The 144,179-nt window shown below is 51.9% G+C and overlaps 1 pseudogene; it reads left to right on the plus strand.

The window, feature by feature from the left end:
- The first annotated feature begins 3,196 nt into the window (after positions 1–3,196).
- LOC137668056 (DNA-binding protein RFX7-like) lies at positions 3,197–115,462 on the plus strand (annotated as a pseudogene).
- Positions 115,463–144,179: the final 28,717 nt, after the last annotated feature.

Below are 144,179 nucleotides of genomic sequence, written 5' to 3' on the forward strand. Positions count from 1 at the left end.
CACGCGGAGCATCGCTCTGGCGTGGGGGCCCTTCTTGAGAGCCCCCCCTTTGTGGGGGGGGGGAAATGGGGGTTCCTGTCCCCCCCCCAACCACTCTCCCCCCGCAGGTGCAGCGGGTGCAGCCCCAGGCCCACCTGCAGGCGGAGCCTGCGGCGCAGGAGCGGGCGCAGGTGCAGGGGGAGCAGCGGCGCCTGCACAACCTGCTGCAGGAGATCAAGGTCTCCCCAGCCACCCCCCGAGTCCCCAACCACCCCCCCACGTCCTCCGGACTCCCCTTTCACGTCCCCTTTGTGAGAGCCCCCCCTTTCTGTGAGGGGGGAAATAAATGGCCGTGCAAAAGGCGAGTGCCCTCGTGTCCCCAACACCCCCCATGTTCCCCTGGGCCCCCCCTCTCATGTCCCCAACCCCCCTCTCCATTTTCCCCCCCACAGGTGTCCCCCCCGCCTCCAAACGCCCCCTTGGGACCTCAGGGGCCAAGCGGCCGACCCGCAGGCGCAGCTCGGGGGGCGCCAGGAGCGGGTGCGCATGCTTGAGGCTGAAAACCGCGACCTCCAGCACCAGTTGGAGACCCTGCGGGGGGGAGCACGAGGTCCGCGAGAGCCACCTTGCCGGGCGCCTGCAGTGAGTGTGTGCCCCCCCCCCAAATATCGGGGTGCCCCCAAAAAGTGGGGTTTAACCCCCCCCAACCCCAAGAGCCTGGAGGCGGAGCGGGACTTCTTGCAGCGCGAGGCCGAGGGGCTGAAGAGCGAGATCCAGCAGCTGGAGGCAGAGGCGGCGCAGCGGAAGCGGGCGCTGGGGGAGGCTGAGGGGCGCGTGCGGGGGCTGGTTGCCCACCTGCAGGACACAGAGGTACGTTATGGGGGGGGCATTTGGGGGGGACTCCTCCACTTCCCCCCCGGTGACAAGAGGAGCCTCGTGCTGTCCCGGCCCGGGATTGGGGGGGACCCCACTTAATATAGGGGGTTTTGTGGCGATTCCCCTTGATTTAGGGCATTTGGGGGGCAAAGTTGGTTTTTTGGGGGGCAAAGTTGCATTTTTGGGGGCCAAAGTGGGGTTTTTTGGCTCCCGCCCCCATGGGGGTGAGGTCGCGGCTGGGGCTCCCCCAACCTCCTGAGCCCCCCCAAAGCTGGACACCCCCCACACACACACTGCGATGGGGTGGGGAGGGCAGGATTTGGGAGGGTTATTTGAGGGGGGCCTCCTCAAGGAATGGGGCTGGGGGGGGCTCCCAGTTTGGGGGAGGGCTCATGCAAGGAGGGGGGTGTCCCAGTTTGGGGGGAGGGTCCCAGTTTGGGGGGTGCTGGACCGGGGGGTTCATGCAGGGTACAGGGGGGGGGCAAGATGCGGGGGCAAAAGCGAGGGCTGCGATTGGTTGAGGCTCGGCCAATCCGCGCGCGGCTCTCGGCGGTTTAAAGGTGCCCGGGGCAGAGTGCGGTGGCGGCGGTTTGTCCGGTTGCTACAGGCGCCGCCCCGAGCGGCGACATGGAGACGGCCGGTGGCTCCGACTGGGACCCCGACTGGGACCCCGACTCCGGCCCCGCCGTCCCGGCCCGACCCGGTTTCTCAGCCGCCACAGCAGGTACGTTATAACCAGGGGCGTTATACCGGGGGGTGGGGTGGGGTTACTGGGGCGCCTGGTCCCCGGTAAATCACACCCCCCCTGTCCCCCCAGCAGTGCCCCGGGGGGGTGAGTGACAGGGGACACCCCCCGCTGCGTCCCCTACTGCCCCTCAACGAACCCCGTGTCCCCAGCCCCCCCATGTCGCCAGGGTCCCCCCTGCCATGTCTCCCGTGTCCCCGTGGTGTCCCCAGCTCCCCCCTCGGTGTCCCCCAGGCCCTCCCTTGCCGTGTCCCCATGTCCCAACTGCCCCCGTGGTGTCCCCAACAACCCCTCGTGTCCCCTGAGCCCCCCTCCTGTGTCCCAAACCAGCCCCCCATGTCCCCTGGGTTCCCGTCCCATGTCCCCAACACCCCCTGCAGTGTCCCCAACCACCCGCCCATGTCCCCAGCTGCCCCTGTCATTCCCCCAATACCCCCATAGTGTCCCAAACACCCTCCCCATGTCCCCCTGGGCCCCCCTCCCCATGTCCCCAACCCCCCTCTCCATGTCCCCCACACAGGTGCCCCGCCCGCCTCCAAACGCCCACCTGGGGACCTCAGGGGCCAAGCGGCCGACCCACAGGTGGAGCTCGGGGGGCGCCAGGAGCGTGTGCACATGCTTGAGGCTGACAACCGCGACCTCCAGCACCAGTTGGAGACCCTGCGGGTGGAGCAAGAGGCCATCGAGAGCCTCCTCGCCCGGCGCCTGCAGTGAGTGTGCGCCCCCCCCCCCCCCCCCCAAATATCGGGGTGCCCCCAAAAAGTGGGGTTTAAACCCCCCCCAACTCCAGGAGCGTGGAGGAGGAGCGGGACCGCTGGCGGCGCGAGGCTGAGGGGCTGGAGGCCGAGAACCGGCAGCTGAGGGCGGAGGCGGTGCAGGAGGAGCAGGCGCTGGAGGAGGCTGAGAGGCACGTGCGGGAGCTGACTGCCCACCTGCAGAACATAGAGGTACGTTATGGGGGGGGCATTTTGGGGGGACTCCCCCCTTCCCCCTGCAAAGAAAAGGGGGTGTTGGGCACCAATTTGGCCGCTTTTGCACCCAAAAAGTGAGGAGGGGTCTCAGGAGCCCACGGTGGGGGCTGGTTTCTGCCCCGCCCCCCATTACTGCCCCCCACAGGCACAGCTGGCGCAGGCCCTGGAGTGGGAGGCCACGGCCCAGGAGCGGACGCTGGCGCAGTGGGAGCAGCAGCTGCAAGCGCTGGGGATTGAACCGCTCCACCTGCTCAACGAGGAGCTCCAGGTGTGTGCAACGCCCCCCCCGGGGTGTCCCCAACAACCCCCATGTCCCCTGGGTCCCCATGTGCCTGGGTCCCCCCTCTATGTCCCCATCCCCCCCCTTGCCGCCCCCTCCCCAGGGTACCATCCGGGTGTTCTGCCACACGCAGCCAGTGCTGCCACAGGAGCGGGGCCGGCAGTGGGGGCCGGGCCCCCTCCACATCCCCCCCGGCGACGAGAGGAGCCTCGTGCTGTGCCTGCCCGGGATTGGGGGGGACCCCACTTAATAGAGGGGGTTTTGGGGCGAATCCCCTTGATTTAGGGGATTTGGAGGGGCAAAGTTGGGTTTTTGGGCCCCCCCCAACCCTCCTGCCCGTCCCCCATGGGCCGCGAGCGCCACGGTGACGTCTGCTCTGATTTCAGCTTCAACCGCCTGTTCCCCCGGACGCCTCCCAGCAGGGTGTGCTCGAGTAGATCGCGCTGCTCCTGCAGGTGGGGGGCCCCCAAATGCCCCCTGAACTCCCAAATCCCCCTTTGAACCCCCTTCTGCACGTACAGAAGCAAAAATGTTATAAAAAGGGGCTTGTTTGCTAATAAATGGCTTCTGCTGGATTCACATGGGATCGTGTGCTGAGTCCTTTTCTCCACAACCCTTCATCTCCTCCCAGCATCCCTCCTCTGCTGGTCCCCGTATGCCCCCTGAACTGCTCCTGTTACCGGCAAATAGTACCCAAGGAAACTCTCTAACCCCAATGAGAGCTGAGAAGCCGACACTGGTTTATTGCAGCGCTGGGTGCACGGGGGATCTCTCCTCCTCGCATGCACACCCAGGGACAAAAGCTTGCTCCTTATATACAGAATTCCAAGAAGAGCCCACCCCTTCCAAAAAAAAACACTTCTGCATAACACGGTCTGTGCTGCATTAGGTAATGTCTTTACACACACGTCCTAAATTGGGGAAGGAGTCTGGGGTGGGCTCTGGGGGTCACAATCCCCCTTTAATCATGCTTGTGCACAAGCATGGTCGAGGCCTTCTTGTTTTGGACTTTCTCTCTCCTCTGACACAAGAGTTTATGAATCAAGTTAGACATCACAAAGTTCTCTACACTTTTGTCTTTTGACCCTTTTATAATTAGCAGAGACCTTTGTTTTTCTAAGACTAAGTGTAAACAGCATGAATCATTGTCTACTAGAACCTTGTTATCAATCCCATAAACAAACACTATCTACAAAATATGCAGTTTGCTTCAGAACCTATTGTTATTCTCTCTTATTCTAGCTAACAGGAAAATTATTGAGGGGAAAGTTTGTTCTGTGCAAAGGTAACACAGAGCAGGCCTTTTAGAGCCTGCTCCGAAGCCTGCTCCGAGGCCTGCTCCGAGGCCTGCTCCGAGGCCTGCTCTTCCTAACCAGTTGCTAAACCTGAGGCCTACTCGTGCTAAACCATTGCTGAACTGAACCGTCTGGTATCAATTCCCCCCTTTGGAAGCAGTTAGATTTATTATCTCACTACTTCCATATACTTTTCTCAATGATTCTCTTAACACAACCCACGCAGATCCCTAGAATAACTATAATCACAACTACATAAACTATTCCCTCTAACAACGCGGCTAACCATCCTTTTAGAGACAATCCACCTAATTCTTGCAGGATTTTGTGGAGCCAACTATTTTCTGCTGCATCTCTGATTGCCCTGCTGTCTTCTGCTGCTCTCTTCGTTTTATCCAATTGCTCTTGCAGGTTATCAGTGATGTTTGGGATGTGGATGCAGCAGGGCTCTTTGTCTAACTTAAGGTATCCACACGCTCCTTGTTCTTTGACTAATAGCAAGTCTAAGGCCAGTCTATTTTGCAGAGTCATTTTAGTATTGGCTTGGATCTGTTTGTTAACAATTTGGAATCCCTTTTGAGGGGCTCTTGATAAAGATTCTACTTGCCACGTTAGGTTTTCTATTAGCATCCGATTTTCTAAAGCCGTCAGTCCTGGTAGAAGGAACCTTTGAAATCCCCATTCAAGTTGTGACCCCAGGGGACAGGCTGAGTGGCTGAAGGAGGAACTGGGCTGTTACACCAGTAAGATTGTTCATTCTACCAAACCCTTGTATCAGAGTTAGAATTAAGTTCTCATCTATGTCTGCCTTGGCCTCTCCACCTGTATCAATTTCTGCATTTCCGAACATGACTGCAAGGGAGAGAACCCAGAACCTTGTGATCCCCGGGTTAGTCTTAAACGTAAAGGTCCCTCTTGTTTTACAGTCCGTTCTGGTGATGAGGCTGGTTTGATCCTGCTGTGATGTACCCACGGAGTGACTCCCTTGAGCTTGACATCTGTGTAGGTGGTGAGCAACATCTGGAAAGGTCCTTTCCACTTCTCTTTTAGCGGTTCATCTGCCCACGTCCTCAGGTACACCCAGTCTCCAGGTTGGTATTGATGCACAGGCACGTCTAGGGATAGTGGTGCGCTCACAGTGATGTACCTGTGGAGAGAGGACAAAACCTTTCCTAGAGAGACAACGTATTCTTTTGGATGTTTCCCCATGATCTCAGGAGTAACTCCTGTTTCTGTCACCTGATAGGGTTTACCATAAATGATTTCAAAAAATGATTCCTTTACTTTTAGGATTCGTAGCAAAGCTGAGGGTAAAGCACCCGACCATTTTATCTGAGCCTCTTGGCAAATTTTTCCTCATCTGTTTATTTAAGCTTTGTTTCTTTTTTTTTTTTTTTACTTTTGCACTTGATTGAGGTCTCCATGGGGTATGGAGGTCCCATATTACCCCTAACACTTCAGCTAAATTTTGAACAGCCTCTGCTATAAAGTGTGGGCCCCTGTCTGAAGATAGTCCTAGAGGTGTCCCAAATCTCAGTATTATTTGCTTAGGTAATATTTTTGTTACTTCTCTTGCCTTGTTGGTGCGACAAGGGAAAGCTTCATGCCAGCCTGTGAAAGTGTCTGTCGTTACTAAAAGATACTGATACCCATTTTGCCGCAGTAATTCGGAAAAGTCTATTTGCCAAGAGTCTTCTGGATTGTTTCTTCTCTGTGTTGCTCCTGATAAAGGTCTCTGCTCGGAGGCGTGTTGGCCATCCCTTACTGACACTGTCTTGTTGCTTTGAAAAGTATCCCACAGGCCTTTTCCATGATCCCAGTCTCTGGGCCAACACTCCCAGAGCAATACGCAGTCTTGCATGTACAAATCAAATGGTTTTTCTAAGTTCGGGAGGCCCAGAGCTGGAGCACTCATTAAAGTCTGGTTTAGTTTTGCAAATGTACCTCTGGGTGCAAACAAGGAGGTTTCCTTGCCCTTGTACAGCTTCATATAAGGCTTTGGCAATGAGTCCAAAATTCATTATCCACAGGCAGCACCATCCGGCCATCCCGAGAAATGCTCTAAGCTCTTGTTTCAGTTGCTTTCATCTTACCAGTCCAGCGTCTGGGTTTGACTGGATGGTTACTGGTTGTGCCGCTCGGGATCGTCCCGGTGTTCCTGGAGCCCATACGAGAGGTGTCACAGCTTCTTCTGGTGTCTCCTGTAACTCGGCTGCCTTCTGTAATATAAAAACTTGGGCATCCAAAACTTTATTTTCAGGGATAGGTTTGGGATTTTTCCTTTTGTAAAGGTAATTTGTGCATTCAATTTACTCAGCATTTCTCACCCCAACAGCAGCACGGGGCAGGCTGGGATGGAGAGAATCGATGGGTTAACACCCTTTTTTTCCCAATTCCAAATTTTAAAGGCTGGAAAAACGACCGATCTTCTTTCTGCCCCGTGGCACCAATAATTGGCACGCTTTGATCACTCAAATTACCCTTGCATGTATTTAATACTGAATAGATAGTTCCCACATCTACGAAAAATTTTACTTTCTCATTTTCCACCTTACTATAACCAGGGATTCTGTTGGGGAGGGTTTCGATCCTTCCCCCGCTCCTCCCCACCCTGAATCTAAACCCATCACGTTGGCAGCTTTCCTCGGCATCTCCCCAAGGCCTTGCCGGCCTGATTACGGACACTCCTTTTTCCAGGACTCTGATTTTTTTCTAACTGCTTTCCAGCCCCTGGTACTTTATCGGAAGATTTTTCTTCCCTTTGGCCTCCCCCGATAACTCCGTTCTCTCACCCTATTATTTTCCTGGGCTGTAGCTGCTGCCAGTTGCTGGTTGTTTTTAAACACTTTTTTTTTTTCTTTCTTTCTTCCTCTACCTTTTCTCTGTTGTTACACACTTTCCAGGCATTCTCTAACATTTTGTCCAGCGAGCGAGCATCTGCCCCCTCTATTTTCTGCAGTTTCCATTTTATATCTGCACTAAATTGTCCCATAAAAATGTGTATTAACGAGGCAGCATCTACATCAGTTTCTGGATTCTAAGCGGTGTATTTTCCTGCAGCCTCTGTTCGTCTTTCAAGGAAAGAGGAGGGATCCTCGTTCCTTCCCTGAACGACCTGATACAATTTAGACCAGTTCTGACTTTGGAACAGCATTCCCAACACCGTGCAAAATCAGTCGTTGGTATTCGGTCAATAGCAACCTCTGAGCAGGAACGTTGGGGTCCCAATTAGGGTTGTTGCGGTCCCAATTAGGGTTGTTGGGGTCCCAATCAGGGTTGTTGGGAGGAAAATGTTCATCTATCCATCCTGCTTGTGCAGCTTGAACACGCACTCGTTCAGCCTCCTCGCTGGCCTTGGCCAAAATCAGTTGTTTTAACTCAAAAATCACTGAGTTATTCAAAATAATTTGCAAATCTTTCCACTCTGGATCATGATTTTCAATTCTAGTTTCCATAACCTTCACTACCCCCCTTTCCTCCTCTCCCCCTCGAAGGGGAAGGAATCCCAGAAGCACTGAGGTTGGAAGAGCCCTCTGGGATCATCGAGTCCAACCATTGCCCTGACACCACCATGGCAACTAGACCAGGGCACTAAGGGCCATGTCCAGTCTTGTCTTCAACCCCTTCAGAGATGGTGACTCCACCACCTCCCTGGGCAGCCCCTTCCATTGTCTGATGACCCTTGCTGAGAAGAAATTCTTCCTGATGGCCAACATGACCCTCCCCTGGCCAACCTTGACCCTACACCCTCCCTTCAGGTAGTTGTAGACTGCACTAAGGTCACCTCTGAGCCTCCTCTTCTCCAGGCTGAACCCCCCCAGTCCCCTCAGCCGTTCCTCGCAGGTCAGACCCTCCAGACCCTTCCCCACCTTGGTCGCCCTCCTCTGCATTCGCTCCAACACCTCAACACCTTCCTTGAAGTGCGGGGCCCACAACTGGACACAGGATTTGGGGTGCGGCCTCACCAGTGCCGAGCACAGAGGGACGATCCCTTCCCTGGCCACACTAGTCCTGATAGAGGCCAGCATGCCATTGGCCACCTTGGCCACCTGGGCACACTGCTGGCTCATGTTTAGCCAGCTGTCCATCAGCACCCCCAGGTCTCTTTCTGCCGGGACGCTTTCTAGCCACTCTTCCCCCAGCCTGTAACGCTGCAGGGGGTTGTTGTGGCCGAAGTGTCAGACCCGGCCCTTGTTCTTGTTGAAGCTCACGCCGTTGGTCTCGGCCCATCGATCCAACCTGTCCAGATCCCTCTGCAGACCCTTCCTACCCTCCAGCAGATCCACACTCCCACCCAGGTTGGGGTCATCTGCACATTCACTGAGGGTGCACTCCATCCCTACGTCTAGATCATCTATAAAGATATTGAACAGCACCGGCCCCAGCACTGAGCCCTGGGGAACACCGCTAGTGACCCGCCACCAGCTGGACTTTGCCCCATTCACCACCACTCTCTGGGCTCGCCATCCTGCCAGTTTTTAACCCATCGAAGAGTGCCCCCATCCAAGCCCTGGGCAGCCAGTTTGTCTAGGAGGATGCTGTGGGAGACAGTGTCGAATACCTCACTGAAGTCTAGATAGATCCAGCCACAGCCCTGCCCTCATCTACTGAGCGGGTCACTTTGTCAGAGAAGGAGACCAGGTTGGTCAAGCAGGACCTGCCTTTCATGACTCCATTGGCCATACACCACTCAAAGTACTGAGCTGCAATAGGAACGGTCAGTGATGCAGGATCAGCATCTTGACTGTATCGCAAATTTACCACCGCCTGAGCTTCACAAGCGCTTCTCCAATTTGAAATTGCACAGGCTGGAAAATTATCCTTCCCAGCTGCTTGAAATCCCAAGCAGTGAAATCTCCGTTGTCAACAACCTTCACGTTTGCAGACTTGGAGGAGAATTTATACCATATTTTGCAAATCCTGTACAACTTTCCACGAGAAAGGAGCGTGCGTGTGAGGATCGTTAAAACTCACAGGGTAAACAGAAGGACCAGGCGCAGACCCACCCGCATCCCCTCCCACGCCTCCCAGTTTCTCCACCACCTCCCGCTCCCCCTCCTGAGCTGCCGATGATTTTACAGCCTCCCAAAGTGTCCCGGGGTGCCGAGGGAACACAGGAATTCCCGGCAAGTTCAAGGGTTTATCTGGAGGGGCGTGAACCTTAGGTCTACAAGAGGGGCGTGAACTGGGAGCTGGCCCGAAACCAGTACAGGGCCTGAACTGGGAGCTGGCCCAACTGGGATATACTGGGAGTGACTGGGACCATGCTTGGGCCTACTGGGATCATACTGGGAGGGACTGGGAACATCCTGGGTGCAACAGGGATCATATTGAGAGTTACTGGGACCACACTTGGGGCAACTGGGATCATACTGGGAGTGACTGGGACCATGCTTGGGCCTACTAGGATCATACTGGGAGTGACTGGGACCATGCTTGGGCCTACTAGGATCATACTGGGAGTGACTGAGACCACGCTGGTTGCAACAAGCATCATACTGGGAGTGACAGGGCCATGTTGGGGACAACTGGGATGTACTGCGAGTCACTGGGACCACACTTGTGGCAAGTGGGAACATACTGGGAGGGACTGGGACCATGCTGGGTGCAACTGTGATCATACTGGGAGTGACTGGGAGCACACTTGGGGCAACTGGGATATACTGGAAGCGACTGGGACCACACTTGTGGCAAGTGGGAACACACTGGGAGTGACTGGGACCATGCTTGGACCTACTGGGATCATACTGGGAGTGACTGGGACCATGGTGGGTGCAACTGGGATATACTGGGAGTGACTGGGTCCATGCTGGAGGCAACTGGGATCATACTGGGAGTTACTGGGACCACCCTTGGGGCAACTGGGATCATACTGGGAGTGACTCGGACCACAATTGGGTCAAATGGGATCATACTGGGAGTGACTGGGACCACACGTGGGGTAACTGGGATCATACTGGGAGTGACTGAGACCATATTTGGGGCAACTGGGAACATACTGGGAGTGACTGGAACCACACTTGGGGTAACTGGGATATAGTGGGACTGACTGGGACCATATTTGTGGCAAGTGGGAACGTACTGGGAGTGACTGGGACCATGCTGGTGGTAAGTGGTGTATACTGGGAGTGACTGGGACCACGCTGGGTGCAACTGGGATATACTGGATGTGAATGGAACCGTGCTTGGGCATACTGGGATCATACTGGGAGTGACTGGGACCGTGCCGGGTGGAACTGGAATATACTGGGAGTGACTGGGACCATGCTGGGGGCAACTGGGATATACTGGGAGTCACTGGGACCACACTTGTGGCAAGTGGGAACATACTGAGAGTGACTGAGACCATGCTGGGTGCAACTGTGATCATACTGGGAGTGACTGGGATGACACTTGTGGCCAGTGGGATCATACAGGGAGTGAATGGGACCACAATTGGGGTAACTGGGATCATACTGGGAGGGAATGGGACCATAGTTGGGGCAACTGGGATCATACTGGGAGTGATTGGGACCACACTTGGGGCAACTGGGATCATACTGGGAGTGACTGGGACCACACTTCGTGTAACTGGTGTCTTATTGGGAGTGAATGGGACCACACTTGGGGTAAGTCAGATCATACTGGGAGTGACTGGGATCAAACTTGGGTTAAATGGGATCATACTGGGAGTGACTGGGACCACACCTCGGGCAACAGGGGTCATACTGGGAGTGTCTGGAACATCACTCGGCGCAACTGGGATATACTGGGAGTGACTGGGACCACTCTGGGTGCAACTGGGATATACTGGGAGTGACTGGGACCATGCTTGGACCTACAGGGATAATACTGGGAAGGACTGGGACCACACTTGGGGTAACTGGGATCATACTGGGAGTGACTGGGACCACGCTGGGTGCAACTAGGATATACTGGGAGTTACTGGAACCACACTTGGGGAAACTGGGATCATACTGGGAGTGACTGGGACCACGCTGGGTGCAACTAGGATATACTGGGAGTGACTGGAACCACACTTGGGGAAACTGGGATCATACTGGGAGTTCCTGGGACCACAGTTGTGGCAAGTGGGAACATACTGGGAGTGACTGGGACCATCTTGGGGCAAGTGGGAACATACTGGGAGTGACTGGGACCACATTTCGGGTAACTGGGATCATACTGGGAGTGACTGGAACCACACATGGGGCAAATGGCGTCATTCTGGGAGTTACTGGAACCACACTTGCGGTAACTGGGATATACTGGGAGGGTCTGGGACCACAGTTGTGGCAAATAGGAACATACTGGGAGTGACAGGGACCACGCTGGTTGCAGCTGGGATATACTGGGAGTGACTGGGACCATGCTTGGGCCTACTGGGATCATACTTAGAGTGACTGGGACCACACTTGGGGCAACTGGGATCATACTGGGAGTGACTGGGACCACACTAGGGGTAAATGTTGACATACTGGTAGTGACTGGGACCACACTTGGGGCAACTAGGAACATACTGGGAATGACTGGGACCACACTTATGTCTACTGGGAACATACTGGGAGTTACTGGGACCATGCTGGGGGCAACTGGGATCGTACTGGGAGTGACTGGGACCACACTTGGGGTAACTTGGGTTCTTTGATAATGGCTGGTTTTATAAGACACCAGGCGTGACCGTAATACATGGGAAAGGTTTATGTCGTCGGGGCAAAAGGGTTCTGAGACAGGAATTACAGGGCTCATTCGGAGAGCTTTAAACTAGATCCGAAGGGGGATGGGGTAGTAGCTGGGCTTGCACCACTGGGGCAACGCTCTAGTGTTGAGGTAGACCAGGAGGCCCCCCATCCCCCTGGGGTGAAATCGGTGTGCTCGGCTCGCTCCCTGAAATGCCTCTACACCAATGCACGCAACATGGGGAATAAACAGGAGGAGTTAGAAATCCGTGTTCGGTCGGGGGGCTATGATCTAGTGGCAATTACAGAGACTTGGTGGGACGCCTCGCATGACTGGAATGTGGTCATGGATGGCTATGTCCTGTTCAGGAAAGACAGGCCACTGAGGAGAGGTGGTGGAGTTGCTCTTTATGTGAGTGAGCAGCTCGAATGTATTGAGTTCTGTCCAGGGGCGGATCAGGAGCGAGTTGAGAGTTTGTGGGTGCGAATGAAGGGGCAGGCTGGCAGGGGTGATACTGTTGTGGGTGTCTATTACAGGCCACCGGATCAGGATGAGGAGGGTGATGAGGCCTTCTACAGGCAGCTGAGAGCAGTCTCGCAGTTACAGGGCCTGGTTGTCGTGGGGGATTTCAACTCCCCTGATATTTGCTGGGAGGCCTACTCAGACAGCCATCCTCAGTCCAGGAGCTTCCTCCAGTGCATTGATGACAACTTTCTGATGCAAATGGTGGATGAGCCAACTAGGAGAGGAGCGCTGCTGGATCTTATCCTCGCTAACAAGGAGGGTCTGGTTGAAGAGGTGAAGGTTGAGGGCAGCCTTGGTTGTAGCGACCATGAGATGGTAGAGTTCAGGATCTCATGTGGCAGGAACAGAATAGCTAGCAGAATCACAACCCTGGACTTCAGGAGGGCCAACTTTGGCCTTTTCAAGCAATTGCTAGGGGAAATCCCATGGGACAGGGTACTAGAAGGTAAGGGGGCCCCAAGAGAGTTGGTTAGCGTTCAGGGACTGCTTCTTCCGAGCTCAAGATCAGAGCATCCCAGCAGCTAGGAAGTCAAGGAAGGGTACCAGGAGACCTGCATGGTTAAACAGGGAACTGCTGGGCAAACTCAAGTGGAAGAAGAGGGTGTACAGATCGTGGAAGGAGGGGCTGGCCACTTGGGAGGAATATAAGTCTGTTGTCAGAGGATGTAGGGAGGCAACTAGGAAAGCTAAGGCCTCCTTGGAATTAAACCTTGCAAGAGAGGTCAAGGACAACAGAAAGGGCTTCTTCAAATACATTGCAGGTAAAGCCAACACTAGAGGCAATGTAGGCCCACTGATGAATGAAGTGGGGGCCCTGGAGACAGAGGATAAAAAGAAGGCGGAGTTACTGAATGCCTTCTTTGCCTCTGTCTATACTGCTGGAGGCTGTCCTGAGGAGCCCCGGACCCCAGAAGAAGTCAGGATAGAGGAGGAATCTGTCTTGGTAGATGAGGGCTGGGTCAGGGACCAGTTAAGCAATCTGGACGTCCATAAATCCATGGGCCCTGATGGGATGCACCCGCGGGTGCTGAGGGAACTGGCGGAAGTCATTGCTAGGCCACTCTCCATCATCTTTGCTAAGTCGTGGGCAATGGGAGAGGTGCCTGAGGACTGGAGGAAAGCGAATGTCACTCCAGTCTTCAAAAAGGGCAAGAAGGAAGACCCGGGGAACTATAGACCGGTCAGCCTCACCTCCATCCCCGGAAAGCTGATGGAACAACTTGTCCTTGGTGCTGTCTCTAGGCACATCAAGGATAGGGGGATCATTAGGGGCACTCAGCATGGCTTCACCAAGGGGAAGTCATGCTCAACCAACTTGATAGCCTTTTATGAGGATGTAACCCGGTGGATAGATGATGGCAAAGCTGTGGATGTGTCTATCTCGATTTCAGTAAAGCGTTAGACACCGTCTCCCACAGCATCCTCGCAGCTAAACTGAGGAAGTGTGATCTGGATGATGGGGTAGTGAGGTGGATTGTGAAGTGGCTGAAGGAAAGAAGGCAGAGAGTGGTGGGCAATGGGACAGAGTCCAGTTGGAGGCCTGTGTCTAGCGGAGACCCTCAAGGGTCGGTACTGGGACCAGCACTGTTCAATATATTCATGAATGACTTGGATGAGGGAATAGAGTGCACTGTCAGCAAGTTGGCTGATGACACCAAACTGGGAGGAGTGGCTGACACAGCGGAAGGCTGCGCAGCCATTCAGAGAGACCTGGGCAGGCTGGAGAGTTGGGCGGGGAGAAACTTAATGAACTATAAGAAGGGCAAGTGTAGAGTCCTGCATCTGGGCAAGAACAACCCCATGTACCAGTATAAGTTGGGGACAGAGCTGTTGGAGAGCAGCGTAGGGGAAAGGGACCTGGGGGTCCTAGTGGACAGCAGGATGGCCCTGAGCCAGCAATGTGCCCTTGTGGCCAAGAAGGCCAGTGGCATCCTGGGGTGGATTAGAAGGGGTGTGGTTAGCAGGTCGAGAGAGGTTCTCCTCCCCCTCTACTCTGCCCTGCTGAGGCCGCATCTGGAATATTGTGTCCAGTTCTGGGCCCCTCAGTTCAAGGAGGACAGGGAACTGCTAGAGAGAGTCCAGCACAGAGCCACGAAGATGATGAAGCGGGTGGAACATCTCCCTTCTGAGGAGAGGCTGAGGGAGCTGGGTCTCTTGAGCTTGGAGAAGAGGAGACTGAGGGGGGACCTCATTGATGTTTATAAATATGTAAAGGGCAAGTGTCATGAGGATGGAGCCAGGCTCTTCTCAGTGACATCCCTGACAGGACAAGGGGCAACGGGTGCAAGCTGGAACACGGGAGGTTCCGCATAAATAGGAGGAAAAACTTCTTTCTGGTGAGGGTGCCCGAACCCTGGCACAGGCTGCCCAGAAAGGGGGTGGAGTCTCCTTCTCTGGAGACATTCAAAACCCGCCTGGACGCGTCCCTGTGTGACATGGTCTGGGTGATCGTGCTCCGGCAGGGGTTGGACTGGATGATCCTTCGAGGTCCCTTCCAATCCCTGACATTGTGTGATTCGGTGATTCTGTAACTGGGATCATACTGGGAGTGACTGGGACCACACCCGCGGCAACTGGGATATATTGGGAGTGACTGGGATGACACTTGGGGTAAGTGGGAACATACTGGGAGTGACTGGGACCATGCTGGTGGTAACTGGGATATACTGGGAGTGACTGGGACCATGCTTGGGACTACTGGGATCATACTGGAAGGGACTGGGACCATCTGGGTGCAATTGGGATCATACTGGGAGTGACTGGGACCATGCTGGGGACAACTGGGATATACTGGGAGTCACTGGAACCAAACTAATAGCAACTGTGATCATACTGGGAGCAACAGGAACCATGCTGGGGGCAACTGGGATATACTGGGAGTGACTGGAACCACACTCGGGGCAAAAGGGATCATAGTGGCGGTGACTGGGAGCACAATTCGGGTAACTGGGATCATACTGGGAGTGACTGGGACCACACTTGGTGTAACTGTGATCATATTGGGAGCGACTGGGACCACACTTGGGGTAACTGGGATCATATTGGGAGTGACTGGAACCACACTTGGGGCAACTGGGAACATACTGGATGTGACTGGGACCATGCTGGGGGCAACTGAGATCATAATTGGAGTGACTGGGACCACACTCGGGGCAACTGGGCTATACTGGGAATGAGTGGAACCACACATGGGGCAACTGTGATCTTACTGGGAGTGAGTGGAACCACACTGGAGGTAAATGGGATATACTGGGAGTGACTGGGACCACAATTGTGGTAAGTAGGAACATACTAGGAGAGACTGGGACCACGCTGTGTGCAACTGGGATATACTTGGAGTGACTGGGACCATGCCTGGGCCTACTGGAATCATACTTGGAGTGACTGGGACCACGCTTGGGGTAACTGGGATCATACTGGGAGTGTCTAGGACCACACTTGGGGCAACTGGGATTATACTGGGAGTGATTGGGACCACACTTGGGTAACTGGGAATATATTGGGAGTGACTGGACCCACGCTTGGCCAACTACGATCATACTGGGAGTGACCGGGACCATGCTGGGAGCAACTGGGATCATACTGGGAGTGACTGAGAACACACTTGGGGTAACTGGTGTCATACTGGGAGTGACTGGAACCACATTGGGGCAACTGGGATCATACTGGGACTGACTGGAACCACACTCGGGGCAACTGGGATATACTGGAAGCGACTGGGACCACACTTCGGGCAACTGGGATCATACTAGGAGTGACTGGGACCACACATGGAGCAACTGGGATCATACTGGGAGTGATTGGGACCACACAAATGGCAAGTGGGATCATACTGGGAGTGACTGGGATGACCCTTGGGGTAAGTGGGATCATACTGGGAGTGACTGTGAGTGACTGGGACCACACTTGGGGTAACTGGATCATACCGGGAGTGACTAGGACCACACTTGGGGCAACTGGGATCATACTGGGAATGAGTGGAACCACACATGGGGCAACTGTGATCTTACTGGGAGTGAGTGGAACCACACTGGAGGTAAATGGGATATACTGGGAGTGACTGGGACCACAATTGTGGCAAGTAGGAACATACTAGGAGAGACTGGGACCACGTTGTGTGCAACTGGGATATACTTGGAGTGACTGGGACCATGCCTGGGCCTACTGGAATCATACTGGGAGTGACTGGGACCACGCTTGGGGTAACTGGGATCATACTGGGAGTGATTGGGACCACACTTGGGTAACTGGGATCATACTGGGAGTGATTGGGACCACATATATGGCAAGTGGGATCATACTAGGAGTGACTGGGATGACACTTGGGGTAAGTGGGATCATACTGGGATCATACCGGGAGTGACTACGACCACACTTGGGGCAACTGGGATCATACTGGGACTGAGTGGAACCACACTTGGGGCAAATGGGATATACTGGGAGTGACTGGGACCACACATGTGGCAAGAGGGAACATACTGGGCGTGACTGGGACCACACTTGGGGCAACTGTGATCATACTGTGAGTGACTGAGACCACACTTGCGGTAACTGATATCATACTGGGAGTGACTGGGACCACACTTGGGGTAAATGTAATCATACTGGGAGTGACTGGGACCACACATGTGGCAAGAGGGAACATACTGGGAATGAGTGGAACCACACTTGGGGCAACTGGGAACATGCTGGGAGTGACTGGAACCACACTGGAGGTAACTGGGATATACTGGAGTGACTGGGACCACAATTGTGGCAAGTGGGAACATGCTGGGAGAGACTGGGACCACGCTGGGTGCAACTGGGATATACTGGCAGTGACTGGGACTGTGCTTGGGCCTACTGGGATCATAGTGGGAGTGACTGGGACCACACTTGTGGTAAATGGTGTCATACTGGGAGTGATTGGGACCACACTTGGGGTAACTGGGATCATACTGGGAGTGACTAGGACCACACTTGAGGTAAGTGGGATAGTACTGGGACTGACTGGAACCACACTCGGGGCAACTGGGATATACTAGAAGAGACTGGGACCACACTGGGAGTGCTTGAAAACACACTCGGGGCAACTGGGATATACTGGGAGTGACTGGGACCACGCTGGGTGCAACTAGGATCATACTGGGAGTGACTGGGACCACGCATGGGGCAAATGGGATCATACTGGGAGTGACTGGAACCACACTTGGGTTAACTGGGATATACTGGGAGTGACTGGGACCACACTTGTGTGTCCTGCTTTGGCCTAAACCAGGCCAATCCTCCTTTCAGTGATTTTTCCTTTCAGCTCGGTCTCCTCTCAGTAACTGCACTTTCTGAGACTAACTGCATGTTCTGCAGACAGTGTCTGCTTCCAGGGCTGATAACGCTGGAAGTTTGTAGTTATCTCTGAGGCACCGGTAGGGATGTTGAGCAGAAAGGCTCTGGCTGTACTTAGTCTTAGAGAAACCAAGGTCACTGCTGAATTCCTCCCTGATTCCGACTGAAGAGCTGCAGGGGGGTCGCACGTACAGGGAGGAATGGACAGGGCAAGTGACCCAAAATTGACCAGCGAAGGTATTCCACCCCATACACGTCATTCTCGGTATAAAGCGGGGGGAATCACGAGGGTCTCGCTCTCTTTCTGCTATGGCCGGTGTCCAAGGAGGTCTCCGACTGTTTTCCTGCTGCCCCCGATCCCGATCTGTGCATCCCTGAATCCAGCTCTCGACCGTCGCTGGGCCCAGCCTGGGCCTTCCCGGAGCCTGCCCTGTAGTGCCGGTGGGGACGTTGCCGACATCGGGGGAGCTCGATCTTGGTTTTGTGTATATATTTGTATATATTTGATTATTTCCATTATTATATTCTTTTTCATTATTATTGTTTATTAAAACTATTTTAACTTTCCAACCCGTAAGCCTCTCTCCCTTTTGCCTTTCCCTTTCCCTTTGGGGCGTGAGGGGGAATAACAGAGAGCATCTGCCACAGGTTTAATAGCCTGCCCAGCTTTAAACCGTGAGAGATTTATTGGCGCCCAACGTGGGGCACGAAAGAAGCTCCGACAGGTTGCTCTGATAAGTCGAATCCCAGCTCCGGTGGGAGGAGACCCGGAGAGCTCAGTCAGGAGAGTATCAGATTTCTTCCTTTGAGGTTTATGAGGGGTTGGAAATTAAAACAAATAGCTAAGATGATAAGGTCATTTGCGAACCTTGTGTTACCTTTTTTCTTTTTAAAGCTTGTTTTACAGTTAAGACAGTTAAGTGTAATCATACCTTACTTGCCGTATGCGCTCTGTGTGTGTGTGCTTACATGTGGTTTAACAGGGCGTGCTGGTCGAAATGTGTCGTTTCGGTACGGGTTGTGATACTGATTTATGTCGTCATAGACTGGGCAGTTATTATTCCGATTTCTTATCTCTATGATACAACGACGGGCAGCTTTAATCACGAATCGGTAGCTGCGCACTCCAGGCGTCTTTTAACTGATTTTGATAGTATCTGTTCCTTTTTTGCCAAGCTGATTCCTGCAAAATTCGAACAGGGCGTGCTTTTATTTGTGTGTGTCCTGTGTGTCCTGAATGTGTTTCTGGTGTGGTATATGATTAGATGTCAGTGCAGCCACAGCGGTAGGTATCATGCTGCTCCTGTAACCAGGAGAACACACCGAAAGAAATCAGCTCGTAAAGTGAAGGATGATGACTCAGAGCCTTCTAAGGCAGAGCCATCATATGACCCAGGTGAGGGCCCTTCTCAGGCAGAGTTAGGGCCTGACACAGATGGGGCTTTCCTTGATCGTCTTTTTAAAGCAGACCCATCACACAAGAAAGATCCTTCTAAAGCAGGACAATCACAGGAGGACTCGGACTCAGACGTAGAGATAACCTACCACTCCTTATCCCTGAAGGAACTGCGGAGTATAAGGAAAGACTTTACTCGTTATGACCGTGAGCCAATTATTAGCTGGTTGCTCCGATGCTGGGATAATGGGGCGGATAGCATAGAATTGGATGGAAGAGAAGCCAGGCATTTGGGATCCCTGTCCAGAGATGGTGGTATTGATAAGATGCTTCCAAGAAGGTCGAACAGTATCAGTCTCTGGAGGCGACTCTTGTCAGCTGTAAAGAGCAGGTATCCCTATAAAGATGATGTTATGAGCCATCGAAGCAAATGGACCACTATAGAAAAAGGTATTAACTACCTTAGAGAACTGGCTGTGCAAGAGATCATTTATAGACACCCACGGGACATTGTAGATCCTGTAGATCCTGATGAAGTGGAATGCAACCGATACATGTTCCGGAAGGTTGTGAGGAGTGCTCCACCGACACATACCCATACATTGTCAATATTAGTCTGGGGAGAAGATGCTATGGAACGACCTAGTGCGGGCGAAATGGCTAACTGTATGCGACTGTATGAAGATAGTATTTCTTCCCCACTGCAGGCCCGTGTCTCGGCTGTGGGAAAAGTGACTTCTAAGGAAAACAAGGACTCATTTAAACAACTGTCAGACAAACTGTCCAGGATCGAGGATCAACTTAAATCTCTACCTACACAGGCCCGCGTTGCAGCCTTCAGGAGGAAACGCCCTCCTACTGGACCAGCTCAAAGGAAACAGAACACGTCACGAGGTATCCTGTGGTTTACCCTGCGTGATTATGGGGAGGACATGAGCAGACGGCATGGACAACCTACCAGTACCCTACAGGCACGAGTACGTGAGTTGCAAGCTAACAGAAATACCAGAGAGAATTTTCCTAGGAGGATGTCTGCTCCAGTTACCAATGAGCAGGACTCCAGTCACGGTAGATGGGCCTCAGGTCCCTATTTCCCAAATATGAATAGGGGAAATGAAGGTCCAATCCCCGTGAGCTGCACGAATCCAGTCTTTAATTAGAGGGGCCCTGCCTCCAGCCAGGTGGAGGAGAGGGACAACCGAGTTTATTGGACTGTGTGGATTCGATGGCCTGGCACATCAAAACCACAAAGGTATCGAGCCCTGGTAGACACTGGTGCACAGTGCACGCTAATGCCATCGGATCATAAAGGGGCAGAATCTATCAGTATTTCAGGACTAACAGGAGGATCTCAAGAGTTATCTGTATTGGAGGCCGAAGTGAGCCTAACTGAAAATGAATGGAAAAAGCACCCCACTGTGACTGGCCCAGATGCTCCGTGCATCCTTGGCATAGACTACCTCAAGAGAGGGTATTTCAAGGACCCAAAAGGGCATAGATGGTCACCCCAAGTGTGGTCTCAGTCACTGCCAGTATGATCCCAGTAGGCCCAAGTGTGGTCCCAGTCACTCCCATTATATCCCAGTTGCACCCAGCCACTCCCAGTATGATCCCACTAGGCCAAAGCGTGGTCCTAGTCACTCCTATTATGATCCCTGTTACCCTAAGTGTGGTCCCAGTCATTCCCAGTATATCCCATTTACCCGAAGTGTTGTCCCAGTCACTCCCAATGTATCCCAGTTGCCTCGTGTGGTCCTAGTCGCTGCGAGTACCTCCCCGTCGCTCCCAGCATAGTTCCAGTTGCTCCCAGTATGATCACAGTTGCCACAAGTGTGGTCCCAGTGACTCCCAGTATGATCCCAGTTGCTCCCAGCGTGGTCCCCGTCACTCTCAGTATATCCCCATTGCCCCAAGTGTCGTTCCAGTCATTCCCACTATGATCCTAATTGCACCCAGCATGGTCCCAGTCACTCCCAGTATGATCCCACTAGGCCAAAGCGTGGTCCTAGTCACTCCCATTATGATCCCTGTTACCATAAGTGTAGTTCCAGTCACTCCCAGTATGACACCAGTTACCCCAAGTGTGGAACCAGTCACTCCCAGTATGATCCCAGTTACCCCAAGTATGGTCCCAGTCACTCCCAGTATGATCCCAGTTGCCCCAAGTGTGGTCCCAGTCACTCCCAGTATGACACAAGTTGCCCCAAGTATGGTCCCAGACACTCCTAGTATGATCCCAGTTACCTCAAGTGTGGTCTCAGTCACTCCCAGTATGATCCCAGTAGGCCCAAGCATAGTCCCTGTCACTCCCAGTATATCCCAGTTACACCCAGCGTGGTCCCAGTCACTCCCAGTATGTTCCCACTTGCCCCAAGCATGGTCCCATTCACTCCCAGTATATGCCACTTACCTCCAGTGTGGTTCCAGTCACTCCCAGTATGTTCCCTGTTGCCTCAAGTGTGCTTCCACTCACTCCCACTATGCTCCCAGTTACCCCAAGTGTGGTCCCAGTCACTCCCAGTATGATTACAGTTACCCCAAGTGTGGTCCCAGTCACTCCCAGTATGATTCCAGTTGCCCCAAGGGTGGTCCCTGTCACTCCCAGTATGTTCCCACTTGCCACATGTGTGGTCCCGGTCACTCCAAGTATATCCCATTTACCCCAAGTGTTGTCCCAGTCACTCCCAATGTATCCCAGTTGCCTCGTGTGGTCCTAGTCGCTGCGAGTACCTCCCCGTCGCTCCCAGCATGGTTCCAGTTGCTCCCAGTATTATCACAGTTGCCACAAGTGTGGTCCCAGTGACTCCCAGTATGATCCCAGTTGCTCCCAGCGTGGTCCCCGTCACTCCCAGTATATCCCAATACCACAAGTGTGGTTCCAGTCACTCCCACTATGATCCTAATTGCACCCAGCATGGTCCCAGTCACTCCCAGTAGGTTCCAAGTTACCCCAAGTGTGGTCCCAGTCACTCTCACTATGATCCCAGTTTCCCCAAGTGTCCTCCCAGTCACTCCCAGTATGATACCAGTAGGCCCAAGCGTGGTCCCAGTCACTCCCAGTATGATCCCTGTTAACCTAAGTGTGGTTCCCGTCACTCCCAATATGACACCAGTTACCACAAGTGTGGTCCCAATCACTCCCAGTATGATCCCAGTTTGCCATGTGTAGTTCCACTCACTCCTAGTATAGCCCAGTTGCCCCAAGTGCGGTTCCAGTCACTCCCAGTATGACACCAGTTACCCCAAGAGTGGTCCCAGTCACTCCCAGTATGATCCCAGTTGCCCCAAGTGTGGTCCCAATCACTCCCAGTATGATCCCAGTTTGCCATGTGTGGTCCCAGTCACTCACAGTATGATACCAGTAGGCCCAAGCATGGTCCCAGTCACTCCCAGTATGATCCCAGTTGCCCCAAGTGTGGTCCCAGTCCTTCCCAGTATGATCCCAGTTGCCCCAAGTGTGGTCCCAGTCACTCCCAGTATGATCCCAGTTGCCCCAAGTGTGGTCCCAGTCACTCCCAGTATGGTCCCAGTAACTCGCAATATGATCCCAGTTACCCCAAGTGTGTTCCCGGTCACTCCCAGTATGATCCCAGTAGGCCCAAGCGTGGTCCCAGTTACTCCAAGTATGATCCCTGTTACGCCAAGTGTGGTTCAATCAGTCCCAGTATGACACCAGTTACTACAGGTCTGGTCCCAGTCACTCCCAGTATGATCCCAGTTAACCCAAGTATGGTCCCAGTCACTCCCAGTATGACACCAGTTACCCCAAGTGTGTTCCCAGTCACTCCCAGCATGATCACAGTTGCCCCGAGTGTGGTCCCAGTCACTCCCACTATAATCCCAGTTCCCTCAAGTGTGGTCCCAGTCATTACCAGTATGACACCAGTTACCCCAAGTGTGTTCCCAGTCACTCCCAGTATGATCACAGTTACTCAAGTGTGGTCCTACTACTCCCAGTATGATCCCAGTTACCCCAAATGTGTTCCCGGTCACTCCCAGTATGATCCCGGTAGGCCCAAGCATGGTCCCAGTCACTCCCTGTATGATCCCAGATGCCCCAATTGTGGTCCCATTCACTCCCAGTATGATCCCAGTTGCCCCCAGCGTGGTCGCAGTCACTGCCAGTATACACGACTTATCATCAGCATTGTCCCAGTCACTCCCAGTATGATCCCACTTTCCCCAAGTGTCATCCCAGTCACTCCCAGTATGATCCTAGTAGGCCCAAGCGTGGTCCCAGTCACTCCCACTATGATCCCTGTTACGCCAAGTGTGGTTCAATCAGTCCCAGTATGACACCAGTTACTACAGGTCTGGTCCCAGTCACTCCCAGCATGATCACAGTTGCCCTGAATGTGGTCCCAGTCACTCCCACTATAATCCCAGTTCCCTCAAGTGTGGTCCCAGTCACTACCAGTATGACACCAGTTACCCCAAGTGTGTTCCCAGTCACTCCCAGTATGATCACAGTTACTCAAGTGTGGTCTTACTACTCCCAGTATGATCCCAGTTACCCCAAGTGTGTTCCCGGTCACTCTCAGTATGATCACAGTTGCCCTAAGTGTGGTCCTACTACTCTCAGTATGTTCCCAGTTGCCCCAAGTGTGGTCCCAGTCACTCCCAGTATGATCCCAGTTGCCCCAAGTGTGGTCCCAGTCACTCCCAGTATGGTCCCAGTCACTCCCGGTATGATCCCCGTTCCCCAAGTGTGGTCCCAGTCTCTTCCAGTATATCCCACTTGCCCTGACTGTGGTTCCAGTCAGTCCCAGTATGATCCCAGTTGCCCCAAAGTGGTTCCAGTCACTCCCAGTATGATCCCAGTTACCCCAAGTGTGGTTCCACTCACTCCCAGTATGATCCCAGTTACCGAAGTGTGGTCCCAGTCACTCCCAGTATGATCCCACTTACCCCAAGTGTCATCGCAGTCACTCCCAGTATGATCCCACTTGCCATATATGTGGTCCCAGTCACTCCCAGTATGATCCCAGTTTCCCCAATGTGGTTCCAGTCGTTCCCAGTATCACACCAGTTACCCCAAGCGTGGTCCCAGTCACTCCCAGTATGATCCCAGTAGGCCCAAGCATGTTCCCAGTCAGTCCCAGTATATCCCAGTTGCACCCAGCGTGGTCCCAGTCTCTCCCAGTATGTTCCCACCTGACACAATTGTGGTCCCAGTCACTCCCAGTATATCCCAGTTACCTCCAGTGTGGTTCCACTCACTCCCACTATGATCCCAGTTGCCCCATGTGTGGTTCCACTCACTCCCAGTACATACCAGTTGCCCTGAGTGTGGTTTCAGTCGCTACCAGTATGATCCCAGTTACCCCAAGTGTGGTCCCAGTCACTCCCAGTATGATCCCAGTTACCACAAGTGTGGTCCCAGTCACTGCCAGTATGATCCCAGTTGCCCGAAGTGTGTTCCCAGTCACTACCAGTATGATCTTATTTGCCACAAGTGTGGTCCCAGTCTTTCCCAGTATATCTCAGCTGCACGCAGCGTGGTCCCAGTCACTCCCAGTATGTTCCCACTTGCCAGAACTGTGGTCCCAGTCACACCCAGTAGGATCTCAGTTGCCCCCAGCGTGGTCCCGGTCACTCCTAGTATATCCCAGTTGCCCCGAGTGTCATTCCAGTCACTCCCAGTATGATCCCAGTTACCCCAAGTGTGGTCCCAGTCACTTCCAGTATATCCCACTTACCAGCAGCATGGTTCCAATCCCTCCCACTATGTTCCCACTTGCCACAACTGTGGTCCCAGTCACGCCGAGTCACTCCCAGTATATCGCAGTTGCACCCAACGTGGTCCTAGTCACTCCCAGTATAGCCCAGTTGCCCTGAGTGTGGTTCCAGTCACTCCCAGTATGATCCCAGTTGCACCCAGCTTGGTACCAGTCACTCCCAGTATGATCCCAGTTACCGCAAGTGTGGTCCCAGTCACTCCCAGTATATCCCAGTTACCCCAAATGTGGTCCCTGTCTCTGCCAGTATGATCCCAGTTGCCCCAAGTTTGGTCCCAGTCACTCACAGTATGATTCCTTTTGCCACAAGTGTGGTCCCAATCACTCCCATTAGGATCCCAGTGTTAAAGAAAATGGGCAGAGTCCGGGTCTCTAGGTTTGCTGGTTTTATTAAACAACTCAGAGTTGGACCACCACCGCAGTGAATGGTACCTGACTCAAATTCACTATCGGTTTATATAGAAATTAATAATCAATTACATCATAAACATTTCATAAGCTTCTGTTAAGAATCCACTAACTATTTCAATTCTTCTTTCTTCCTTCGTCAAGAGTCCACAAAAGTCCATTCTTTTCCATTGGTTAGCTGATCTTTATGTTCTGGTTCCGCTCCGACTCCGATCGACACCCCGTCCTCGATGTTCTTGCTGTGATCGGCGTCCCGTCCTGATCCAGGTTGACCAGAGTCCGGTTCCCACCACCAGTGTCTCCTAAACATTCAACCTTAAAAACAACTGAAGTTATATTTAAAACCTTAGCTATACTAATTTTTATTTCTAAGTGTCCTATATTTCTTTTAAGGTAAAGAAAAGGTTAACCATACATCCCCTTTACTAAAATTATCAGAAGGTAATACTTCTAGGCCTACTCCTGTTTAGCTACTCATTAAGCTTTGATTGATGATTTGTTCAGTCCTAGGTCAGGATTACACAAGGAGCTTTGAGAACAATATTCATGGATTGTGAAAGCCCACCTGTGTTTATTCAGATAGACTTATATTAATTATTCTATTCTTCATTCTATTTCACCCCTATTGATCCTTGTCTCCCTAACTCATAAGAACTTTTACATTAATTATGGGAAAATTTCTATAACAATTCCCTCCTTTTGTTTTTATTGCATCCCTGCAATTATTTGTATCTCCATGATGACCCTATTCTTGAAGCAAAGGAATAAAAACATCTCATACAGCAATGTCCTAACACTAGTATAATCACAATGATATTATATAAACAAGACAATTACAATCAGCTTCTTTATCCATAAAGCTAAGTCTGGGAACCAAGATGTGAGCCAAGAGAGGGTTTCAGTAGAACCTCACGAGGTGTCGTCTTTTTCTATTTTTTGCATCATAGAACTCACTTCCCAAATTTTGTGCACATCTGTGAGCAGTTTCCAGATCGGTCTGTGTACGTACAGCAACTGATACTTAAAACTGTACACACTCCTCCTTGTGAGGTTAATATCACATCTAGAGCCATTCTGTTTTGAATTGTAATTTTAGAGAGTTTTGTAATTTCTTTTTGCAACATCAGAAATCCACGCATTGAGGCATTGGCTAATTTTTCTATCATCTCCCCAGATATATTTATTATCGTTTTTTCCAAATTGATAAATAATTCCTCTGGGCTCAATCTTTGGATAGCTAGATGTAAAAATGAGTTCCCCAGTCTTTGTCTGAATTGCTATAAAGAAGCCTGCAGATCGTCAAGAACAATTATTATAAAGCACACGAGAGGCATTGGTATTGGAATCTTGGTAACGAATAGCAAATCTTACACAAGGTGAAACAGCAACATTTATAGATGGAAAAAAAAAGGAACAAACTAAAATATTTCATCTTTCCTCAGGTTCCTTGTGGACATGAGAATGATGGATCCAGGTTTCTTTTCCTGCAACTTTGACAGCATAAAAAAGAAGTTAAAAGTACAACATAGGGTCCTTTCCATTTTGGTTCAAATCTATTTTTCCTCTTAAAGCTTTTTATCAATATTTTGTTTCCTGGTTGAATGTTATGTACTTGTATCTCAGGAGATCCACCTCGATACCAATAGGCATGCTTTCGCATTTCAAAGACAGAATTTTGCAAGTACAGTATATATTGTGTTACTCGTTCATCTCCATCCAATAAACTTTTTTTTGCTGGCAAATAAGTGCCTGGAACAGCCAAAACTCGCCCAAACAATATTTCTGCTGGCGATAACCCAACAGGTTGTCTGGGTGTGTTCCGAATGTCCCATAGAACCAAATTCAAAGCCTCTGGCCATTTCAATCCTGTTGTTTTACACACTTTAACAGTCTTTTCCTTTATGGTCCTATTCATTCTCTCTACCTGTCCAGAGGACTCAGGGTGATAGGGTGTATGTAAGTTCCCTGTGACTCCTAAAGCATTATAAACTTGGAACAGAATCGCTGCTGAAAAATGAGCTCCTCTATCCGAATCAATTATTTCAGGAACTCCATATCGGGGTATTAATTCTTTCAACAGCGCTTTCACTACAGTTTTTGAATCATTCTTTCTTGCTGGGAAGGCTTCTACCCATCCTGATAATTGATCTATAACCACTAACAAGTATGAATATCCCATTGCTTTTGGCATCTCAGCATAATCAATTTGCAATCTTTGAAAAGGAAACACCGTGGGCGGTCTTTTACCTTGATGTGGCTGAATCCTAGGGGTAGCCTACTGTCGGCAAAGTTTACAGCTTTCAGTAATCCTTTTGACCGCGGAGTAGACTCCGGGTGCAGCCCACAGCCGTTGAATTCTCAGTGCAAGTCCCTCAGGTCCCCCATGGCATTTTTCATGGAACCACCGAACAAGAGGTAGTAAATACCTTTTTGGGAGTAGGGGCTAGTTGCCCAGTGTCCATTGTCCATCCCGTTGTTCTGCTCCAAGTCGTCTCCAAAATTTCATTTCTTCCTCTGGAAGAGCCTCATACATCTCCTCTGCACTTGGAAGCCTGTCAAGTTTCTCTGCTACACACCCAGCTGCCATAATAAGGTGAATTTGTTTGGCTGCAGCTTCCGCAGCTTGATCAGCCAAGCGATTTCCTCGCGACAGTGCATCTTGGTGGTTTGTGTGAGCTTTTATATAAATTACTGCTATTTGTGCAGGTAACTGTATAGCTTCTGAAAGTTCACATACCTCCTTCCCGTGTGTAGTGTTTTTTCCAGCTGAAGTCAAAAATCCTCTTTCTTTCCACAGGTTACCTGTAGCATGACAAACTCCAAAAGTGCATTTCGAGCACGTGTAAATATCAGCTCTTTGACCTTTTGCCAACTTTGCAGCCCCAGTAAGCGCTATGATTTCCGCACCTTGTGCCCCCACAGCACTAGGAAGAGGGTTAGCTTTTAACACAGTTTTTTCTGTTGTTACTGCAAAGCCAGTATACCTTTTTCCTTCTTCGTAAAAAGACGAGCCGTCCGTCAAAAGGTTGATGTCTGGGTCACTCAGGGGTTGGTCTTGAAGATCATTACGTGGCTTACTGGATACTGCTAACACCTGGGTACAGTCATGTTGATCGTTTTCCCCTTCGGTCGGCAAAGGTATTGAAGTGGCTGGATTCAAAGTACTGCATCTTTGAAGTGTGATGTTGTCAGCCAAAAGTAAAACCCGTTCATATCTATGTGCCCATTGTGGTGAAAGTGATTTTTCTGCATATTGCTTCAATAATATTTCAACTTCATGGGGTACGCCTACAGTTAGGGGATGTCCCAGCACTATTGATCTACATTTTTTCTACCATTTCTGCTGCTGCAGCTACTGATTTTATACAAAATGGTGTTCCTTGTATAGCCGGATCGAATGGAGCAGAAAAATATGCTACTGGTCTTTCATGTGGTCCTAAAGTTTGGACTAAAACTCCTCTAGCATTTCCCTTTCGCTCATCACAATATAATTTGAAAGGTTTACTATAATCTGATAAACCTAAAGCCGGTGCTTGCATCAAAGCACCTTTCAGAGTTGTAAAAGCTTTTTGCCTCTCCGGACCCCATTTGATTGGTTAAATTGGGTATCCAAGTGCGAAAAAATCCCACTTGTCTTAAAAACCCACAAATTTGTTTCTTTGTTACAGGCCTAGGTATTTCTTGGATTATCTTAATTTGCTCAGGATCTATTTCTCTTGTACCTGGGTTTAATATAAATCCAAGGTACTTCACTTTTTGTTGGTAGAACTGCAGTTTTGATGGAGATGCTCGGAGACCTTTTACAACCAATTTATTACACAAATACCGAGTGACTGTAACACAATCCTTCCTTGAACGACATGCTAACAATAACTCATCTACATATTGTATCAATTCAGACTTACACGGAAAAAACAGATCAGCCAAATTCCCTTTCAAAATTTGGGAGAATATAGTTGGTGAACTTGTAAATCCCTGGGGTAACCGAGTCCAGGTTAACTGTTTCCCTTGCCAAGTGAAGGCAAATATGTGCTGGCTTTCCTCAGCCACAGCTATGCTAAAGAAAGCTCCAGTCAAATCCAATACAGTGTAAAATTTTTCCCAAATCGGTATTTGAGTAACAATCAAATTTGGATCAGGTACTACTGGATGGGGAACAATTACAAATTACAAATACAAATCTATATTCTGGATCCCCATCTTTGTAACTTTGACATTCTTTTAAAATCCCCTTTTCCAAAAATGATTTTATTTGTTTTCCAATACTTGGGATAGCTTCTGCCACAATTGGGTATTGCCTAATAGACGGGGGAGTCCCTCCTTTTGTTTTAATCACTGCAGGTTCTGCAGATTTTAACAGTCCAATATCATCTCCGGAGAGACTCCATAATTTTTAAGGTACATTCTTTAACTCTTTTGGGATTTTAAGCTCACCTTCTTGAATTTCTACAGTTTGCATTCCCATTATGATCAATCAAATTTCTTTGGGAGTTAAATCTATGCATGTTTCCAATTCCTGTAATAAATCTCTCCCAAATAGTGAAATAGGAGAAGTTGGCAAAATAACAAATCAACCTCATATCAAACGATCATCAAAAACAATAGGAAGGGGAAGAGAAAGCGGTAACTTCTCTTCACCCAAAATCCCAGTAACCTTTACAAATTCATCAGATAACTGTGACACATGAAAATTTAACAATGATAAAGTTGCACCAGTATCTATTAAGAACTTAACAGGAATGTCATTTACCTTAGCTGTGATAAGTCCCTCGTTATCTACCTTAATCCCAGAGTCCCGATCCATAAATTTCTCAGCGAGAATGTGGACGTCCCGGTCTTTCCGCTCCGTCTCTCCCACCATTGTTGGAAGATGGTATCAGAGGACAATACCGAACAATATGCCCTACATTATGACAGTAAAAGCATTCAAGATCATTAGTTCGAGAGGGAACGAATCTTTGTCTTCCTCGGTCTCCCCTTCCACAACCTTGTGAAAAACCTCTTCCCCTGCCACGCTGGTAATTCTGAGCAGTTGCGGTGCAGAAAGGTTGATCTCTCTCTCTCTTGCTCCTTTCTCTCTTTTCTTTGATCTTGTTTCTTTTGCTCTTCACTTCTCCCATCATATACAAAGGTGGCAATATCAAGAATCTTTGTGAGGCTTTTGCCTTGCCACCCTGGCATATGTTTCTTGAAATATTTATTAATATCAGGTGCAGCTTGATCCACAAATACACTGATTGCAAGGGGTTCCTGAAAATTGTCCCTTGTCATTCCTCCATATTTCAGGAGAGTAGCTTTTAACCGACTCCAGTAATCACTGGGATGTTCATCAGGTTTTTGCCTACATTCCATTACCTTTGTCCAATTAGTAATTTTTTTTTTTTTTCGCCAGCTTGCCGAACAGCCTCCACCAGTTGCTGTAAGGCTTCTCGTTGGAGTCTGGCGCCATCCTCAGTGGCCAAATTCCAATTTGGGTTTTGATCGGGCCAGGGCTGTAGCCCTTGAGTTTGACCTCTTTGTGCAATTTCCCGATCCTTTTGTAAGGTTTTTTCCCTCTCTTCTGCTGTAAAGAGCTCTCTCATGAGGGTCTTTACATCATTCCAATTTGGAGAATACTCAGTAAAAATGCCAGATAGCATCTCAGCACATTTTTCAGCATCCTCTCTGATGCGTGGCATTTTTGATTGCCAGTTTACTAAATCTCCTTGTTTCCAAGGTTCATGTCTCACAACAGCTTGGACTGGTGGAACCTCTGGCGGAGCTCCAGGTCCAGCTCTAGGGTTTGGGATGTATTCCAACCTCATGGGATACATGCCAAACCCCTTGTCAGTGAAAGGATTCGATTTCTCCAGCACAGGCGCTGAAGGAATGGAAGGTTTCACTTGTTTAGGCTCTTTTTTGCCTTTCTTTGCATTTGCCCAATAGTACCAAATATACCAAAAATCAAGATCTTTACTCCCTTCATCCTCGAGGATTACCCTTAAGAATCTCAACTTATGCGCATCAAAGGTCCCTTTAAAGGGTCAGATGTCTCTAGGTCCTCCACCTCGGACCCTAGTTAAAAATGGCCATTCTTCTTGACACAACAAAATCAATCTCCTTTTTCCTACATGTCCCGGTCAACGGGATTCTATTCCAATTCTCCAAAACCTCAGCAAGGGGCGTCCCCCTTTCAATGCTGGGTCCAATTCCCATTTTACCTTTTCCTTAATTTCCCGGGTTACCTTTGTTTCAAAAATTCCTCAGCAATTTTAAACACACAGGCTCCTGGTGTCTGAGTATACCCACTCCCAAGACCACCAGGTGAACTCACCCTCGTTGCCGGCAATTAGGCGTTGGAGACGGGAATGCTCAGAGAATCGGAGCAGTGTCCTAGAGTCCCATCTGGGGTGCCAAATTCTGTTAAAGAAAATGGGCAGAGTCCGGGTCTCTAGGTTTGCTGGTTTTATTAAACAACTCAGAGTTGGACCACCACCGCAGTGAATGGTACCTGACTCAAATTCACTATCGGTTTATATAGAAATTAATAATCAATTACATCATAAACATTTCATAAGCTTCTGTTAATAATCCACTAACTATTTCAATTCTTCTTTCTTCCTTCATCAAGAGTCCACAAAAGTCCATTCTTTTCCATTGGTTAGCTGATCTTTATGTTCTGGTTCTGCTCCGACTCCGATCGACACCCCGTCCTCGATGTTCTTGCTGTGATCGGCGTCCCGTCCTGATCCAGGTTGACCAGAGTCCGGTTCCCACCACCAGTGTCTCCTAAACATTCAACCTTAAAAACAACTGAAGTTATATTTAAAACCTTAGCTATACTAATTTTTATTTCTAAGTGTCCTATATTTCTTTTAAGGTGAAGAAAAGGTTAACCATACATCCCCTTTACTAAAATTATCAGAAGGTAATACTTCTAGGCCTACTCCTGTTTAGCTACTCATTAAGCTTTGATTGATGATTTGTTCAGTCCTAGGTCAGGATTACACAAGGAGCTTTGAGAACAATATTCATGGATTGTGAAAGCCCACCTGTGTTTATTCAGATAGACTTATATTAATTATTCTATTCTTCATTCTATTTAACCCCTATTGATCCTTGTCTCCCTAACTTATAAGAACTTTTACATTAATTATGGGAAAATTTCTATAACACCCAGTTACCTTAAGTGTGGTCCCAGTCACTCCCAGTATATCCCATATCCCCAAGTGTTGTCCCAGTCACTCCCAGTGTATCCCAGTTGCCTCGTGTGGTCCTAGTCACTGCGAGTACCTCCCCGTCGCTCCCAGCATGGTTCCAGTTGCTCCCAGTATGATCACAGTTGCCACAAGTGTGGTCCCAGTCACTCCCAGTATATCCCATTTACCCCAAGTGTGGTCCCAGTCACTCCCAATGTATTCCAGTTGCCTTGTGTGGTCCTAGTCGCTGCGAGTACCTCCCCGTCGCTCCCAGCATGGTTCCAGTTGCTCCCAGTATGATCACAGTTGCCACAAGTGTGGTCCCCGTCACTCCCAGTATATCTCAGTACCCCAAGTGTGGTTCCAGTCACTCCCACTATGATCCTAATTGCACCCAGCATGGTCCCAGTCACTCCCAGTAGGTTCCAAGTTACCCCAAGTGTGGTCCCAGTCACTCCCAGTATGATCCCAGTTTCCCCAAGCATGGTCCCAGTCACTCCCATTATATCACTGTTGCACCCAGCATGGTCCCAGTCACTCCCAGTATATCCCAGTTACATCAATGTGTTTCCAGTCACTCCCAGTATGTTCCCAGTTACCCCAAGTGTGGTCCCAATTGGGGCTGGCTGCCCACCTGCAGGACACAGAAGTATGTTATGGGGGGGGCATTTGGGGGGGACTCCTCCACTTCCCCCCCCGTGACAAGAGGAGCCTCGTGCTGTCCCGGCCCGGGACTGGGGGGACCCCACTTAATATAGGGGGTTTTGTGGCGATTCCCCTTGATTTAGGGCATTTGGGGGGCAAAGTTGTTTTTTTGAGGGGCAAAGTTGGCTACTTGAGGGCCAACGTTGAGTTTTTGAGGGCCAAAGTTGGGTTTTTGAGGGGCTAAGTTGGGTTTTCGAGGGGCAAAGTTGTTTTTTTGGGGGTCAAAGTTGCATTTTTGGGGGCCAAAGTGGGGTTTTTGGGCTCCCGCCCCCATGGGGGTGAGGTTGCGGCTGGGGCTCCCCCAACCTCCTGAGCCCCCCCAAAACCTGGACACTCCCCACACACACACTGCGATGGGGTGGGGAGGGCAGGATTTGGGAGGGGGGTTTGGGGGGGGGCCTCCTAAGGAATGGGGCTGGGAGGGGCTCCCAGTTTGGGGGGGGGCTCATGCAAGGAGGGGGGTGTCCCAGTTTGGGGGGAGGGTCCCAGTTTGGGGGGTGCTGGACCGGGGGGTTCATGCAGGGTACGGGGGGGGCAAGATGTGGGGGCAAAAGCGAGGGCTGCGATTGGTTGAGGCTCGGCCAATCCGCGTGCGGCGCTCAGCGGTTTAAAGGTGCCCGGGGCAGAGCGCGGTGGCGGCGGTTTGTCCGGTTGCTGCGGGCGCGGCTACGGGTGGCGACACGGAGACGGCCGGTGGCCCCGACCAGGACCCCGACCGGGACCCTGACTGGGACCCCGACTCCGGCCCCGCCGCCCCGGCCCGACCCGGCGTCTCAGTGGCCACAGCAGGTACGTTATAACCAGGGGAGTTATACCGGGGGTGGGGTGGGGTGGGGTTACCGGGGCGCCCGTTCCCCGGTAAATCACACCCCCCCTGTCTCCCCAGCAGCGCCCCGGGGGGGTGAGTGACAGGGGACACCCCCCGCCGCGTCCCCTACTGCCCCTCAACGACCCCCGTGTCCCCAGCCCCCCCCATGTCGCCAGGGTCCCCCCTGCCATGTCTCCCGTGTCCCCGTGGTGTCCCCAGCTCCCCCCTCGGTGTCCCCCAGGCCCTCCCTTGCCGTGTCCCCATGTCCCAACTGCCCCCGTGGTGTCCCCAACAACCCCTCGTGTCCCCTGGGCCCCCCTCCTGTGTCCCAAACCAGCCCCCCATGTCCCCTGGGTTCCCGTCCCATGTCCCCAACACCCCCTGCAGTGTCCCCAACCACCCGCCCATGTCCCCAGCTGCCCCTGTCATTCCCCTAATACCCTCATAGTGTCCCAGGCACCCTCCCCATGTCCCCCTGGGCCCCCCTCCCCATGTTCCCAACCCCCCTCTCCATGTCCCCCCTACAGGTGCCCTGCCCGCCTCCAAACGCCCACCTGGGGACCTCAGGGGCCAAGCGGCCGACCCGCAGGCGCAGCTCGGGGGGCACCAGGAGCGGGTACGCATGCTTGAGGCTGAAAACCGCGACCTCCAGCACCAGTTGGAGACCCTGCGGGTGGAGCAAGAGGCCATCGAGAGCCTCCTCGCCCGGCGCCTGCAGTGAGTGTGTGTGCCCCCCCCCCCCCCACCCAAATATCGGGGTGCCCCCAAAAAGTGGGGTTTAACCCCCTGCCAACCCCAGGAGCGTGGAGGAGGAGCGGGACCGCTGGCGGCGCGAGGCCGAGGGGCTGGAGACCGAGAACCGGCGGCTGAGGGCGGAGGCGGTGCAGGAGGAGCAGGCGCTGGAGGAGGCTGAGAGGCATGTGTGGGAGCTGACTGCCCGCCTGCAGAACATAGAGGTATGTTATGGGGGGGGGGCATTTTGGGGGGACTCCCCCCTTCCCCCTGCAAAGAAAAGGGGGGGTTGGGCACCAATTTGGCCGCTTTTGCACCCAAAAAGTGAGGGGGGGTCTCAGGAGCCCACGGTGGGGGCTGGTTTCTGCCCCGTCCCCCATTACTGCCCCCCACAGGCACAGCTGGCGCAGGCCCTGGAGTGGGAGGCCACGGCCCAGGAGCGGACGCTGGCGCAGTGGGAGCAGCAGCTGCAAGCGCTGGGGATTGAACCGCTCCACCTGCTCAACGAGGAGCTCCAGGTGTGTGCAACGCCCCCCCCGGGGTGTCCCCAACAACCCCCATGTCCCCTGGGTCCCCCCTCCATGTCCCCACCCCCCCCCCTTGCCGCCCCCTCCCCAGGGCACCATCCAGGTGTTCTGCCACATGCAGCCGGTGCTGCCGCAGGAGCGGGGCCGGCATCGGTGTCCGGGCCCCCTCCACATCCCCCCCGGCGACGAGAGGAGCCTCGTGCTGTGCCTGCCTGGGCGTGGGGGGGACCCCACTTAATATAGGGGGTTTTGGGGCGAATCCCCTTGATTTAGGGGATTTGGAGGGGCAAAGTTGAGTTTTTAGGCCCCCCCCAACCCTCCTGCCCGTCCCCCGTGGGCCGCGAGCGCCGTGGTGACGTCTGCTCTGATTTCAGCTTCAACCGCCTGTTCCCCCCGGACGCCTCCCAGCAGGATGTGCTCAAGTAGATCGCGCTGCTCCTGCAGGTGGGGGGCCCCCAAATGCCCCCTGAACCCCCAAATCCCCCTTTGAACCCCCTTCTGCACGTACAGAAGCAAAAATGTTATAAAAAGGGGCTTGTTTGCTAATAAACGGCTTCTGCTGGATTCACATGGGATCGTGTGTTGAGTCCTTTTCTCCGCAACCCTTCATCTCCTCCCAGCATCCCTCCTCTACTGGTCCCCGTATGCCCCCTGAACTGTTCCTGTTACCGGCAAATAGTACCCAAGGAAACCCTCTAACCCCAATGACAGTTGAGAAGCCGACACTGGTTTATTGCAGCGCTGGGTGCACGGTGGATCTCTCCTCCTCGCATGCACACCCAGGGACAAAAGCTTGCTCCTTATATACATAATTCCAAGAAAAGCCCATCCCTTCCAAAAAAAACCGTATGCATAATACGGTCTGTGCTGCATTAGGTAATGTCTTTACACAGGCGTACTAAATTGGGGAAGGGGTCTGGGGTGGGCTCTGGGGGTCACAATCCCCCTTTAATCGTGCTTGTGCACAAGCGTGGTCGAGGCCTTCTTGTTTTGGACTTCTCTCTCCTCTGACACAAGAGTTTATGAATCAAGTTAATTTAGACATCACAAAGTTCTCTACACTTTTGTCTTTTGACCCTTTTATAATTAGCAGAGACCTTTGTTTTTCTAAGACTAAGTGTAAACAGCAAGAATCATTGTCTACTAGAACCTTGTTATCAATCCCATAAACAAACACTATCTACAAAACATGCAGTTTGCTTCAGAACCTATTATTTTTCTCTATTATTCTAGCTAACAGGAAAATTATTGACGGGAAAGTTTGTTCTGTGTAAAGGTAACACAGTGTCCTGGTTTGGCCTAAACCAGGCCGATTTTCCTTTCAGTGATTTTTACTTTCAGCTAAGTCTCCTCTAACTAACTGCACTTTCTGAAACTAACTACATGTTTTGCAGACAGTGTCTGCTTCCAGGTCTGATAACGCTTCAAGTTTGTAGTTATCGCTGAGGCACCGGTAGGGATGTTGTGCAGTAAGGCTCTTGCTGTACTTTTTCTTAGAGAAACCAAGGTCACTGCTGAATTCCTCACTGCTTACAAGTGAAAAGCCGAAGTGGGGTCGCAGCTGCAGGGGGAAGCAGACAGGGCAGGTGACCCAAAATTGACCAACGAGGGTATTCCACCCCATACACGTCATTCTCGGTATAAAGCGGGGGTATCACGAGGGTCTCGCTCTTCTTGCTCTTTCTGCTATGGCCGGTGTCCAAGGAGGACTCCGTCTGTTTTCCTGCTGCCCCCGATCCCGATCTGTGCATCCCTGAATCCAGCTCTCGACCGTCGCTAGGCCCAGCCTGGGCCTTCCCGGAGCCTGCCCTGCAGTGCCGGTGGGGACGTTGCCGACATCGGGGGAGCTCGATCTTGGTTTTGTATATATATTTGTATATATTTGATTATTCCAATATTATTATTATACTCTTTTTCATTATTATAGGTTTATTAAAACTGTTTTAACTTTCCAACCCGTAAGTCTCTCTCCCTTTTCCCTTTCCCTTTCCCTTCGTGTCGGGGGGGAGGGTTAACAGAGAGCGTCTGCTGCAGGTTTAATAGCCAGCCCAGCTTTAAACCATGACAGATTTATTGGCGCCCAACGTGGGGCTCGAGAGAAGCTCCAACAGGTTCCTCTGATAAGTCGAATCCCGGCTCTGGCGGATTCTGGGAGGAGACCCAGAGAGCTCAGCTGAGAGAGTATCAGATTTCTTCCTTTGAGATTTACGAGGGGTTGGAAATTAAAACAGATAGCGAAGATGATAATGTCATTTTTGAATGCTGTTTTATCTCATCTCTTTATAAAGCCTTTTACAGAGTTAAGTGTAATGATACCTTACTTGCCGTATGCGCTGTTTGTTACTGTTTATGTGCAGTTTATCACTGCTGGGCACTGGTCAATGTGCATTGTTTTGTTATGGCGTTTCATACTGATTTATGTCGTGATAAACTGGGCTGTTACTATTCTGACCGCGGTAGCAGCGATTTTATCTGCACACTCCAGGCGTCCTTTAGCTGATTCTGTTAATGATTACACTTCCAGTTTTACTTCGGGAAATAGTACCTTCTCCTTTTCTGCCAAGCTGATTCCTCTAGATTTTGTGAAATTAGGATGGTGCTGTCTAGGTGGCATGTTTTTATTTTCGGTTGTCCTGAATGTGTTTCTGATGTGGGATAAGATTAAGTATCGGTGCAGGGACAGTTGTAGGTGTTATGCAGCCACCTCAGATCCTACAGCGTGTGCTGCCGCTACAGCCACTAAATCCACTGAAACCTCGGCAGCCTGCACCACAGCTGCTACACCCCCCAAGATGGCCACTGCAGCTACTCAGACTCTAACGAGTCTCAGCACTCCCACGACAGCCACTGCATCTACTCAGACCCCAGCATCTAACGAATCTGTACCAATTGCTCCTGTAACCAGGAAGAAATACCAAAAGAAATCAGCTCATGAAGAGGAGGATGATGACTCAGAGCCTTCTAAGGCAGAGCCATCACGTGACCCAGGTGAGGACCCTTCTCAGTCAGAGTCAGGGCCTGACACAGATGGGGGTTCCCTTGATCGTCATTTTAAAGCAGACCCATCACAGAAGAAAGGTCGTTCTAAAGCAGAACTATCACAGGAGGAGGACTCGGATGTAGAGATAACCTACCACTCTTTATCCCTGAAGGACCTGGGAAATATAAGGAAAGACTTCAGCCGTTATGATAGTGAGCCAATTATTACCTGGCTGCTCCGATGCTGGGATAATGGGGCAGATAGCATGCAATTAGACGGTAGAGAAGCCAGACAGTTGGGATCCCTGTCCAGAGATGGTGATATTGATAAGGCGCTCGCAAGAAAGTCAAACACTATCAGTCTCTGGAGGCGACTCTTGTCAGCTGTAAAGAGCAGGTATCCCTATAAAGATGATGTTATGAGCCACCTAAGCAAATGGACCACTATAGAAAAAGGTATTAACTACCTTAGACAACTAGCTGTGCAAGAGGTCATTTATAGACACCCACGGGACATTGTAGATCCTGTAGATCCTGATAAAGTGGAATGCAACCGATCCATGTTCCGGAAGGTTGTGAAGAATGCTCCACCGACATATACCCACACATTGTCAATATTAGTCTGGGGAGAAGATGATATGGCACGTTCTACTGTGGGTAAAATGGCTAACTGTATGCGACAGTATGAAGATAGTATTTCTTCCCCACTGCAGACCCACATCTCAGCTGTGGAAAAACTGACTAAGGAAAACAAGGACTCATTTAAACAACTGTCAGACAAACTGTCCATGATTGAGAATAAACTTGACTCTCTACCTACACAGGCGCGTGTTGCAGCTGTTAGGAGAAAATGCTCTCATACAGGACCAGCTCAAAGGAAACGGAACACATCACGAGGTATCCTGTGGTTTGCCCTGCGTGGTTATGGGGAAGACATGAACAGATGGCATGGACAACCTACCAGTACCCTACAGGCACGAGTACGTGAGTTGCAAGCTAAAAGAAATACCAAAGAGAATTTTTCTAGGAGGATGTCTGCTCCAGTTACCAGTGAGCAGGACCCCAGTCAGGGTAGATGGGCCTCAAATTCCTTTTTCCCAAGTGTGAATAGAGGAAATGAAGGTCCAGTCCCTGTGAGCAGCACGAATCCATTTCTTAATTAGGGGGGCCCTGCCTCCAGCCAGGTGGAGGAAAGGGACAACCGAGTTTATTGGACTGTGTGGATTCGATGGCCTGGCACATCAAAACCACAAAGGTATCGAGCCCTGGTAGACACTGGTGCACAGTGCACCCTAATGCCATCGGATCATAAAGGGGCAGAAGCTATCAGTATTTCAGGAGTAACAGGAGGATCTCAAGTGTTGTCTGTATTGGAGGCCGAAGTGAGCCTAACTAAAAATGAATGGAAAAAGCACCCCATTGTGACTGGCCCAGATGCTCCGTGCATCCTTGGCATAGACTACCTCAAGAGAGGGTATTTTAAGGACCCAAAAGTGTATAGATGGGCCTTTGGTATAGCAGCTGTAGAGACTGAGGACATTAAACAGCTGTCTACCTTGCCTGGCCTCTCAGAGGATCCTTCTGTTGTGGGGTTGCTGAAGGTCAAAGAACAACAGGTGCCAATTGCTACTACCACGGTGCACCGACGACAATATCGCACCAATCGAGACTCCCTGATCCCCATTCATAAACTGATTAGACAATTAGAAAATCAAGGAGTGATTAGTAAGACTCGCTCACCCTTTAATAGTCCTATATGGCCAGTGCGAAAGTCTGATGGAGAATGGAGATTAACTGTGGACTATCGTGGCCTAAATGAAGTTACGCCACCGCTGAGTGCTGCTGTGCCAGACATGCTAGAACTTCAATACGAACTGGAGTCAAAGGCAGCCAAGTGGTATGCCACTATAGACATAGCTAATGCATTTTTCTCTATTCCTTTGGCACCAAAGTGCAGGCCACAGTTTGCTTTTACCTGGAGAGGTATCCAGTACACCTGGAATCGACTGCCCCAGGGGTGGAAACACAGTCCTACTATTTGCCATGGACTGATCCAGACTGCACTAGAAAAGGGTGGAGCTCCAGAACATTTGCAATACATTGATGACATCATTGTGTGGGGTGATACAGCAGCAGAAGTTTTTGACAAAAGGGAGAAAATAATCCAAATTCTTCTGAAAGCTGGTTTTGCCATAAAAAGAGGCAAGGTCAAGGGACCTGCCCGGGAGATCCACTTTTTAGGGATTAAATGGCAAGATGGGCGTCGCCAGATCCCGATAGAGGTGATCAAGAAAATAACAGCTATGTCCCCACCAACTAACGAAAAGGAAACACAAGCCTTCTTAGGCGTTGTGGGTTTCTGGAGAATGCATATTCCAGATTACAGCCAGATTGTACGCCCTCTTTATCAGGTGACCAGAAAGAAGAATGATTTTCAGTGGGGCCCTGAACAACAACAGGCTTTTGAACAGATTAAACAAGAGATTATGCATGCAGTAGCCCTTGGACCAGTCCGCATGGGATAAGATGTTAAAAATGTGCTCTACACCTCAGCTGGGGACAATGGTCCTACCTGGAGCCTCTGGCAGAAAGTACCAGGGGAGACTCGAGGTCGACCCCTAGGATTTTGGAGTCGAGGATACAAGGGCTCCGAGGCCAATTACACCCCAACTGAAAAAGAGATACTGGCAGGATATGAAGGAGTTAGAGCTGCTTCAGAGGTAATTGGTACTGAAGCACAACTTCTCCTGGCACCTTGATTACCAGTACTAGGCTGGATGTTCAAGGGTAAGGTTCCTACTACTCATCATGCAACTGATGCTACATGGAGTAAATGGATTGCATTAATTACACAGAGGACTCGAATAGGAAACCCTAATCGCCCAGGAATCTTAGAAGTGATCACGGACTGGCCAGAAGGCAAAGACTTCGGAATGCCACCAGAAAAGGAGGTGACACGTGCTGAAGAAGCCCCACCATATAATGAACTACCAGAGGATGAGAAGCAGTATGCCCTGTTCACCGATGGATCCTGCCGTCTTGTAGGAAAGCATCGGAAGTGGAAAGCTGCTGTATGGAGTCCCATACGACGAGTCACAGAAGCCACAGAAGGACAAGGTGAATCAAGTCAATTTGCAGAGGTAAAAGCCATCCAGCTGGCTTTAGACATTGCTGAACGAGAAAAGTGGCCAAGGCTGTATCTTTATACTGACTCATGGATGGTGGCAAATGCCTTGTGGGGGTGGTTAAAGCAGTGGAAGCGAAGCAACTGGCAGCGTAAAGGTAAACCTATTTGGGCTGCTGAACTGTGGCAAGATATTGCTACTCGGCTAGAGAAACTAGTCATGAAGGTACGTCATGTAGATGCTCACGTACCTAAAAGTCGGGCAACTGAGGAACATCGAAACAACCAACAAGCAGATCAGGCTGCTAAAGTGTTCCAAATAGATTTGGACTGGGAACATAAAGGTGAACTATTTTTAGCTCGGTGGGCTCATGACACTTCAGGTCATCAAGGAAGAGATGCAACATACAGATGGGCTCGTGACCAAGGGGTGGACTTAACTATGGACTCTATTGCACAGGTTATCCATGATTGTGAAACATGCGCCGCAATGAAGCAAGCCAAATGGTTAAAACCTTTGTGGTATGGGGGACGGTGGTTGAAATATAAATATGGGGAGGCCTGGCAGATTGACTACATCACACTCCCTCAAACCCGCCAGGGTAAACGTTATGTGCTTACCATGGTGGAGGCGACCACCGGATGGCTGGAAACATACCCTGTGCCCCATGCCACTGCCCGGAACACTATTCTGGGCCTTGAAAAGCAAATCTTGTGGCGACACGGCACGCCAGAGAGAATTGAGTCGGACAATGGTACTCATTTCAAAAACAGTCTCATAGATAACTGGGCCAAAGAGCATGGTATCGAATGGGTATATCACATCCCCTATCATGCACCAGCCTCTGGGAAAGTTGAACGGTATAATGGGCTGTTAAAAACTACCCTAAAAGCAATGGGGGGTGGAACCTTTAAAAACTGGGATAAGCATTTGGCACAAGCTACCTGGCTAGTTAACACCAGAGGATCTATCAACTGAGCTGGCCCTGCTCAGTCAGACCTTTTACATACAGTAGAAGGGGATAAAGTCCCTGTGGTGCATGAAAGGAATCTGTTGGGAAAAACTGTCTGGGTTCTTCCTGCTACGGGCAAAGGTAAACCCATTCATGGGATTGCTTTTGCTCAAGGACCTGGATGTACTTGGTGGGTGATGCTGCAGGATGGTGGAGTCCGATGTGTCCCTGAAGGTGATCTGATCTTGGGTGAGAATACTTAATTCTGAACGGCATGATGTTAATTGCTGCATAATACTAACAGTGTTCATAAGTGTCTTTCAGGTTGAAGCAGTGGTGATGGGAATGGAGCTAGCTGCAAGTGGCGTCCAGTAACCTCCTCGAGACTGACATCTTTAACCTGCAACCCGTGGGCACGAACTGTGACAAAGCTCATACCATCTCTCCTACCCTGGGAGACTCCTAGCCAGATGGAAACCCACAATCCTGAACTAAATGAACTTTTTTTTCTGTATAGAAATGAATCATAAACTAATGTTATCTGTATATATTTTAAAATGAAAAGGTAGTGGTGATCTGAGTATGACGTGAATGGTATGGAATAAGGGGTGGAATGTCCTGGTTTGGCCTAAACCAGGCCGATTTTCCTTTCAGTGATTTTTACTTTCAGCTAAGTCTCCTCTAACTAACTGCACTTTCTGAAACTAACTACATGTTTTGCAGACAGTGTCTGCTTCCAGGACTGATAACGCTCGAAGTTTGTAGTTATCGCTGAGGCACCGGTAGGGATGTTGTGCAGTAAGGCTCTTGCTGTACTTTTTCTTAGAGAAACCAAGGTCACTGCTGAATTCCTCACTGCTTACAAGTGAAAAGCCGAAGGGGGGTCGCAGCTGCAGGGGGAAGCAGACAGGGCAGGTGACCCAAAATTGACCAACGAGGGTATTCCATCCCATACACGTCATTCTCGGTATAAAGCGGGGGTATCACGAGGGTCTCGCTCTTCTTGCTCTTTCTGCTATGGCCGGTGTCCAAGGAGGACTCCGACTGTTTTCCTGCTGCCCCCGATCCCGATCTGTGCATCCCTGAATCCAGCTCTCGACCGTCGCTAGGCCCAGCCTGGGCCTTCCCGGAGCCTGCCCTGCAGTGCCGGTGGGGACGTTACCGACATCGGGGGAGCTCGATCTTGGTTTTGTATATATATTTGTATATATTTGATTATTCCAATATTATTATTATACTCTTTTTCATTATTATAGGTTTATTAAAACTGTTTTAACTTTCCATCCCGTAAGTCTCTCTCCCTTTTCCCTTTCCCTTTCCCTTCGGGTGGGGGGGGAGGGTTAACAGAGAGCGTCTGCTGCAGGTTTAATAGCCAGCCCAGCTTTAAACCGTGACACACAGAGCAGGCCTTTTAGAGCCTCCTCTGAGGCCTGCTCCGAGGCCTGCTCCGAGGCCTGCTCTTGCTAACCCGTTGCTAAACCTGAGGCCTACTCGTGCTAAACCATTGCTGAACTGAACCGTCTGGTATCAATTCCCCCCTTTGGAAGCAGTTAGATTTATTATCTCACTACTTCCATATACTTTTCTCAATGATTCTCTTAACACAACCCACGCAGATCCCTAGAATAACTATAATCACAACTACATAAACTATTCCCTCTAACAACGCGGCTAACCATCCTTTTAGAGACAATCCACCTAATTCTTGCAGGATTTTGTGGAGCCAACTATTTTCTGCTGCATCCCTGATTGCCCTGCTGTCTTCTGCTGCTCTCTTCATTTTATCCAATTGCTCTTGCAGGTTATCAGTGATGTTTGGGATGTGGATGCAGCAGGGCTCTTTGTCTAACTTAAGGTATCCACACGCTCCTTGTTCTTTGACTAATAGCAAGTCTAAGGCCAGTCTATTTTGCAGAGTCATTTTAGTATTGGCTTGGATCTGTTTGTTAACAATTTGGAATCCCTTTTGAGGGGCTCTTGATAAAGATTCTACTTGCCACGTTAGATTTTCTATTAGCATCCGACTTTCTAAAGCCGTCAGTCCTGGTAGAAGGAACCTTTGAAATCCCCATTCAAGTTGTGACCCCAGGGGACAGGCTGAGTGGCTGAAGGAGGAACTGGGCTGTTACACCAGTAAGATTGTTCATTCTACCAAACCCTTGTATCAGAGTTAGAATTAAGTTCTCATCTATGTCTGCATTGGCCTCTCCACCTGTATCAATTTCTGCATTTCCGAACATGACTGCAAGGGAGAGAACCCAGAACATTGTGATCCGCGGGTTAGTCTTAAACGTAAAGGTCCCTCTTGTTTTACAGTCCGTTCTGGTGATGCGGCTGGTTTGATCCTGCTGTGATGTACCCATGGAGTGACTCCCTCGAGCTTGACAGCTGTGTAGGTGGTGAGCAACATGTGGAAAGGTCCTTTCCACTTCTCTTTTAGCGGTTCATCTGCCCATGTCCTCAGGTACACCCAGTCTCCAGGTTGGTATTGATGCACAGGCACATCCAGGGATAGTGGTGCGCTCACAGTGATGTACCTGTGGAGAGAGGACAAAACCTTTCCTAGAGAGACAACATATTCTTTCGGATGTTTCCCTATGATCTCAGGATCAACTCCTGTTTCTGTCACCTGATAGGGTTTACCATAAATGATTTCAAAAGGACTAACCTTTCCTTTAGTTTTAGGATTCGTAGCAAAGCTGAGGGTAAAGCACCCGACCATTTTATCTGAGCCTCTTGGCAAATTTTTCCTCATCTGTTTATTTAAGCTTTGTTTCTTTTTTTTTTTTTTACTTTTGCACTTGATTGAGGTCTCCGTGTGGTATGGAGGCCCCATTTTACCCCTAACACATCAGCTAAATTTTGAACAGCCTCTGCTATAAAGTGTGGGCCCCTGTCTGAAGATAGTCCTAGAGGTGTCCCAAATCTCAGTATTATTTGCTTAGGTAATATTTTTGTTACTTCTCTTGCCTTGTTGGTGCGACAAGGGAAAGCTTCATGGCAGCCTGTGAAAGTGTCTGTCGTTACTAAAAGATACTGATACCCATTTTGCCGCAGTAATTCGGAAAAGTCTATTTGCCAAGAGTCTTCTGGATTGTTTCTTCTCTGTGTTGCCCCTGATAAAGGTCTCTGCTCGGAGGCGTGTTGGCCATCCCTTACTGACACTGTCTTGTTGCTTTGAAAAGTATCCCACAGGCCTTTTCCATGATCCCAGTCTCTGGGCCAACACTCCCAGAGCAATACGCGGTCTTGCATGTACAAATCAAATGGTTTTTCTAAGTTCGGGAGGCCCAGAGCTGGAGCACTCATTAAAGTCTGGTTTAGTTTTGCAAATGCACCTCTGGGTGCAAACAAGGAGGTTTTTTTGCAGAAAGAGCCCCGGGGGTGCTGATCGCCAGCGGCTGAACGTGAGCCAGCAGCGTGCCCAGGTGGCCAAGGTGGCCAATGGCATCCTGGCCTCTCTCAGGACTAGTGTGGCCAGGGAAGGGATCGTCCCTCTGTGCTCGGCACTGGTGAGGCCGCACCCCAAATCCTGTGTCCAGTTGTGGGCCCCGCACTTCAAGGAAGGTGTTGAGGTGTTGGAGCGAATGCAGAGGAGGGCCACCAAGGTGGGGAAGGGTCTGGAGGGTCTGACCTGCGAGGAACGGCTGAGGGAGCTGGGGGGGTTCAGCCTGGAGAAGAGGAGGCTCAGAGGTGACCTTAGTGCAGTCTACAACTACCTGAAGGGAGGGTGTAGTGAAGTGGGAGTCGGCCTCTTCTCCCAGGCAACCAGCGACAGGACAAGTGGACACAGCCTCAAGCTTCGCCAGGGGAGGTTCAGGTTGGCCATCAGGAAGCATTTCTTCTCAGCAAGGGTCATTAGCCATTGGAAGGGGCTGCCCAGGGAGGCAGTGGAGTCACCATCTCTGGAGGGGTTTAAGACAAGACTGGACATGGCACTTAGTGCCCTGGTCTAGTTGACAGGGTGGTGTCAGGGCAACGGTTGGACGCGATGATCCCTGAGGTCTCTTCTAACCTGGTTGATTCTGTGATTCTGTGAAAACAAAAACTGAACCTGGGTTTGCACTACCACCTGCTGGAGAAAGGCAGAGCTGCTGGATGGTGAGAAAAGAAAGCACAGTGTGTTTGCTCATCTTTCATTAAGTTCTGAAAACTCATAATTAATTTCTGAGAACTCATACCACGCTCTCATGGTCATTTTAAAGTGGCACATGTCACCGTAGCACCTGAGTTCTCATCGCAGGCAGAACCTGAGCCTTATGTTCCCCAGCACCCACTTTTGCACAAGCCTTTATCATAGCATTCAAATCTGGTTCTCCTGGTAACGCTTTAGGGATCTTTTGACAATCAGCATTAGCATCATCCCTAACGAGCTGCGTTATCAAAGTCTCTGGCAAATCTGCGTCAAAAACTTGTTTCTCAACCACCTCTTGTAACCTCTCGACAAAGGGTAAAAATGGCTCTTTGGGTCCCTGTCTCACGGTGGTAGACACACTTCTCAGTGAGGAAGTGTGGTCTGGATGATGGGGTAGTGAGGTGGATTGTGAAGTGGCTGAAGGAAAGAAGGCAGAGAGTGGTGGGCAATGGGACAGAGTCCAGTTGGAGGCCTGTGTCTAGCGGAGTCCCTCAAGGGTCGGTACTGGGACCAGCACTGTTCAATATATTCATGAATGACTTGGATGAGGGAATAGAGTGCACTGTCAGCAAGTTGGCTGATGACACCAAACTGGGAGGAGTGGCTGACACAGCGGAAGGCTGCGCAGCCATTCAGAGAGACCTGGGCAGGCTGGAGAGTTGGGCGGGGAGAAACTTAATGAACTATAAGAAGGGCAAGTGTAGAGTCCTGCATCTGGGCAAGAACAACCCCATGTACCAGTACAAGTTGGGGACAGAGCTGTTGGAGAGCAGCGTAGGGGAAAGGGACCTGGGGGTCCTAGTGGACAGCAGGATGGCCATGAGCCAGCAGTGTGCCCTTGTGGCCAAGAAGGCCAATGGCATCCTGGGGTGGATTAGAAGGGGTGTGGTTAGCAGGTCAAGAGAGGTTCTCCTCCCCCTCTGCTCTGCCCTGCTGAGGCCGCATCTGGAATATTGTGTCCAGTTCTGGGCCCCTCAGTTGAAGGAGGACAGGGAACTGCTAGAGAGAGTCCAGCGCAGAGCCACGAAGATGATGAAGGGGGTGGAACATCTCCCTTCTGAGGAGAGGCTGAGGGAGCTGGGTCTCTTGAGCTTGGAGAAGAGGAGACTGAGGGGTGACCTCATTGATGTTTATAAATATGTAAAGGGCAAGTGTCATGAGGATGGAGCCAGGCTCTTCTCAGTGACATCCCTGACAGGACAAGGGGCAACGGGTGCAAGCTGGAACACGGGAGGTTCCGCATAAATAGGAGGAAAAACTTCTTTCCGGTGAGGGTGCCCGAACCGTGGCACAGGCTGCCCAGAGAGGGGGTGGAGTCTCCTTCTCTGGAGACATTCAAAACCCGCCTGGACGCGTCCCTGTGTGACATGGTCTGGGTGACCACGCTCCGGCAGGGGTTGGACTGGATGATCCTTCGAGGTCCCTTCCAATCCCTGACATTGTGTGATTCGGTGATTCTGTAACTGGGATCATAGTGGGAGTGACTGGGACCACACTCGGGGCAACTGGGATATACTGGGAGTAACTGGGATGACACTTGGTGTAAGTGGGAACATACTGTGAGTGACTGGGACGACATATGGGGCAAATGGGATATACTGGGAGTGACTGGGACACCACTTGTGGCAAGTGGGAACATACTGGGAGTGACTGGGACCATGCTGGTGGTAAGTGGTGTATACTGGGAGTGACTGGGACCACGCTGGGTGCAACTGGGATATACTGGGTGTGACTGGGTCCATGCTTGGGCCTACTGGGATCATACTGGGAGGGACTGAGACTACGCTGGGTCAACTGGGATCATACTGGGAGTTACTGGGACCACATATGGGGAAACTGGGATCATACTGGGAGTGACTGGGACCACACTTGCGGCAATGGGATGATACTGGAAGTGACTGGGACCACACTTGCGGCAACTGGGATCATAATGGGAGTGATTGGGACCACATTTGTGGAAACTGGGATCATACTGGGAGTGACTGGGATGACACTTGGGGTAAGTGGGAACATACTGAGATTGACTGGGACCATATTTGGGGCAACTGGGATCATACTGGGAGTGACTGGAACCGCATTGGGGCAACTGGGATCATAGTGGGAGAGCCCGGAACCACACTCGAGGCAACTGGGATATACTGGGAGTGACTGGGACCACGCTGGGTGCAACTGGGATATAGTGGGAGTGACTGGGAGTGACTTGGACCACACTTGTGGCAAGTGGAAACATAATGGGAGTGACTGGGACCATGTTGGGTGCAACTGTGCTGATATTGGGAGTTACTGGGACCACACTTGGGGCAACCGGGATATACTGGGAGTGACTGGGACCACACATGATGCAAATGGGATCATACTGGGAGTGAATGGGACCACACTTGGGGCAACTGGGATATACTGGGAGTGACTGGCACCATGCTGGGTGCAACTGGGATATACTAGGAGTGACTGGGACCACACATGGGGCAAATGTGATCATACTGGCAGTGACTGGAACCACACTTGAGGTAACTGGGATATACTGGGAGGGACTGGGACCACACTTGTGGCAAGTGGCAACATACTGGGAGTGACTGGGACCATGCTGGGTGCAACTGGGATATTCTGGGTGTGACTGGGACCACGCTGGGTGCAACTGGGATATTCTGGGTGTGACTGGGACCATGCTTGGGCCTACTGGGATCATACTGTGAGTGACTGGGACAATGCTTGGGGTAACTGGTGTCATATTTGGAGTGACTGGGATGACACTTGGGGTAAATGGGAACATACTGGGAGTGACTGGGACCACATTTGGGGTAACTGGGAACATAATGGGAGTGACTGGAACCATGCTGGGGGCAACTGGGATCATACTGGGAGGGAGTGGGACCTTGCTGGGTGTAACAGGAATCATACTGAGAGTGACTGGGGCCAAGCTGGGGGCAACTGCGATATACTGGGAGTGACTGGGACCGTGCTACGGTCAACTGGGATCATACTGGGAGTTACTGGGACGACACTTGGCGCAACTGGAATCATAGTTGCAGTGACTGGGACCACACTTGGAGTAACTGGGATCATACTGAGAGTGACTGGGATGACATTTGGAGTAAGTGGGAACATACTGGGAGTGACTGGGATCATACTGGGTGTAACTGGGGTCATAGTGGGAGTGACTGGGACCACACATTGGGTAAATGGGATCATACTGGGAGTGACTGGGACCACACTTGGGTTAACTGGGATATACTGGGAGTGACTGGGATGACATTTGGGGTAAGTGGGATAATACTGGGAGTGACTGGGACCACACTTGGGGCAACTGGGAACATACTGGGAGTGACTGGGACCATGCTGGGGGCAACTGGGAGTGACTGGAACCACATTGGGGAAACTGGGGTCATACTGGGAGTGACTGGGACCACACTTAAGGCAACTGGGATCATATTGGGAGTGACTGGGACCACGCTGATTGCATCTAGGTTCATACTGGGAGTTACTGGAACCAAATATGGGGAAACTGGGATCATACTGGGAGTAACTGGGACCACAATTGGGGCAACTGGGATCATAGTTGGAGTGACTGGGACCACACTTGGGGCAACTGGGAACATACTGGGAGTGACTGGAACCACACTTTGGGCAACTGCGATCATACTGGGAGTGACTGGGACCACACTTGGGGCAACTGGGATCATACTGAAAGTGACTGGGACCACACTTAGGGCAATGGGGTCATAGTGGGAGTGACTGGGACCACACTTGGGGCAACTGGAATCATACTGGGAGTGACTGGGACCACACTTGGGGTAACGGGGATCATACTGTGAGTGAGTGGAACCACACTGGAGGTAACTGGGATATACTGGGAGTGAGTGGGATGACACTTGTAGCAATTGGGAACATACTGGGAGAGACTGGGACCATACTGGGTGCTACTGGGATATACTGGGAGTGACTGGGACCATGGTTGGGCCTACTGGGATCATACTGGGAGTGACTGGGACCATGTTGGGGGCAACTGGGATCATAGTGGGAGTGACTGGAACCACATTGGGGAACTGGGATCATACTGGGAGTGACTTGAACCACACTCGGGGCAACTGGGATATACTGAGAGTGACTGGGACCACGCTGGGTGTAACAGGGATATACTGGGTGTGACTGGGAGCGACTGGGACAACAATTGTGGCAAGCGGGAACATACTGGGAGTGACTGGGAACATGCTGGGTGCAACTGGGTTCATACTGGGAGTGACTGGGACCACACTTGGGGCAACTGGGATATACTGGAAGCGACTGCGACCACACTTGGGGCAACTGGGATCCTACTGGGAGTGACTGGGACCACACTTGGGGCAACTGGGATCATACTGGGAGAGACTGGGACCACACTTGTGGCAAGTGGTAACATACTGGGAGTGACTGGGACCATGCTGGGTGCAACTGGGATATTCTGGGTGTGACTGGGACCACGCTGGGTGCAACTGGGATATTCTGGGTGTGACTGGGACCATGCTTGGGCCTACTGGGATCATACTGTGAGTGACTGGGACAATGCTTGGGGTAACTGGTGTCATATTTGGAGTGACTGGGATGACACTTGGGGTAAATGGGAACATACTGGGAGTGACTGGGACCACATTTGGGGTAACTGGGAACATAATGGGAGTGACTGGAACCATGCTGGGGGCAACTGGGATCATACTGGGAGGGAGTGGGACCTTGCTGGGTGTAACAGGAATCATACTGAGAGTGACTGGGGCCAAGCTGGGGGCAACTGCGATATACTGGGAGTGACTGGGACCGTGCTACGGTCAACTGGGATCATACTGGGAGTTACTGGGACCACACTTGGCGCAACTGGAATCATAGTTGCAGTGACTGGGACCACACTTGGAGTAACTGGGATCATACTGAGAGTGACTGGGATGACATTTGGAGTAAGTGGGAACATACTGGGAGTGACTGGGATCATACTGGGTGTAACTGGGGTCATAGTGGGAGTGACTGGGACCACACATTGGGTAAATGGGATCATACTGGGAGTGACTGGGACCACACTTGGGGTAACTGGGATATACTGGGAGTGACTGGGATGACATTTGGGGTAAGTGGGATAATACTGGGAGTGACTGGGACCACACTTGGGGCAACTGGGAACATACTGGGAGTGACTGGGACCATGCTGGGGGCAACTGGGAGTGACTGGAACCACATTGGGGAAACTGGGGTCATACTGGGAGTGACTGGGACCACACTTAAGGCAACTGGGATCATATTGGGAGTGACTGGGACCACGCTGATTGCATCTAGGTTCATACTGGGAGTTACTGGAACCAAACATGGGGAAACTGGGATCATACTGGCAGTAACTGGGACCACAATTGGGGCAACTGGGATCATAGTGGGAGTGACTGGGACCACACTTGGGGCAACTGGGAACATACTGGGAGTGACTGGAACCACACTTTGGGCAACTGCGATCATACTGGGAGTGACTGGGACCACACTTGGGGTAACTGGGATCATACTGGGAGTGACTGGGACCACAATTGGGGTAACTGGGATCATACTGGGAGTGAATGGGACCACACTTGGGGCAACTGGGATCATACTGAAAGTGACTGGGACCACACTTAGGGCAATGGGGTCATAGTGGGAGTGACTGGGACCACACTTGGGGCAACTGGAATCATACTGGGAGTGACTGGGACCACACTTGGGGTAACGGGGATCATACTGTGAGTGAGTGGAACCACACTGGAGGTAACTGGGATATACTGGGAGTGAGTGGGATGACACTTGTAGCAATTGGGAACATACTGGGAGAGACTGGGACCATACTGGGTGCTACTGGGATATACTGGGAGTGACTGGGACCATGGTTGGGCCTACTGGGATCATACTGGGAGTGACTGGGACCATGTTGGGGGCAACTGGGATCATAGTGGGAGTGACTGGAACCACATTGGGGAACTGGGATCATACTGGGAGTGACTTGAACCACACTCGGGGCAACTGGGATATTCTGAGAGTGACTGGGACCACGCTGGGTGTAACAGGGATATACTGGGTGTGACTGGGAGCGACTGGGACAACAATTGTGGCAAGCGGGAACATACTGGGAGTGACTGGGAACATGCTGGGTGCAACTGGGTTCATACTGGGAGTGACTGGGACCACACTTGGGGCAACTTGGATATACTGGAAGCGACTGCGACCACACTTGGGGCAACTGGGATCCTACTGGGAGTGACTGGGACCACACTTGGGGCAACTGGGATCATACTGGGAGAGACTGGGACCACACTTGTGGCAAGTGGTAACATACTGGGAGTGACTGGGACCATGCTGGGTGCAACTGGGATATTCTGGGTGTGACTGGGACCACGCTGGGTGCAACTGGGATATTCTGGGTGTGACTGGGACCATGCTTGGGCCTACTGGGATCATACTGTGAGTGACTGGGACAATGCTTGGGGTAACTGGTGTCATATTTGGAGTGACTGGGATGACACTTGGGGTAAATGGGAACATACTGGGAGTGACTGGGACCACATTTGGGGTAACTGGGAACATAATGGGAGTGACTGGAACCATGCTGGGGGCAACTGGGATCATACTGGGAGGGAGTGGGACCTTGCTGGGTGTAACAGGAATCATACTGAGAGTGACTGGGGCCAAGCTGGGGGCAACTGCGATATACTGGGAGTGACTGGGACCGTGCTACGGTCAACTGGGATCATACTGGGAGTTACTGGGACGACACTTGGCGCAACTGGAATCATAGTTGCAGTGACTGGGACCACACTTGGAGTAACTGGGATCATACTGAGAGTGACTGGGATGACATTTGGAGTAAGTGGGAACATACTGGGAGTGACTGGGATCATACTGGGTGTAACTGGGGTCATAGTGGGAGTGACTGGGACCACACATTGGGTAAATGGGATCATACTGGGAGTGACTGGGACCACACTTGGGTTAACTGGGATATACTGGGAGTGACTGGGATGACATTTGGGGTAAGTGGGATAATACTGGGAGTGACTGGGACCACACTTGGGGCAACTGGGAACATACTGGGAGTGACTGGGACCATGCTGGGGGCAACTGGGAGTGACTGGAACCACATTGGGGAAACTGGGGTCATACTGGGAGTGACTGGGACCACACTTAAGGCAACTGGGATCATATTGGGAGTGACTGGGACCACGCTGATTGCATCTAGGTTCATACTGGGAGTTACTGGAACCAAACATGGGGAAACTGGGATCATACTGGGAGTAACTGGGACCACAATTGGGGCAACTGGGATCATAGCTGGAGTGACTGGGACCACACTTGGGGCAACTGGGAACATACTGGGAGTGACTGGAACCACACTTTGGGCAACTGCGATCATACTGGGAGTGACTGGGACCACACTTGGGGTAACTGGGATCATACTGGGAGTGACTGGGACCACAATTGGGGTAACTGGGATCATACTGGGAGTGAATGGGACCACACTTGGGGCAACTGGGATCATACTGAAAGTGACTGGGACCACACTTAGGGCAATGGGGTCATAGTGGGAGTGACTGGGACCACACTTGGGGCAACTGGAATCATACTGGGAGTGACTGGGACCACACTTGGGGTAACGGGGATCATACTGTGAGTGAGTGGAACCACACTGGAGGTAACTGGGATATACTGGGAGTGAGTGGGATGACACTTGTAGCAATTGGGAACATACTGGGAGAGACTGGGACCATACTGGGTGCTACTGGGATATACTGGGAGTGACTGGGACCATGGTTGGGCCTACTGGGATCATACTGGGAGTGACTGGGACCATGCTGGGGGCAACTGGGATCATACTGGGAGTGAATGGAACCATGGTTGGGCCTACTGGGATCATACTGGGAGTGACTGGGACCATGTTGGGGGCAACTGGGATCATAGTGGGAGTGACTGGAACCACATTGGGGAACTGGGATCATACTGGGAGTGACTTGAACCACACTCGGGGCAACTGGGATATACTGAGAGTGACTGGGACCACGCTGGGTGTAACAGGGATATACTGGGTGTGACTGGGAGCGACTGGGACAACAATTGTGGCAAGCGGGAACATACTGGGAGTGACTGGGAACATGCTGGGTGCAACTGGGTTCATACTGGGAGTGACTGGGACCACACTTGGGGCAACTGGGATATACTGGAAGCGACTGCGACCACACTTGGGGCAACTGGGATCCTACTGGGAGTGACTGGGACCACACTTGGGGCAACTGGGATCATACTGGGAGGGACTGGGACCACACTTGTGGCAAGTGGCAACATACTGGGAGTGACTGGGACCATGCTGGGTGCAACTGGGATATTCTGGGTGTGACTGGGACCACGCTGGGTGCAACTGGGATATTCTGGGTGTGACTGGGACCATGCTTGGGCCTACTGGGATCATACTGTGAGTGACTGGGACAATGCTTGGGGTAACTGGTGTCATATTTGGAGTGACTGGGATGACACTTGGGGTAAATGGGAACATACTGGGAGTGACTGGGACCACATTTGGGGTAACTGGGAACATAATGGGAGTGACTGGAACCATGCTGGGGGCAACTGGGATCATACTGGGAGGGAGTGGGACCTTGCTGGGTGTAACAGGAATCATACTGAGAGTGACTGGGGCCAAGCTGGGGGCAACTGCGATATACTGGGAGTGACTGGGACCGTGCTACGGTCAACTGGGATCATACTGGGAGTTACTGGGACGACACTTGGCGCAACTGGAATCATAGTTGCAGTGACTGGGACCACACTTGGAGTAACTGGGATCATACTGAGAGTGACTGGGATGACATTTGGAGTAAGTGGGAACATACTGGGAGTGACTGGGATCATACTGGGTGTAACTGGGGTCATAGTGGGAGTGACTGGGACCACACATTGGGTAAATGGGATCATACTGGGAGTGACTGGGACCACACTTGGGTTAACTGGGATATACTGGGAGTGACTGGGATGACATTTGGGGTAAGTGGGATAATACTGGGAGTGACTGGGACCACACTTGGGGCAACTGGGAACATACTGGGAGTGACTGGGACCATGCTGGGGGCAACTGGGAGTGACTGGAACCACATTGGGGAAACTGGGGTCATACTGGGAGTGACTGGGACCACACTTAAGGCAACTGGGATCATATTGGGAGTGACTGGGACCACGCTGATTGCATCTAGGTTCATACTGGGAGTTACTGGAACCAAACATGGGGAAACTGGGATCATACTGGGAGTAACTGGGACCACAATTGGGGCAACTGGGATCATAGTTGGAGTGACTGGGACCACACTTGGGGCAACTGGGAACATACTGGGAGTGACTGGAACCACACTTTGGGCAACTGCGATCATACTGGGAGTGACTGGGACCACACTTGGGGTAACTGGGATCATACTGGGAGTGACTGGGACCACAATTGGGGTAACTGGGATCATACTGGGAGTGAATGGGACCACACTTGGGGCAACTGGGATCATACTGAAAGTGACTGGGACCACACTTAGGGCAATGGGGTCATAGTGGGAGTGACTGGGACCACACTTGGGGCAACTGGAATCATACTGGGAGTGACTGGGACCACACTTGGGGTAACGGGGATCATACTGTGAGTGAGTGGAACCACACTGGAGGTAACTGGGATATACTGGGAGTGAGTGGGATGACACTTGTAGCAATTGGGAACATACTGGGAGAGACTGGGACCATACTGAGTGCTACTGGGATATACTGGGAGTGACTGGGACCATGGTTGGGCCTACTGGGATCATACTGGGAGTGACTGGGACCATGCTGGGGGCAACTGGGATCATACTGGGAGTGAATGGAACCATGGTTGGGCCTACTGGGATCATACTGGGAGTGACTGGGACCATGTTGGGGGCAACTGGGATCATAGTGGGAGTGACTGGAACCACATTGGGGAACTGGGATCATACTGGGAGTGACTTGAACCACACTCGGGGCAACTGGGATATACTGAGAGTGACTGGGACCACGCTGGGTGTAACAGGGATATACTGGGTGTGACTGGGAGCGACTGGGACAACAATTGTGGCAAGCGGGAACATACTGGGAGTGACTGGGAACATGCTGGGTGCAACTGGGTTCATACTGGGAGTGACTGGGACCACACTTGGGGCAACTGGGATATACTGGAAGCGACTGCGACCACACTTGGGGCAACTGGGATCCTACTGGGAGTGACTGGGACCACACTTGGGGCAACTGGGATCATACTGGGAGGGACTGGGACCACACTTGTGGCAAGTGGTAACATACTGGGAGTGACTGGGACCATGCTGGGTGCAACTGGGATATTCTGGGTGTGACTGGGACCACGCTGGGTGCAACTGGGATATTCTGGGTGTGACTGGGACCATGCTTGGGCCTACTGGGATCATACTGTGAGTGACTGGGACAATGCTTGGGGTAACTGGTGTCATATTTGGAGTGACTGGGATGACACTTGGGGTAAATGGGAACATACTGGGAGTGACTGGGACCACATTTGGGGTAACTGGGAACATAATGGGAGTGACTGGAACCATGCTGGGGGCAACTGGGATCATACTGGGAGGGAGTGGGACCTTGCTGGGTGTAACAGGAATCATACTGAGAGTGACTGGGGCCAAGCTGGGGGCAACTGCGATATACTGGGAGTGACTGGGACCGTGCTACGGTCAACTGGGATCATACTGGGAGTTACTGGGACGACACTTGGCGCAACTGGAATCATAGTTGCAGTGACTGGGACCACACTTGGAGTAACTGGGATCATACTGAGAGTGACTGGGATGACATTTGGAGTAAGTGGGAACATACTGGGAGTGACTGGGATCATACTGGGTGTAACTGGGGTCATAGTGGGAGTGACTGGGACCACACATTGGGTAAATGGGATCATACTGGGAGTGACTGGGACCACACTTGGGTTAACTGGGATATACTGGGAGTGACTGGGATGACATTTGGGGTAAGTGGGATAATACTGGGAGTGACTGGGACCACACTTGGGGCAACTGGGAACATACTGGGAGTGACTGGGACCATGCTGGGGGCAACTGGGAGTGACTGGAACCACATTGGGGAAACTGGGGTCATACTGGGAGTGACTGGGACCACACTTAAGGCAACTGGGATCATATTGGGAGTGACTGGGACCACGCTGATTGCATCTAGGTTCATACTGGGAGTTACTGGAACCAAACATGGGGAAACTGGGATCATACTGGGAGTAACTGGGACCACAATTGGGGCAACTGGGATCATAGCTGGAGTGACTGGGACCACACTTGGGGCAACTGGGAACATACTGGGAGTGACTGGAACCACACTTTGGGCAACTGCGATCATACTGGGAGTGACTGGGACCACACTTGGGGTAACTGGGATCATACTGGGAGTGACTGGGACCACAATTGGGGTAACTGGGATCATACTGGGAGTGAATGGGACCACACTTGGGGCAACTGGGATCATACTGAAAGTGACTGGGACCACACTTAGGGCAATGGGGTCATAGTGGGAGTGACTGGGACCACACTTGGGGCAACTGGAATCATACTGGGAGTGACTGGGACCACACTTGGGGTAACGGGGATCATACTGTGAGTGAGTGGAACCACACTGGAGGTAACTGGGATATACTGGGAGTGAGTGGGATGACACTTGTAGCAATTGGGAACATACTGGGAGAGACTGGGACCATACTGGGTGCTACTGGGATATACTGGGAGTGACTGGGACCATGGTTGGGCCTACTGGGATCATACTGGGAGTGACTGGGACCATGTTGGGGGCAACTGGGATCATAGTGGGAGTGACTGGAACCACATTGGGGAACTGGGATCATACTGGGAGTGACTTGAACCACACTCGGGGCAACTGGGATATTCTGAGAGTGACTGGGACCACGCTGGGTGTAACAGGGATATACTGGGTGTGACTGGGAGCGACTGGGACAACAATTGTGGCAAGCGGGAACATACTGGGAGTGACTGGGAACATGCTGGGTGCAACTGGGTTCATACTGGGAGTGACTGGGACCACACTTGGGGCAACTGGGATATACTGGAAGCGACTGCGACCACACTTGGGGCAACTGGGATCCTACTGGGAGTGACTGGGACCACACTTGTGGCAAGTGGTAACATACTGGGAGTGACTGGGACCATGCTGGGTGCAACTGGGATATTCTGGGTGTGACTGGGACCACGCTGGGTGCAACTGGGATATTCTGGGTGTGACTGGGACCATGCTTGGGCCTACTGGGATCATACTGTGAGTGACTGGGACAATGCTTGGGGTAACTGGTGTCATATTTGGAGTGACTGGGATGACACTTGGGGTAAATGGGAACATACTGGGAGTGACTGGGACCACATTTGGGGTAACTGGGAACATAATGGGAGTGACTGGAACCATGCTGGGGGCAAATGGGATCATACTGGGAGTGAATGGAACCATGGCTGGGCCTACTGGGATCATTCTGGGAGTGACTGGGCCATGTTGGGGGCAACTGGGATCATAGTGGGAGTGACTGGAACCACATTGGGGAACTGGGATCATACTGGGAGTGACTTGAACCACACTCGGGTCAACTGGGATATACTGAGAGTGACTGGGACCACGCTGGGTGTAACAGGGATATACTGGGTGTGACTGGGAGCGACTGGGACAACAATTGTGGCAAGCGGGAACATACTGGGAGTGACTGGGAACATGCTGGGTGCAACTGGGTTCATACAGGGAGTGACTGGGACCACACTTGGGGCAACTGGGATATACTGGAAGCGACTGCGACCACACTTGGGGCAACTGGGATCCTACTGGGAGTGACTGGGACCACACTTGGGGCAACTGGGATCATACTGGGAGGGACTGGGACCACACTTGTGGCAAGTGGTAACATACTGGGAGTGACTGGGACCATGCTGGGTGCAACTGGGATATTCTGGGTGTGACTGGGACCACGCTGGGTGCAACTGGGATATTCTGGGTGTGACTGGGACCATGCTTGGGCCTACTGGGATCATACTGTGAGTGACTGGGACAATGCTTGGGGTAACTGGTGTCATATTTGGAGTGACTGGGATGACACTTGGGGTAAATGGGAACATACTGGGAGTGACTGGGACCACATTTGGGGTAACTGGGAACATAATGGGAGTGACTGGAACCATGCTGGGGGCAACTGGGATCATACTGGGAGGGAGTGGGACCTTGCTGGGTGTAACAGGAATCATACTGAGAGTGACTGGGGCCAAGCTGGGGGCAACTGCGATATACTGGGAGTGACTGGGACCGTGCTACGGTCAACTGGGATCATACTGGGAGTTACTGGGACGACACTTGGCGCAACTGGAATCATAGTTGCAGTGACTGGGACCACACTTGGAGTAACTGGGATCATACTGAGAGTGACTGGGATGACATTTGGAGTAAGTGGGAACATACTGGGAGTGACTGGGATCATACTGGGTGTAACTGGGGTCATAGTGGGAGTGACTGGGACCACACATTGGGTAAATGGGATCATACTGGGAGTGACTGGGACCACACTTGGGGCAACTGGGAACATACTGGGAGTGACTGGGACCATGCTGGGGGCAACTGGGAGTGACTGGAACCACATTGGGTAAACTGGGTCATACTGGGAGTGACTGGGACCACACTTAAGGCAACTGGGATCATATTGGGAGTGACTGGGACCACGCTGATTGCATCTAGGTTCATACTGGGAGTTACGGGAACCAAACATGGGGAAACTGGGATCATACTGGGAGTAACTGGGACCACAATTGGGGCAACTGGGATCATAGTGGGAGTGACTGGGACCACACTTGGGGCAACTGGGAACATACTGGGAGTGACTGGAACCACACTTTGGGCAACTGCGATCATACTGGGAGTGACTGGGACCACACTTGGGGTAACTGGGATCATACTGGGAGTGACTGGGACCACAATTGGGGTAACTGGGATCATACTGGGAGTGAATGGGACCACACTTGGGGCAACTGGGATCATACTGAAAGTGACTGGGACCACACTTAGGGCAATGGGGTCATAGTGGGAGTGACTGGGACCACACTTGGGGCAACTGGAATCATACTGGGAGTGACTGGGACCACACTTGGGGTAACGGGGATCATACTGTGAGTGAGTGGAACCACACTGGAGGTAACTGGGATATACTGGGAGTGAGTGGGATGACACTTGTAGCAATTGGGAACATACTGGGAGAGACTGGGACCATACTGGGTGCTACTGGGATATACTGGGAGTGACTGGGACCATGGTTGGGCCTACTGGGATCATACTGGGAGTGACTGGGACCATGTTGGGGGCAACTGGGATCATAGTGGGAGTGACTGGAACCACACTGGGGAACTGGGATCATACTGGGAGTGACTTGAACCACACTCGGGGCAACTGGGATCATACTGAGAGTGACTGGGACCACGCTGGGTGTAACAGGGATATACTGGGTGTGACTGGGAGCGACTGGGACAACAATTGTGGCAAGCGGGAACATACTGGGAGTGACTGGTAACATGCTGGGTGCAACTGGGTTCATACTGGGAGTGACTGGGACCACACTTGGGGCAACTGGGATATACTGGAAGCGACTGCGACCACACTTGGGGCAACTGGGATCATACTGGGAGTGACTGGGACCACACTTGGGGCAACTGGGATCATACTGGGAGAGACTGGGACCACACTTGGGGCAAGTGGTAACATACTGGGAGTGACTGGGACCATGCTGGGTGCAACTGGGATATTCTGGGTGTGACTGGGACCACGCTGGGTGCAACTGGGATATTCTGGGTGTGACTGGGACCATGCTTGGGCCTACTGGGATCATACTGTGAGTGACTGGGACAATGCTTGGGGTAACTGGTGTCATATTTGGAGTGACTGGGATGACACTTGGGGTAAATGGGAACATACTGGGAGTGACTGGGACCACATTTGGGGTAACTGGGAACATAATGGGAGTGACTGGAACCATGCTGGGGGCAACTGGGATCATACTGGGAGGGAGTGGGACCTTGCTGGGTGTAACAGGAATCATACTGAGAGTGACTGGGGCCAAGCTGGGGGCAACTGCGATATACTGGGAGTGACTGGGACCGTGCTACGGTCAACTGGGATCATACTGGGAGTTACTGGGACGACACTTGGCGCAACTGGAATCATAGTTGCAGTGACTGGGACCACACTTGGAGTAACTGGGATCATACTGAGAGTGACTGGGATGACATTTGGAGTAAGTGGGAACATACTGGGAGTGACTGGGATCATACTGGGTGTAACTGGGGTCATAGTGGGAGTGACTGGGACCACACATTGGGTAAATGGGATCATACTGGGAGTGACTGGGACCACACTTGGGTTAACTGGGATATACTGGGAGTGACTGGGATGACATTTGGGGTAAGTGGGATAATACTGGGAGTGACTGGGACCACACTTGGGGCAACTGGGAACATACTGGGAGTGACTGGGACCATGCTGGGGGCAACTGGGAGTGACTGGAACCACATTGGGGAAACTGGGGTCATACTGGGAGTGACTGGGACCACACTTAAGGCAACTGGGATCATATTGGGAGTGACTGGGACCACGCTGATTGCATCTAGGTTCATAATGGGAGTTACTGGAACCAAACATGGGGAAACTGGGATCATACTGGGAGTAACTGGGACCACAATTGGGGCAACTGGGATCATAGTTGGAGTGACTGGGACCACACTTGGGGCAACTGGGAACATACTGGGAGTGACTGGAACCACACTTTGGGCAACTGCGATCATACTGGGAGTGACTGGGACCACACTTGGGGTAACTGGGATCATACTGGGAGTGACTGGGACCACAATTGGGGTAACTGGGATCATACTGGGAGTGAATGGGACCACACTTGGGGCAACTGGGATCATACTGAAAGTGACTGGGACCACACTTAGGGCAATGGGGATCATACTGTGAGTGAGTGGAACCACACTGGAGGTAACTGGGATATACTGGGAGTGAGTGGGATGACACTTGTAGCAATTGGGAACATACTGGGAGAGACTGGGACCATACTGGGTGCTACTGGGATATACTGGGAGTGACTGGGACCATGGTTGGGCCTACTGGGATCATACTGGGAGTGACTGGGACCATGCTGGGGGCAACTGGGATCATACTGGGAGTGAATGGAACCATGGTTGGGCCTACTGGGATCATACTGGGAGTGACTGGGACCATGTTGGGGGCAACTGGGATCATAGTGGGAGTGACTGGAACCACATTGGGGAACTGGGATCATACTGGGAGTGACTTGAACCACACTCGGGGCAACTGGGATATACTGAGAGTGACTGGGACCACGCTGGGTGTAACAGGGATATACTGGGTGTGACTGGGAGCGACTGGGACAACAATTGTGGCAAGCGGGAACATACTGGGAGTGACTGGGAACATGCTGGGTGCAACTGGGTTCATACTGGGAGTGACTGGGACCACACTTGGGGCAACTGGGATATACTGGAAGCGACTGCGACCACACTTGGGGCAACTGGGATCCTACTGGGAGAGACTGGGACCACACTTGTGGCAAGTGGTAACATACTGGGAGTGACTGGGACCATGCTGGGTGCAACTGGGATATTCTGGGTGTGACTGGGACCACGCTGGGTGCAACTGGGATATTCTGGGTGTGACTGGGACCATGCTTGGGCCTACTGGGATCATACTGTGAGTGACTGGGACAATGCTTGGGGTAACTGGTGTCATATTTGGAGTGACTGGGATGACACTTGGGGTAAATGGGAACATACTGGGAGTGACTGGGACCACATTTGGGGTAACTGGGAACATAATGGGAGTGACTGGAACCATGCTGGGGGCAACTGGGATCATACTGGGAGGGAGTGGGACCTTGCTGGGTGTAACAGGAATCATACTGAGAGTGACTGGGGCCAAGCTGGGGGCAACTGCGATATACTGGGAGTGACTGGGACCGTGCTACGGTCAACTGGGATCATACTGGGAGTTACTGGGACGACACTTGGCGCAACTGGAATCATAGTTGCAGTGACTGGGACCACACTTGGAGTAACTGGGATCATACTGAGAGTGACTGGGATGACATTTGGAGTAAGTGGGAACATACTGGGAGTGACTGGGATCATACTGGGTGTAACTGGGGTCATAGTGGGAGTGACTGGGACCACACATTGGGTAAATGGGATCATACTGGGAGTGACTGGGACCACACTTGGGTTAACTGGGATATACTGGGAGTGACTGGGATGACATTTGGGGTAAGTGGGATAATACTGGGAGTGACTGGGACCACACTTGGGGCAACTGGGAACATACTGGGAGTGACTGGGACCATGCTGGGGGCAACTGGGAGTGACTGGAACCACATTGGGGAAACTGGGGTCATACTGGGAGTGACTGGGACCACACTTAAGGCAACTGGGATCATATTGGGAGTGACTGGGACCACGCTGATTGCATCTAGGTTCATACTGGGAGTTACGGGAACCAAACATGGGGAAACTGGGATCATACTGGGAGTAACTGGGACCACAATTGGGGCAACTGGGATCATAGTGGGAGTGACTGGGACCACACTTGGGGCAACTGGGAACATACTGGGAGTGACTGGAACCACACTTGGGGCAACTGCGATCATACTGGGAGTGACTGGGACCACACTTGGGGTAACTGGGATCATACTGGGAGTGACTGGGACCACACTTGGGGTAACTGGGATCATACTGGGAGTGAATGGGACCACACTTGGGGCAACTGGGATCATACTGAAAGTGACTGGGACCACACTTTGGCAAGCGGGAACATACTGGGAGTGACTGGGACCACACTTGGGGCAACTGGAATCATACTGGGAGTGACTGGGACCACACTTGGGGTAACGGGGATCATACTGTGAGTGAGTGGAACCACACTGGAGGTAACTGGGATATACTGGGAGTGAGTGGGATGACACTTGTAGCAATTGGGAACATACTGGGAGAGACTGGGACCATACTGGGTGCTACTGGGATATACTGGGAGTGACTGGGACCATGGTTGGGGTAACTGGGATCATACTGGGAGTGACTGGGACCATGTTGGGGGCAACTGGGATCATAGTGGGAGTGACTGGAACCACACTGGGGAACTGGGATCATACTGGGAGTGACTTGAACCACACTCGGGGCAACTGGGATCATACTGAGAGTGACTGGGACCACGCTGGGTGTAACAGGGATATACTGGGTGTGACTGGGAGCGACTGGGACAACAATTGTGGCAAGCGGGAACATACTGGGAGTGACTGGGAACATGCTGGGTGCAACTGGGTTCATACTGGGAGTGACTGGGACCACACTTGGGGCAACTGGGATATACTGGAAGCGACTGCGACCACACTTGGGGCAACTGGGATCATACTGGGAGTGACTGGGACCACACTTGGGGCAACTGGGATCATACTGGGAGAGACTGGGACCACACTTGTGGCAAGTGGTAACATACTGGGAGTGACTGGGACCATGCTGGGTGCAACTGGGATATTCTGGGTGTGACTGGGACCACGCTGGGTGCAACTGGGATATTCTGGGTGTGACTGGGACCATGCTTGGGCCTACTGGGATCATACTGTGAGTGACTGGGACAATGCTTGGGGTAACTGGTGTCATATTTGGAGTGACTGGGATGACACTTGGGGTAAATGGGAACATACTGGGAGTGACTGGGACCACATTTGGGGTAACTGGGAACATAATGGGAGTGACTGGAACCATGCTGGGGGCAACTGGGATCATACTGGGAGGGAGTGGGACCTTGCTGGGTGTAACAGGAATCATACTGAGAGTGACTGGGGCCAAGCTGGGGGCAACTGCGATATACTGGGAGTGACTGGGACCGTGCTACGGTCAACTGGGATCATACTGGGAGTTACTGGGACGACACTTGGCGCAACTGGAATCATAGTTGCAGTGACTGGGACCACACTTGGAGTAACTGGGATCATACTGAGAGTGACTGGGATGACATTTGGAGTAAGTGGGAACATACTGGGAGTGACTGGGATCATACTGGGTGTAACTGGGGTCATAGTGGGAGTGACTGGGACCACACATTGGGTAAATGGGATCATACTGGGAGTGACTGGGACCACACTTGGGGTAACTGGGATATACTGGGAGTGACTGGGATGACATTTGGGGTAAGTGGGATAATACTGGGAGTGACTGGGACCACACTTGGGGCAACTGGGAACATACTGGGAGTGACTGGGACCATGCTGGGGGCAACTGGGAGTGACTGGAACCACATTGGGGAAACTGGGGTCATACTGGGAGTGACTGGGACCACACTTAAGGCAACTGGGATCATATTGGGAGTGACTGGGACCACGCTGATTGCATCTAGGTTCATACTGGGAGTTACTGGAACCAAACATGGGGAAACTGGGATCATACTGGGAGTAACTGGGACCACAATTGGGGCAACTGGGATCATAGTTGGAGTGACTGGGACCACACTTGGGGCAACTGCGATCATACTGGGAGTGACTGGGACCACACTTGGGGTAACTGGGATCATACTGGGAGTGACTGGGACCACAATTGGGGTAACTGGGATCATACTGGGAGTGAATGGGACCACACTTGGGGCAACTGGGATCATACTGAAAGTGACTGGGACCACACTTAGGGCAATGGGGTCATAGTGGGAGTGACTGGGACCACACTTGGGGCAACTGGAATCATACTGGGAGTGACTGGGACCACACTTGGTGTAACGGGGATCATACTGTGAGTGAGTGGAACCACACTGGAGGTAACTGGGATATACTGGGAGTGAGTGGGATGACACTTGTAGCAATTGGGAACATACTGGGAGAGACTGGGACCATACTGGGTGCTACTGGGATATACTGGGAGTGACTGGGACCATGGTTGGGCCTACTGGGATCATACTGGGAGTGACTGGGACCATGTTGGGGGCAACTGGGATCATAGTGGGAGTGACTGGAACCACACTGGGGAACTGGGATCATACTGGGAGTGACTTGAACCACACTCGGGGCAACTGGGATATACTGAGAGTGACTGGGACCACGCTGGGTGTAACAGGGATATACTGGGTGTGACTGGGAGCGACTGGGACAACAATTGTGGCAAGCGGGAACATACTGGGAGTGACTGGGAACATGCTGGGTGCAACTGGGTTCATACTGGGAGTGACTGGGACCACACTTGGGGCAACTGGGATATACTGGAAGCGACTGCGACCACACTTGGGGCAACTGGGATCCTACTGGGAGTGACTGGGACCACACTTGGGGCAACTGGGATCATACTGGGAGAGACTGGGACCACACTTGTGGCAAGTGGTAACATACTGGGAGTGACTGGGACCATGCTGGGTGCAACTGGGATATTCTGGGTGTGACTGGGACCACGCTGGGTGCAACTGGGATATTCTGGGTGTGACTGGGACCATGCTTGGGCCTACTGGGATCATACTGTGAGTGACTGGGACAATGCTTGGGGTAACTGGTGTCATATTTGGAGTGACTGGGATGACACTTGGGGTAAATGGGAACATACTGGGAGTGACTGGGACCACATTTGGGGTAACTGGGAACATACTGGGAGTGACTGGAACCATGCTGGGGGCAACTGGGATCATACTGGGAGGGAGTGGGACCTTGCTGGGTGTAACAGGAATCATACTGAGAGTGACTGGGGCCAAGCTGGGGGCAACTGCGATATACTGGGAGTGACTGGGACCGTGCTACGGTCAACTGGGATCATACTGGGAGTTACTGGGACGACACTTGGCGCAACTGGAATCATAGTTGCAGTGACTGGGACCACACTTGGAGTAACTGGGATCATACTGAGAGTGACTGGGATGACATTTGGAGTAAGTGGGAACATACTGGGAGTGACTGGGATCATACTGGGTGTAACTGGGGTCATAGTGGGAGTGACTGGGACCACACATTGGGTAAATGGGATCATACTGGGAGTGACTGGGACCACACTTGGGTTAACTGGGATATACTGGGAGTGACTGGGATGACATTTGGGGTAAGTGGGATAATACTGGGAGTGACTGGGACCACACTTGGGGCAACTGGGAACATACTGGGAGTGACTGGGACCATGCTGGGGGCAACTGGGAGTGACTGGAACCACATTGGGGAAACTGGGGTCATACTGGGAGTGACTGGGACCACACTTAAGGCAACTGGGATCATATTGGGAGTGACTGGGACCACGCTGATTGCATCTAGGTTCATAATGGGAGTTACTGGAACCAAACATGGGGAAACTGGGATCATACTGGGAGTAACTGGGACCACAATTGGGGCAACTGGGATCATAGTTGGAGTGACTGGGACCACACTTGGGGCAACTGGGAACATACTGGGAGTGACTGGAACCACACTTTGGGCAACTGCGATCATACTGGGAGTGACTGGGACCACACTTGGGGTAACTGGGATCATACTGGGAGTGACTGGGACCACAATTGGGGTAACTGGGATCATACTGGGAGTGAATGGGACCACACTTGGGGCAACTGGGATCATACTGAAAGTGACTGGGACCACACTTAGGGCAATGGGGATCATACTGTGAGTGAGTGGAACCACACTGGAGGTAACTGGGATATACTGGGAGTGAGTGGGATGACACTTGTAGCAATTGGGAACATACTGGGAGAGACTGGGACCATACTGGGTGCTACTGGGATATACTGGGAGTGACTGGGACCATGGTTGGGCCTACTGGGATCATACTGGGAGTGACTGGGACCATGCTGGGGGCAACTGGGATCATACTGGGAGTGAATGGAACCATGGTTGGGCCTACTGGGATCATACTGGGAGTGACTGGGACCATGTTGGGGGCAACTGGGATCATAGTGGGAGTGACTGGAACCACATTGGGGAACTGGGATCATACTGGGAGTGACTTGAACCACACTCGGGGCAACTGGGATATACTGAGAGTGACTGGGACCACGCTGGGTGTAACAGGGATATACTGGGTGTGACTGGGAGTGACTGGGACCACAATTGGGGTAACTGGGATCATACTGGGAGTGAATGGGACCACACTTGGGGCAACTGGGATCATACTGAAAGTGACTGGGACCACACTTAGGGCAATGGGGTCATAGTGGGAGTGACTGGGACCACACTTGGGGCAACTGGAATCATACTGGGAGTGACTGGGACCACACTTGGGGTAACGGGGATCATACTGTGAGTGAGTGGAACCACACTGGAGGTAACTGGGATATACTGGGAGTGAGTGGGATGACACTTGTAGCAATTGGGAACATACTGGGAGAGACTGGGACCATACTGGGTGCTACTGGGATATACTGGGAGTGACTGGGACCATGGTTGGGCCTACTGGGATCATACTGGGAGTGACTGGGACCATGTTGGTGGCAACTGGGATCATAGTGGGAGTGACTGGAACCACATTGGGGAACTGGGATCATACTGGGAGTGACTTGAACCACACTCGGGGCAACTGGGATCATACTGAGAGTGACTGGGACCACGCTGGGTGTAACAGGGATATACTGGGTGTGACTGGGAGCGACTGGGACAACAATTGTGGCAAGCGGGAACATACTGGGAGTGACTGGGAACATGCTGGGTGCAACTGGGTTCATACTGGGAGTGACTGGGACCACACTTGGGGCAACTGGGATATACTGGAAGCGACTGCGACCACACTTGGGGCAACTGGGATCCTACTGGGAGTGACTGGGACCACACTTGTGGCAAGTGGTAACATACTGGGAGTGACTGGGACCATGCTGGGTGCAACTGGGATATTCTGGGTGTGACTGGGACCACGCTGGGTGCAACTGGGATATTCTGGGTGTGACTGGGACCATGCTTGGGCCTACTGGGATCATACTGTGAGTGACTGGGACAATGCTTGGGGTAACTGGTGTCATATTTGGAGTGACTGGGATGACACTTGGGGTAAATGGGAACATACTGGGAGTGACTGGGACCACATTTGGGGTAACTGGGAACATAATGGGAGTGACTGGAACCATGCTGGGGGCAAATGGGATCATACTGGGAGTGAATGGAACCATGGCTGGGCCTACTGGGATCATTCTGGGAGTGACTGGGCCATGTTGGGGGCAACTGGGATCATAGTGGGAGTGACTGGAACCACATTGGGGAACTGGGATCATACTGGGAGTGACTTGAACCACACTCGGGTCAACTGGGATATACTGAGAGTGACTGGGACCACGCTGGGTGTAACAGGGATATACTGGGTGTGACTGGGAGCGACTGGGACAACAATTGTGGCAAGCGGGAACATACTGGGAGTGACTGGGAACATGCTGGGTGCAACTGGGTTCATACAGGGAGTGACTGGGACCACACTTGCGGCAACTGGGATATACTGGAAGCGACTGCGACCACACTTGGGGCAACTGGGATCCTACTGGGAGTGACTGGGACCACACTTGGGGCAACTGGGATCATACTGGGAGGGACTGGGACCACACTTGTGGCAAGTGGTAACATACTGGGAGTGACTGGGACCATGCTGGGTGCAACTGGGATATTCTGGGTGTGACTGGGACCACGCTGGGTGCAACTGGGATATTCTGGGTGTGACTGGGACCATGCTTGGGCCTACTGGGATCATACTGTGAGTGACTGGGACAATGCTTGGGGTAACTGGTGTCATATTTGGAGTGACTGGGATGACACTTGGGGTAAATGGGAACATACTGGGAGTGACTGGGACCACATTTGGGGTAACTGGGAACATAATGGGAGTGACTGGAACCATGCTGGGGGCAACTGGGATCATACTGGGAGGGAGTGGGACCTTGCTGGGTGTAACAGGAATCATACTGAGAGTGACTGGGGCCAAGCTGGGGGCAACTGCGATATACTGGGAGTGACTGGGACCGTGCTACGGTCAACTGGGATCATACTGGGAGTTACTGGGACGACACTTGGCGCAACTGGAATCATAGTTGCAGTGACTGGGACCACACTTGGAGTAACTGGGATCATACTGAGAGTGACTGGGATGACATTTGGAGTAAGTGGGAACATACTGGGAGTGACTGGGATCATACTGGGTGTAACTGGGGTCATAGTGGGAGTGACTGGGACCACACATTGGGTAAATGGGATCATACTGGGAGTGACTGGGACCACACTTGGGGCAACTGGGAACATACTGGGAGTGACTGGGACCATGCTGGGGGCAACTGGGAGTGACTGGAACCACATTGGGGAAACTGGGGTCATACTGGGAGTGACTGGGACCACACTTAAGGCAACTGGGATCATATTGGGAGTGACTGGGACCACGCTGATTGCATCTAGGTTCATACTGGGAGTTACGGGAACCAAACATGGGGAAACTGGGATCATACTGGGAGTAACTGGGACCACAATTGGGGCAACTGGGATCATAGTGGGAGTGACTGGGACCACACTTGGGGCAACTGGGAACATACTGGGAGTGACTGGAACCACACTTTGGGCAACTGCGATCATACTGGGAGTGACTGGGTAACTGGGATCATACTGGGAGTGACTGGGACCACAATTGGGGTAACTGGGATCATACTGGGAGTGAATGGGACCACACTTGGGGCAACTGGGATCATACTGAAAGTGACTGGGACCACACTTAGGGCAATGGGGTCATAGTGGGAGTGACTGGGACCACACTTGGGGCAACTGGAATCATACTGGGAGTGACTGGGACCACACTTGGGGTAACGGGGATCATACTGTGAGTGAGTGGAACCACACTGGAGGTAACTGGGATATACTGGGAGTGAGTGGGATGACACTTGTAGCAATTGGGAACATACTGGGAGAGACTGGGACCATACTGGGTGCTACTGGGATATACTGGGAGTGACTGGGACCATGGTTGGGCCTACTGGGATCATACTGGGAGTGACTGGGACCATGTTGGGGGCAACTGGGATCATAGTGGGAGTGACTGGAACCACACTGGGAACTGGGATCATACTGGGAGTGACTTGAACCACACTCGGGGCAACTGGGATCATACTGAGAGTGACTGGGACCACGCTGGGTGTAACAGGGATATACTGGGTGTGACTGGGAGCGACTGGGACAACAATTGTGGCAAGCGGGAACATACTGGGAGTGACTGGGAACATGCTGGGTGCAACTGGGTTCATACAGGGAGTGACTGGGACCACACTTGCGGCAACTGGGATATACTGGAAGCGACTGCGACCACACTTGGGGCAACTGGGATCCTACTGGGAGTGACTGGGACCACACTTGGGGCAACTGGGATCATACTGGGAGAGACTGGGACCACACTTGTGGCAAGTGGTAACATACTGGGAGTGACTGGGACCATGCTGGGTGCAACTGGGATATTCTGGGTGTGACTGGGACCACGCTGGGTGCAACTGGGATATTCTGGGTGTGACTGGGACCATGCTTGGGCCTACTGGGATCATACTGTGAGTGACTGGGACAATGCTTGGGGTAACTGGTGTCATATTTGGAGTGACTGGGATGACACTTGGGGTAAATGGGAACATACTGGGAGTGACTGGGACCACATTTGGGGTAACTGGGAACATAATGGGAGTGACTGGAACCATGCTGGGGGCAACTGGGATCATACTGGGAGGGAGTGGGACCTTGCTGGGTGTAACAGGAATCATACTGAGAGTGACTGGGGCCAAGCTGGGGGCAACTGCGATATACTGGGAGTGACTGGGACCGTGCTACGGTCAACTGGGATCATACTGGGAGTTACTGGGACGACACTTGGCGCAACTGGAATCATAGTTGCAGTGACTGGGACCACACTTGGAGTAACTGGGATCATACTGAGAGTGACTGGGATGACATTTGGAGTAAGTGGGAACATACTGGGAGTGACTGGGATCATACTGGGTGTAACTGGGGTCATAGTGGGAGTGACTGGGACCACACATTGGGTAAATGGGATCATACTGGGAGTGACTGGGACCACACTTGGGTTAACTGGGATATACTGGGAGTGACTGGGATGACATTTGGGGTAAGTGGGATAATACTGGGAGTGACTGGGACCACACTTGGGGCAACTGGGAACATACTGGGAGTGACTGGGACCATGCTGGGGGCAACTGGGAGTGACTGGAACCACATTGGGGAAACTGGGGTCATACTGGGAGTGACTGGGACCACACTTAAGGCAACTGGGATCATATTGGGAGTGACTGGGACCACGCTGATTGCATCTAGGTTCATAATGGGAGTTACTGGAATCAAACATGGGGAAACTGGGATCATACTGGGAGTAACTGGGACCACAATTGGGGCAACTGGGATCATAGTTGGAGTGACTGGGACCACACTTGGGGCAACTGGGAACATACTGGGAGTGACTGGAACCACACTTTGGGCAACTGCGATCATACTGGGAGTGACTGGGACCACACTTGGGGTAACTGGGATCATACTGGGAGTGACTGGGACCACAATTGGGGTAACTGGGATCATACTGGGAGTGAATGGGACCACACTTGGGGCAACTGGGATCATACTGAAAGTGACTGGGACCACACTTAGGGCAATGGGGATCATACTGTGAGTGAGTGGAACCACACTGGAGGTAACTGGGATATACTGGGAGTGAGTGGGATGACACTTGTAGCAATTGGGAACATACTGGGAGAGACTGGGACCATACTGGGTGCTACTGGGATATACTGGGAGTGACTGGGACCATGGTTGGGCCTACTGGGATCATACTGGGAGTGACTGGGACCATGCTGGGGGCAACTGGGATCATACTGGGAGTGAATGGAACCATGGTTGGGCCTACTGGGATCATACTGGGAGTGACTGGGACCATGTTGGGGGCAACTGGGATCATAGTGGGAGTGACTGGAACCACATTGGGGAACTGGGATCATACTGGGAGTGACTTGAACCACACTCGGGGCAACTGGGATATACTGAGAGTGACTGGGACCACGCTGGGTGTAACAGGGATATACTGGGTGTGACTGGGAGCGACTGGGACAACAATTGTGGCAAGCGGGAACATACTGGGAGTGACTGGGAACATGCTGGGTGCAACTGGGTTCATACTGGGAGTGACTGGGACCACACTTGGGGCAACTGGGATATACTGGAAGCGACTGCGACCACACTTGGGGCAACTGGGATCCTACTGGGAGAGACTGGGACCACACTTGTGGCAAGTGGTAACATACTGGGAGTGACTGGGACCATGCTGGGTGCAACTGGGATATTCTGGGTGTGACTGGGACCACGCTGGGTGCAACTGGGATATTCTGGGTGTGACTGGGACCATGCTTGGGCCTACTGGGATCATACTGTGAGTGACTGGGACAATGCTTGGGGTAACTGGTGTCATATTTGGAGTGACTGGGATGACACTTGGGGTAAATGGGAACATACTGGGAGTGACTGGGACCACATTTGGGGTAACTGGGAACATAATGGGAGTGACTGGAACCATGCTGGGGGCAACTGGGATCATACTGGGAGGGAGTGGGACCTTGCTGGGTGTAACAGGAATCATACTGAGAGTGACTGGGGCCAAGCTGGGGGCAACTGCGATATACTGGGAGTGACTGGGACCGTGCTACGGTCAACTGGGATCATACTGGGAGTTACTGGGACGACACTTGGCGCAACTGGAATCATAGTTGCAGTGACTGGGACCACACTTGGAGTAACTGGGATCATACTGAGAGTGACTGGGATGACATTTGGAGTAAGTGGGAACATACTGCGAGTGACTGGGATCATACTGGGTGTAACTGGGGTCATAGTGGGAGTGACTGGGACCACACATTGGGTAAATGGGATCATACTGGGAGTGACTGGGACCACACTTGGGTTAACTGGGATATACTGGGAGTGACTGGGATGACATTTGGGGTAAGTGGGATAATACTGGGAGTGACTGGGACCACACTTTGGGCAACTGCGATCATACTGGGAGTGACTGGGACCACACTTGGGGTAACTGGGATCATACTGGGAGTGACTGGGACCACAATTGGGGTAACTGGGATCATACTGGGAGTGAATGGGACCACACTTGGGGCAACTGGGATCATACTGAAAGTGACTGGGACCACACTTAGGGCAATGGGGTCATAGTGGGAGTGACTGGGACCACACTTGGGGCAACTGGAATCATACTGGGAGTGACTGGGACCACACTTGGGGTAACGGGGATCATACTGTGAGTGAGTGGAACCACACTGGAGGTAACTGGGATATACTGGGAGTGAGTGGGATGACACTTGTAGCAATTGGGAACATACTGGAGAGACTGGGACCATACTGGGTGCTACTGGGATATACTGGGAGTGACTGGGACCATGGTTGGGCCTACTGGGATCATACTGGGAGTGACTGGGACCATGTTGGGGGCAACTGGGATCATAGTGGGAGTGACTGGAACCACACTGGGAACTGGGATCATACTGGGAGTGACTTGAACCACACTCGGGGCAACTGGGATCATACTGAGAGTGACTGGGACCACGCTGGGTGTAACAGGGATATACTGGGTGTGACTGGGAGCGACTGGGACAACAATTGTGGCAAGCGGGAACATACTGGGAGTGACTGGGAACATGCTGGGTGCAACTGGGTTCATACAGGGAGTGACTGGGACCACACTTGCGGCAACTGGGATATACTGGAAGCGACTGCGACCACACTTGGGGCAACTGGGATCCTACTGGGAGTGACTGGGACCACACTTGGGGCAACTGGGATCATACTGGGAGAGACTGGGACCACACTTGTGGCAAGTGGTAACATACTGGGAGTGACTGGGACCATGCTGGGTGCAACTGGGATATTCTGGGTGTGACTGGGACCACGCTGGGTGCAACTGGGATATTCTGGGTGTGACTGGGACCATGCTTGGGCCTACTGGGATCATACTGTGAGTGACTGGGACAATGCTTGGGGTAACTGGTGTCATATTTGGAGTGACTGGGATGACACTTGGGGTAAATGGGAACATACTGGGAGTGACTGGGACCACATTTGGGGTAACTGGGAACATAATGGGAGTGACTGGAACCATGCTGGGGGCAACTGGGATCATACTGGGAGGGAGTGGGACCTTGCTGGGTGTAACAGGAATCATACTGAGAGTGACTGGGGCCAAGCTGGGGGCAACTGCGATATACTGGGAGTGACTGGGACCGTGCTACGGTCAACTGGGATCATACTGGGAGTTACTGGGACGACACTTGGCGCAACTGGAATCATAGTTGCAGTGACTGGGACCACACTTGGAGTAACTGGGATCATACTGAGAGTGACTGGGATGACATTTGGAGTAAGTGGGAACATACTGGGAGTGACTGGGATCATACTGGGTGTAACTGGGGTCATAGTGGGAGTGACTGGGACCACACATTGGGTAAATGGGATCATACTGGGAGTGACTGGGACCACACTTGGGTTAACTGGGATATACTGGGAGTGACTGGGATGACATTTGGGGTAAGTGGGATCATACTGGGAGTGACTGGGACCACACTTGGGGCAACTGGGAACATACTGGGAGTGACTGGGACCATGCTGGGGGCAACTGGGAGTGACTGGAACCACATTGGGGAAACTGGGGTCATACTGGGAGTGACTGGGACCACACTTAAGGCAACTGGGATCATATTGGGAGTGACTGGGACCACGCTGATTGCATCTAGGTTCATACTGGGAGTTACTGGAACCAAACATGGGGAAACTGGGATCATACTGGCAGTAACTGGGACCACAATTGGGGCAACTGGGATCATACTGGGAGTGACTGGGACCACACTTGGGGCAACTGGGATCATACTGGGAGTGACTGGGACCACACTTGGGGTAACTGGGATCATACTGGGAGTGACTGGGACCACAATTGGGGTAACTGGGATCATACTGGGAGTGAATGGGACCACACTTGGGGCAACTGGGATCATACTGAAAGTGACTGGGACCACACTTAGGGCAATGGGGTCATAGTGGGAGTGACTGGGACCACACTTGGGGCAACTGGAATCATACTGGGAGTGACTGGGACCACACTTGGGGTAACGGGGATCATACTGTGAGTGAGTGGAACCACACTGGAGGTAACTGGGATATACTGGGAGTGAGTGGGATGACACTTGTAGCAATTGGGAACATACTGGGAGAGACTGGGACCATACTGGGTGCTACTGGGATATACTGGGAGTGACTGGGACCATGGTTGGGCCTACTGGGATCATACTGGGAGTGACTGGGACCATGTTGGGGGCAACTGGGATCATAGTGGGAGTGACTGGAACCACACTGGGGAACTGGGATCATACTGGGAGTGACTTGAACCACACTCGGGGCAACTGGGATATACTGAGAGTGACTGGGACCACGCTGGGTGTAACAGGGATATACTGGGTGTGACTGGGAGCGACTGGGACAACAATTGTGGCAAGCGGGAACATACTGGGAGTGACTGGGAACATGCTGGGTGCAACTGGGTTCATACTGGGAGTGACTGGGACAATGCTTGGGGTAACTGGGATATACTGGAAGCGACTGCGACCACACTTGGGGCAACTGGGATCCTACTGGGAGTGACTGGGACCACACTTGGGGCAACTGGGATCATACTGGGAGAGACTGGGACCACACTTGTGGCAAGTGGTAACATACTGGGAGTGACTGGGACCATGCTGGGTGCAACTGGGATATTCTGGGTGTGACTGGGACCACGCTGGGTGCAACTGGGATATTCTGGGTGTGACTGGGACCATGCTTGGGCCTACTGGGATCATACTGTGAGTGACTGGGACAATGCTTGGGGTAACTGGTGTCATATTTGGAGTGACTGGGATGACACTTGGGGTAAATGGGAACATACTGGGAGTGACTGGGACCACATTTGGGGTAACTGGGAACATAATGGGAGTGACTGGAACCATGCTGGGGGCAACTGGGATCATACTGGGAGGGAGTGGGACCTTGCTGGGTGTAACAGGAATCATACTGAGAGTGACTGGGGCCAAGCTGGGGGCAACTGCGATATACTGGGAGTGACTGGGACCGTGCTACGGTCAACTGGGATCATACTGGGAGTTACTGGGACGACACTTGGCACAACTGGAATCATAGTTGCAGTGACTGGGACCACACTTGGAGTAACTGGGATCATACTGAGAGTGACTGGGATGACATTTGGAGTAAGTGGGAACATACTGGGAGTGACTGGGATCATACTGGGTGTAACTGGGGTCATAGTGGGAGTGACTGGGACCACACATTGGGTAAATGGGATCATACTGGGAGTGACTGGGACCACACTTGGGTTAACTGGGATATACTGGGAGTGACTGGGATGACATTTGGGGTAAGTGGGATAATACTGGGAGTGACTGGGACCACACTTGGGGCAACTGGGAACATACTGGGAGTGACTGGGACCATGCTGGGGGCAACTGGGAGTGACTGGAACCACATTGGGGAAACTGGGGTCATACTGGGAGTGACTGGGACCACACTTAAGGCAACTGGGATCATATTGGGAGTGACTGGGACCACGCTGATTGCATCTAGGTTCATAATGGGAGTTACTGGAACCACACTTTGGGCAACTGCGATCATACTGGGAGTGACTGGGACCACACTTGGGGTAACTGGGATCATACTGGGAGTGACTGGGACCACAATTGGGGTAACTGGGATCATACTGGGAGTGAATGGGACCACACTTGGGGCAACTGGGATCATACTGAAAGTGACTGGGACCACACTTAGGGCAATGGGGATCATACTGTGAGTGAGTGGAACCACACTGGAGGTAACTGGGATATACTGGGAGTGAGTGGGATGACACTTGTAGCAATTGGGAACATACTGGGAGAGACTGGGACCATACTGGGTGCTACTGGGATATACTGGGAGTGACTGGGACCATGGTTGGGCCTACTGGGATCATACTGGGAGTGACTGGGACCATGCTGGGGGCAACTGGGATCATACTGGGAGTGAATGGAACCATGGTTGGGCCTACTGGGATCATACTGGGAGTGACTGGGACCATGTTGTGGGCAACTGGGATCATAGTGGGAGTGACTGGAACCACATTGGGGAACTGGGATCATACTGGGAGTGACTTGAACCACACTCGGGGCAACTGGGATATACTGAGAGTGACTGGGACCACGCTGGGTGTAACAGGGATATACTGGGTGTGACTGGGAGCGACTGGGACAACAATTGTGGCAAGCGGGAACATACTGGGAGTGACTGGGAACATGCTGGGTGCAACTGGGTTCATACTGGGAGTGACTGGGACCACACTTGGGGCAACTGGGATATACTGGAAGCGACTGCGACCACACTTGGGGCAACTGGGATCCTACTGGGAGTGACTGGGACCACACTTGTGGCAAGTGGTAACATACTGGGAGTGACTGGGACCATGCTGGGTGCAACTGGGATATTCTGGGTGTGACTGGGACCACGCTGGGTGCAACTGGGATATTCTGGGTGTGACTGGGACCATGCTTGGGCCTACTGGGATCATACTGTGAGTGACTGGGACAATGCTTGGGGTAACTGGTGTCATATTTGGAGTGACTGGGATGACACTTGGGGTAAATGGGAACATACTGGGAGTGACTGGGACCACATTTGGGGTAACTGGGAACATAATGGGAGTGACTGGAACCATGCTGGGGGCAACTGGGATCATACTGGGAGGGAGTGGGACCTTGCTGGGTGTAACAGGAATCATACTGAGAGTGACTGGGGCCAAGCTGGGGGCAACTGCGATATACTGGGAGTGACTGGGACCGTGCTACGGTCAACTGGGATCATACTGGGAGTTACTGGGACGACACTTGGCGCAACTGGAATCATAGTTGCAGTGACTGGGACCACACTTGGAGTAACTGGGATCATACTGAGAGTGACTGGGATGACATTTGGAGTAAGTGGGAACATACTGGGAGTGACTGGGATCATACTGGGTGTAACTGGGGTCATAGTGGGAGTGACTGGGACCACACATTGGGTAAATGGGATCATACTGGGAGTGACTGGGACCACACTTGGGTTAACTGGGATATACTGGGAGTGACTGGGATGACATTTGGGGTAAGTGGGATAATACTGGGAGTGACTGGGACCACACTTGGGGCAACTGGGAACATACTGGGAGTGACTGGGACCATGCTGGGGGCAACTGGGAGTGACTGGAACCACATTGGGGAAACTGGGGTCATACTGGGAGTGACTGGGACCACACTTAAGGCAACTGGGATCATATTGGGAGTGACTGGGACCACGCTGATTGCATCTAGGTTCATACTGGGAGTTACGGGAACCAAACATGGGGAAACTGGGATCATACTGGGAGTAACTGGGACCACAATTGGGGCAACTGGGATCATAGTGGGAGTGACTGGGACCACACTTGGGGCAACTGGGAACATACTGGGAGTGACTGGAACCACACTTTGGGCAACTGCGATCATACTGGGAGTGACTGGGACCACACTTGGGGTAACTGGGATCATACTGGGAGTGACTGGGACCACACTTGGGGTAACTGGGATCATACTGGGAGTGAATGGGACCACACTTGGGGCAACTGGGATCATACTGAAAGTGACTGGGACCACACTTAGGGCAATGGGGTCATAGTGGGAGTGACTGGGACCACACTTGGGGCAACTGGAATCATACTGGGAGTGACTGGGACCACACTTGGGGTAACGGGGATCATACTGTGAGTGAGTGGAACCACACTGGAGGTAACTGGGATATACTGGGAGTGAGTGGGATGACACTTGTAGCAATTGGGAACATACTGGGAGAGACTGGGACCATACTGGGTGCTACTGGGATATACTGGGAGTGACTGGGACCATGGTTGGGCCTACTGGGATCATACTGGGAGTGACTGGGACCATGTTGGGGGCAACTGGGATCATAGTGGGAGTGACTGGAACCACACTGGGGAACTGGGATCATACTGGGAGTGACTTGAACCACACTCGGGGCAACTGGGATCATACTGAGAGTGACTGGGACCACGCTGGGTGTAACAGGGATATACTGGGTGTGACTGGGAGCGACTGGGACAACAATTGTGGCAAGCGGGAACATACTGGGAGTGACTGGGAACATGCTGGGTGCAACTGGGTTCATACTGGGAGTGACTGGGACCACACTTGGGGCAACTGGGATATACTGGAAGCGACTGGGACCACACTTGGGGCAACTGGGATCATACTGGGAGTGACTGGGACCACACTTGGGGCAACTGGGATCATACTGGGAGAGACTGGGACCACACTTGTGGCAAGTGGTAACATACTGGGAGTGACTGGGACCATGCTGGGTGCAACTGGGATATTCTGGGTGTGACTGGGACCACGCTGGGTGCAACTGGGATATTCTGGGTGTGACTGGGACCATGCTTGGGCCTACTGGGATCATACTGTGAGTGACTGGGACAATGCTTGGGGTAACTGGTGTCATATTTGGAGTGACTGGGATGACACTTGGGGTAAATGGGAACATACTGGGAGTGACTGGGACCACATTTGGGGTAACTGGGAACATAATGGGAGTGACTGGAACCATGCTGGGGGCAACTGGGATCATACTGGGAGGGAGTGGGACCTTGCTGGGTGTAACAGGAATCATACTGAGAGTGACTGGGGCCAAGCTGGGGGCAACTGCGATATACTGGGAGTGACTGGGACCGTGCTACGGTCAACTGGGATCATACTGGGAGTTACTGGGACGACACTTGGCGCAACTGGAATCATAGTTGCAGTGACTGGGACCACACTTGGAGTAACTGGGATCATACTGAGAGTGACTGGGATGACATTTGGAGTAAGTGGGAACATACTGGGAGTGACTGGGATCATACTGGGTGTAACTGGGGTCATAGTGGGAGTGACTGGGACCACACATTGGGTAAATGGGATCATACTGGGAGTGACTGGGACCACACTTGGGGTAACTGGGATATACTGGGAGTGACTGGGATGACATTTGGGGTAAGTGGGATAATACTGGGAGTGACTGGGACCACACTTGGGGCAACTGGGAACATACTGGGAGTGACTGGGACCATGCTGGGGGCAACTGGGAGTGACTGGAACCAGATTGGGGAAACTGGGGTCATACTGGGAGTGACTGGGACCACACTTAAGGCAACTGGGATCATATTGGGAGTGACTGGGACCACGCTGATTGCATCTAGGTTCATACTGGGAGTTACTGGAACCAAACATGGGGAAACTGGGATCATACTGGGAGTAACTGGGACCACAATTGGGGCAACTGGGATCATAGTTGGAGTGACTGGGACCACACTTGGGGCAACTGCGATCATACTGGGAGTGACTGGGACCACACTTGGGGTAACTGGGATCATACTGGGAGTGACTGGGACCACAATTGGGGTAACTGGGATCATACTGGGAGTGAATGGGACCACACTTGGGGCAACTGGGATCATACTGAAAGTGACTGGGACCACACTTAGGGCAATGGGGTCATAGTGGGAGTGACTGGGACCACACTTGGGGCAACTGGAATCATACTGGGAGTGACTGGGACCACACTTGGGGTAACGGGGATCATACTGTGAGTGAGTGGAACCACACTGGAGGTAACTGGGATATACTGGGAGTGAGTGGGATGACACTTGTAGCAATTGGGAACATACTGGGAGAGACTGGGACCATACTGGGTGCTACTGGGATATACTGGGAGTGACTGGGACCATGGTTGGGCCTACTGGGATCATACTGGGAGTGACTGGGACCATGCTGGGGGCAAATGGGATCATACTGGGAGTGAATGGAACCATGGCTGGGCCTACTGGGATCATTCTGGGAGTGACTGGGCCATGTTGGGGGCAACTGGGATCATAGTGGGAGTGATTGGAACCACATTGGGGAACTGGGATCATACTGGGAGTGACTTGAACCACACTCGGGGCAACTGGGATATACTGAGAGTGACTGGGACCACGCTGGGTGTAACAGGGATATACTGGGTGTGACTGGGAGCGACTGGGACAACAATTGTGGCAAGCGGGAACATACTGGGAGTGACTGGGAACATGCTGGGTGCAACTGGGTTCATACTGGGAGTGACTGGGACCACACTTGGGGCAACTGGGATATACTGGAAGCGACTGCGACCACACTTGGGGCAACTGGGATCCTACTGGGAGTGACTGGGACCACACTTGGGGCAACTGGGATCATACTGGGAGGGACTGGGACCACACTTGTGGTAAGTGGTAACATACTGGGAGTGACTGGGACCATGCTGGGTACAACTGGGATATTCTGGGTGTGACTGGGACCACGCTGGGTGCAACTGGGATATTCTGGGTGTGACTGGGACCATGCTTGGGCCTACTGGGATCATACTGTGAGTGACTGGGACAATGCTTGGGGTAACTGGTGTCATATTTGGAGTGACTGGGATGACACTTGGGGTAAATGGGAACATACTGGGAGTGACTGGGACCACATTTGGGGTAACTGGGAACATACTGGGAGTGACTGGAACCATGCTGGGGGCAACTGGGATCATACTGGGAGGGAGTGGGACCTTGCTGGGTGTAACAGGAATCATACTGAGAGTGACTGGGGCCAAGCTGGGGGCAACTGCGATATACTGGGAGTGACTGGGACCGTGCTACGGTCAACTGGGATCATACTGGGAGTTACTGGGACGACACTTGGCGCAACTGGAATCATAGTTGCAGTGACTGGGACCACACTTGGAGTAACTGGGATCATACTGAGAGTGACTGGGATGACATTTGGAGTAAGTGGGAACATACTGGGAGTGACTGGGATCATACTGGGTGTAACTGGGGTCATAGTGGGAGTGACTGGGACCACACATTGGGTAAATGGGATCATACTGGGAGTGACTGGGACCACACTTGGGTTAACTGGGATATACTGGGAGTGACTGGGATGACATTTGGGGTAAGTGGGATAATACTGGGAGTGACTGGGACCACACTTGGGGCAACTGGGAACATACTGGGAGTGACTGGGACCATGCTGGGGGCAACTGGGAGTGACTGGAACCACATTGGGGAAACTGGGGTCATACTGGGAGTGACTGGGACCACACTTAAGGCAACTGGGATCATATTGGGAGTGACTGGGACCATGCTGATTGCATCTAGGTTCATATTGGGAGTTACTGGAACCAAACATGGGGAAACTGGGATCATACTGGGAGTAACTGGGACCACAATTGGGGCAACTGGGATCATAGTGGGAGTGACTGGGACCACACTTGGGGCAACTGGGAACATACTGGGAGTGACTGGAACCACACTTTTGGCAACTGCGATCATACTGGGAGTGACTGGGACCGTGCTACGGTCAACTGGGATCATACTGGGAGTTACTGGGACGACACTTGGCGCAACTGGAATCATAGTTGCAGTGACTGGGACCACACTTGGAGTAACTGGGATCATACTGAGAGTGACTGGGATGACATTTGGAGTAAGTGGGAACATACTGGGAGTGACTGGGATCATACTGGGTGTAACTGGGGTCATAGTGGGAGTGACTGGGACCACACTTGGGTTAACTGGGATATACTGGGAGTGACTGGGATGACATTTGGGGTAAGTGGGATAATACTGGGAGTGACTGGGACCACACTTGGGGCAACTGGGAACATACTGGGAGTGACTGGGACCATGCTGGGGGCAACTGGGAGTGACTGGAACCACATTGGGGAAACTGGGGTCATACTGGGAGTGACTGGGACCACACTTAAGGCAACTGGGATCATATTGGGAGTGACTGGGACCACGCTGATTGCATCTAGGTTCATACTGGGAGTTACTGGAACCAAACATGGGGAAACTGGGATCATACTGGGAGTAACTGGGACCACAATTGGGGCAACTGGGATCATAGTTGGAGTGACTGGGACCACACTTGGGGCAACTGCGATCATACTGGGAGTGACTGGGACCACACTTGGGGTAACTGGGATCATACTGGGAGTGACTGGGACCACAATTGGGGTAACTGGGATCATACTGGGAGTGAATGGGACCACACTTGGGGCAACTGCGATCATACTGAAAGTGACTGGGACCACACTTAGGGCAATGGGGTCATAGTGGGAGTGACTGGGACCACACTTGGGGCAACTGGAATCATACTGGGAGTGACTGGGACCACACTTGGGGTAACGGGGATCATACTGTGAGTGAGTGGAACCACACTGGAGGTAACTGGGATATACTGGGAGTGAGTGGGATGACACTTGTAGCAATTGGGAACATACTGGGAGACACTGGGACCATACTGGGTGCTACTGGGATATACTGGGAGTGACTGGGACCATGGTTGGGCCTACTGGGATCATACTGGGAGTGACTGGGACCATGCTGGGGGCAACTGGGATCATACTGGGAGTGAATGGAACCATGGCTGGGCCTACTGGGATCATTCTGGGAGTGACTGGGACCATGTTGGGGGCAACTGGGATCATAGTGGGAGTGACTGGAACCACATTGGGGAACTGGGATCATACTGGGAGTGACTTGAACCACACTCGGGGCAACTGGGATATACTGAGAGTGACTGGGACCACGCTGGGTGTAACAGGGATATACTGGGTGTGACTGGGAGCGACTGGGACAACAATTGTGGCAAGCGGGAACATACTGGGAGTGACTGGGAACATGCTGGGTGCAACTGGGTTCATACTGGGAGTGACTGGGACCACACTTGGGGCAACTGGGATATACTGGAAGCGACTGCGACCACACTTGGGGCAACTGGGATCATACTGAAAGTGACTGGGACCACACTTGGGGCAACTGGGATCATACTGGGAGAGACTGGGACCACACTTGTGGCAAGTGGTAACATACTGGGAGTGACTGGGACCATGCTGGGTGCAACTGGGATATTCTGGGTGTGACTGGGACCACGCTGGGTGCAACTGGGATATTCTGGGTGTGACTGGGACCATGCTTGGGCCTACTGGGATCATACTGTGAGTGACTGGGACAATGCTTGGGGTAACTGGTGTCATATTTGGAGTGACTGGGATGACACTTGGGGTAAATGGGAACATACTGGGAGTGACTGGGACCACATTTGGGGTAACTGGGAACATAATGGGAGTGACTGGAACCATGCTGGGGGCAACTGGGATCATACTGGGAGGGAGTGGGACCTTGCTGGGTGTAACAGGAATCATACTGAGAGTGACTGGGGCCAAGCTGGGGGCAACTGCGATATACTGGGAGTGACTGGGACCGTGCTACGGTCAACTGGGATCATACTGGGAGTTACTGGGACGACACTTGGCGCAACTGGAATCATAGTTGCAGTGACTGGGACCACACTTGGAGTAACTGGGATCATACTGAGAGTGACTGGGATGACATTTGGAGTAAGTGGGAACATACTGGGAGTGACTGGGATCATACTGGGTGTAACTGGGGTCATAGTGGGAGTGACTGGGACCACACATTGGGTAAATGGGATCATACTGGGAGTGACTGGGACCACACTTGGGTTAACTGGGATATACTGGGAGTGACTGGGATGACATTTGGGGTAAGTGGGATAATACTGGGAGTGACTGGGACCACACTTGGGGCAACTGGGAACATACTGGGAGTGACTGGGACCATGCTGGGGGCAACTGGGAGTGACTGGAACCACATTGGGGAAACTGGGGTCATACTGGGAGTGACTGGGACCACACTTAAGGCAACTGGGATCATATTGGGAGTGACTGGGACCATGCTGATTGCATCTAGGTTCATACTTGGGAGTTACTGGAACCAAACATGGGGAAACTGGGATCATACTGGCAGTAACTGGGACCACAATTGGGGCAACTGGGATCATAGTGGGAGTGACTGGGACCACACTTGGGGCAACTGGGAACATACTGGGAGTGACTGGAACCACACTTTGGGCAACTGCGATCATACTGGGAGTGACTGGGACCACACTTGGGGTAACTGGGATCATACTGGGAGTGACTGGGACCACAATTGGGGTAACTGGGATCATACTGGGAGTGAATGGGACCACACTTGGGGCAACTGGGATCATACTGAAAGTGACTGGGACCACACTTAGGGCAATGGGGTCATAGTGGGAGTGACTGGGACCACACTTGGGGCAACTGGAATCATACTGGGAGTGACTGGGACCACACTTGGGGTAACGGGGATCATACTGTGAGTGAGTGGAACCACACTGGAGGTAACTGGGATATACTGGGAGTGAGTGGGATGACACTTGTAGCAATTGGGAACATACTGGGAGAGACTGGGACCATACTGGGTGCTACTGGGATATACTGGGAGTGACTGGGACCATGGTTGGGCCTACTGGGATCATACTGGGAGTGACTGGGACCATGTTGGGGGCAACTGGGATCATAGTGGGAGTGACTGGAACCACATTGGGGAACTGGGATCATACTGGGAGTGACTTGAACCACACTCGGGGCAACTGGGATATACTGAGAGTGACTGGGACCACGCTGGGTGTAACAGGGATATACTGGGTGTGACTGGGAGCGACTGGGACAACAATTGTGGCAAGCGGGAACATACTGGGAGTGACTGGGAACATGTTGGGTGCAACTGGGTTCATACTGGGAGTGACTGGGACCACACTTGGGGCAACTGGGATATACTGGAAGCGACTGCGACCACACTTGGGGCAACTGGGATCCTACTGGGAGTGACTGGGACCACACTTGGGGCAACTGGGATCATACTGGGAGAGACTGGGACCACACTTGGGATAAGTGGGATCATAGTGGATTGACTGGGACCACACTTCGGTAACTGGTGTCATACTTGGAGTGACTGGGACCACGCTGTCTGTAACTGGGATATACTGGGAGTGACTGGGCGTGACTGGGACCACAGTTGTGGCAAGTGGGAACATACTGGGAGTGATTTGGACCATGCTGGTTGTAACTGGGAACATACTGGGAGTGACTGGGACCACACTTTGGGGCAACTGGGATATACTGGGAGCGACTGGGACCACACATGGGGTAAATGGCATCATACTGGGAGTGACTGCAACCACACTTGAAGTAACTGGGATATACTGGGAGTGACTGGGCGTGACTGGAACCACAGTTGTGGCAACTGGGAACATACTGGGAGTGACAGGCACCACTCTGGGTGCAACTGGGATATACTGGGAGTAACTGGGACCATGCTGGGGGCAACTGGGATCATACTGGGAGTGACTGGGACCACACCTGGTGTAACTGGGATCATACTGGGAGCGACTGGGACCACACTTGGGGCAACTGGGATATACTGGGAGTGACTGGGACCACACGTGGGGTATCTGGGATATACTGGGAGTGACTGGGACCACACATGGGGCAAATGGGATCATACTGGGAGTGACTGCAACCACACTTGAAGTAACTGGGATATACTGGGAGTAACTGGGCGTGACTGGGACCACAGTTGTGGCAAGTGGGAACATACTGGGAGTGACTGGCACCACACTTGGGATAAGTGGGATCATATTGGATTGACTGGGACCACTCTTGTGTAACTGGTGTCATACTGGGAGTGACTGGGACCACGCTGCCTGTAACGGGGATATACTGGGAGTGACTGGGCGTGACTGGGACCACAGTTGTGGCAAGTGGGAACATAATGGGAGTGACTTGGACCATGCTGGGTGTAACTGGGAACATACTGGGAGTGACTGGGACCACACTTGGGGCAACTGGGATATACTGGGAGTGACTGGGACCACACATGGGGCAAATGGTATCATACTGGGAGTGACTGCAACCACACTTGAAGTAACTGGGATATACTGGGAGTGACTGGGCGTGACTGGAACCACAGTTGTGCCAACTGGGAACATACTGGGAGTGACTGGCACCACGCTGGGTGCAACTGGGATCATAGTGGGAGTGACTGGAACCATGCTGGGGGCAACTGGGATCATACTCGGAGTGACTGGGACCACACCTGGGGTAACTGGGATCATACTGGGAGTGACTGAACCACACGTGAGTTAACTGGGATATACTGGGTGTGACTGGAACCACACTTCTGACAAGTGGGAACATACTGGGAGTGACTGGGACCATGCTGGTGGTAATTGGTGCATAGTGGGAGTCATTGGGACCACGCAGGTTGCAACTGGGGTATACTGGGAGTGACTGACACCATGTTTGGAACTACTGGGATCATACTGGGAGGGACTGGGACCATCTGGGTAAACTGGGATCATACTGGGAGTGACTGGGACCACACTGGTGACAACTGGGCTATACTGGGATTGACTGGGACCACACTCGGGGCAACTGGGATATACTGGGAGTGACTGGGACCACACGTGGGTTAACTGGGATATACTGGGAGTGACTGCAACCACACTTGAAGTAACTGGGATATTCTGGGAGTGACTGGGCGTGACTGGGACCACAGTTGTGGCAACCGGGAATATACTGGGAGTGACTGGCACCACGCTGGGTGCAACTGGGATATACTGGGAGTGACTGGGACCATGCTGGGGGCAACTGGGAACACACTGGGAGTGACTGGGACCACACCTGGGGTAACTGGGATCATACTGGGAGCAACTGGGACCACACTTGGGTTAACTGGGATATACTGGGAGTGACTGGGACCACACGTGGGGTAACTGGGATATACTGGGAGTGACTGGGATGACATTTGGGGTAAGTGGGATAATACTGGGAGTGACTGGGACCACACTTGGGGTAACTGGGATCATACTGGGAGTGAATGGGACCACACTTGGGGCAACTGGGATCATACTGAAAGTGACTGGGACCACACTTAGGGCAATGGGGTCATACTGGGAGTGACTGGGACCACACTTGAGGCAACTGGAATCATACTGGGAGTGACTGGGACCACACTTGGGGTAAGTGGGATCATACTGTGAGTGAGTGGAACCACACTGGAGGTAACTGGGATATACTGGGAGTGACTGGGACCACACGTGTGGTAACTGGGATATACTGGTATTGACTGGGATGACATTTGGTGTAAGTGGGATAATACTGGGAGTGACTGGGACCACACTTTTGGCAACTGGGAACATACTGGAAGTGACTGGGACCATGCTGGGGGCAACTGGGAGTGACTGGAACCACATTGGGGAAACTGGGGTCATACTGGGAGTGACTGGGACCACACTTAAGGCAACTGGGATCATATTGGGAGTGACTGGGACCACGCTGATTGCATCTAGGATCATACTGGGAGTTACTGGAACCAAACATGGGGAAACTGGGATCATACTGGGAGTAACTGGGACCACAATTGGGGCAACTGGGATCATAGTTGGAGTGACTGGGACCACACTTGGGGCAACTGGGATCTAACTGGGTGTGACTGGAACCACACTTGCGGTAACTGGGATATACTGGGAGTGACTGGGACCGCGCTGAGTGCAACTGGGATATACTGGGAGGGACTGAGACCATGCTTGGGCCTACTGGGATCATACTGGCAGTCACTGGGACCATGCTGGTTGCAACAAGCATCATACTGGGAGTGACTGGGACCATGTTGGGGACAACTGGGATGTACTGGGAATCACTGGGACCACACTTGGGGCAAGTGGGATATACTGGAAGTGACTGGGACCACACTTGGGGCAAGTGGGAACATACTGGGAGTGACTGGCAGCACACTTGGGATAAGTGGGATCATATTGGATTGACTGGGACCACACTTGGGTAACTGGTGTCATACTGGGAGTGACTGGGACCACGCTGCCTGTAACGGGGATATACTGGGAGTGACTGGGCGTGACTGGGACCACAGTTGTGGCAAGTGGGAACATACTGGGAGTAACTGGGACCATGCTGGTGGTAATTGGTGCATAGTGGGAGTCACTGGGACCACGCAGGGTGCAACTGGGATATACTGGGAGTGACTGGGACCATGCTCGGAACTACTGGGATCATACTGGGAGGGACTGGGACCATCTGGGTGCAACTGGGATCATACTCGGAGTGAGTGGGACCATGCTGGGGCAACCTGTTTCAGTGTCTCACCACCCTCACAGCAAAGAATTTCTTCCTAATATCTAATCTAAATCTACCCTCTTTCAGTTTAAAACCATTACCCTTCATCCTGTCACTAGGACGAGGGGGACCGGTTTTAAACTGAAAGAGGGGAGATTTAGAGTTTAGAGATGAGCTATGTGTGCATTTCTTCACAGGACAGAAGTTTTGAGTCTGTTCCCAGAATGAAAAAGAGCACATTAATTCCAAGGAGTTTCCCGATGGAGGTGAAAAATCCCAATACAAAGGGGGCTGTGCTGACAAAGTGTCACGGTCTAAAGCTGGGCCGGCTATTAAACCTGTGGCAGATGCTCTCTGTTAACCCTTCCCACCCCCCCCCCCCCCCACCAAAGGGAAAGGGAAAAGGGAGAGAAACTTATGGGTTAGAAAGTTAAAACAGTTTTAATAAACTATAATAAGTATAATGATAGTACTGGAATAATCAAATATATATATAAATATATACAAATATATACACAAAACCAAGATTGAGCTCCCCCGATGTCGGCCACATCCCCACCGGCACTGCAGGGCAGGCTCCGGGAAGGCCCAGGCTGGGCCCAGCGACGGTCGAGAGCTGGATTCAGGGATGCTCGGATTGGGATCGGGGGCAGCAGGAAAACAGACGGAGTCGTCCTTGGACACCAGCCATAGCAGAAAGAGAGCGAGACCCTCGTGATCCCCCCGCTCTATACTGAGAATGACGTGTATGGGGTGGAGTACCTTCGCTGGTCAATTTTGGGTCAGCTGCCCTGTCCGCTCCTCCCTGCAGGTGCGACCCCCGCTTCGGCTCTTCACTCGTAAGCAGGGAGGAATTCAGCAGTGACCTTGGTTTCTCTAAGACTAAGTACAGCAAGAACCTTTCTGCATAACATCCCTACCGGTGCCTCAGTGATAACTACAAACTTCGAGCGTTATCAGCCCTGGAAGCAGACGCTGTCTGCAGAACGTGCAGTTAGTGTCAGAAAGTGCAGTTACTTAGAGGAGACCGAGCTGAAAGGAAAAATCACTGAAAGGAGAATTGGCCTGGTTTAGGCCAAAGCAGGACACTTCTGTACCTGGGTTTGTTCTGTTTTGCTTTTTAAAGCCTTTCACACTGAACTAACAAACACTGACCATGACTGTTGTGGATATTGGGTTGCATATGTTGAAAAGTGGTTTGGTGGTTGTTTGTTTGGTTTGTTGGGTTTTTTTGCTCGTTTCTTTTTGTGTTTTTTTTGTTGTTGTTGTGGTTTTTTTTTAAAGTAAAATTCTGTTGACAAACAGGTAACTATGGTAGTGGTCTGTCATCTCGTTGAATCTTTTCCTTAATTTGCAATCAAATGGAGGTGTTAAATACAATCTGTAGCAACACCCAGTGTTTCTTGAAGGACAAGGCTTCCTTATTTCTGAATACAAAATGCTCCTATGGTACAATAAACATTGAAGTTCTTCGAAAGAGTTAGTAAGAGCAGACTGTAACTGGCAGGTGGAATTTAATGACTTTCATTATGTTTACAAGATTAATTAATGTAGTTCTCTAATAGGAGTCTTTCTGAATTTAAAACTTGCTTTGCTTGCTTTGAGAGAATTTCTTGAAAGAAAAATGGTTGTGCTGTGTTGGTCGCCATAGAGGGGGAGGAGAGTGCTCTCTGGGTTGTGAAGGAATAGTCAAGATGGCAAAGGCTCCTCCCCACTTCCCACCTTCTGGTGAAATGAACTGGTGAGATGATGCTAACAAAACTTCTTATCATTTAGAGGTCATCTAACACATATGTCTGCCTCCCTTGCAAGGTCTGAATACTCCAGGAGCTGCTTTCCTTCAGCTAAGGCTCGCCGTTCTGTGGGAGATGCTTTCTTTTAGATGAGGTGGTTGGTTTTAACAATACCTTCATTGGGCCTGTTTGTCATGCTGTCAGCTTTGTATCTGTCTCCTGCTGGGATTGCTCAAGCTGAGCATAGCATATATGAGTGCTCTTAGCTAGCCTGGTCTTCTAATTATGTGTTGGAGTTTTTTGTTTAAGAGCTAAAGAATTGTATTTAGAATTCTTAGTACCTCTTTCTCTATATGAGGAAGGTCTGTTCTTAAATGTTGTTTTTAAGGTTAGAGAGGTGAAGAATGTCAATATCTTCTGGACTGCTTAATGGAAAACATTCTGTGCTAACCTCGGTGTAGGTAACAGAAGAGCCAAATCCTTAATTATTCACATTCTGAAAGGTTTATCTGAGATGAAGAGACTGCTTATCGCTCCAGTAAATGCCACGAAGGAATTGGTTTTTGCTGTGAAACACTCAAACATAATTTTTATGGTCATTAATAATCTCAAGGTAAAAACCAAAACAACCCGCAAACTTTTAATGCAACTTGAAATCGGTGAAGTGCTCTTGGATGGGACATACAGGCTAGGAAACTTGCTAAGATAACGAGTTTTATAATTATAGAAACAGCAGTTTCAACTACTGCAATCGGCAGATGCGAGAATCAACTGAAATACGTAGTCGCTTTAGCTGTAAGTACCTTTCGGCGTTGTTTCCGAGCTGTTCCTGGGCTTCAGGGCCTGCTGTGTGACGGTGTCGGTCTTTAGTCGATAATTTGTGCTTGACATACAAGCTACTAGTAGGGGGAAGCTGGGTACCTTGAGTAAGATGTCTCACGGATGGGAGTAGCACGCTATAAACGAAACTACTTCCGTGGTGTGTCTCTCTTCTGCTCGTGCTTACTCTTTAAAAGGGGCTTGGCTTTAATGCGCTTGTACCCATGCAAGTATCCTAAACTTCTCTTGCTGTTTGTAGCTGTTGCTGAAGGAGGTCAGTCTGTGTAGATGTGCACTGCACAACACCCCATAATAGTTGATAATACTTTTTTTTTTTCCTTCCCCTCTACTGACCTTCTGGACCTCAGTCCATGGGATGGGAGGGATTGCTCTGCATGGGACATAGAACGTGATCAGCCCGTTTAACATCCCTTCCCCTTCATGTACTTTCGCTGGGCCAGGCTATTTACTGGTTTCAGTTTTGAACTTCCAAACTACTGGTATGTTTATTCCAGCTTGCCTTATCTGCACATACCCGGAGCTGAATTGTCGGTTCTCTTTTTATCGGTGTACTATGTGCGGTGATGGTATGAAACTTAAGCAAGCCTTAGTGTATAATTCCTGATATCACCAGAGTCTCAGAAGGTGATGCTGCTGTGGCTGTACTGTTTTATCGTTGCAATATCCTTTGATGCTCTTTTCTTAGCTTGATTTAGTGGTAGTTGATTCTTCACCTGTCTAGCTGGAACAAAAGAATAACAGGTTGTTATTGCCTAGAGCAATTGTTTATGTCAAAGCGTGCTCTCTGTTAGACCGCTCAAGCATTTTCACATTGGCATCCTCAAAAAAAAGCTGTCTAGTCGCCCAGCAGATACTGCCATTTTATGTTTTACATTAAATTAGCCATGCTGGTTTGGGTGTTTCCTTACATCCTGTGTGAATCTTTTCTGTCGAAGTATAGTGGAAGAGCAAAACCAAAAGTTGAACCAAAGATTAAAATAGGAAAGCCAATAAAATTAATGTTTCAATACTAATCAAATATGTACTCCGAAGAACCCTACTCCTAATTAAAAACCTTTCTCTTTTATTGCTAAACAATTATTTGAATTGATCTGAATTTTATGTTGTTAGATTATCTGAGTGTGACTCCAATCAGTCACCTGCTGGAGGTTTGGGATGTGTCAGGAATCCTTTTTCAACCTGAGAAAGGAATTGCAGCTTGCTGAAAACTCCTGTAAAATTGTTTGGACTTGAAGAATTCACATTAACCTCAGAGAGAGCCTTTATAGCCACCGAATTAGATAATCGCATGTTCTGTGTTGTTGTTCTTCCTGCTTCAATGAGGAGCAGTTGATAGTTGAATTACTGGATGTTGCAGACATTAATGACTGGCAAAGGTAAATGCCCCTTGCTGGGGTAACATTACAGTGTTTCGATGCACAAAATGAAAAATGTTGATCTCTTTTCTCCCCCTCCCCTGACTCAGGTATAGGCAGCAGCTAAAACTGGTGAGGTGACAAGTTACAACTCTTTGTTATAATCTTGTTGTGAATCTTCCCGCATTTAGTTTGTGTAGGAAATATCTTTATCCTTTGCAGTCCGTGGAACTGGCAGCGCACTCTGCACGCACACAGACGCGTATGTAGACACGCGTGTGCGCACTCGGGCTGCGGTCTGCCTGCAGGGGCTCGGGCTCGGGCCACACTTACCGTTCTCTGGTCTGGTCCGTGTTTTGTGCTATAGTCATCGCCATGTCACCGTTTCTTAGTTTATGCCTTCTTTCTCACCCTTTCCTTCTGCATGTGCTTTTTCTTCTGTCTTCTGCTCTTAGACTTCCATCAGTGAAGTAGGAGTCTCTCTCCCAGTTGTTACTGGCATCATTTTCCTACCGTGTGAATTTGGGAAGGGTGGGGGTGAGAATGGACAGTGTTCTTTATATGGACCTGTTCTTTATAGTCCTTGATTGTAAACAGCTGTAACCCAGGCAAGACCATTGTATTCTGATAAAGTTGTGAGCAAGTTTTAAACTCCTTAAAAGCTTGAAATTTCTTTCCAAATGCTGTTTTCTTGCCCAAAATGGGCATTTCAAGAACTTCTCACCTTAATACATGTTCATTGAATCTAGGTAGATTCGTAGTGACTTTTGTGGAAATAAAACACTTACCAGCTTCTGGAAGTGCCGCTTTATTAGTTTGACTATTGCTTTGCTGCGTAGAGAGCACATTTTAAAGCTATTTTAATAGGCATACATAAAAAGGATTTCTGTGTTACGATCAGTTCAAAGTGTCACAGGCTGGCAGGCATTGCCTTTAGAGCTTGAGGTTATTAATTGTCTCCATATCAGCTCAGAAGCCTTCTGTTTCATCATCTTGTTTCATACTCTCTGTTAGTAAATGGATTCATGGTTAGAGCTTGTGAAAATGGCACATGTTAGTAGACTCAGCTGTTTTGACCAGTTAATCTTGAACATGTACTTTAGAGTATACTGATACGATTAACAATAGAATAATGAGAAGACCTGGGAGTTCATAATAAGGTAACGAACTGGCTGATTGAGCTCTGTAAAGGATGCTTTGTCTGACTTAATCAGACCAAGTTCAGTCTCTGTAATATGTGGTAGCCTTATCCTTCCCACATACACCATCCTTCAGCTTTAAAAATATTGTATAACCCCTAAAAATAATTTATCCTTGAATTTGTCAGGAGCAGACTAACAGATATAAAGACTGGGTGTCATTTGCACTTCATTTGTATGGAACCAACTCCCTGGCAGATTCAGTGCCTTAACAAATGCTGCTCCTTTTCGCACACTGTTTTTACCTGATTCATGTTGGGGTACTTGTATTCTCCGAGGGCACACCTTAACAGTTCGCAGTTCTGGTGGTGAGATAAATGATGTGCTTCTGGTTTGTACAGGATGCTGTGTTGTGGGCCATTATTGTGTTCCCTTCCCTTCTCTTCCCTGCCACCCCCCGCCCTGCCTCCAGCCTCCAAAGGGGCTGGCAGTCAGACGTTGTCAAAAGAAGCTGGACATCCTTGCTCCATCTGTATAAACAACCCCTGTACGACTCTGTGCCCAGAGCTGCTGCCTTTGGTGGGCTGTCGTATTGCGTGTCCCTTGGAAGTGCACGTCTGGGTTAAAGAGCAGCTGGGTGCTAGGGCATTAAACCTGTAAGGCTCCTGGTGTGTTCAAAGCAGCAGTGAATACTCTTGTCTCTTCAGCTGTACAGATGGAATAAATCAGAGTGACCCCTTCAAGTGACCGTCAGGACTGCAGAAGCGTGAGTAGACATTTATGGCCAGGAAGAGACTCTTGGGGAGATAAATTGGTGTGAGAGAGCAGCTCCATAGACAAGCTGCAGCGCTGCTGTACCTAGCTGGCGTGTTTCTGGCTATTGACTAGGTGCCTGTCCCTTCCTACGCAACCAAAACCTATGCCACTGGAAGAACCACGGTGGTGGAAAAGTAGCAACGTGAGCTTGAGGGTGTCTCCAGTCCCTGTAGAAAGTGTAGAAGAGGTACAAGCTGCAGCCTGTGTGTGTCTCGGACCACGAAAACACTCTCAGGCTGAAGCTGCCTGTGGATCTCCAGAAGCAGTTACTGGTCCACCATTTCTTGTATGAGTGGCTACAAAGGGGGCAAATAAGGATCTCCTGAGCAAGGTGAATGAAGAAGAAAAGGTTCAAAATTGCCTTTGAAACCACAAAATTTTGGTTTTGAACCTATTCCCTGTAGATACCATAATCAAACACGTGATGCTTTGTCTCTGTGCAGAGCTTGCATCGCCTGATCTTTGGCTGCATGAAATTAGCTTCAGCCAGTCCTGGAACTCTTTGGCTGTTGATGGCTTTGAGATCAGTGTGTTTGGGGCAGCTTTTGTGAGCTGTAGCAGCAGTTCCTTAGCGATTCCGCCCGTCATCAGTGTAGGGAGAAGGGGTCGTATGGTCCCAGTGCAGACTGGTGTCCTGTCAGCAGGCCCGTCTGCCTGTTCAGGATGTGCGAGGTCATAGCATAACGGGTCCTTCCAGTGTGAGGCCCTTGTGACTCTATTTGGATCTCGCTGTCTGAATTTCTCCTGATCCGCCTCACGCACTACCGTGACCAGAGAATGGGAACCTCCTGTCTTGTGTTGCCCTTGCATGTTAGTGTGGGTTTTTTTCCTGAAGTTTCTAGTCATTATAGCTTGGAAAAGGAAGACGTGGACCCTTCAGTATCATCTGTCAGTTTTAAAAATACACAAAAAGGTGTGTGGTGCGTTTTTGGGGGGTGAGAGTGGTCAGTGGAAAAAGTGAAAGTGGAAAAGGAGATGTGTGGGGAAGATTGTTGTGAACAATGCAGAATTTTTGTGGAACTGTTTTTATTGATGTAGAAGGATATTCCTACCTGGCAGTTCATAAGCAGATGTCAGCTTGCTTAGTTGTTCTGCTGGACTAGCTAAAGTCCTGTAGCTGTCCTAGTTCGGCCCCGACCCCACACAAATAATACTCTCTCTTTCAGCCAGGCGTATTTGAATCAGCCTTCAGCATGCCAGCCTCAGGTTTGCGGCCTCTCATTTCCTGAGGTCATGTACAAAGCACCTGGTCTTTTTGTAAAACAGCATTCAGATAAATGGAGATGTGTATTATGATACAAGTAAACTAGGTGATTAAGGCAACTTTAAAATCTGAGGAGTGTGGATCCTACTTCTGGGATCTTCCCCGTGTAGACTACGTTGATGCCGTGTTAAGCCTGACTCTGATGCCTACGCCCAAGAGGAGCTAATGGTCTTTATTTTTCTCCTGTTTGAATAACTGAGAAAAGCTCGTGGTCTAAGCAACGAAACGCAGCTGCAAGAGAAGGCATTTATCTTGTAGGGCAGTGTATCCTACACCAAAGTCTACTCTTGGTCTTTTTCTGAGGAGGAGACAGTGAGATTGTTTCTTGAGCTAGATTCTGCCAGTTGGGTCCCATGGGCCAACTGAGGACCCTCCTCTTGTTGGGAGAGGGTAGTGGTGCGCTGAGTGAAGGGCAGTAGTGCTCAGTGAGAGTGAAAATGCACACGTGGTGCTCTTGAGCTTGAGTAGTCTCTGAAACTCGCTGATGTTGAAGGTCACTGAAGCCAAGTAATGGATGGAAGGTAAATTTGACACTGTTTTGGCATGTTAAGACAAGGGTAGCTATTTTAGGATATTTGTGATATATAAAAATACTAACAAATGGCTCTTCTGAATTTGATGCTGACACAGTTTTATACTTATTTTTTTCTTAAATCTGGTCAGTTCTGTTGCTGTCATAAAACATCCTGGTAACATTATGTGCCTTAAAGCCTGATCATGGCTAAGAATTTGGAAAGCTTAGGACACGTCCTAGTGGTCAGTGCTGGATGAGGTTGGTTGTTAGGTCTTTCTTTTCTGAACTGTTAGATTTCCTAGTAGGACATAATTTTTCTTGAGGTGAAGGTGGAAGATGGACTCGTGATTTGGCTGGAATGGTCTTGGCCATTGCTGTCTGTAAGCGGGTATTGTCGATGTCCATCTCAGTCCCCTGGCAATCACCTCTGACTACAGAGGGTGGGAGAAACTTGCTTACCTTTTTTTTTTTTTTTTTTTTAAATTTTATTTTTATGTAGTGGTTTGTTTTCGGCTTTACCTTGTTAGTCAGTAGTCTCTGCCTCAGGATTAGCAAGCAATTCTATCCGTTAGCTTTACGAACCCCTCCAGTTGGTATTAGTTAGGGAGTCCAGCCCTGTGGTTATATAGGAGAGCAATGATAAAGCAAACTTTCTGAGTACTTCTTGCGGGTCTCCTTTTCAAAGCCCTTTCAATGACATGTGGAATTCAGGAAGGCACCAGGGAGGACATCTGCTGCTTCCCCCATTGCTCTTGGTATCTGTTTAACTCCTTGTCACGGTTTAAAGCTGGGCTGGCGATTAAACCTGCAGCAGATGCCCTCTGTTATCCCCCCCCCCTCCCCCCAGAGGGAAAGGGAAAGGGAAAAGGGAGAGAGACTTCTGGGTTGGAAAATTAAAACAGTTTTAATAAACTATAATAATGAAAAAAAAGTATAATAATAATAATAGAAATAATCAAATATATAAAAATATATATACAAAACCAAGATTGAGCTCCCCTGAAGTCAGCCACGTCCCCACCGGCACTGCAGGGCAGGCTCCGGGAAGGCCCAGCCTGGGCCTAGCGACGGTCGAGAGCTGGATTCAGGAACGCACGGATCGGGATCGGGGGCAGCAGGAAAACAGACGGAGTCCTCCCTGGACACCGGCCATAGCAGAAAGAGAGCGAGACCCTCGTGATCCCCCCACTTTATACCGAGAATGACGTGTATGGGATGGAATACCCTCATTGGTCAATTTTGGGTCACCTGCCCTGTCTGCTCCCCACTGCAGCTGCGACCCCCCTTCGGCTCTTCACTCGTAAGCAATGAGGAATTCAGCAGTGACCTTGGTTTCTCTCAAGAATAAGTACAGCAAGAGCCTTTCTGCACAACATCCCTACCGGTGCTTCAGTGATAACTACAAACTTCGAGCGTTATCAGTCCTGGAAGCAGACACTGTCTGCAAAAACATGCAGTTAGTTAGAGGAGACTTAGCTGAAAGTAAAAATCACTGAAAGGAAAATCGGCCTGGTTTAGGCCAAACCAGGACATTCCACCCCTTATTCCATACCATTCACGTCATACTCAGATCACCACTACCTTTTCATTTTAAAATATATACAGATAACATTAGTTTATGATTCATCTCTATACAAAAAAAAAAGTTCATCAAGTTCATTTAGTTCAGGATTGTGAGTTTCCATCTGGCTAGGAGTCTCCCAGGGTAGGAGAGATGATATGAGCTTTGTCACAGTTCGTGCCCACGGGTTGCAGGTTAAAGATGTCAGTCTCGAGGAGGTTACTGGACGCCACTTGCAGCTAGCTCCGGTCTCATCACCACTGCTTCAACCTGAAAGACACTTATGAACACTGTTAGTATTATGCAGCAATTAACATCATGCAGTTCAGAATTAAGTATTCTCACCCAAGATCAGATCACCTTCAGGGACACATCGGACTCCACCATCCTGCAGCATCACCCACCAAGTACACCCAGGTCCTTGAGCAAAAGCAATCCCATGAATGGGTTTACCTTTGCCCGTAGCAGGAAGAACCCAGACAGTTTTTCCCAACAGATTCCTTTCATGCACCACAGGGACTTTATCCCCTTCTATTGTATGTAAAAGGTCTGACTGAGCAGGGCCAGCTCGGTTGATAGATCCTCTGGTGTTAACTAGCCAGGTAGCTTGTGCCAAATGCTTATCCCAGTTTTTAAAGGTTCCACCCCCCATTGCTTTTAGGGTAGTTTTTAACAGCCCATTATACCGTTCAACTTTCCCAGAGGCTGGTGCATGATAGGGGATGTGATATACCCATTCGATGCCATGCTCTTTGGCCCAGTTATCTATGAGACTGTTTTTGAAATGAGTACCGTTATCCGACTCAATTCTCTCTGGTGTGCCGTGTCGCCACAAGATTTGCTTTTCAAGGCCCAGGATAGTGTTCCGGGCAGTGGCATGGGGCACAGGGTATGTTTCCAGCCATCCGGTGGTCGCCTCCACCATGGTAAGTACATAATGTTTACCCTGGCGGGTCTGAGGGAGTGTGATGTAGTCAATTTGCCAGGCCTCCCCATATTTATATTTCAACCACCGCCCCCCATACCACAAAGGTTTTAACCGTTTGGCTTGCTTAATTGCGGCGCATGTTTCACAATCATGGATAACCTGTGCAATAGAGTCCATAGTTAAGTCCACCCCTCGGTCATGAGCCCATCTGTATGTTGCATCTCTCCCTTGATGACCTGAAGTGTCATGAGCCCACCGAGCTAAAAATAGTTCACCTTTATGTTCCCAGTCCAAATCTATTTGGAACACTTTAGCAGCCTGATCTGCTTGTTGGTTGTTTCGATGTTCCTCAGTTGCCCGACTTTTAGGTACGTGAGCATCTACATGACGTACCTTCACGACTAGTTTCTCTAGCCGAGCAGCAATATCTTGCCACAATTCAACAGCCCAAATAGGTTTACCTTTGCGCTGCCAGTTGCTTCGCTTCCACTGCTTTAACCACCCCCACAAGGCATTTGCTACGATCTATGAGTCGGTATAGAGATACAGCTTAGGCCACTTTTCTCGTTCAGCAATGTCTAAAGCCAGCTGGATGGCTTTTACCTCTGCAAATTGACTTGATTCACCTTGTCCTTCTGTGGCTTCTGTGACTCGTCGTATGGGACTCCATACAGCAGCTTTCCACTTCCGATGCTTTCCTACAAGACGGCAGGATCCATCGGTGAACAGGGCATACTGCTTCTCATCCTCTGGTAGTTCATTATATGGTGGGGCTTCTTCAGCACGTGTCACCTCCTTTTCTGGTGGCATTCCGAAGTCTTTGCCTTCTGGCCAGTCCATGATCACTTCTAAGATTCCTGGGCGATTAGGGTTTCCTATTCGAGCCCTCTGTGTAATTAATGCAATCCATTTACTCCATGTAGCATCAGTTGCATGATGAGTAGTAGGAACCTTACCCTTGAACATCCAGCCTAGTACTGGTAATCGGGGTGCCAGGAGAAGCTGTGCTTCAGTACCGATTACCTCTGAGGCAGCTCTAACTCCTTCATATGCTGCCAGTATCTCTTTTTCAGTTGGGGTGTAATTGGCCTCAGAGCCCTTGTATCCTCGACTCCAAAATCCTAGGGGTCGACCTCGAGTCTCCCCTGGCACTTTCTGCCAGAGGCTCCAGGTAGGACCATTGTCCCCAGCTGAGGTGTAGAGCACATTTTTAACGTCTTGTCCCATACGGACTGGTCCAAGGGCTACTGCATGCACAATTTCTTGTTTAATCTGTTCAAAAGCCTGTTGTTGTTCAGGGCCCCACTGAAAATCATTTTTCTTTCTGGTCACCTGATAAAGAGGGCGTACAATCTGGCTGTAATCTGGAATATGCATTCTCCAGAAACCCACAAGCCTAAGAAGGCTTGTGTTTCCTTTTTGTTAGTTGGTGGGGACATAGCTGTTATTTTGTTGATCACCTCTATCGGGATCTGGCGACGCCCATCTTGCCATTTAATCCCTAAAAACTGGATCTCCCGGGCAGGCCCCTTGACCTTGCCTCTTTTTATGGCAAAACCAGCTTGCAGAAGAATTTGAATTATTTTCTCCCCTTTGTCAAAAACTTCTGCTGCTGTATCACCCCATACAATGATGTCATCAATATATTGCAAATGTTCTGGAGCTCCACCCTCTTCTAGTGCAGTCTGGATCAGTCCGTGGCAAATAGTAGGACTGTGTTTCCACCCCTGGGGCAGTCGATTCCAGGTGTACTGGATACCTCTCCAGGTAAAAGCAAACTGTGGCCTGCACTTTGGTGCCAAGGGAATAGAGAAAAATGCATTAGCAATGTCTATAGTGGCGTACCACTTGGCTGCCTTTGACTCCAGTTCGTATTGAAGTTCTAGCATGTCTGGCACAGCAGCACTCAGAGGTGGTGTAACTTCATTTAGGCCACGATAGTCCACAGTTAATCTCCATTCTCCATTAGACTTTTGCACTGGCCATATAGGACTATTAAAGGGTGAGCGAGTCTTGCTAATCACTCCTTGATTTTCTAATTGTCTAATCAGTTTATGAATGGGGATCAGGGAGTCTCGATTGGTGCGATATTGTCGTCGGTGCACCGTGGTAGTAGCAATTGGCACCTGTTGTTCTTCAACTTTCAGCAACCCCACAACAGAAGGATCCTCTGAGAGGCCAGGCAAGGTAGACAGCTGTTTAATGTCCTCAGTCTCTACAGCTGCTACACCAAAGGCCCATCTATATCCTTTTGGGTCCTTAAAATACCCTTTCTTAAGGTAGTCTATGCCAAGGATGCACGGAGCATCTGGACCAGTCACAATGGGGTGCTTTTTCCATTCATTTTCAGTTAGGCTCACTTCGGCCTCCAATACAGATAACTCTTGAGATCCTCCTGTTATTCCCGAGATACTGACAGATTCTGTCCCTTTATGATTCGATGGCATGAGGGTGCACTGTGCACCAGTGTCTACCAGGGCTCGATACTTTTGTGGTTCTAATGTGCCAGGCCATCGAATCCACACAGTCCAATAAATCCGGTTATCCCTCTCCTCCTCCTGGCTAGAGGCAGGGCCCCTCTAATTAAAGATTGGATTCGTGCTGCTCACGGGGATTGGACCTTCATTTCCTCTATTCACTCTTGGAAAAAAAGGATTTGAGGCCCATCTACCCTGACTGGGGTCCTGCTCATTGGTAACTGGAGCAGCCATCCTCCTAGAAAAATTCTCTCTGGTATTTCTGTTAGCTTGCAACTCACGTTCTCGTGCCTGTAGGGTACTGGTAGGTTGTCCATGCCATCTGTTCATGTCCTCCCCATAATCACGCAGGGTAAACCACAGGATACCTCGTGACGTGTTCCATTTCCTTTGAGCCGGTCCAGTAGGAGGGCGTTGCCTCCTAAAGGCTGCAACGTGGGCCTGTGTAGGTAGAGAGTCAAGTTTATTCTCGATCCTGGACAGTTTGTCTGACAGTTGTTTCAATGAGTCTTTGTTTTCCTTAGTCAGTTTTTCCACAGCCGAGACACGGGCCTGCAGTGGGGAAGAAATACTATCTTCATACTGTCGCATATAGTTAGCCATTTCACCCACACTAGGTCGTGCCATAGCATCTTCTCCCCATACTAATATTGACAATGTGTGGGTATATGTCGCTGGAGCATTCTTCACAACCTTCCGGAACATGGATCGGTTGCATTCCACTTCATCAGGATCTACAGGATCTACAATGTCCTGAGGGTGTTTATAAATGATCTCTTGCACAGCTAGTTCTCTAAGGTAGTTAATACCTTTTTCTATAGTGGTCCATTTGCTTAGGTGGCTCATAACATCATCTTTATAGGGATACCTGCTCTTTACAGCTGACAAGAGTCGCCTCCAGAGACTGATACTGTTCGACCTTCTTGGAAGCATCTTATCAATACCACCATCTCTGGACAGGGATCCCAACTGTCTGGCTTCTCTGCCATCCAATTCTATGCTATCTGCCCCATTATCCCAGCATCGGAGCAACCAGGTAATTATTGGCTCACGGTCATAACGACTAAAATCTTTTCTTATATTTCGCAGTTCTTTCAGGGATAAGGAGTGGTAGGTTATCTCTACTTCCGAGTCCGAGTCCTCCTGTGATTGTTCTGCTTTAGAAGGACCTTTCTTGTCCTTCTTGTGTAATGGGCCTTCTTTAAAAAGACGATCAAGGAAACCCCCCTCTGTGTCAGGCCCTGACTCTGACTGAGAAGGGCCCTCACCTGGGTCCCGTGCTGGCTCTGCCTTAGAAGCCTCTGAGTCATCATCCTTCACTTTACTAGCTGATTTCTTTCGGTGTTTTCTCCTGGTTACAGGGGCAGCATGATACCTCCCGCTGTTGCTGCACTGACATCTAATCACATAGCACACCAGTAATGCATTCAGGACACACGAAAATAACGACATGCCCTGTTCGAATTTTGCAGGAATCAGCTTGGCAAAAAAGGAACAGATACTATCAAAATCAGTTAAAAGACGCCCGGTGTGCGCAGCTACGGATTCGCGATTAAAGCTGCCCATCATTGTATCATAGAGATAAGAGATCGGAATAATAACTGCCCGGTTTATCATGACATAAATCAGTATCAAAACCCATACCAAAAAGACACATTTTGACCAGCATGCCCTGTTAAACCACATGAAAGCACTAACACACAGCGCATACGGCAAGTAAGGTATCATTACACATAACTCTAAAACAAGCTTTATAAAGAAAAGAGGTAACACAAGGCTCACAAATAACATTATCATCTTAGCTATCTGTTTTAATTTCCAACCCCTCGTAAATCTCAAAGGAAGAAATCTGATACTCTCTTGGCTGAGCTCTCCGGGTCTCCTCCCACTGGAGCTGGGATTCGACTTATCAGAGCAACCTGTCGGAGCTTCTCTCGAGCCCCACGTTGGGCGCCAATAAATCTGTCACGGTTTAAAGCTGGGCTGGCGATTAAACCTGCGGCAGATGCCCTCTGTTATCCCCCCCCCCCTCCCCCCAGAGGGAAAGGGAAAGGGAAAAGAGAGAGAGACTTCTGGGTTGGAAAATTAAAACAGTTTTAATAAACTATAATAATGAAAAAAAAGTATAATAATAATAATAGAAATAATCAAATATATAAAAATATATATACAAAACCAAGATTGAGCTCCCCTGAAGTCAGCCACGTCCCCACCGGCACTGCAGGGCAGGCTCCGGGAAGGCCCAGCCTGGGCCTAGCGACGGTCGAGAGCTGGATTCAGGAACGCACGGATCGGGATCGGAGGCAGCAGGAAAACAGATGGAGTCCTCTCTGGACACCGGCCATAGCAGAAAGAGAGCGAGACCCTCGTGATCCCCCCACTTTATACCGAGAATGACGTGTATGGGATGGAATACCCTCGTTGGTCAATTTTGGGTCACCTGCCCTGTCTGCTCCCCACTGCAGCTGCGACCCCCCTTCGGCTCTTCACTCGTAAGCAATGAGGAATTCAGCAGTGACCTTGGTTTCTCTCAAGAATAAGTACAGCAAGAGCCTTTCTGCACAACATCCCTACCGGTGCCTCAGTGATAACTACAAACTTCGAGCGTTATCAGTCCTGGAAGCAGACACTGTCTGCAAAAACATGCAGTTAGTTAGAGGAGACTTAGCTGAAAGTAAAAATCACTGAAAGGAAAATCGGCCTGGTTTAGGCCAAACCAGGACACTCCTTAAGCACCGAGACTGGGTCAGCTTTCCTCACTAGTGTCTCTGGCTAGCCATTGCCTACAGACAGTCCTTCATCTGCAAAGCTTTCTGCTTTCCAGAGAAACAGTGCTCCTCTGTCTCCTTCCTCTGACATGGTCACAGCTGTTGGGATTTTTTTCCCCTCTTGAATTCAGTAGCTCATCAGATAAGCCATGTAAGACTCTGCACAGCTATATGAATTAACAGGAGGAGTGCAATCACTTATGTCACTCCTGTGAAGCTGTAATTTGAATCAAGTGTAACTGAAATAGTTTTTGGTTTTTAAAAATTTCATACCCTGCTGCCCTGTCATTTCAGAAATCCCAATATTTTGAGCGTGGCCTCTGTGTACTGAAAAATAAAAATAGATGCAGGGATTCTTTATTGTTGCCTTTTTCCAGAGTTCTCTACTGCTTTATTAATCTGTTGTGATAAATTTGACACTCTTTTCATTCCCCTCAGGAAACAAATTTATGGTCGGAGTCTATTTCCCGCTCTCTGATGAATGCCGAGATACCGTTAGGTGAAAACTTGCTTGGTCCGTACGCATTTGTCCGGGTGTTTAACGCAGGTCCCTCGAAGGGCTAGTGAGATGTAAATGGCAACCCATTTTGTGTCCTAACAGATCATGCCCCTGGGCACCAAAAATTGTCGTGCTGTTCGGAGCATGTTGTCACAAAGGTTCTTCCCTACTCTGGAGAAAACATGGCTAAGAATTGCCTGCTGAGAACCACAGGAGCTGCTTGGGGAAACTGCTCCCAGATGCTCTCCTTCCTGGGAGCAGCAGCAGTCACTGGGCTGTATGAACTGTGGCAGCAGCAGCTTGCTCTTACCGTTGCCCCGTGCAATGCGTGCTGCATCCAGTGTGATACAGGCGTATTGCAGGGCTCGCTGGGGAGAATGGTGCCTGCCACTGCCAGAGCAGCGTGGCACTTGGGAAAGAAGGCTGGCAGGAACAGCAGTGTGCTGGGTTAGCAACCCTGTCCTGTGGGGTTAAGCACCCTGACTCAAATAAAAATACCACTCCTTTGCAATGCCGAGAAACAAAATAAAATGAATTCTAAAAAAAGCCAAACCCTGTTGTGTTGACTTATCCAGTTTCTTGGATTCTGTGTCTGCCATCATATGTGGATAAACGGGTGATAAGACTTCAAAAGGGGTAAAAGTAGAATAAGTTTGCTGCTGAAACTTAGAGCTGTTTCTATCAAACAAAATAACTTTGTTGCTTAGTCTATAGTTTTCAGTGTAAATTCAGAATTATGCCAATAATTGCTTTAGCTTTATAAATTAAAAATAGATCTGAAAAATAAATCTGAATGCATGTTGAATATGTTCGTTTGTATTTTAGGAGAACCCGCAAATTGTCAGGGTGAAGGTTACAGCTGTCATTGGCCTGGCCAAGGATAGCTTAGGAGCCAGGTAAGAATATATGTTGTCATCTTCATTTAGCCCGTGCCCAGGGCTCAACAATAACAGTTTTTCTCTCACCCACTGTCCCTTTCCCAGCTGAGGAAGGAAATTGGGAAAAAGAGGGAGACTCGTGGGTTAACACAAAGCACACACAAGTGTACTTAGCTACAGGTTGCAGCAGGTTGTCCAGGAATAGCAATTGTCAGCAATGAGGGGAAAAAAGAGAGGCCAGAAGAGAGGAGAGCAAAAGCAGCCCCACCTCTCCCCCCAGCCCTCCCTTTTGTAGTGACCTTGCTTGTCAATGCTGTAGAACACAGCTGTGGGCCAGCCTGGGTCAGCTGCCCTGCGTTTAACTGCTGATGGCCCTGATCACCGTGGCTGGCCACACACTGAGACAAAATCCCAGTGAAACCAGGACAGAACTGGAGACAGAGAACAGTGCCCTTTTTACTAGCATAAGTAAACTTAGCAAAATAATTACCTTTTGTTGCTTTATTCCCTGTTATCGTTAGGTTGTATGCTCAGTTGCATGAAGATGTAGGTTTGCAGAGGCAGATGAAGTCTCTGTTAATTTAGGGCTGTTAATGACTATGAGGATGTCTATAATTAAGCAGCTCTCATAGTTCAGTAGGGATACAGTGGTAAGAGGACTAGGTCCTCAGTACGTGTTTATGTTAGACCTGTAAAGGTGAATCTGGTTCCTGGGGAAGGTATGTTTTATTAAATTGGGTCCTCTTAAGCTCTCTTCCATTGAGGTTGTGTAGGCAGAATCTTTCTCTGGACACTGACAGGTCTCTTACCTGCTGCTTTTCAAATATTCCTGAGGACTTCAGGCCTTACCACACTCAAGCTGTACTTCTCTGAACAACCTGCCCAAGAACACGGCCCTTTATAGGCTCTTGATTCTGGCTGGCTGTGAGACTATGTTAATGACAGTAATTCTTTGATGTGTTGTTGAGTTTGCTTGTAGAGCTTATGAGGGGTATCAGAGGAATTGCTGCCCTTCCCTCCTATCCCCAACTAACGAGCAGAGAAGATTTAGGCCGTAATTCTTGTTCACATGTTGCTCCAGTGGACTGAGGAAGAAGAAGGCTTTTGTGCGTATGCCAACACTGCCCAACCTTGACTTTCATAAAACTGGAGATGGGGTCTGATATAGACTTGCTTATTTCTATGTATTTGTGCAAATTAACATTTATTATGTTGTTTTTCTGTCAGAAGTTTTCAAAACAAATTTAAGAGCTGTGTACTTTTTAAGATTTTTCTTTGCAATACTTATATTCTGAGTCAGTTTGATGTTTTTCTGTAAAGTTCAGAATGAATTGCAGTGGTGTTTTAAAAAAAAAAACCAACTAATTTAGGAGGTGAAGCAGACTTTCACAGTGTTGCCACCCACAAGCTGTATCTTTAACTCTGAATCTGTTTTGGTTTTATTATTTTATTTTATTTTTTTTTAAAAAAAAAGTCAGTGCTAGGGAGGAGGAACCCCGGTGAAAGAAGCAGTTCCTGGGTAACAGTGGCTGCTGAGTTGACAAGACTGTGGATGCAGTCGTTGGTGGTCCAGATATTAGGATTCTCTCTGCGATTTTCTTCCAGAAATGTCCGTTCCATGTGATGCCTTTGGAAACAACCAGTAGATGAACGTTAAGGCATTTCGTTTTGAATGGTGCTGATGTTGTGATCTCATTCTCACAGTTCCATGAAAAACCCTGAACATACTTCTTCAACTTTTTGTATGTTTCTGATCATCATTTGCTCTCTAGTCTTGTTTTCATGCCTTAGTGACCCTTAATAGTTAAAGTAACCTTGCCTTGTTTGTTTGTTTGTTTTAGCTGGATGAGGCAGAGCCATCTGGGCAGCTGCCAAGTGCTGATGAGGAAGTTGTCTCTGGGGCCTGCTGGCTTGTTTGTGACTGGGCCCAGAGCGTGCTGAGCCAGCCTTTTGATCCGGTCTTGGACTGGGCTCGTTTCCTTGTAAAAAGTCACTGTATTGGTACCAAGTCAATGGCAGCTTTAACAGTAATGGCAGGGGCACCAGCAGGTAATGAGAAAACTTAATGTTGAATCAATGGAAAGGGGGACCTTTTTCTAAAGAGTAATAACATCTTGGTTTGAGGGAGCGCTTCTCTTCAGGGCAAATTCTAAACACTGACTCTGAGCATTGAGCGTGCGTTTATGTGATTTTAGTCCACATTGCTGCAAATTACTTTTCTTGCAGGTACCTGTCTAAAGAGATGTGAATATAAGCAGTGGTCTGGGGTTTAGTTTGTGATTCTCCCATTCCTCCGATGAGGACCCTGGTCTTTTAAAGCACTTTAGGGCATGGTTAACTTTAAGCATGTGAGTAATTGTGCTGGATTGATGTGCTTTGCTAGATCAGGAGTTTGGTGCCAGTCCAGCGGTGGTTTGCAGACAGACGGCTGCTGTAGCTGTGTTTCTGTCTGATAACTTGTCCTGATTTGGAAACAATTGTCTGTCTTCATTTTCTCTCAAGAACAGATTTTCTTCCAGGTATTTCTGATATGTCAGATGCAAATTTTCCTGAGATGTTTGATGAGTGTCAGGTCGTACAATCACGTCAGCTGCTGTTGTGATTGATGCCATTAGAAATAAGGGCTGGAGGGGGGCATTGAGAGGGACAGGAGACCCTTCTCCGGGGGCAGTTGTGTGACTGAGATTCCAGCACTCGATTTCAAATCTTCATTAAGGATCAAGGTAAAAAGAAGAATTATTTTGTGTTTTGCTACATCAGATGAATTCCAATTCTGTTGAGTCTCTGGGAAAGCTTACACGCAATGTGATTGTTTGTACATCTACTTTTGTGTTCTTTGCTTCCCTGTTCGTTCTCAAAATGAGTCACTTAATCATTTAAAGTGTGTTTTTTTTGTAGCAGTGGGTGAAGTAAATTACGAAAATGAAGGATGAGGAGGGAAGTGCAGGTGCACAACATGCCCCCTAGACTTCCCTCTGGGAAGTTTTGCCCACAGCTGTCAAGGAAAATTTGTTTGGACTAAGGCAACTCTCTTGATTTAAGACAGGTGATTTCAAATGGAAACGGGTGGTCAGGGCTGTGAAGTGGGGTGATCCCCTTCTGGATCATGTTCTTTCTGCTCCCAGCTCGCTTTTCTTTATTGCAGCTTGGAACTGATGGGTGGCAGGGGCAGGGTTTGCTGCCTGTGTACGCTCCTTTTTTTACCTGTTGTTGCTTGGCTTCGTTGGTTCTGCTTGCCGTGAGCTAGAAGGAATGCTGGGTGTATGTACAGCTCTTCCACTCCTGTAGCTTCTCCCCGTAATTCCTTCAAGAGAACATGGTTTCCTTCAAGGAAAAGGGCAGTTATTTCCAATGCATGCCTTAGGGGCTTGGACAGTCATTTCAGGAGATGTTCTTTGTAGAATGGCAAATAAACTATTTGCATTGGCCTTCATCGCAAGGAGCTACAGTGTCTGTGCATTAACTGAGGAAAAAGCAAACTTTTACCCTCAAAGAAAAATGTGTTGAATTTTTTTCTCACAAATGTTACTTGCCTTTGGTGTTTGGCCCACATAGCTGACTTGTTTTCCAGGAATTGCAATATATTTGGGCATTTCACTGCTCTGTGAAGATGGAATTGTGAAAGGGGAAACATTGCAGTGTTGAAGCTCTCATGGTGCATGCAGACTGTTGCTGAGAGGGTGGGCTCCCAGAGCACAGTTGCCAAGCGTGTACTGGGTATCTAAAACCAAATACTTGCCCTAAAATGGTGTTGATTTAATTTATAAGAGTTTATTTTAAAATAAACTGTGAAATCTACAAAATGCGAATGATGTTAAAGCATTTTTAGGGGGGCAGTTCAACAGGGTTGGTTGGTCACTGAGAGAGCACGCTAATCCTCTTGACTGTTAATAAACGAAAGATGATGAATGTGATGTGATTTTGTAAGTGAAATCAGCACCAGCTGCACTGATGAGACTGACTCCCTGTTCTTCTCCCTGGAAGCACCACTTGCTTGCTTGTGATCAGCAAAGGCATTGTCTCCAGGAAAAATGTTCTCTCATTCTAATTCCCATAGTTTTTTCACCTTTTCCTTCTTTTTTTTTAATTTTTTTTTTTTTCCCTGGACATTTCTCTTCTTGCCCTTCTTTCACCACATCCCTCGTCACACCCAGGTTGTGATCCATTCTGATATCATATGCGTTGTGTTTAATGCCTTGGCCATTAGATAATACCATCTTCTCAGAGCTGCTCCTCTGTGACACAGACCCACAGCTTTCTGGAAAGATTTTTCATTTTCAAAGCTGCCTTAGACATTGATAACAAAACAGAACCCCAGCAGATGATTTAAGTTTAAAGGTTCGTCTGAAACTTACCCGCTGCCCTCTCCTGTCAGTTCCATGAAATGCATTGTTTTTGGATTTTGCCGACACAAAAGCTGCAATTTGGGATTCTAGAAACAAGGTACCAGTCCATGGTGTTTTAGCAGCTAATGCCCAACCTGTCTATCAGATAGAGGTTTTGCCACAAACGTGGAAATAAACTGAAACACTGAATAATTTGAGCATGAAGTGGATGGGAGCACCTTGTGGAGGAGGTGTTCCCAGAATGGTTGCGGAGGTGCCTGCCACGTGTTCTGGGTGGTTAGATACAGAAGTGGCACTACAGCAGACAGGCTGTGCATGGTTATAATTCATTCTTCTTCTTTTGTATTCAGGAATAAAAGGGATCCCCCAGCCCTCAGCTTCTATAGCTACTGCTGAAAGCAATTCCTTTCAACGGCAAGTGAAAAGTCTGCCATCTCATGTTGATGCCCAGCAGCAGCTGCAGCGTAAGATCCAGAAGCAGCAGCAAGAACAGAAACTGCCGTCTCCTTTGCCAGGAGAGTCTCCAGCAAAGAAACGAGAAGGCACCGCAACCAAGGGTGTGACCAGTATGTCTAACGGAAGTCCTGCAGTTCTGTCTCCTCCTGCTGTTGGCATTGTTGTGGCAGCTGTCCCCAGCCCAATACCCGTAATGTTCTCCAGCCGTTCTCTAGAGAAACCGCCTTATGCGAGGGTGGTAAATTGCCAGTGACTGAGCAGTGGTGTCAGTGGGACGGAAAAACCGTTTATGTTCCAAGGCTTGGGTCCCTTGACACTTTTCTGTCCCAATGACTCTGTTATGCCATGAGTTACGGGATCGATACAGAGGCAGCAGAATTCTGACCCCATAACATAGGCCGAGTTAGTCTTTGAAGTCGTTGACAGTGGAATGTCAGCTAGGGATAATTAAGGTTATATGTGGGAATAATTGCCCTTGAGATGAAGTTTAACCAGGTGACAGAGCTGACACCAGTTGTGTGGGTCGCTGAGTCCCTAATAGGGAATGTGAATTGGCTTTCATTGGTCCAGCACATTTAGTGACAGCAGTGATTTTATTTTTGCATGAGTGTCTGTAGCATGGAACATCTTTGTCTTTCAGCCTTGCAAAACTGGGCGAGGGGGGAAGGTTATTTGTTTTTAAGATGTTAGCTGAGTTGTGGATTTCAATAGGTAAGCCATTTTTTCTGCCTGATAGGGGGTTTGTCTGGCTTTTGAAACCTTAACAATGAGCAGTGCTTTGAACGCATCCTCTCCTCTTTAACCTTTGCGTGTCTGCCTTTGTTCCATGTGGTGAAGGGTTGTATGGGAATGACCCTTTCATTAGCAGGAAAGCAGAGTAGTGTGTAGACCAGTGCCTCATGCCTTAAAAATTGAGGCCACATATATCTGTCTACCAATCGTTAGGCAAGACAAATAGAAATTGTCTTGTATGTAGTTAAATAGCTTGTTTTGTTCCAAACTGACCTTCAGTAGCTTTGGTGTCTTGAGCTGTGTTGTCCTTCACCTTTTAGACGCTTGGGGATGAGGTGATCTGTGGGCTTTGAGAACTTCCTTGCTTTTTGTCACCACCCCTTTTCTTTCTCTCTTTCTCCAGGTGCCAAGGACCAGGCAGTTGGTGACGTCTCCAAGTCCTGTGGGATGGTCTGATAGCAAGGTCCTGAACATCGGTTCAGGTGGTCACTCAGCACATGCAATCGGTCAAGCAGTCAGCAAAGACTCCCCAGAAGGTTCCCGCCAGCCCAGCTGGTGACCGCTCTGCCCGGCATCGCTACGTGCAGCTCTTAGTGAAGCCAGCAGATACCAGTGCTCTCACCGTCCGCTCTCCCACGCCGGTGCTCTTTACCAGTAGCCCAGTCACGACTGTTGTGCCGCCTCCGCATGTGAATTCCTTAACCGTGGTAGAAATGACAGCAGTGTGTCTTGCCCCAAGCAGCAGTAGTGTGCCCGTCAACCAGGCACCTTCCATTGGCAGTAGTGCAGGAGCAGCAGCAGAAGGGAGGACTGGTCCACAGATGAAGAATGGATCTGTTGTTTCACTGCAGTCTTCAGGATCCAGGCCTAGCACTGTTGTAGCTGCGCCTGCGGTCCAGATCAAAATGGAAGCAGAAGCATTGCTGGATGAGAACTCAGTAGAGGGCCAAGAGAGCTCCGACATGTCTAAATCCATAAAGGTGACCCCTGCCCTGCCTCCTGCTCAACTAATTAATTTTGTTGCAGCCTTGAAGGATTCGGCTGATGAGGTCATGGAGGCAAAACCAGTTAAGGGCTGTGATCAGGGAGCTGAAGAAGCAGGGACCAAATAGAAAACACAGTCTAATGAGATGACACTAGTTTCTTCAGCAGGCAATAATCAAAGCACTCTGAAGCCCTCAGTTGCCAGTCAAAACTTCTCCAGCACCACCATCGGTTCCCCTCCTCCTGGTGAGTCTACGATTAAAGTTAAAACGTGCACTAAAAGTCCAAGAAAGCGACAACCTTCTACACGTCGGGATTCCCAGGTAGCACCTGTAAAGAAACCACTGGTGGAGCAGCTTCCAGCTGGTAGTGCTGGGGAGGGTCAAAAAGCAAACAGTGTTAAGAAGTCTCCGAAGGTTGGATCATTGGCTAACGGTGACAATACAGCAACACGTGCTCAAGTTGCCAGCACGGCACATGTGAAGGTACCTGTACCTTCTGCAGCTGCAGCAAACTTAGCAACAGAGCTTTCTTTGAGCACCAATTTAAATACCAGTGATTCTACTTGAGGGCAGCAGCTTGCATCAGCATCATCTCCAGATACAAAAGAACTGGAAGGAAACACGTTTGTCATAGAAAATGATTCCAAATCTGATGGCAGCTTTAACCCAAATACATGGCACCATGTCACCAACACCTCCGACTTTGTGAGTTGTGAACAGCAGCCAGATATCGGTGTTAGGACTGTTGCAGGGCACTCTGGCTCTGGTGACTCACGGGAATCGGCACGGGAGCCAGTGCCCTGCGAAAGCACGCAGCAGGATGCGTACAGCCAGCAGTTACAGAGCAGCCCCAGGACTCCTCCTGGGGTCAGATGCAAGCACAGTCTTCAGGTCGGTTACCTCTGCAGCCTGAGCTGAAGGAGTTTGAACATACAGTCCCTCAGGCAAACGAAAACTTCTTTTGATTTGATGATGACCTTACCCAGGACAGCATTGTGGAGGAGCTGGTGCTCGTGGAGGAGCAAATGTCCATGAATAATTCTCACCCTTAGGGTGGCTGTCTAGGAATGGCACTTTGGAGTCAGACTGCAGCTCAAGGAGCTCCCGTGTCATCTCATCCAAGCAGCGCACACTTCTACCGTTCGATCCATAACAGCAGCGCTCCAATTCACACTCCCACCCCACCCCGACTCCAACACCCACCTCTGAAATGATCGCTGGCTCTCAGAACGTGTCCCCAGAGAGCCCTTGTTCGAGGCTGGCTCAGACAGCTCCCGTAGGCGGCGCTCTAGGAAGCAGCCGGCATGCGCCCTTCGGCCACCACGTTCGGACTGCAGCAGCAGTGTCCCTCCAAGCCCCGGGGAATGCCGAAACCCGTTTGCATTTACTCCCATCAGCTCCAGTGTGGCTTACCGTGATGCCAGTGTGATATGGAGTAGCCCCGTGAAGACAGTGCAGCGGCCTATGGCTACCCATCCTGACAAAGCCAAGCTGGAGTGGGGGAATAACAGCTGCAGTGGGGGCAGCAATTCATCGGTTGCAAACCACGGCATCCCTAGGAGCTGTCAGGAGCTGGTGGAAGACGGCGTCAGGAAGCGTGAGCCCCGCTGTCCGTCGCCAGCGTGATCTCGGTGGAAGCACTGTTTACCCTGTCTCAAATGTACCGCGCTCTACCCTGACACCTTTTGGAGGTCCAGTGGCTCCTGAAGTTCACGATGTACTTGCCAATGTCTCTGCAGACACCAGTGCCAATAACAGTGCAAAGAAGCCAGTCGGTCCCGTTGACTGTGATGATGCAGGCGGCCTTCCTGTCTCTTCAGAAACAAACACACACTAAAAAAATAGCCAACGTGTTGTTAAACAACCTTGATTGTGATGGTGATGATGCAGTGAGAGGTTTGGGAATGAACAAGAGTGTCAGGTTCCGAATTAAGCTCATCAGCAGTTGCCTGGCCCTTGGCCCTGGACAGCAACCCCAAGTAAATCAAACGCAGTCAGTCCCACGCGGGACCCCCTCTAAATCACACAGTATGTGGATGGAATCACAGGACGTTGAACTGGGGGAGAGGAGGAAAAGGGGGGGTGACAAGGAGGGGGGGGTGACAACAGGAGGTCCCGATGCGCCCCTTCCCCCTCCAGCCTGCCCTCTGCTCTGTTGTCTTCCTCCTTTTCAGGGGGCTCCTCATGCTCTTCGCCCTCTTCACCTTCCTGTGCCTCCCTGAAACCAGGGGGGGCCCTTTCCCTGAGGGCTGCCCCTCTCCCACCACCCCTTATTCCCCCTCCCCCCACCGGCCCCTCCCCCGCCCCAGAAAATACAGCACTGAACTCCAGCTCCTGGCAGGGGGGTGGGGGTTCAAGGGGGGGGGAGGGGTTGGGGTGCCCCTCCCCTGATTTAGGGCCCCCTCTCCCCACCTTGAAAGGCTCAGGGTGGGGAGGAGGGGCCAGGGACCCTCTTAGACACCTAATTTTGGGGTTCCCCCCTTAATTTTGGGGTTCCCCCCTTAATTTTGGGGTCCCCCCTTAAACACCCCCAGGGGGGCATGTCTGACTTTTGTGGACCCCTCCCCCCCCAATGTAGGCCCCTCCCCCCAGCCTGAAAGGTGGGGGAGGGACCACCCCTAATTTTGAGGTTGCCGGGGGGGGGGAGGTACAGTTTTGGGGGGGCCCACCCCAATTTGGGGTCATACACACACCGCCTCCCTGGGTTGGGGGGGGTCTTAAGGGTGTTGGGGCCCTTCCTAAGGGGTGGGGGAGGGGGTTTTGGGGTCCGTCCCCCTCCCAAGTGCATGTATATAAATGCTGAGTCCCCACAACAACCCAGGGCCCCCCCCCTCGTAAAATAGAGGCAACTGTTAATGCTCAAACACCATTTAATTAGGGGGGGGTGGGACGGGCCACAAATTTGGGCGGACCCCAACACCAAGGGGGGGCACCCAGATATCAAGGGGGAGTCCCCTGTATCAGGCGGGGGGGGGGCAAGGGACCCCAATATCAAAGGAGGGGGTCCCCAAAACAGCAGCTGAGTGTCATGGCACCGGTGGCTCCGTCACCGTGGGGGGGGTTAGGGGGGACCGCCATAATCTTGGGGGGGGAGGGGGACAAAATATTGGAAACATGAACCCCCCCCCACTCTGTACCTGCAATATCGCAGCCAGTAGCAGGGGGGGCGGGGCCCTCGGGGGGAACCTGTTGGAGGGGGACAGCTGTTCAACTGCTCATTTTTTCAATTGTTCAGCAGTTTAATTGTTCAGTTGTTCAACTGCTCATTCGTTCAAATGTTGAATTGTTGAATTGTTGACCTGTTCAATTTGCAATTGCTTAACTGTTCAATTGCTCAGTCGTTCAATTGTTCAGTCGTTCAATATTTTAATTGTTCATTTGTTCAGCTTTCCAATTGTTCAATTGCTCAACTGTTTAATTGTCTAATTATTCAAACATTCACTTCCTGAACGGTTCAATTGTTAAACTCTTTTATTGTTCAATTGTTCAGTTATTCAATTTTTTATTATTCAATTGTTCAACTGTTTAGTGTTCACTTGTTCAATTTTTCAATTGTTCAACAGTTTGTTCAATTGTTCAACTTATAATCGTTTAATAGTTCCACTGTTTAATTGTTCCGCTGTTGTTCCACTGTTTAATTGTTCCACTGTTTAAATATTTAGTTGATTATTTGGTCAATTTTTCAACTGTTGAATTGTTCAAATGTTTAATTTTTAAATTGTGCAACTTTTTAACTGTTCAATTTTTCAATTGTCCAACAGACTAATTGTTCCACTGTTCAATTGTTTAATTGTTCAGCTCTTCACCAATGCGCCCTGTAACACCAGCACTCCCAGTAACGCCAGTGCACTCAGTAATTTTTCAACAGTTCACCTGTTCACCTGTTTAGCTGTTCATTTGATCAGTTGTTCAACTGTTTATTTTTTTAATTGTTTAAATGTTCAATTGTTCAGCTGTTCAATTGTTCAGTTTTTCAATTATTTGTGTTTATTTTTGAGTTGTTCAACTGTCCAACTGTTCAATTGCTTTAATGTTCATTTGTTCAATTTTTCAACTGTTTAATTGTTTTAAATTTGCAATTGTTCAACTGTTCAATTGCTCTATTGTTCAACTGATTAACTGTTCACCTGTTCAATTGATCAGTTGTTCAACTGTGTATTTTTAGTTGTTCAACTGTTCAATTGTTTATTGTTCAATTGTTCAACTGTTCAATTGTTCAATTGATCAGTTGTTGCATTGTTGAAATGTTAAATTGCTTTAACGTTCATTTGTCCTATCTTTCAACTGTTTAATTGTTCAAACTTTCAGTTGTTCAGTTGCTTAATTGTTCGACTGTTCAAGTGTTCAGTTGCTTTATTGTTCAGTTGTTTAATTGTTCAACTGATCAATTGTTCAACTGTTCATTTGTTCAATGGTTCAACTGTTTCCTTGCTCTACTCTTTATTTCATCACCTGTTCACCTGTTCAGCTGTGGGACGTGGTTGATGTTGGGCTGGGCAGTGCTGGGTTAAGGGCTGGACTCGATGATCTTACAGGTCCTTTCCAAGCGAAACGCTTGCTTGATTTTGTGATTCTAAGAGCAGCCCGTGAGGGACCTCCCAGCGCCGCCTGGAGAGAGGGCTGGGCCCCCCGCGGTCCACGGCGACTCCCGGGAGCACCCCTGTGTGCCACACGGCCTCTGGGCACGATGCTGCCCACAAGGCCCACAGCGGTGGCACCCAGAGCTGCTGAACGCGCAGAGGGGCTGAGCTCTGGAGAGGCCGCTGGCACCGGGCTAGGTGGGAGGTGCTGGCTGGCAAATGCTGGGGCTGTGGGAGGGGGGAGCAGGGGCTTCCACGTGCCGGTCCCAGCCGGTCATGGGTGTGGGCATGTCCATAGCAAGAGGCAGGGCTTTGTGACGGGAGGGGGCCGCATCATGCCAGAGGCCATTGTGCCACGGCATCCTTCACGGTGACCTGGGGGTGTCTACGGAGCGACAGCCCTGGGGTGCCAACTCCCAGGAGAGCCCCTCGCGCAGAGGGCAGCAGCTCCCCTGGGTGCCCACAGCAGGTCTGCGGCCGAGGACGCTGACGATGCCCATGGATGAGGAGGCGAGTGCCCACCTAGTAATACCAGGGCTCAGAATCACAGAATCAACCAGGTTGGAAGAGACCTCTGGGATCATCGAGTCCAACCATGGCCCTGACACCACCCTGTCAACTAGACCAGGGCACTAAGTGCCATGTCCAGTCTTTTTTTAAACATAGCCAGAGGTGATGACTCCACCCCCTCCCTGGGCAGCCCGTTCCAGTGTCTAATGATCCTTTCTGAGAAGAAATTCTTCCTAATGTCCAACCTAAACCTCCCCTGGCGAAGCCTGAGGCTGTGTCCTCTTGTCCTATCACTAGTTGCCCTGGGAGAAGAGGCCGACTCCCACTCCACTACAACCTCCCTTCAGGTAGTTGTGGACTGCAATAAGGTCACCTCTGAGCCTCCTCTTCTCCAGGCTAAACCCCGCCAGCTCCCTCAGCCGTTCCTCGCAGGTCAGACCCTCCAGACCCTTCCCCACCTTGGTGGCCCTCCTCTGCACTCGCTCCAACACCTCAACACCTTCCTTGAAGTGCGGGGCCCACAACTGGACACAGGATTCGAGGTGCGGCCTCAGCAGGGCCGAGTACAGAGGGACGATCACTTCCCTAGACTGGCTGGCTACTCTGTTCCTAATAGAGGCCAGGATGCCATTGGCCTTCTTGGCCACCTGGGCACGCTGCTGGCTCATGTTTAGCCGGCTGTCGATCAGCACCCCCAGGTCTCTTTCCGCCAGGCCGCTTTCTCACCACTCTTCCCCCAGCCTGTAGCGCTGCAGGGGGTTGTTGTGGCCGAAGTGTCAGACCCGGTCCTTGTTCTTGTTGAACTTCACGCCGTTGGTCTCGGCCCATCGATCCAACCTGTCCAGATCCCTCTGTAGGGCCTTCCTACAAGAGAGCAAGTAGGCTCTCTTTTTTTCCTTAAGTTCTAGCCTAAGTTCCCTGTTTAACCAGGCCGGTCTTTTTCCCCAACGGCTTGTCTTCCTACACACCGGGACAGCCTGCTCCTGAATATTTAGCAATTCCTTTTTAAAACTCGTAGTAACCCCGGCGCTCCCAGTAACACCAGCGCGCCCTGTAACACCAGCACTCCCAGTAACACCAGTGCGCTCAGTAATTTTTCAAGAGTTCCACAGTTCAACAGTTCAGTTTTCAATTGTTCGTTTATTTTTTAGTTGTTCAATTCTTCAACTGTCCAACTGTTCAATTGCTTTAATGTTCATTTGTTCAATTTTTCACTGTTTAATTGTTTTAAATTTTCAATTGTTCAATTGTTCAATACGTTAATTATTCAACTGTTCAATTGCTTTATTGTTCAGTTGTTTAATTGTTCAACTGATCAATTGTTCAACTGTTTCCTTGCTCTACTCTTTATTTCATCACCTGTTCGCCTGTTCAGCTGTGGGACATGGTTGATGTTGGCCTGGGCAGTGCTGGGTTAAGGGCTGGGCTCAATGCTCTTACAGGTCCTTTCCAAGCGAAACGCTTGCATGAGGGCTGGTCCCCCCACAGTCCATGGCAACTCCTGGGAGTACCCCCCCAGGGATGGTGACTCAACCGCTGCCCTGGGCAGCGTGTTCCAAGGCTTGATAACCCTTTCCATGAAGACATTGATCCTGATCTCCAGTCTAACCCTCCCCTGGCACAGCTTGAGGCCGTTTCCTCTCGTCCTATCGCTTGTTACCTGGGAAAAGACACTAACACCTGCCTCCCTACACCCTCCTTTCGGGCAGTTGTAGGGAGCAAGAAGGTCTCCCCTCGGGCTCCTTTTCTCCACACTAAACACCCGCAGGTCCCTCAGCCGCTCCTCATCAGACTTGCGCTCTACACCCTTTGGAGGGGGGGAAGAAACAAGGAGTAAATTGGGGTCTGAAACCCCCCGCGCCGCAGGACCCCACCCCGTGATGTGTCCCCCCTCCCCATATTCCCCTCGCCACCTTGCGTCCCCTCCTCCGCCGGGCTCCCCATCGCCTCCTCGTGTTTCTCTGAAGTTTTTTGCTCCACGTTCAACTTCGGTTCTTCCCCTCGGGGGGGATCCGCGGGGCTGTGCACCCCCCGGGGGGGGCACAGCGAACTACACGGGGCTCAGCCCTGGAAGGGGGAAGAGACAGTCAAGCCCCCGCTCGGTCCCTTCCCTTATCCTGCTGCTCTGGCTAAGTGTCCCCCCCAAATCCCAGGGGTTCAGCCCAGGTTTGGTGTCCCCCCAGAGCTAATTTGGGTAGAGCCCCCCCCAACTCCGCCCCCAAAACTTACCTGGACTCTCTCCAGAAGCCCCTTGTGCCTTGGGGACAGTGGGACCTGAAAGGGGACCGTCCCCCAGGCTGCTGCAGGGAGAGGCCAGGTCCATCTCTTGGCCCCAGTCCGAGACGGGCTGGTGCCTTCCCACCGGGGAGAAGGGGCTGAGGGGGGTACCAGCCCCCCCATCATCTGGGGTGGGTGTCAGGGCAGTGGGGGACACATGTAGTCTGGCAACCGCAGCCTGCCCGGCTCTGGGGAGATGCTGGGCTTTGGGAGGATGGCGCTTGGTTTCCTCACAGCCGATCGCTTCCGAGCCGGGCACCACCATGTAGCCCTCCTTGAACCTAAAAAAAAAAGGGAAGGGGTGATACTGGGGACACTGAAACCCCCCTCAAATCACCCCCTTTGTTACGTACATGCTGTCCGATTTCCCGGCGTCCCGCTCCCGCCGCCACTGCCCGGTGGGTTTGCGCTGCCGCGCCAGTCGTTCCTTCCAGCGGGTGTACTCGGCTTCTCCCTGACCCGTCATGGACAGCGTCATGTCCAGGGGCCCCTCGCTTTTTGGGCCAGAACGGTGGCCCTGCGGCGAGACACGGCTCCAGCTCTGCCCCACCTACTCAAATCCCACCTGATGTCCATCCTGGCACCCCAAAAAACACAAGAAAAGGGATCAGGGAACCCACCAAGGTATGACCGGGACCCTGACAGGTCTTCTCATGCTCCATCCCGGCCTCGACCTTGTCAAAATCGGCTCCCCCCTTGCTTGTCCTGAACCCCACGGATGATCCCCTGAACCCCAACTCCCCCCCTCTCACGCCAGGGGAGAGCATGACCTGGACAGTCCTTCTCTCGGGTTCGGTGGCACTGGGGGGCCGTGCCCGGCGCAGACACGTCACCGCCCTTCCTTCTCTCTCCGCTTCCTTTCGATCTTCCACCTCGTGCCGCTGGAATACGGGCGTGAGAGGGGACAACCCCCCCCCATCGTGTGCCCCCACAAAGTCAGGGGAGGTGAAGGCCAGGACACCCCCCTCACACCCTCCTGTGACCCCAAATGACATTAAACCCTCCCCAGCCCAGCGTTAACCCGCTGTAGACGGGGCATTATGGGCTGTAAGCGCCTGCCCGGCCTCCACGCAGGCAGAGGGGGGGAGAAGGGGGGAGCACAGGGCCCCCCGCACACCTGAAAATGCTTGAGAAGGGCCTCGTTCTTTTTGCACAGTGCCTGGATGCGCTTGTCCAGCTCCACCTCCTTGTCCTCCTTCGGGAGAAGAAGGGGAGAGAGGGGTGAGCGGGAGGACGGGCCCCTCCCGTTTAGCGGAGGCATCATTGAACCAGACGTTTTGCACAAACCAGCTGGGGACGGGGAGTGCACTAGGAGTCAGGGGTTTGGATATTGCTCCTTGGCTCGCCCGCTCCCCGGGCCCAGTTCATATCCCAGCCCAGTTCAGGCTCTGGTCCCAGATGAAGGCTCTGGTTCCCAGTTCAGGACCCAGACCAGTTCAGGCTCTAGGCCCAGTTCGTGGTTTGAGGCCAGCTCCCAGTTCAGGTCCTTTAATGGTTTGGGGCCAGCTCCCAGTTCCGGCCCTGTACTGGTTTGGGGCCTGCGGAGAAAAGGACTCAGCACACGATCCGACGTAAATCCAGCAGAAGGCGTTTATTACCAAACAAGCCCCTTTTTATACCATTTTTGCTCCCGTCCGGGCAGCCGGGCACTGTCCGTGCCAAACCCGACCGGTCGCCCCACTTCTGCCCCCCGCTGTCCACGCGCCCCCCGCAACCCCCCCTTGGTCAGTCCTTCCCCCATTCCCCTGTGATGCGACAACCTCCCTCCTGGGGAGTCGAGGTGGGCAAGGAGGGCACTCGCCTTTTGCACAGCCATTTATTTCCCCCCCCACAGAAAGGGGGGGCTCTCACAAAGGGGACGTGAAAGGGGAGTCCGGGGGACGTGGGGGGGTGGTTGGGGACTCGGGGGGTGGCTGGGGAGACCTTGATCTCCTGCAGCAGGTTGTGCAGGCGCCGCTGCTCCCCCTGCACCTGCGCCCGCTCCTGCGCCGCGGCCTCCGCCTGCAGGTGGGCCTGGGGCTGCACCCGCTGCACCTGCAGGGGGAGAGTGGTTATGGGGGGGACAGGGACCCCCATTTCCCCCCCCCACAAAGGGGGGGCTCTCAAGAAGGTCCCCCACACCAGAGCGATGCTCCGTGTGAAATCCGTCCTCCCGTAGCAGCTCAAGGGCCTCGGGTGGGACCCCCCCACCCGGCCAATCAGCAGCAGTGTTATTGCTGTTGTGGGGGGCCTGGAGAGTGAGTAACCCCCCCCCCATTAATTTTGGGGATCCCCCCCCTTCAGCACCCCTATTTCTTGGGGTCCCCCCCATAGTTTTGGGGTCCCCCCAGGGTGATCATCCCCCCCCATTCCCTCAGGCTCTCCCCACAGCCCCCTCCCTCCCCCCCTTAGTTTGGGGTTACACCCTACCCCTCTCACCCCTTATCTGGGCAATCTGGGGGGTCAGGAGGGCGATTTGGGGAGTTTGGGGGGTTCAAAGGGGGATTTGGGGGTGCAGGGGGGGTTTGGGGGCCCCCCACCTGCAGGAGCAGCGCGACCTCCTCAAGCACGTCCTGCTGGGAGGCGTCCGGGGAGAACAGGCAGTTGGGGGCAGCCCTCGCTTTTGCCCCCACATCTTGCTCCCCCCATACCCTGCATGAACCACCCGGTCCAGCACCCCCCAAACTGGGACCCTCCCCCCAAACTGGGACACCCCCCTCCTTGCATGAGCCCCCCCCAAACTGGGAGCCCCCCCCAGCCCCATTCCTTGAGGAGGCCCCCCCCAACCCCCCTCCCAAATCCTGCGCTCCCCACCCCATCGCAGTGTGTGTGGGGGGGGTGTCCAGCTTTGGGGGGCGTCTCAGGAGGTTGGGGGAGCCCCAGCCACGACCTCACCCCCATGGAGGCGGGAGCCCTAAAACACCACTTTGACCCCCAAAAACCCAACTTTGCCCCTCGAAAACCCAACTTTGGCCCCAAAACCCAACTTTGCCCCCCAAAACCCAACTTTGGCCCCCAAAAATGCAACTTTGCCCCCCAAAAAAACAACTTTGCCCTTCGAAAACCCAACTTAGCCCCTCAAAAACCCAACTTTGGCCCCCAAACACCCAACTTTGGCCCTCAAAAACTCAACTTTGGCCCTCAAGAAACCAACTTTGCCCCTCAAAAAACCAACTTTGCCCCCCAAATGCCCTAAATCAAGGGGAATCGCCACAAAACCCCCTATATTAAGTGGGGTCCCCCCCAATCTCAGGCCAGGACAGCATGAGGCTCCTCTTGTCACTGGGGGGGAAGTGGAAGAGTCCCCCCCAAATACCACCCCCCCATTACGTACCACTGTGTCCTGCAGGTGGGCAACCAGCCCCCACACGCGCTCCTCAGCCTCCCCCAGTGCCCGCTCCCCCTGCGCCGCATCCGCCTCCAGCCACCAGTTCTCGGCCACCAGCCCCTCGGCCTCGCGCCGCCAGCGGTCCCGCTCCTCCTCCAGGCTCCTGGGGTTGGGGGGGGTTAAACCCCACTTTTGGGGGGGCACCCCGATATCGGGAGGGGGGGAACACACACTGCAGGCGCAGGACGAGGTGGCTCTCGCGGGCCTCGTGCTCCCCCCGCAGGGTCTCCACCTGGTGCCGGAGGTCGCGGTTCTCGGCCTCAAGCCCCCCCTCTCCCACCCTTATTTTTTGTGGTCCCCCCCATAGTTTTGGGGTCCCCCCCGGGTGATCATCAGGAGGTTTGGGGGGGCCCCAAAAACCCAACTTTGCCCCTCCAAATCCCCTAAATCAAGGGGATTCACCCCAAAACCCCCTATATTAAGTGGGGTCCCCCTCAGCCCTGGGCCGGGACAGCACCAGGCTCCTCTCATCTCCGGGGAGGAAGTGGAGTTCCCCGGCCCCCGCTGCCGGCCCCGCTCCTCCTTGTTTGCACCCAGAGGTGCATTTGTAAAACTAAACCAGACTTTAATGAGTGCTCCAGCTCTGGGCCTCCCGAACTTAGAAAAACCATTTGATTTGTACATGCAAGACTGCGTATTGCTCTGGGAGTGTTGGCCCAGAGACTGGGATCATGGAAAAGGCCTGTGGGATACTTTTCAAAACAACAAGACAGTGTCAGTAAGGGATGGCCAACACGCCTCCGAGCAGAGACCTTTATCAGGAGCAACACAGAGAAGAAACAATCCAGAAGACTCTTGGCAAATAGACTTTTCCGAATTACTGCGGCAAAATGGGTATCAGTATCTTTTAGTAACGACAGACACTTTCACAGGCTGGCATGAAGCTTTCCCTTGTCGCACCAACAAGGCAAGAGAAGTAACAAAAATATCACCTAAGCAAATAATACTGAGATTTGGGACACCTCTAGGACTATCTTCAGACAGGGGCCCACACTTTATAGCAGAGGCTGTTCAAAATTTATCTGAAGTGTTAGGGGTAAAATGGGACCTCCATACCCCACGGAGACCTCAATCAAGTGCAAAAGTAAAAAAAAAATACCTCACTGTGAGCGCACCACTATCCCTGGACGTGCCTGTGCATCAATACCAACCTGGAGACTGGGTGTACCTGAGGACGTGGGCAGATGAACCGCTAAAAGAGAAGTGGAAAGGACCTTTCCACATGTTGCTCACCACCTACACAGCTGTCAAGCTCGAGGGAGTCACTCCGTGGGTACATCACAGCAGGATCAAACCAGCCTCATTACCAGAACGGACTGTAAAACAAGAGGGACCTTTACGTTTAAGACTAACCCGGGGATCACAAGGTTCCGGGTTCTCTCCCTTGCAGTCATGTTCGGAAATGCAGAAATTGATACAGGTGGAGAGGCCAATGCAGACATAGATGAGAACTTAATTCTAACTCTGATACAAGGGTTTGGTAGAATGAACAATCTTACTGGTGTAACAGCCCAGTTCCTCCTTCAGCCACTCAGCCTGTCCCCTGGGGTCACAACTTGAATGGGGATTTCAAAGGTTCCTTCTACCAGGACTGACGGCTTTAGAAAATCGGATGCTAATAGAAAATCTAACGTGGCAAGTAGAATCTTTATCAAGAGCCACTCAAAAGGGATTCCAAATTGTTAACAAACAGATCCAAGCCAATACTAAAATGACTCTGCAAAACAGACTGGCCTTAGACTTGCTATTAGTCAAAGAACAAGGAGCGTGTGGATACCTTAAGTTAGACAAAGAGCCCTGCTGCATCCACATCCCAAACATCACTGATAACCTGCAAGAGCAACTGGATAAAATAAAGAGAGTAGCAGAAGACAGCAGGGCAATCAGGGATGCAGCAGAAAATAGTTGGCTCCACAAAATCCTGCAAGAATTAGGTGGATTGTCTCTAAAAGGATGGTTAGCCACATTGTTAGAGGGAATAGTTTATGTAGTTGTGATTATAGTTATTCTAGGGATCTGCGTGGGTTGTGTTAAGAGAATCATTGAGAAAAGTATATGGAAGTAGTGAGATAATAAATCTAACTGCTTCCAAAGGGGGGAATTGATACCAGACGGTTCAGTTCAGCAATGGTTTAGCACGAGTAGGCCTCAGGTTTAGCAACGGGTTAGCAAGAGCAGGCCTCGGAGCAGGCCTCGGAGCAGGCCTCAGAGGAGGCTCTAAAAGGCCTGCTCTGTGCTACCTTTACACAGAACAAACTTTCCCGTCAATAATTTTCCTGTTAGCTAGAATAAGAGAGAATAACAATAGGTTCTGAAGCAAACTGCATGTTTTGTAGATAGTGTTTGTTTATGGGATTGATAACAAGGTTCTAGTAGACAATGATTCATGCTGTTTACACTTAGTCTTAGAAAAACAAAGGTCTCTGCTAATTATAAAAGGGTCAAAAGACAAAAGTGTAGAGAACTTTGTGATGTCTAAATTAACTTGATTCATAAACTCTTGTGTCAGAGGAGAGAGAAGTCCAAAACAAGAAGGCCTCGACCACGCTTGTGCACAAGCACGATTAAAGGGGGATTGTGACCCCCAGAGCCCACCCCAGACCCCTTCCCCAATTTAGTACGCGTGTGTAAAGACATTACCTAATGCAGCACAGACCGTGTTATGCAGAAGTGGTTTTTTTTGGAAGGGGTGGGCTCTTCTTGGAATTCTGTATATAAGGAGCAAGCTTTTGTCCCTGGGTGTGCATGCGAGGAGGAGAGATCCCCCGTGCACCCAGCGCTGCAATAAACCAGTGTCGGCTTCTCAACTGTCATTGGGGTTAGAGAGTTTCCTTGGGTACTATTTGCCGGTAACAGGAGCAGTTCAGGGGGCATACGGGGACCAGCAGAGGAGGGATGCTGTGAGGAGATGAAGGGTTGCGGAGAAAAGGACTCAGCACACGATCCCATGTGAATCCAGCAGAAGCCGTTTATTAGCAAACAAGCCCCTTTTTATAACATTTTTGCTTCTGTACGTGCAGAAGGGGGTTCAAAGGAGGATTTGGGGGTTCAGGGGGGATTTGGGGGCCCCCACCTGCAGGAGCAGCGCGATCTACTCGAGCACGTCCTGCTGGGAGGCGTCCGGGGGAACAGGCGGTTGAAGCTGAAATCAGAGCAGACGTCACCACGGCGCTCGCGGCCAACGGGGGACGGGCAGGAGGGTTGGGGGGGCCCTAAAAACTCAACTTTGCCCCTCCAAATCCCCTAAATCAAGGGGATTCGCCCCAAAACCCCCTATATTAAGTGGGGTCCCCCCCAATCCCGGGCAGGCACAGCACGAGGCTCCTCTCGTGGCCGGGGGGGATGTGGAGGGGCCCCGGCCCCTGCTGCCGGCCCCGCTCCTGCGGCAGCACCGGCTGCGTGTGGCAGAACACCCGGATGGTGCCCTGGGGAGGGGGCGGCAAGGGGGGGGATGGGGACATGGAGGGGGGACCCAGGGGACATGGGGGTTGTTGGGGACACCCCGGGGGGGGCGTTGCACACACCTGGAGCTCCTCGTTGAGCAGGTGGAGCGGTTCAATCCCCAGTGCTTGCAGCTGCTGCTCCCACTGCGCCAGCGTCCGCTCCTGGGCCGTGGCCTCCCACTCCAGGGCCTGCGCCAGCTGTGCCTGGGGGGGGCAGTAATGGGGGGCGGGGCAGAAACCAGCCCCCACCGTGGGCTCCTGAGCGCCCCCCTCACTTTTTGGGTGCAAATGCGGCCAAATTGGTGCCCAACCCCCCCTTTTCTTTGCAGGGGGAAGGGGGGAGTCCCCACAAAATGCCTCCCCCCCCATAACGTACCTCTATGTTCTGCAGGCGGGCAGTCAGCTCCCGCACGTGCCTCTCAGCCTCCTCCAGCGCCTGCTCCTCCTGCACCGCCTCCGCCTTCAGCCGCCGGTTCTCGGCCTCCAGCTCCTCAGCCTCGCGCCGCCAGCGGTCCCGCTCCTCCAGGCTCCTGGGGTTGGGGGGGGTTTAAACCCCACTTTTTGGGGGCACCCCGATATTTGGGGGGGGGGACACACACTCACTGCAGGCGCTGGGCAAGGTGGCTCTCGATGGCCTCCTGCTCCCCCCGCAGGGTCTCCACCTGGTGCTGGAGGTCACGGTTTTCAGCCTCAAGCACGTGCACCCGCTCCTGGCGCCCCCCGAGCTCCGCCTGCGGGTCGGCCGCTTGGCCCCTGAGGTCCCCAGGGGGGCGTTTGGAGGCGGGCGGGGCACCTGTGGGGGGACATGGAGAGGGGGGTTGGGGACATGGGGAGGGGGGCCCAGAGGGACATGTGGAGGGTGTTTGGGACACTATGGGGGTATTGGGGGAATGACAGGGGCAGCTGGGGACATGGGCGGGTGGTTGGGGACACTGCAGGGGGTGTTGGGGACATGGGACAGGAATCCAGGGGACATGGGGGGCTGGTTTGGGACACAGGAGAGGGGCCCAGGGGACACGAGGGGTTGTTGGGGACACCACGGGGGCAGCTGGGACATGGGGACACGGCAAGGGAGGGCCTGGGGGACACCGAGGGGGGAGCTGGGGACACCACGGGGACACGGGAGACATGGCAGGGGGGACCCTGGCGACATGGGGGGGGCTGGGGACGGGGGGGGCGTTGAGGGGCGCTAGGGGACGCGGCGGGGGGAGTCCCCTGTCACTCACCCCCCCGGATCGCTGCTGGGGGGACGCGGGGGGGGTGTGATTTACCGGGGACCAGGAGCCCCGGTAACCCCACCCCACACCCCGGTAACAGTCCCCCCACCCCCCGGTATAACGCCCCTGGTTATAACGTACCTGCTGTGGCCGCCGAGACGCCGGGTCGGGCCGCGGCGGCGGGGCCGGAGTCAGGGTCCCAGTCGGGGTCCCGGTCGGAGCCACCGGCCGTGTCCATGTCGTCGCCCGTAGCCGCGCCCGCAGCAACCGGACAAACCGCCGCCACCGCGCTCTGCCCCGGGCACCTTTAAACCGCCGAGCGCCGCGCGCTGATTGGCCGAGCCTCAACCAATCGCAGCCCTCGCTTTTGCCCCCCACTTCTTGCCCCCCCCATACCCTGCATGAACCCCCTGGTCCAGCACCCCCCAAACTGGGACCCTCCCCCCAAACTGGGACACCCCCCTCCTTGCATGAGCCCCCCCCAAACTGGGAGCCCCCCCCAGCCCCATTCCTTGAGGAGACCCCCCGCAACACCCCCTCCCAAATCCTGCCCTCCCCACCCCATCGCAGTGTGTGTGTGGGGGGTGTCCAGCTTTGGGGGGGGCTCAGGAGGTTGGGGGAGCCCCAGCCGCGACCTCACCCCCATGGGGGCGGGAGTCCAAAAACCCCACTTTGGTCCCCAAAAATGCAACTTTGCCCCCCAAAAAAACAACTTTACCCTTCGAAAACCCAACTTAGCCCCTCAAAAACCCAACTTTGGCCCCCAAACACCCAACTTTGGCCCTCAAAAACTCAACTTTGGCCCTCAAGAAGCCAACTTTACCCCTCAAAAAAACAACTTTGCTCCCCAAATGCCCTAAATCAAGGGGAATCGCCACAAAACCCCCTATATTAAGTGGGGTCCCCCCCAATCCCGGGCCGGGACAGCACGAGGCTCCTCTTGTCACCGGGGGGAAGTGGAGGAGTCCTGCCCAAATGCCCCCCCCATAACGTACCTCTGTGTCCTGCAGGTGGGCAACCAGCCCCCGCACCTGCCCCTCAGCCTCCCCCAACGCCCGCTTCCGCCGCACCGCCTCTGCCTCCAGCTGCTGGATCTCGCTCTTCAGCCCCTCGGCCTGGCGCTGCAAGAAGTCCCGCTCTGCCTCCAGGCTCCTGGGGTTGGGGGGGGTTAAACCCCACTTTTGGGGGGGCACCACGATATTTGGGGGGGGGGGGCACACACTCACTGCAGGCGCCGGGCGAGGTGGCTCTCGCGGGCCTCGTGCTCCCCCCGCAGGGTCTCCACCTGGTGCTGGAAGTCGCGGTTTTCAGCCTCAAGCACGCGCACCCGCTCCTGGCGCCCCCCGAGCTGCGCCTGCGGGTCGGCCGCTTGGCCCCTGAGGTCCCAAAGGAGCGTTTGGAGGCGGGGGGGGCACCTGTGGGGGGGGACATGGAGAGGGGGGTTGGGGACATGAGAGGGGGGCCCAGGGGAACATGGGGGGTGTTGGGGACATGAGGGCACTCGCCTTTTTCATGGCCATTTATTTCCCCCCCCACAGAAAGGGGGGGCTCTCACAAAGGGGACGTGAAAGGGGAGTCCGGGGGACGTGGGGGGGTGGTTGGGGACTCGGGGGGTGGCTGGGGAGACCTTGATCTCCTGCAGCAGGTTGTGCAGGCACCGCTGCTCCCCCTGCGCCTGCGCCCGCTCCTGCGCCTCAGGCTCCGCCTGCAGGTGGGCCTGGGGCTGCACCCGCTGCACCTGCGGGGGGAGAGTGGTTGGGAGGGGGACAGGAACCCCCATTTCCCCCCCCCCACAAAGGGGGGGCTCTCAAGAAGGGCCCCCACGCCAGAGCGATACTCCGCGTGAAATCCGTCCTCCCGTAGCAGCTCAAGGGCCTCGGGTGGGACCGCCCGACCCAGCCAATCAGCAGCAGTCTTATTGCTGTTGTGGGGGGCCTGGAGAGTGAGTGAACCCCCCCCATTAATTTTGGGGATCCCCCCCTTCAGCACCCCTCTGTTTTGTGGTCCCCCCCACATTTTTGGAGTCCCCCCAGGCTGATCATCCCCCCCCACTCCCTCAGGCTCTCCCCACAGCCCCCTCCCTCCCCCCCTTAGTTTGGGGTTACACCCTCCCCCCTCTCACCCCTTATCTGGGCAATCTGGGGGGTCAGGAGGGCGCTTTGGAGAGTTTGGGGCGATTTGGGGGTCAATGAGGAGATTTGGGGGGATTTGGAGGCTCTCGGGGCATTTGGGGACTCAAAGGTGGGAGATTTGGGGGTTGATTAATAAAACCAGCAAACCCAGAGACCCGACTCTGCCAATTTTCTTTAACACCAGTAGCCACCAGCATGGTCCCAGTCACTCCCAGCATACACCAGTTACGACCAGCATGGTCCCAGTCACTCCCAGTATGTTCCCACTTGCCACAAGTGTGGTCCCAGTCAATCCCAGTCAATCCCAGGATATCGCAGTTGCCCCGAGTGTGGTTCCAGTCACTCCCAGTATGATCATATTTGCCCCATGTGTGGTCCCAGTCACTCCCAGTATACCCCAGTTGCACCGAGTGTGGTCCCAGTCCCTCCCAGTCACTCCCACTATGACCGTCGTTGCCCCAAGTGTGGTCCTAGTCACTCCCAGTATATCCCAGTCGCTCCCAGCATGGTTCCAGTTGCTCCCAGTATGATCAGAGTTACCCCAAGTGTGGTCCCAGTCACTCCCAGTATGATCCCAGTTGACCCAGCATGGTCTCAGTCCCTCCCAGTATGATCCCAGTAGGCCCAAGCATGGTCCCAGTCACTCCCAGTATATCCCAGTTGCACCCAGCGTGGTCCCAGTCACTCCCAGTATACACCACTTATCACCATCATGGTCCTAGTCACTCCCAGTATGTTCCCACTTGCCACAAGTGGGGTCCCAGTCACTCCCAGCATATCCCATTTGCCCCATGTGTCGTCCCAGTCACTCACAGTATGTTCCCACTTACCCCAAGCGTCATCCCAGTCACTCCCAGTATGATCCCAGTTACCACCCGCATGGTCCCAGTCACTCCCACTATGATCCCAGTTACAGAATCACCGAATCACACAATGTCAGGGATTGGAAGGGACCTCGAAGGATCATCCAGTCCAACCCCTGCCGGAGCACGATCACCCAGACCATGTCACACAGGGACGCGTCCAGGCGGGTTTTGAATGTCTCCAGAGAAGGAGACTCCACCCCCTCTCTGGGCAGCCTGTGCCAGGGTTCGGGCACCCTCACTGGAAAGAAGTTTTTCCTCATATTTATGCAGAACCTCCCGTGTTCCAGCTTGCACCCGTTGCCCCTTGTCCTGTCAAGGGGTGTCACTGAGAAGAGCCTGGCTCCATCCTCATGACACTTGCCCTTTATATATTTATAAACATTAATGAGGTCCCCCCTCAGTCTCCTCTTCTCCAAGCTCAAGAGACCCAGCTCCCTCAGCCTCTCCTCAGAAGGGAGATGTTCCACCCCCTTCATCATCTTCGTGGCTCTGCGCTGGACTCTCTCTAGCAGTTCCCTGTCCTCCTTCAACTGAGGGGCCCAGAACTGGACACAATATTCCAGATGCGGCCTCAGCAGGGCAGAGCAGAGGGGGAGGAGAACCTCTCTTGACCTGCTAACCACACCCCTTCTAATACACCCCAGGATGCCATTAGCCTTCTTGGCCACAAGGGCACACTGCTGGCTCATGGCCATCCTGCTGTCCACTAGGACCCCCAGGTCCCTTTCCCCTACGCTGCTCTCCAACAGCTCTGTCCCCAACTTGTACTGGTACATGGGGTTGTTCTTGCCCAGATGCAGGACTCTACACTTGCCCTTCTTATAGTTCATTAAGTTTCTCCCCGCCCAACTCTCCAGCCTGCCCAGGTCTCTCTGAATGGCTGCGCAGCCTTCCGCTGTGTCAGCCACTCCTCCCAGTTTGGTGTCATCAGCCAACTTGCTGACAGTGCACTCTATTCCCTCATCCAAGTCATTCATGAATATATTGAACAGTGCTGGTCCCAGTACCGACCCTTGAGGGACTCCGCTAGACACAGGCCTCCAACTGGACTCTGTCCCATTGCCCACCACTCTCTGCCTTCTTTCCTTCAGCCACTTCACAATCCACCTCACTACCCCATCATCCAGACCACACTTCCTCACTGAGAAGTGTGTCTACCACCGTGAGACAGGGACCCAAAGAGCCGTTTTTACCCTTTGTCGAGAGGTTACAAGAGGTGGTTGAGAAACAAGTTTTTGATGCGGATTTGTCAGAGACATTGATAACGCAGCTCGTTAGGGATGATGCTAATGCTGATTGTCAAAAGATCATTGAAGCGTTACCAGGAGAACCAGATTTGAATGCTATGATAAAGGCTTGTGCAAAAGTGGGCGCTGGGGAACATAAGGCTCAGGTTCTGCCTGCGATGAGAACTCAGGTGCTACGGTGACATGTGCCACTTTAAAATGACCATGAGAGCGTGGTATGAGTTCTCAGAAATTAATTATGAGTTTTCAGAACTTAATGAAAGATGAGCAAACACACCGTGCTTTCTTTTCTCACCATCCAGCAGCTCTGCCTTTCTCCAGCATGTGGTAGTGCAAACCCAGGTTCAGTTTTTGTTTTCACAGAATCACAGAATCAACCAGGTTAGAAGAGACCTCAGGGATCATAGCGTCCAACCGTTGCCCTGACACCACCATGTCAACTAGACCAGGGCACTAAGTGCCATGTCCGGTCTTGTCTTAAACCCCTCCAGAGATGGTGACTCCACCGCCTCCCTGGGCAGCCCCTGACAATGGCTAATGACCCTTGCTGAGAAGAAATGCTTCCTGATGGCCAACCTGAACCTCCCCTGGCAAAGCTTGAGGCTGTGTCCTCTTGTCCTGTCGCTGGTTGCCTGGGAGAAGAGGCCGACTCCCACTTCACTACACCCTCCCTTCAGGTAGTTGTAGACTGCACTAAGGTCACCTCTGAGCCTCCTCTTCTCCAGGCTGAACCCCCCCAGCTCCCTCAGCCGTTCCTCGCAGGTCAGACCCTCCAGACCCTTCCCCACCTTGGTCGCCCTCCTCTGCACTCGCTCCAACACCTCAGCACCTTCCTTGAAGTGCGGGGCCCACAACTGGACACAGGATTTGGGGTGCGGCCTCACCAGTGCCGAGCACAGAGGGACGATCCCTTTCCTGGCCACACTAGTCCTGAGAGAGGCCAGGATGCCATTGGCCACCTTGGCCACCTGGGCACACTGCTGGCTCATGTTTAGCTTCAGTGGGTTTAGTGGCTGTAGCGGCAGCACACGCTGTAGGATCTGAGGTGGCTGCATAACACCTACAACTGTCTCTGCACCGATATTTAATCTTATCCCACATCAGAAACACATTCAGGACAACCAAAAATAAAAACATGCCACCTAGACAGCACCATCCTAATTTCACAAAATCTAGTGGAATCAGCTTGGCAGAAAAGGAGAAGGTACTATTTCCCGAAGTAAAACTGGAAGAGTAATCATTAACAGAATCAGCTAAAGGACGCCTGGAGCGTGCAGATGAAGTCGCTGCTACTGATTCACGATTAAAGCTGCCCATCATTGTATCATAGAGATAAGAGAACGGAATATTAACTGCCCAGTTTATCACAGCGTAAATCAGTATCAAACCCCATACCAAAACAATACATTTCGACCAGTGCCCACTGCTAAACTGCATGTAAACATTCATAAGAAGCAAGCAATAACACAGTGCCCACGGCAGGTAAGGCATCATTGCAATACTCATCTCATCTTTTTATAGAGTTTCTTTCACAGTTAACACAGCATTCAAAAATGACATCACCATCTTCACTATCTGTTTTAATTTCCAACCCCTTGTAAATCTCAAAGGAAGAAATCTGTTACTCTCTCAGCTGAGCTCTCCGGGTCTCCTCCCACCAGAGCCAGGATTCAACTTATCAGAGCAACCTGTTGGAGCTTCTCTCGAGCCCCACGTTGGGCTCCAATAAATCTGTCATGGTTTAAAGCTGGGCTGGCTATTAAACCTGTGGCAGATGCTCTCTGTTAACCCTCTCTCCCCACCCCCCCACCCGAAGGGAAAGGGAAAGGGAAAAGGGAGAGAGACTTCTGGGTTGGAAAATTAAAACAGTTTTAATAAACTATAGTAATGAAAAAGAGTATAATAGTAATAATAGAAATAATCAAATATATACAAATGTATACAAAAACCAAGACTGAGAGCTTGGAAATCCTCCTCAGGCAGGGTTGCTCCCCCAGCACAGGCAGAGGGTAAAATGCCATAGCTCCCCCCCAGCACGGGCAGAGGGGAAAATGCAGTAGCTCCCGTGCCATCACACCTGCAGGCTTTTAACTGGAGAATTGGCAAAGCTGGTACCAATCAGTGGGAGACAGGAGGGCCCCTCCCTCCTGGGCCCCACCTCCAGGAGGCAGTGGGTTAGTGATAAATAGGAAAGTGTGAATGACGTGTATGGGATGGAACACCTCGTTGGTCAATCTTGGGTCACCTGCCCTGTCTGCTCCTCCCTGCAGGTGCGACCCCCCTTCGGCTCTTCACTCGTAAGCAGTGAAGAATTTAGCAGTGACCTTGGTTTCTCTAAGACTAATTGGCCTGGTTTGGGCCAAACCAGGACACAGGGAGTGACTGGAACCACACTTTTGGCAACTGGGATCATACTGGGAGTGACTGGGACCACACTTTGGGTAACTGGTGTCATACTGGGAGTGACTGGAACCACACTTGGGGCAACTGGGCTATACTGGGAGTGACTGGAACCACATATGGCAAACTGGGATCATACTGGCAGTGATTGGGACCACACTTGGGTAACTGGGATCATACTGGGAGTGACTTGGACCACACTAGCGGTAACTGGGATCATACTGGGATTGAATGGGACCACACTTGGGGCAACTGGGAACATACTGGGAGTGACTGGAACCACACTTGGGGTAATTGGGATCATACTGGGAGTGACTGGGACCACACTTGGGGTAACTGGGATCATACTCGGAGTGAATGGGACCACACTTGGGCCTACTGGTATCATACTGGGAGTGACTGAGACCACACTTGGGGTAACTGGGATCATACTGGGAGTGACTGGGACCACACTTGGGGTAACTGGGATCATACTGGGAGTGATTGGGACCACACTTGGGGCAACTGGGATCATACTGGGAGTGACTGAGACCACACTTGGGGCAACTGGGAACATACTGGGAGTGACTGGAAACACATTGATGTAACTGGGATATACTGTGACTGACTGGGACCATGCTTGTTGCAAGTGGGAATATACTGGGAGAGACTGGGACCACGCTGGGTGCAACTGGGATATACTGGGAGTGACAGGGACTATGCTTGGGCCTACTGGGATCATACTGGGAGTGACTGAGACCACACTTGGGGTAACTGGTGTCATACTGGGAGTGACTGGGACCACACTTGGGGCAACTTGTGTCATACTGGGAGTGACTGGACCACACCCGGGGCAACTGGGATCATACTGGGAGTGACTGGGACCACACTTGGGGTAACTGGTGTCATACTGGGAGTGACTGGGACCACACTTAGGGTAACAGGGATCGTGCTGGGAGTGAATAGGACCACGCTTTGGCCTAGTGGGATCATACTGGGAGTGACTGGGAACATGCTGGGTGCAACTGGGATATAATGGGAGTCTCTTGGATCATGCTTGGGCCTACTGGGATCATACTGGGAGTGACTGAGACCACACTTGGGGTAACTGGTGTGATACTGGGAGTGACTGGGACCACACTTGGTGCATCTGGGATCATACTGGGAGTGACTGGAACCACACTTTGGGCAACTGGGATCATACTGGGAGTGACTGGGACCACAATTGTGTCAAGTGGGAACATACTGGGAGAGACTGGGACCACGCTGGGTGCAACTGGGATATACTGGGAGTAACTGGGACCATGCTTGGGCCTACTGGGATCATACTGGGAGTGACTGGGACCACACTTGGGGTAACTGGTGTCATACTTGGAGTGACTGGGACCAAGCTGGGGGCAACTGGGATCATACTGGGAGTGACTTGAACCACACTCGGGGCAACTGGGATATACTGAGAGTGACTGGGACCACGCTGGGTGTAACAGGGATATACTGGGTGTGACTGGGAGCGACTGGGACAACAATTGTGGCAAGCGGGAACATACTGGGAGTGACTGGGACCACACTAGGCGCAACTGGGTTATACTGGGAGTGACTGGGACCACGTATGGATCAAATGGGATCATACTGGGTGTTACTGGGACCACACTTGGGGCAACTGGGAACATACTGGGAGTGACTGGGACCACACTGGTGGCAAGTGGGAACATACTGGGAGTCACTGGGACCACTCTGTTTGCAACAGGCATCATACTTGGAGTGACTGGGACCACGTTGGGGACAACTGAGATATACTGGGAGTCACTGGGACCACACTTGTTGCAAGTGGGAATATACTGGGAGTGACTGGGAACATGCTGGGTGCAACTGGGATCATACTGGGAGTGACTGGGACCACACTTGGGGCAACTGGGATATACTGGAAGCGACTGGGACCACACTTGGGGCAACTGGGATCGTACTGGGAGTGACTGGGACCACACTTGGGGCAACTGGGATAATACTGGGAGTGACTGGGACCACACTTGGGTAAGTGGGATCATAGTGGGATTGACTGGGACCACACTTGGGTAACTGGTGTCATACTGGGAGTGACTGGGACCACGTGGCTGTAACTGGGATATACTGGGAGTGACTGGGAGCGACTGGGACCACAGTTGTGGCAAGTGGGAAAATACTAAGAGTGACTGGGACCATGCTGCGTGTAACTGGGAACATACTGGGAGTGACTGGGACCACACTTGGGGCAACTGGGATATACTGGGAGTGACCGGAACCACACGTGAGGTAACTGGGATATACTGGGAGTGACTGGGACCACACTTCTGGCAAGTGGGAACATACTGGGAGTGACTGGGACCATTCTGGTGGTAAGTGGTGCATAGTGGGAGTCATTGGGACCACGCAGGGTGCAACTGGGATATACTGGGCGTGACTGAGACCATGCTTGGAACTACTGGGATCATACTAGGAGGGACTGGGACCATCTGGGTAAACTGGGATCATACTGGGAGTGACTGGGGCCACACTGGTGACAACTGGGCTATAGTGGGATTGACTGGGACCACACTCGGGGCAACTGGGATATACTGGGAGTGACTGGGACCACACATGGGGCAAATGGGATCATACTGGGCGTGACTGCAACCACACTTGAAGTAAGTAGGATATACTAGGAGTGACTGGGCGTGACTGGGACCACACTTGGGGCCACTGGGATCATAGTGGGAGTGACTGGGACCACACTTGGGGCAACTGGGATCATAATAGGAGTGACTGGGACCACACTTGGGGCAACTGGGATCATAGTGGGAGTGACTGGGATCACACTTGGGGCAACTAGTGTTAAAGAAGATTGGCAGAGTCCGGGTCTCTGGGTTTGCTGATTTTATTAATCAACCCCCAAATCTCCCCCCTTTGAGTCCCCAAATGCCCCGAGAGCCTCCAAATCCCCCCAAATCTCCTCATTGACCCCCAAATCACCCCAAACTCTCCAAAGCGCCCTCCTGACCCCCCAGATTGCCCAGATAAGGGGTGAGAGGGGGGAGGGTGTAACCCCATAATAAGGGGGGGAGGGAGGGGGCTGTGGGGAGAGCCTGAGGGAGTGGGGGGGGATGATCAGCCTGGGGGGACCCCAAAAATGTGGGGGGGATCATAAAACAGAGGGGTGCTGAAGGGGGGGATCCCCAAAATTAATGGGGGGGGTTCACTCACTGTCCAGGCCCCCCACAACAGCAATAACACTGCTGCTGATTGGCTGGGTGGGGGGGGTCCCACCCGAGGCCCTTGAGCTGCTACGGGAGGACGGATTTCACGCGGAGTATCGCTCTGGCGTGGGGGCCCTTCTTGAGAGCCCCCCCTTTGTGGGGGGGGGGAAATGGGGGTTCCTGTCCCCCCCCCAACCACTCTCCCCCCGCAGGTGCAGCGGGTGCAGCCCCAGGCCCACCTGCAGGCGGAGGCCGCGGCGCAGGAGCGGGCGCAGGCGCAGGGGGAGCAGCGGCGCCTGCACAACCTGCTGCAGGAGATCAAGGTCTCCCCAGCCACCCCCCGAGTCCCCAACCACCCCCCCACGTCCCCCGGACTCCCCTTTCACATCCCCTTTGTGAGAGCCCCCCCTTTCTGTGGGGGGGGAAATAAATGGCTGTGAAAAAGGCGAGTGCCCTCATGTCCCCAACACCCCCCATGTTCCCCTGGGCCCCCCTCTCATGTCCCCAACCCCCCTCTCATGTCCCCCCCCACAGGTGCCCCCCCCGCCTCCAAACGCCCCTTTGGGACCTCAGGGGCCAAGTGGCCTACCCGCAGGCGCAGCTCGGGGGGTGCCAGGAGCGGGTGCGCGTGCTTGAGGCTGAAAACCGCGACCTCCAGCACCAGGTGGAGACCCTGCGGGGGGAGCACGAGGCCCGCGAGAGCCACCTCGCCCTGCGCCTGCAGTGAGTGTGTGCCCCCCCCCCCAAATATCGTGGTGCCCCCCCAAAAGTGGGGTTTAACCCCCCCCAACCCCAGGAGCCTGGAGGCAGAGCGGGACTTCTTGCACCGCGAGGCTGAGGGGCTGAAGAGCGAGACCCGGCAGTTGGAGGCAGAGGCGGCGCGGCGGAAGCAGGCGGTGGGGGAGGCTGAGGGGCGCGTGTGGGGGCTGGCTGCCCACCTGCAGGACACAGAGGTACGTTATGGGGGGGGCATTTGGGCGGGACTCCTCCACTTCCCCCCGGTGACAAGAGGAGCCTCGTGCTGTCCCGGCCCGGGACTGGGGGGGACCCCACTTAATATAGGGGGTTTTGTGGGGATTCCCCTTGATTTAGGGCATTTGGGGAGCAAAGTTGGTTTTTTGAGGGGCAAAGTTGGCTTCTTGAGGGCCAAAGTTGGGTTTTTGAGGGCCAAAGTTGGGTGTTTGGGGGCCAAAGTTGGGTTTTTGAGGGGCTAATTTGGGTTTTCGAGGGGCAAAGTTGTTTTTTTGGGGGGCAAAGTTGCATTTTTGGGGGCCAAAGTTGGGTTTTTTGGCTCCCGCCCCCATGGGGGTGAGGTCGCGGCTGGGGCTCCCCCAACCTCCTGAGCCCCCCCCAAAGCTGGACACCCCCCCCACACACACTGCGATGGGGTGGGGAGGGCAGGATTTGGGAGGAGGGTTTGGGGGGGGCCTCCTCAAGGAATGGGGCTGGGGGAGGGTCCCAGTTTTGTGGGGGCTCATGCAAGGAGGGGGGTGTCCCAGTTTGGGGGGAGGGTCCCAGTTTGAGGGGTGCTAGACTGAGGGGTTCATGCAGGGTACGGGGTGGGGCAAGATGCGGGGGCAAAAGCGAGGGCTGCGATTGGTTGAGGCTCGGCCAATCAGCGCGCGGCGCTCGGCGGTTTAAAGGTGCCCGGGGCAGAGCGCGGTGGCGGCGGTTTGTCCGGTTGCTGCGGGCGCGGCTACGGGCGGCGACACGGAGACGGCCGGTGGCTCCGACCGGGACCCCGACTCCGGCCCCGCCGCCCCGGCCCGACCCGGCGTCTCAGCGGCCACAGCAGGTACGTTATAACCAGGGGCGTTATACCGGGGGGTGGGGTGGGGTTACCGGGCGCCCGTTCCCCAGTAAATCACAACCCCCCTGTCTCCCCAGCAGCGCCCCGGGGGGGTGAGTGACAGAGGACACCCCCCGCCGCGTCCCCTAGTGCCCCTCAACGACCCCCTGGTCCCCAGCCCCCCCCATGTCACCAGGGTCCCCCCTGCCATGTCTCCCGTGTCCCCGTGGTGTCCCCAGCTCCCCCCTCGGTGTCCCCCAGGCCCTCCCTTGCCGTGTCCCCATGTCCCAACTGCCCCCGTGGTGTCCCCAACAACCCCTCATGTCCCCTGGGCCCCCCTCCTGTGTCCCAAACCAGCCCCCCATGTCCCCTGGGTTCCCGTCCCATGTCCCCAACACCCCCTGCAGTGTCCCCAACCACCCGTCCATGTCCCCAGCTGCCCCTGTCATTCCCCCAATACCCCCATAGTGTCCCAAACACCCTCCCCATGTCCCCCTGGGCCCCCCTCCCCATGTCCCCAACAGCCCTCTCCAAGTCCCCCCTACAGGTGCCCCGCCCGCCTCCAAACACCCCGCTGGGGACCTCAGGGGCCAAGTGGCCGACCCGCAGGCGGAGCTCGGGGGGCGCCAGGAGCGAGTACGCATGCTTGAGGCTGACAACCGCGACCTCCAGCACCAGTTGGAGACCCTGCGGGTGGAGCAAGAGGCTGTCGAGAGCCTCCTCGCCCGGCGCCTGCAGTGAGTGTGTGCCCACCCCCCCCCCCAAATATCGGGGTGCCCCCAAAAAGTGGGGTTTAACCCCCCCCAACCCCAGGAGCGTGGAGGAGGAGCGGGACCGCTGGCGGCGCGAGGCCGAGGGGCTGGAGGCCGAGAACCGGTGGCTGAGGGCGGAGGCGGTGCAGGAGGAGCAGGCGCTGGAGGAGGCTGAGAGGCACGTGCGGGAGCTGACTGCCCGCCTGCAGAACATAGAGGTACGTTATGGGGGGGGGGCATTTTGTGGGGAATCCCCCCTTCCCCCTGCAAAGAAAAGGGGGGGTTGGGCACCAATTTGACAGCTTTTGCACCCAAAAAGTGAGGGGGGGTCTCAGGAGCCCACGGTGGGGGCTGGTTTCTGCCCCGCCCCCCATTACTGCCCCCCCCAGGCACAGCTGGCGCAGGCCCTGGAGTGGGAGGCCACGGCCCAGGAGCGGAAGCTAGCGCAGTGGGAGCAGCAACTGCAAGCGCTGGGGATTGAACCGCTCCACCTGCTCAATGAGGAGCTCCAGGTGTGTCCAACCCCCCCCCCGGGGTGTCCCCAACAACCCCCATGTCCCCTGGGTCCCCCCTCGATGTCCCCACCCCCCCCTTGCCGCCCCCTCCCCAGGGCACCATCCGGGTGTTCTGCCACACGCAGCCGGTGCTGCTGCAGGAGCGGGGCCGGCAGCGGGGGCCGGGGCCCCTCCACATCCCCCCCGGCGACAAGAGGAGCCTCGTGCTGTGCCTGCCCGGGATTGGGGGGGACCCCACTTAATAGAGGGGGTTTTGGGGTGAATCCCCTTGATTTAGGGGATTTGGAGGGGCAAAGTTGAGTTTTTAGGGCCCCCCCAACCCTCCTGCCCGTCCCCCGTGGGCCGCGAGCGCCGTGGTGACGTCTGCTCTGATTTCAGCTTCAACCGCCTGTTCCCCCCGGACGCCTCCCAGCAGGACGTGCTCGAGTAGATCGCGCTGCTCCTGCAGGTGGGGGGCCCCCAAATGCCCCCTGAACCCCCAAATCCCCCTTTGAACACCCTTCTGCACGTACAGAAGCAAAAATGTTATAAAAAGGGGCTTGTTTGCTAATAAACGGCTTCTGCTGGATTCACATGGGATCGTGTGCTGAGTCCTTTTCTCCGCAACCCTTCATCTCCTCCCAGCATCCCTCCTCTACTGGTCCCCGTATGCCCCCTGAACTGCTCCTGTTACCGGCAAATAGTACCCAATGAAACTCTCTAACCCCAATGACAGTTTAGAAGCCGACACTGGTTTACTGCAGCGCTGGGTGCACGGGGGATCTCTCCTCCTCGCATGCACACCCAGGGACAAAAGCTTGCTCCTTATATACAGAATTCCAAGAAAAGCCCACCCCTTCCAAAAAAAACCACTTCTGCATAACACGGTCTGTGCTGCATTAGGTAATGTCTTTACACACGCGTACTAAATTGGGGAAAGGGTCTGGGGTGGGCTCTGGGGGTAACAATCCCCCTTTAATCGTGCTTGTGCACAAGCGTGGTCGAGGCCTTCTTGTTTTGGACTTTCTCTCTCCTCTGACACAAGAGTTTATGAATCAAGTTAATTTAGACATCACAAAGTTCTCTACACTTTTGTCTTTTGACCCTTTTATAATTAGCAGAGACCTTTGTTTTTCTAAGACTAAGTGTAAACAGCATGAATCATTGTCTACTAGAACCTTGTTATCAATCCCATAAACAAACACTATCTACAAAACATGCAGTTTGCTTCAGAACCTATTGTTATTCTCTCTTATTCTAGCTAACAGGAAAATTATTGAGGGGAAAGTTTGTTCTGTGTAAAGGTAGCACAGAGCAGGCCTTTTAGAGCCTCCTCTGAGGCCTGCTCCGAGGCCTGCTCTTGCTAACCCGTTGCTAAACCTGAGGCCTACTCTTGCTAAACCATTGCTGAACTGAACCGTCTGGTATCAATTCACCCCTTTGGAAGCAGTTAGATTTATTATCTCACTACTTCCATACACTTTTCTCAATGATTCTCTTAACACAACCCACGCAGATCCCTAGAATAACTATCATCACAACTACATAAACTATTCCCTCTAACAATGCGGCTAACCATCCTTTTAGAGACAATCCACCTAATTCTTGCAGGATTTTGTGGAGCCAACTATTTTCTGCTGCATCCCTGATTGCCCTGCTGTCTTCTGCTACTCTCTTCATTTTATCCAATTGCTCTTGCAGGTTATCAGTGATGTTTGGGATGTGGATGCAGCAGGGCTCTTTGTCTAACTTAAGGTATCCACACGCTCCTTGTTCTTTGACTAATAGCAAGTCTAAGGCCAGTCTATTTTGCAGAGTCATTTTAGTATTAGCTTGGATCTGTTTGTTAACAATTTGGAATCCCTTTTGAGTGGCTCTTGATAAAGATTCTACTTGCCACGTTAGATTTTCTATTAGCATCCGATTTTCTAAAGCCATCAGTCCTGGTAGAAGGAACCTTTGAAATCCCCATTCAAGTTGTGACCCCAGGGGACAGGCTGAGTGGCTGAAGGAGGAATTGGGCTGTTACACCAGTAAGATTGTTCATTCTACCAAACCCTTGTATCAGAGTTAGAATTAAG

Source organism: Nyctibius grandis, chromosome 10 (assembly GCF_013368605.1).
Source record: "Nyctibius grandis isolate bNycGra1 chromosome 10, bNycGra1.pri, whole genome shotgun sequence".
Taxonomy (NCBI): Eukaryota; Metazoa; Chordata; class Aves; order Nyctibiiformes; family Nyctibiidae; genus Nyctibius; species Nyctibius grandis.